This window comes from Microtus oregoni, unplaced genomic scaffold, assembly GCF_018167655.1.
Source record: "Microtus oregoni isolate MIOR12 unplaced genomic scaffold, Mior012 000050F_003, whole genome shotgun sequence".
In the NCBI taxonomy this organism is placed as follows: domain Eukaryota; kingdom Metazoa; phylum Chordata; class Mammalia; order Rodentia; family Cricetidae; genus Microtus; species Microtus oregoni.
The window spans coordinates 1179676-1308433 of NW_024543227.1; the positions used below are offsets into that span (position 1 = coordinate 1179676).

At 42.3% G+C, this 128758-nt stretch overlaps 6 long non-coding RNA genes, 3 other non-coding genes and 1 pseudogene across 17 annotated transcripts; 5 read left to right on the forward strand and 5 right to left on the reverse strand.

Annotated features, from left to right (window-relative positions):
• The first annotated feature begins 24124 nt into the window (after positions 1 to 24124).
• Trnaa-ugc lies at positions 24125 to 24196 on the forward strand. The gene has a single exon. It is a non-coding gene; the product is annotated as a tRNA-Ala (tRNA).
• Positions 24197 to 24664: 468 nt separating this feature from the next.
• LOC121436790 lies at positions 24665 to 31342 on the forward strand. The gene is made up of 3 exons (XR_005972795.1): positions 24665 to 24714; positions 28491 to 28597; positions 31284 to 31342. It is a non-coding gene; the product is annotated as an uncharacterized LOC121436790 (long non-coding RNA).
• Positions 31343 to 31348: 6 nt separating this feature from the next.
• Positions 31349 to 33059, forward strand: LOC121436807. The gene is made up of 3 exons (XR_005972819.1): positions 31349 to 31408; positions 31992 to 32086; positions 33004 to 33059. It is a non-coding gene; the product is annotated as an uncharacterized LOC121436807 (long non-coding RNA).
• A 328-nt stretch (positions 33060 to 33387) lies between these two features.
• On the forward strand, positions 33388 to 64377 carry LOC121436778. 8 transcript variants are annotated; one of them, XR_005972774.1, is made up of 8 exons: positions 33388 to 33533; positions 34289 to 34425; positions 35459 to 35540; positions 37417 to 37572; positions 38211 to 38293; positions 38563 to 38687; positions 41195 to 41289; positions 64065 to 64377. It is a non-coding gene; the product is annotated as an uncharacterized LOC121436778 (long non-coding RNA). The 8 variants fall into 8 exon arrangements; XR_005972780.1 differs by lacking the exon at positions 33388 to 33533 and having other exon boundaries at positions 34346 to 34393; XR_005972776.1 differs by lacking the exons at positions 33388 to 33533; positions 34289 to 34425 and adding an exon at positions 34983 to 35033 and having other exon boundaries at positions 38211 to 38297.
• LOC121436803 lies at positions 64374 to 76345 on the reverse strand. The gene is made up of 4 exons (XR_005972811.1): positions 76290 to 76345; positions 73487 to 73581; positions 68614 to 68767; positions 64374 to 64594 (listed from the first exon to the last, which is right to left on the reverse strand). It is a non-coding gene; the product is annotated as an uncharacterized LOC121436803 (long non-coding RNA).
• Positions 76346 to 80472: 4127 nt separating this feature from the next.
• Positions 80473 to 81985, reverse strand: LOC121436826. The gene is made up of 3 exons (XR_005972843.1): positions 81962 to 81985; positions 81268 to 81404; positions 80473 to 80678 (listed from the first exon to the last, which is right to left on the reverse strand). It is a non-coding gene; the product is annotated as an uncharacterized LOC121436826 (long non-coding RNA).
• A 145-nt stretch (positions 81986 to 82130) lies between these two features.
• Positions 82131 to 85410, reverse strand: LOC121436795. 2 transcript variants are annotated; one of them, XR_005972803.1, is made up of 5 exons: positions 85351 to 85410; positions 85099 to 85197; positions 83125 to 83162; positions 82445 to 82551; positions 82131 to 82194 (listed from the first exon to the last, which is right to left on the reverse strand). It is a non-coding gene; the product is annotated as an uncharacterized LOC121436795 (long non-coding RNA). The 2 variants fall into 2 exon arrangements; XR_005972802.1 differs by lacking the exon at positions 85099 to 85197 and having other exon boundaries at positions 85351 to 85408.
• Positions 85411 to 85868: 458 nt separating this feature from the next.
• Positions 85869 to 85940, reverse strand: Trnaa-cgc. The gene has a single exon. It is a non-coding gene; the product is annotated as a tRNA-Ala (tRNA).
• Positions 85941 to 110786: 24846 nt separating this feature from the next.
• Trnaa-ugc lies at positions 110787 to 110858 on the forward strand. The gene has a single exon. It is a non-coding gene; the product is annotated as a tRNA-Ala (tRNA).
• A 9833-nt stretch (positions 110859 to 120691) lies between these two features.
• On the reverse strand, positions 120692 to 124974 carry LOC121436771 (annotated as a pseudogene).
• Positions 124975 to 128758: the final 3784 nt, after the last annotated feature.

The window sequence follows — 128758 nt, forward strand, 5'->3', positions numbered from 1 at the left end:
TGAAGCATGGTAAGCTAACAATGAATGATACTTTGAAGTACTCAGTCCCATCAATTTTACTTCAACTTTACCTGCAGGTGGTTCAACCTGCCAGTATCATGGGGAATTAATAATAATATGTTGCTGATATGCGGTCATGTTTGAGAGTATGAGTAGCTTCCTGAAACCCTCTCTAGCATACCTCCTTTCTCTTTTAAAAGACGCCTTAGTGTCCGGGCTTGAAAGGCAGTTTTTATAATCTTGGTCAGGCTGCTCATTTTGTTTCTTAACGTTGCCAATACTGTCCATCACTCCATTTATGGCAATAACTAAATGTGCGGTAGCTATTGTTTCACAAAACCCTAAGGTGCTGTCACTTTCTGCATGTTTATGTATCTCACCGCCTGCTTTGTAAGTTTCAAAAATGAGAGGTTTTCTGAAATATGTCCTCTTTTCATACATCACCTAGTATATGTCTCAATATACAAAATCATTAAATGAATATTTCATGTATGTTCAGATGAGTTAGAAAAGTGAGTATTTTTAAAAAGAAAACAATCATTTTTTTTCATTTACATACCTTCCAAGTTTCTATTCCCTCTCCTCAGCCCATTCCCTCTTCTTACCCGTCCCCCCAACCTTCATCTACTCCTCAGAGAAGGCAAGGCACATTGCCCAGAGGAATTTATACCTGGGGCTTTAATTTAATTCATTGGTCCATGTGTCTGCTTTTATGCCAATACCAAACTGTTTTTATCACTACAGCGCTATGGTGAAGTTTTAATTCAGGGATGGTGATGCCTCTGGAAGTTCCTTTATTGTACAGGATTGTTTTAACTATTGTAATTTTTTTTTCACATGAAGTTGAATATTGTTCTATTAGTCTGTGAGCAATTGTGTTTGGATTTTGATGGGCATTTCTTTGAATCTCTAGAATGTTTTTGGTAAGATTGCCATTTATATTATGTTGGTCCTACCTATGCAAGAGCATCCATGAGCGTGGGAGATCTTTCCATTTTCTGATATCTTCTTCAGTTTCTTTCTTTAGAGACTTAAAGTTCTTGTCATATAGGTGTTTCAGTTGCTTAGTTATAGCTACCCCAAGATAATTTATATTTGTGGCTCTTGCAAAAAGGGATGTTTCTCTGAGTTCTTTCTCTTTATTTTATCATTTCTATATAGGAGGGCTACTGATTGTTTTGTGTTGATCTTGTATCCTGCCACATTACTGAAGGTGTTTATCTGCTGTAGGAGTTCTCTGGTAGAGTTTTTGTGGTCACTTATATGTACTATCATATCATCTGCAAATAATGAAAGTTTGACTTTTCTTCCTTTCCAATTTGTATCCCTTGATCTCCTTTTGTTGTCTTATTGCTCTAGCTAGGTCAACTAATACTATATTGAAAAGATACGGAGAGAGTGGACATCCTTGTATTCTTCCTAATTTTAGTGGAATCACTTTGAGTTTCTCTCCGTGTAATTTGATGCTGGATGTTGGCTTGCTGTAAATTGTTTTTATTGTGTTTAGATAGGTTCCCTGTATCCTGATCTCTTCAATACTTGTACTACAGATGGGACTCAAACTACCTCATATTCCACATATAGCACTTGGGGCATATACCCCAAGGACACTTCAACCTACCAGAAGGTCACTAGCTATTCCATGTTCATTTCCACTCTATTCCCAATAGCCCAAAATTAGAAACAACCTAGATGTCTCACAATATAATAATGGATAAAGAAAATGCTGTACACTTATATAATAGAGTATTATTCTTATTTCAGAAAAAAAAAGACATCATGATATTTGCAGGTTAAATGATGGAACTAGAAAAAAAATTCTGAGTGAGGTAACCCAGACTCAGAAAGACAAACATGGTATGTACTCACTTCTAAGTGTATATTAGATGTAAATCAAAGGGTAACCAGGCTGAGATCCAGAGCTCCAGAGAAGCTAGGTAACAAGGAAGCCCCAAGGAGGGATGCATGGATCGCCCTGGGAAGGGGAATTAGATGAAATCCCCTGGGTAAACTGGGGGTGAGGCCGTGGTGAAGGAGAGGCAATGGGGAAGGAGAACATGAGGGAACAGGATGGTCATAGAGAATGGAGTGGGAAAGCAATGTAAGAGGGAACTTGATAGAGAGAGTCACTATGGTTTTAGGGAGAAACCTGGTGCTAGGGAAATTCCCAAGAATCCACAAGGATGATCCCAGCTAAGATTCCTAGCAGTAGTGGAAAGGGTTCCTGAACCGGCCTTCCCCTATTATCAGATTGGTGACTACCCCAACTATCATTATAGAGGCTTCTCCAGTAATTGATGGACTCAGATGGGCCTTCTGTATGTGGAGAGATAGTTGTGAAGTTTGGACTATCTGAGGGGGCCCCCAGCAGTGGGATCAGGATCTATCCTTGGTGCTCAGCCTTGTTTGTTGGTGCCCTTTCTCTGTGTTGAGATGTGATGCTATCCTTAATGCAGGAAAGAGGGACTTGGTACTGCCCCAAATTAATGTGTCCTTACCCCTCGGGAGGAGTAGAGAAGGTGTGGGCTGCTGTGGGGAGGCATGGGGAGTGTGAGCAGAGGGAGAACTGTGGTTGGAATGTAAAATGAAATTTAAAAAACAAATTGATCAATTTAAAAAACAATAGAACCCACCCCCCAAATCCTCTTAGCCAAGACTGGTGGTTCATGCCTACAATCTCAGCACTTAGCACGTGGAAAAAATAGAATGCAAGATACAATAATAAACATTATTCTTTATTTTTGTTTTATTATATTTTATTTTGTTGTGGTTTGTTGTTATATCTTAGAAGCCTGTTTTTTAAAATGAGAGACAGAAAGGAAGTGGACCTGGATGAAAGAGACTGGGTGGAGCTGGGAGGAGTAGAGAAAGGGAGTCAGGAGAAATTGTATTCAGATTATAGTGAACTTGAAAAGAATCTGTTTTCAATAAAGGGGGTGGAGAAAAGTTTTAAAAAGAGAAGATCATTGTAGGACTTCAAATTAGAGGAAACTTATTTAAGTTTCTGTGCCAAATGATAAAGTGCATATAAATATATATCTATATCTCATGCAACATGTGGAATATATCATACCTGAAAATATGGTTGCTATTTATCTGACAGTGCTGGTGAACATGGTGCATCTCACTGTGCACTTCTAATTTCTAGGTTTCATGCTGAATGTGAAGAGACAAAGAGAAGACAGATATGTATAGCTGAGTCCCAAACTGCCACATCCATACCTTCCTGAGCCCATACAAGCATGCACAGAGGCAGAACCTTTCCCTGCCCCTCTAACAACAGCCAAGGCAATGAACAGAGGCTGCTTTGTAATAAGGCATTTACTTTTGATGCTTTCCTCCCTTTAGCAGGGCAGGGTTCTGGGAAGATAGCAAAGGAGGGGAAAGAGGAGAAGGGAGAAGGGAGGGAGAAAGAGAGAGAAGGGGTGTGGAGAGGGAGACAATGGGAAGAGTCAGGCTTCCAGCTAGAGTCAATTTACCACACCAAACAGCCTGGGAACCCTTTGGGACTAAGAGGTTATCTGGGTTGTTGGTGCATATTTTGAGTGTATTCACTCTTGATTTTAGCTCCATTGTAGCCAGGCCTACATTTTCCTCTAGCTTCATGTGCAGAGATTTCCAGGGCCAGTCCTTTTCCATTAGCTGAACTCAGTTGGCCCATCTGTATACTGGGACTCTGCCTTCTAATCTTGGCTCTCAGTGCCCTTTTCAGCAGGCTATGCTTTTGTTTATGAGTAGGTTATTCTTCTACCCCGATCTGTCTGCTCACGCTAGATATGGGCCATGTTGTATCTGCTCCTGGACTCTGCCCCATGGTTCTTTTGTGAGGCCCTCCATTTGCGCTCCTTAGACTGGGGAGGGGAGTCCCTGCTAAGTCTTTAGTCTTACTAAGTGCCTGTTGTATGCCAGGTGCTGTCTTCCATGTTACCAACTCCTCTTGGCCGCACTTGTTATAGATCTGCTTGGATTAAATGCCCCTTCTCCACCGAGTTTTCTGTGGCAGGAGTGGCACCTTTCTCTTGGTGTTCTTTCTCCTCTACCTAACCTCAACAGAGCAATGTGCTGCTAATCCCCTTCTCAATTGTCTGTAACTAGGTCTCTGATGTCAACATTCAAGTCTGCATCATTTCCAGAACATGGGAGACATACCTCCTCTTGGTACCATGCAGACTTAGGCCTGTAGTGAGGCTTTCCCTTCCAAACCTTTCCTGCCCTTTCTGGAGACTAGGACAATACTCCGTGCTTTCCACTGCCCTCCACTCTGCCTCAGCCAATGGATCCTGAATAAATAGCTGCGGTGGATTTAGGAGGTTGCCGGGGCAGTGGGCCTCTGCCTGTGTTTAACAGTACCTGAACACACTTTTAAAAAAAAAAAAAATGGAGAGCTCACCATCAGATTCAGACTCCTTCCCTTCTATTGGAAAATCCTTCCTTGAAAGGAGCTGAAGTCCATCTCTGAGACCGGGAGTCATACGTAGTCAGCTAAAGAAAGCTCATGGACACCAGGCAAGGCACCCACCCCCTCAGCTATAGGAATTGTATCCAGAGTCAGATGATCAGCTCCAAGCGATATAGAAATTGAATAAAGGGTTGGATCCTCTGATTTGACTCAACAGTCCTGGTCATTACCTATGGACCTCCCCGACCTTAGACTACGGAATATGGTGGCTGAGGCCATGACTCGAGTCTTCCCAATGCTGACCACCTATCTGCAGGCTGTTCGTGGCTAGTTTCTGGAACAGAAGCATCTGACCCTGAAACTTTGGTGTTTCGCTCCTCTACCACTATGCCTTCATTCCACGTCCCCTCATTCCTCCCTGTTCTGATTGGTGTGAAAGGAAAGGCAGATGACATTAATGCCCACTATGTGACAGATACTTTCTTACATGCTAGCTACTATGTCTCATAATGCTGTGCAAGCATGTAGCATTGTTATTCACATATGATGAACATAGTAACTGAGACCTAAAGCAGTGGAGGTATAATTTTAGTTTTGCATTGCTCTGGTTATGGTAGCAAGCTTAAGAGGGCAGGTTTTAAAGCCAGATTTCATGAATTTGAATCTCAGCCCTTCCACTTCACAGCAGTGTGACTGTGAGCAAGTTACTCAACCTCTCTGAATCTCCGTGTTCTTACTTCTAAAATGGTAGTAATTATGCTAACAATTTAAGAAACATTGTGTTGACTGACTATATATAACACCAAAGGCCCAAGTTGTTAACATTGAATATCATATCAAGGATTTCTTATAACTATTATTCTGTTAATTTTTCTTGCTAGAATTTATTGAACCCCCCATTAAAGACTGGGTATGCTAGGCATTCTGCATTTAAGATGGTCCCTGACCTTAAACCAAGTGTGGTGGCTCATGTTTGTAATATCAGACTATGGGAGGATGAGGCAGAAAGATTGCACGAGTTCAAGGCATATCTGGGCTGCAGCGTGAAAGCCTGCGTCAAAATAAAAAAATGAGAGCCCGGCGATGGTGGCGCATGCCTTTAATCCCAGCACTCGGGAGGCAGAGGCAGGCGGATCTCTGTGAGTTCGAGACCAGCCTGGTCTACAGAGCTAGTTCCAGGAACAGGCTCCAAAGCCACAGAGAAACCCTGTCTCAAAAAACCCAAAATAAATAAATAAATAAATAAATAAATAAATAAAAAATGCGTAAGGATCTTAAATCTTGTTAGTTACACAAATGCTTCCTTTTTCTTGAAGAGAAGCTCAGGACTCAGGTCTCAGAATTGCCTAGCCTGAGGTTTCCAGCTCTGAGTAGTACCATCATTTCTGCAACTGGAACCACAGCTTGGTGGGATTGTGGGAAATGCGAATAAGGCAAATTGTCTTTATTAAAGGGTTAAATAAGACAAAGTCTTTTTTTTTTTTAATAATAGAGAATCCACTTGAAAAAAATTGAAATTTCCCCCGGGCCAGCACTTCTTCAAATCAAAATGTGTGTTCCACGATGCATGGTATTCTCAGAATTTGTGCTTCACTTACCAGCTAAGCCATTTAAGTTACCCAAGTGGATAAGCATGTCAGGCCCAGCTCTGACCCCTCAGGCTAAGGCACAGGCTCCCTTTTGTGGTAGAGATAAAAACCAAACCAAAAACCAAATGGGATTCTGCTCAGTGTTCTTGACTTTGATTGGGCACGGCTATGTGCCATTCTGCGCAAGTCAAACTTCTTGCCTTGCTAAAATGGCTTTGTGATTATTTTCTTGAGACTCCAGACCTAGTTCTATTTCTTTTCTTTTCTTTCTTTCTCTTTTTGTTTTTATTTATTTGTTTGTGTGAGGGTTTGTTGTTGTAGTTGTTGTTGTTTGAGACAGGGTATCTCTGTGTAACATCCAGACTTATTTCTAAGAAGAGTAAGGCCTACATCCTTACAGTCCTGCCCAAGAAGAGTTTAAAACAGTTCATTGCTGTCAGTCTCTATTTCTTTCCAGTGAATTTATCAGTCCCTTGAATTAGAAAAGGGTATGGATTTGGAGAGGATAGTGATGGGAGTGTATGAATCCGTGTTCTGAGAGCAAGGAAGATGCAGGATCTGCCTATGAAAAGCCTTGAGATATTCTGTTCTCAAGGAACCCATGTCTGAAAGTGACACCCACTTCTGTTCCTTGCTTCATTGAGTCTGAAGGTGGTCCAAGCTCTTTGTTAAGAGCTCTCATGTGAGGAAGGAGCCTGAGCTTCTTCTGAGTTACTGTGAAAGTAGCCCTGTTGTAGACCTGGACGTCCCATTCCGTGGAGAGACTTGATAGAATCTTCCTTTGTATCTTTCTCTTGAAGCCACAACCCCCACTTTCTGAATTTCAAGGAGACTAATCCCTTGTCTTGGAGCTTGGTCCCATCCCAATATACAGGCAGTAGGATGGAGGACTCCTGGGTTTCTCCCTCTTTGTGCCAGTTCCTGTTGATCTCCACCAGGGATCTCTTCCCCGACTCTCCCAACTTTTCCAAGAATAAACCTTGGAACATGAAAGATTCCAGAAAACTAGGTGAGAAAGGCTCCCATTTAAACCTATAAGAAAGATTTAGGATGGGGAATATGGGATTTCCTTGGTGGAGTCTAGAACCTCTGGGTAAACCCAAGAGTATGAGCTTGCTGGGAGGACAAGGGATACCTTACCTCCAGGAAAAGAGGAGGCTTCGGTTCAACCTCCATTCCTGTACAGGTGACCCTGCAGTGGGAGTTGCTCAGTGCTTGCCATAGGACAAAGGATCCTTGAGAGGTACAAGCTTCTGGGCATAGCTCCTATGTTGGGGGTAGCTGCTGTAAGAATCCTATTCCTGACCTAGGAAAGGAGTTAACCTCTCCTGGTATTGGTCAGGAAAGATTCTAGGGGACCTAACTTCCCAGAACATGTAGTAAGATGATTACAATTTGAGTTAATACTCCTTAGGAGGAGACAGTGGGTCCCTGGCAGGGGGCTCTTGAGATTATAGATCACATCTGATCTGAAGCAATCTACCACAGGATGGAACAGAAGAGATAGGGGCAGTATATCAGCTATCTGAGTCACGAAGAGAGTTATGAATTTGGGCCACAGTTAACCTAAAAGGGGCAAGGAACCACTCACAAACAGACAAGTTATGTGCTGTCCTCACCTTCACATGGCAGGAAGGTATTACTATACTTGTTTGACAAAAAGAAATGGATGCAATGCATAAAAGACTTAGCATGACATCAGCAAAGCACTGTGCTCAGGGATTTGTACTTAGCCTAGTCCCACTGCTGTGCAAGATGGACCTGAAGGTATCACAGGGAGTAGATCCAACTGTATGTGGGCTTAGATGGTGTGGAAACTGGATTGGAACCCATGTTATGGCACCTGGTTGGAGCTCATGCTTGTGAGAATACTCTTTTCTTCTTGGTGGCTGTCAGGTAAGGAAGGACGTGTGGCCCACCTCCCTGTTTCCCCTTGCCCTTGAAGGCTCAAGGGTTATGAGCTCTGAGGGTTATTCTAACACCTCATCACTCACCTCTTTGCCCAGAAACTTGTCACCTCATTTGCCCTGAGGCCAAGACAGATGCAAGTTGTTGAACATTTCTGGGAAATGCTCAAGAACTGTCAGTGGCTCTGCTATGGATAAATAGAGAGGGAAGAGGCTAGTAGCAGAAATAACAGCCACATCAGGAGTTAGACATTTAAAGTCTCAGGAAGCTCTGAACATAAAGAAATCCAGACATGATCTCAAGTCAGCCTGGGGTGTTATAAAGTCGTCTAACCTGGAAGAAGAGATAAGGTGTGTGGGTAAGGCTCGAATGTAGCCAGAAGTCATTACTTTACCAACTATGGACTTCTGAGATTCAACAAAGTACCCAAAGCAATCTATCATGAAGAGGAAAAGTCAAGTGCACTAACTACATCAGCCATGGGGACCTCAAGGTAGTCAGGAAATGGGGGCAGAGGTGGGCCCTGTATGTCTAAGGTATCTAACAACACAGGCCACTCTCTTACTTAGACATTTTCTTTCTTTTTTTGTTATTTTTGACTTATGTTTTTCTTTCTTCCTTTTATTTTTTGTGATTCTTAACAAAAAATAAAACTTGGAACCAAAAACATAATTCTTGATCATAATGTAACCTGTCTTTACCATACTAAAATAGGATTCTAATATAAGTTTTAGAATTTATTTATTAGTGGGCACAGTTTTAGAAGATCATAAATGACAGTAAACTAAAAATTACTGACTTTTCTAGTTGATTTTTCTGAAAGTCATATATCTATGCTTGGGAGCAAGTGAGTCAGATGAAAAACTGGAAAGACAGGAAAGGGTTGTGTCTCAGTGAAAGATTGTGGGCTCATGCTGTCCAAGGTCCTGGGTCCAATTCTCAATATTAAGAAGTAAAAAGTAGAAGTAAGGTAGCAGAATATGGACAAAGACGAAGAAACTAAATTACAGAATTAATAAATTTTAAAGAAATAGGTTACTATAATGTAAAAAGTAAGTAAGGTCTAAGGTTGGAATAAAATTCAGATCATTATTTGACTAAGGACCTATTGTTTCCTCTGGATTTGCTGAAAAGGGTCTATAATATATAATGCTAACAAAAGCTGTGAGGGAACTGAGGCAAGAGGATCATGAGTTCTGGGCCAGCCTATTATATGGTGACAAATGATCCTGTCACAAAACAGAAGAAAGTATCCAAAGTCAAACAACAAGCATATGTTGTTTTTATATTCTGAACCCATCAGGGGCTATCACAATGATGAACCTTGGGATGATCTTCTATACAGAAAAATTACTCAAAAGTTCATTATTCATTGACTCATGAATATTTCAGACCAAGAAGGCTTTAATGTCACCAAATGCAAAGGTATATCCCAGTCTAGAGTATCATATAAATGTCATCATGTGAGTAGAAAAGCTTTTAGATTTTAGTCTTAACAATCCCCAATTTCTGAGTCACAGATGGTCATTTTACAATCTCTTCTTATCTTTCACATTATTGCTTACATCCTGTGAAAACAATAACTACTTTTAAAAAACTTGGCAATATCTCAAACCATTTTAGAATAAGGACAATGTATTGTTGCCATATGTGATCTTGTAAACAATCTTAATTGGGTTAAGAATGTAGCCTCAAACAAATTTTTTTCCTTTTTTACCGATTTTATTGAGCTATACATTTTTTCCACTCCCCTCCCTTTCTCTTTCCTCATGTTCAACCCTATTCTGCTCCCAATTTACTCAGGAAATCTTGTCTTTTACTACTACCCATGTAGATTAGATCTATGTAAGTCTCTCTTTGGGTCCTCATTGTTGTCTAGGTTCTCTGGGATTGTGATTTGTAGGTTGGTTTTCTTTGCTTTATGTTTAAAAACCACTTATGAGTGAGTACATATGATAATTGTCTTTCTGGATCTGTGTTGCCCCACTCAATATGATGTCTCTAGATCCGTCCATTTGCCCACAAATTTCAAGGTGTCATTATTTTTCTCTGCTGTGTAGTACTCCATTGTTTAAATGTACCACATTTTCCTTATCCATTCTTTGTTTGAGGGGCATTCAGGTTGTTCCCAGGTTCTGGCTATGACAAAAAAATACTGCTATGAACATAGTTGAGCACATGTCCTCATGGCACGATTGAGCATCCTTTGGATATATACCCAAAAATGGTATTGCTGGGTCTTGAGGAAAGTTGTTTCCTAATTTTCTGAGAAATTTCCATACTGATATTCAAAGGAGCTGTACCAGCTTGCACTTCCACCAGCAATGCAGGAATGTTCCCTTTATCCTACAATCTCTCCAGCATAAGTTGTCGTCAAATATGGTGTGGGATTCCCCTCTGTAGGCTATGAATATCATTGGTTAATAAAGAAGTTGTTTTGGGCCTGTGATAGATTAGAGAACAGGTAGGCAGGGAAAACTAAACTGAATGCTGGGGAAAAGGAGGCTGAGTAAGAGAGAAGCCATGGAGCCGCCACCAGGGAAAGGCATGCTGAAACTTTTTCAGTAAGCCAGAGCCACATGGCAACACAGAATACTAGAAATGGTTTAAATTAAGATATAGGAGTTAACCGATAAGAAGCCAGAGCTACTGGGCCAAGCAGTGATTTAATTAATACAGTTTCTATGTGCTTATTTTGGTTCTGGTTGGCCGGGACAAAGAAGCAGCCTCATACATCTTTACATGGCTTGTTTTTCTTATTCTATTACTTTTTCTACACGTTTAATATTTATTTCTGTCCATTTGCATGCAAAATTCAAGAAGCCCTTGTTTTTTACTGCTGAGTAGTACTCTAATATGTATATATTCTATACTTTCTTCATCCATTCTTCCATTGAAGGACATCTAGGTTGTTTCCAGGTTCTGGCTATTACAAACAATGCTGCTATGAACATAGTTGAGCATATACTTTTGTTGTTTGATAGGGTATGTCTTGGGTATATTCCCAAGAGTGGTATTGCTGGGTCCAGGAATTTGATCCTGAATTTTCTGAGAAACCGCCACACTGCTTTCCAAAGTGATTGCACAAGTTTGCATTCCCACCAGCAATGGATGAGTGTACCCCTTTCTCCACAACCTCTCCAGCAAAGGCTATCATTGGTGTTTTTGATTTTAGCCATTCTGACAGGTGTAAGATGATATCTTAAAGTTGTCTTGATTTGCATTTAGCTGATCGTTAAGGAAGTTGAACATGACCTTAAGGGTCTTTTGGCCATTTGAAATTCCGCTCTCGAGAATTCTCTCTTCAGCTCAGTGTTCCATTTTATAATTGGGTTTATTAGCATTTTACAGTCTAGTTTCTTGAGTTCTTTATATATTTTGGAGATTAGATCTTTTGAGTTTTGGGGCTAAGAGACAGAATATTAATTTATTTTAAATGGGAAACTGCGTATGCAAGAGGCAATGACCAGACCCTGGATGAAAATAGCGCTGTGATCGGTCATTCTTTCACCGCACAGATTGAGTGAACAAAACACTTCTTCGCATCATCTTCAAGATTGAAGGACAAACCAATTTGCCTTTGAATACATCTAATATGCCCGCTAGTCCATGGCACTCCATGCCAGGCTTCCAGCTGCCTGGGATCCTACTTCATCTTCTCAAGAAATTCCCAAAGTCTTGGGTGCTTTAAAAGATATCTCCAACACAAAGCTTTCTCACTTTAATCTCTGGAGAACACAAATGTCTGACTCTGTTGATTTAACAAGTTGCAAACAAGCAGCCTCTATTTGTTCTTCCATGGGTAGCCCCTCTGTCCCTTCACCTAAGCCTTGGATGGTTCTGTTATCAGTAGCCTTGAAGCCTCAATAATGGGATGTTGTTGCCTCTCTTCCAAAAGAACGAAATGTCCCTCTGAATGGAGACATTCCACTCTCTCCCTGGTGAAGAGTTGGTTCAGTTGGGTCAGCCAACCAGAAGACCAAAGGATCCCTTCTCCAAAATGGGGCTCCTTCCACTTAAGCCACACTAGAAAGAGAAAGGGGCCATACTGATTCATCTTCCAGGAGGTAATCTGCTTTCCCTTACCATACCCCTGCCCCTCCAGCAGTCTCCCACAGAGCTGCAGTCTCTCACCCTCTTGACTCTGGCCACTTTACTTCTCTTTTCTAGGTGTTTTTTTTTTATGCACTGAAATATTTTGCCTGCATTGATGTCTGTGTACCATGCAGGTGCCTGCTATCCAAGCAGACTAGAAAAGACATCTGATACCCTGGAATTGGAATGGTTGTGAGCACCCTGCTGGATGCTGGGAAACTCACCCAAGTTCTCTGCAAAAACAAGGGCTGTAAAGGCATCAGGGTTTCTCTCTTAAACTCTAAGGACATCGTCATCCAACAACTAGAGAGAACGCTCAGTGATTAAGAGCACTTTATCTTTTTTCTCTTTTTTATTGTTTTTATTGACCTCTACATTTTCTCTGTTCCCGTGTATTCTTCCTCCTCTCTCCCCTTCTATCCTGTGCTTTGACCCGCATGCTCCCAGTTTTTTTTTTAAAGATCTTATCTTTTTCACCTTCCTATGAAGGTTTATGTATGTCTCTCTTAGGGTCCTCTTTTTTTCTCTAGGTTCTCTGGGATTGTGAGTTGTAGACTGGTTTTTCTTTCCTTTATGTCTAAAACCCATTTATGAATGTGTACATACTATATTTCTCTTTCTGGATCTGGGTTACCTCACTCACTATGGTTTCTTTCTAGATCCATCCATTTGTCTGCAAATTTCAAGATGTCATTCTTTTTAACACCTAAATAGTACTCCATTTTTAAAATGTACCACATTCTCGTTTTCCATTCTTTGGTAGAGGAGCATCTAGGTTGTTTCCAGGTTCTGGCTATGACAAATAATGCTGCTGTGAACATAATAGAGCACATGTCCTTGTGGTATGATTGAGCATCCTTTGGGTATATACCCAAAAGTGATATTGTTGTGTCTTGAGGTAAATTGCTTACTAATTTTCTGAGAAATCCCCATATTGATTTTCAAAGCTGCTGTAGAAGGTGTGCACTCCCACCAGCAATGGAGGACCATTCCCCTTACCCCACATCCTCTCCAGCATAAAATGTCATCACTGTTTTTGATCTTGGCCCTTCAGACATGTATAAGAAGGAATCTCAGAGTTGGTTTTATTAGCCTTTTTCTGATGAGCCCTTGATCTTCCAGAAGACCCTTGGTCAGTTCTCAGCATCCAAATATAGGATCATAAACATCTGTTAAATGCAGTTTCTGGGAATCAAACACTCCCTTCTCTCCTCTTCCAGCACCATCCACCCAAGGGCTGTACATGTGTGCATGCAGGCAAAATACCCATACACATAGAAGAGCATAAATAAATCTAAACTGTTATTGTCATCAAATATTCATTTAGTATTTTAAAATCACATTATTAATGAGACCCAGAACCTCAAGAGGATGTGCTCATTTTTCTGGAATCAATATAGATTATTAAAATAATTGTTTATGGTTTTGTTTCTTGAGGCAGGCTTTCTCTGAGGAATAGCCTTGTCTGTCCTGGAACTCACTTCGTAGACCAGGCTGGCTTAAAACTCATACAGATCTTCCTACCTCTGCCTCCTCAGTGCTGGGATTAGAGGCGATCGCCAGGGCAGATGTCAATATGTCTTAAAATATATAATAAAGATGAGATGAACTATTTGTTTCTTTGGGGTGTTTCTCCTCATAGTATAAAAACGTTTGGTTATTTTTTAAAAAATCTATAATTGTCTGACACAGAAAAGTTAAGGAAGTCTGGTAATTTAGTAATGGGATCTGAGTATCAGTAATGAGGTCAATCTCTCTTCTCTTCTTAGTTCTTAAGTCTCTTTATGAATGTGTGTGGGTTTAATTTCTCTCATTTATATTCCCCACAAATACACACACATGTCACTCTTTTCTTTTGGGTTACTATCCCCGTTAAAGAACACAGTTGTAAACCTTTTATTCTTATGCATTTTCACATGTAAGTAAATCCCTTGTAGTGTTTGTGTTCAGAGATTGCGCACTGATCAAACAGTGGTGATGCTACCAATCAGCTGGCTGGATGCCATTTGCTTCACCTGCATAGAAATCCCTGTGGGTAGATGGGAAGGCCTTCAAGTTCTGATAGATGTCAGATTTTCCTTCCCACTGCACTTGACAGCTGCCAGCCATGACTGTATGCACATTAGTATGGAAACAGGGTCCCTCGGCCCTTTAAGTAGTACGGAACTTTTGGTCCTAGAACGTTCACATTGCCCAGTTCTTTGTTCCAACTTGCACCACAGCTTCAGGGCAGTCCAAGTACCATGGCTCCTCCATCCCTAATAGTAACCATTGGTACAGCTCTTCTGTAGGTCCAGGGCTCAGTGCTACTTAACCCTTAATACAAGATGGCATTGCAAGTCTGAGCCCCAGCTTCTAAGACTCTTGACCCTCTCCACAACCAAGAACTGGACCGAGCCCCAGGAGTCCTGTTGAAGAGAGAGAGAGGAGGGATTGCTCAAGCCACTTTGGTCAAGGTCACTCACAGAGACAGCACAGCTGAGCTGGTGGGAGCTCAAGGACTCTGGACCTGTAGCTAGGGAGCCCACATGTGACTGACCTAGGCCCCCTCTTGTGTGTGAGAGTGTAGCCTGGTCTATTTGCGGGACCCCTAGCAATGGGATCAGGACCTATACCTGATGCAGACTCTGATACTCAGAACCTATCCCCATGCTGGTTGCCCTAACCAGCCTTGAGGCAGGGGGAGGAGCTTGGTCCCCCTTCAAGTTGATGTGTCAGGCTTTGTTGACTCCCTTTGGAGGCCTGCCCCTTTCTTAACAGACAAGGAGGAAAAATGGGTGAGGGGAGTAGATAGGGTGGGAAGAAAAAAGAGGAGAGGAGGGAGGGGAAACTGTGGTTGGGATGTAAAATAAATGAATGAATAAATAATAGAAATATCCTTGACCCTGAAATATATAGATAGCCCAGTGGAACCCTCCACCCACTAGGACTTTCATGTTATCTTTCCTGTCACCTTACAGCTCTTCTCTTTCAGTATCGACCCTCCTTGCTCTCTTGACTCCTTTCTACTTCCCCTGCCCTTATTTCTTTCCTGGCCCCTTCAGATTTTTCAGCTGTTGCTCTTCAGCTGTGAGACAGCTGGTTGATTTGATGCTTCTTCTACTTGGCCTTCCTTCCCCACTGTCACTGCCAATCCAGTGTCCTCTGTCTGCCTGTCCCTGTCTCCCTGTCCCTTGCCCACATCTGTCTCATGCTCCTTCTTTGAGACACAACCTCACATAGCCCAGGTGAGCATTTAAACACGACCATGCTGCTTCCCTTGCTGAGAGCTGTGATTCCAAGTGAGACTCACCTTACTTGGTTCTGCTGGTGTTTTCTCCATCCCATCAGCAACACTACTGAAACTGGTAAGGAAAGACAAAGCAAGAGAAGCCTTGTCTGGTGTCTAAGGCTGCAACACCAGATCACACAGCACAGGAGAGCTTCTTCCAGCCAAGCCTGAACAACCTGATTATACAGTATAAAATGGATGTGGGGACCAATTCCAACCATCTGGCAGAAACAATCACAATCTTGCCTCTTAGCATCAACCAGTATCACTCAGGTTTGTGCTGTGTCCCAGGGCAGCCTTGCCTCTTAAAACCAATCGCAGTCACTGAGACTTTGCTTTGAAAGCAGTCACAGCCTTGTATCTTAGCAACAGACACTACAGCAACTACCTTAGGCCATCACGAAATGGGCTCCCCTCTGGCTTATGGTAAACTATTCCAGACCCTTCTCAGTTGTACTGAGGCCTGTGATAACAGTATATCTGATGCAAACAGTTTCAAATCATCCAGGCTAGGGTCATACCCTCTGACTAGCACAAATCAATTGTGGACTTGGGGGAGTTTTCTCAAGGTATCTGTGGAGAGTTCAAGACTGTTAGTGATGACTTGAGTAGTCTGCCTAGCTGTTTGATTGACAGTCCTCAAGGCAGGCAGGGCACCAAGGAGAGTTCAACAGTTACCAATTAAGTTAGCACATGCTTTATCATCTTTGCTTATAGGAAATAAACAGTAGTAAGTATTTTTACAATCATAACTCAATGAACACCAACAGTGATTTAATAAAAAACAAAACTGACCTCAATGAGGATAGGCCTCTCTCATCTCAATCAAGGGAAGCTTTGTCAGACAGGCCTTTTGCATCTCCTAGTTCCTTCTCCTAGTCAGGAAGTTCCTGACAAGGCAGAGTGACTTAAGACTAGAGAGTATTGGTGAACGAGCATCATTTTTCTGTCAGGAAGGACCTGGGTGTCTTAGTTACTCTTTTTCTGCTGAGATAAAACACCACAAACAAAGCAAATTAAAAAAGACAGTTTTTACAATGTGTTGGACTCACACATTCAGAGGGTTACAGTCCATGATATCTGGGAAAAGGCTTGGCACTAGGAACAGCTAAAAGCAGTTAACATCTTGGCCCACAAACAGAAGGAAGATAGAGACCCTGGGAATGGCAGGATCAAGGATACAAGGGCCATATCTAAACATAAGAAAAGCAATATACAGCAAGGAAACAGCCAACATCAAATTAAGAGAACCACAAAGCGATTCCAATGACATCAGAAATAAGAAAAGGTTTCCACAATCTCTGTATCTGTTGAATATAGTACTTGAAGACCTAGTGAAGTCATGATTTTGTGAAATTTGTGAAATCTCTGCCACATGCTGCAAGACTATTTTGCATCTATAGAAAATTATCCATTGTCTGACTATGTGATGTGGGAGTCCCCTCTGTGTGCTGTGATAACCATTAATGAAAAAAGAAAGTACTTTGGAGCTATACCAAGACAGAACCTAGGAAGGCAGGGAAAGCTAGACTGAATGCTGAAAATAGAAAGTCAGGGAGAAGCCATGGAGCCGGTGCTAGAGACAGATGTGCTGAAACTTTGCTGGTAGGCCACGACCTCGTGGTAATGCACAGATTAATGAAGATGGGTTAAATTAAGATGTAAGAGTTAGCCAATAAGAAGCTAGAGCTAATGGGCCAAGCAGCGATTTAAATAATACAGTTTCTGAGTGATTATTTCGGGGCTAAGCAGCCGTTAAACAACAAGCAGCTCACTCCCCCCAACAATTATGTGGCTGATTCTTCTGATATTTCATCAGACAGAGGGCTGATATCCAAAATATACAAAGAACTCAAGAAATTGGTCATCAAAAGAACAAATAATCCACTAAACAGAGAACTGTCAACAGGGGAATCTAAAATGACTGAAAGACATTTAAGGAAATGTTCAATATCTTTAGTCATCAGAGAAATGCAAATCAAAACAACTCTGAGATTCCATCTTATGCCTGTAAGAATGGCCAAGATAAAAAACACTGATGACAACTTATGCTGGAGAAGATGTGGGGTAAAATGAACACTCCTCCATTGCTGGTGGGAGTGCAAACTGATATAGCTGCTTTGGAAATCCGTATGGTGATTTTTCAGAAAATTAGGAAACAACCTACCACAAGACCCAGCAATACCACTTTGGGGAATATACCAAAAGAATGCTCAATCATTCCTCAAGGACATGTGCTCAACTATGTTCATAGAAGCATTATTTGTCATAGTCAGAACGTGGAAACAACCTAGATGCAACCTAGATTGAAGAATGGATAAAGAAAATCTGGTACAAAATGATGGAATCTTGAAATTTGTAGGAAAATGGATGGATCTAGAAAAAACATATTGAGGTCACCCAGACTCAGTGAGTAAAATATAATATGTATTCACTTATATGTGGCTTTTAGACATAAATCAAAGGACCCTAAAGAAACATACATGAATCTACACAGGAAGGTGAAAGAGATAAGATCTCCTGAGTAAATTGGGAGTGTGGGGTTCATAGGAGAAGGTAGAAGGGGAGAGATGAGGAAGAGATGGAGCAGAGAAAATGTATAGCTCAATAAAAACAATAAAATGGAGTGTTGCAACAGTGGTGAATTATTATCATATTTATGTAAGGAATATTCTTGTATATTTGAATTTCATTTATCATATAAAAAGAATAATGTTTATTATTTTGTCTTGCATTCTATTTTCTCCACGTGCTAAGTGCTGAGATTGTAGGCATGGCCCACCAGCCTTGACTAAGAGGATTTGGGGGGTGGGTTCTATTGCTTTTTAAATTGATCAATTTGTTTTTTAAAATTTCATTTTACATTCCAACCACAGTTCTCCCTCCCACCTCTGCTCACACTCCCCATGCCTCCCCACAGCAGCGCACATCTCTTCTACTCCTCCTAAGGGTAAGGGCACATTAATTTGGGACGGGACCAAGTCCCTCTTCCCTGCATTAAGGATAGCATCACATCTCAACACAGAGAATGGGCACCAACAAACAAGGCTGAGTACCAAGGATAGATCCTGATCCCACTGCCAGTATTACCTCAGATAGTCCAAACTTCACAACTATCTCTCCACATACAGAAGGCCCATCTGAGTCCATCAATTACTGGAGAAGCCTCTATAATGATAGTTGGGGTAGTCACCAATCTGATAATAGGGGAAGGCCGGTTCAGGAACCCTCTTCACTACTGCTAGGAATCTTAGCTGGGCTCATCCTTGTGGATTCATGGGAATTTCCCTAGCACCAGGTTTCTCCCTAAAACCATAGTGACTCTCTCTATCAAGTTCCCTCTTTCATTGCTTTCCCACTCCATTCTCTATGACCATCCTGTTCCCTCATGTTCTCCTTCCCCATTGCCTCTCCTTCACCACCTCCTCACCCCCAGTTTACCCAGGGGATTTCATCTAATTCCCCTTCCCAAGGCGATCCATGCATCCCTCCTTGGGGCTTCCTTGTTACATAGCTTCTCTGGAGCTCTGGATCTCAGCCTGGTTACCCTTTGCTTTACATCTAATATCCACTTAGAAGTGAGTACATACCATGTTTGTCTTTCTGAATCGAGGTTACCTCACTCAGAATTTTTTTTCCAGTACCATCCAATAACCTGCTAATTTCATGATGTCGTTTTTCTAAAATAAGAATAATACTTTATTATATAAGTGTACAGCATTTTCTTTATCCCTTATTCTATTGTGAGACATCTAGGTTGTTTCTAATTTTGGGCTATTGGGAATAGAGTGGCAATGAACATGGAATAGCTATTATCCTTCTGGTAGGTTGAAGTGTCCTTGGGGTATATTCCCCAAGTGCTATATGTGGAATATGAGGTAGTTTGAGTCCCATCTGTAGTACAAGTATTGAAGAGATCAGGATACAAGGAACCTATCTAAACACAATAAAAACAATTTACAGCAAGCCAACAGCCAGCATCAAATTACACGGAGAGAAACTCAAAGTGATTCCACTAAAATTAGGAAGAAGACAAGGATGTCCACTCTCTCCATATCTTTTCAATATAGGATTTGAAGACCTAGCTAGAGCAATAAGACAACAAAAGGAGTTCAAGGGATACAAATTGGAAAGGGAGAAAAGTTAAACTTATTATTTGGAGATGAAATATAAGTGATCACAAAAACTCTACCAGAGAACTCCTACAGGTGATACACATCTTCAGTAATGTGGCAGGATGCAAGATCAACTCAAAACAATCAGTAGCCATCCTATATACAAGTGACTTGATTGGTTGAGGGGGAGAGAAATGGGAAGCTGTGGCGGGGAGGAGGCAGAAATCTTTAATAAATAAATTAATTAATTAAAAAAAAGAAATCAGAGACATCACTTTTTGCAAAAGCCACAAATATAAATTCTCTTGGGGTAACTATAACTAAACAATTGAAACACCTGTATGAGAAGAACTTTAAGTCTCTAAAGTGATGTGGGAGAGTCTTCTGTTTTGTCTTGATTTCATTGGTTAAAGAAAGAAACTGCCCTGGCCCTTTAATAGGACAGGAAATTAGGTAGGCGGAGTAACAGAACAGAATGCTGGGAGAAAGAAGCCAAGTCAGGCAGTTGCCATAGCTGTGCTCTCCAACATGGATGCAGGTTAAGATCTTACCGGTAAGGTACCACCTTGTGGTGGTACACAGATTATTAGAAATGGATTAATCTAGATGTGAGAGTTAGCCAATAAGAGCCTAGAGCTAATGGGCCAAGCAGTATTTAAAAGAATACAATTTCCGTGTAATTATTTGGGGTGTAAATCTAGCCATGTGGGCAGCCGGGTGCTGGGGAGGCAGCCCACCGCTCACTCCATATTACAGAGTGGTGCCCTACAACATTAAAGAAAGAAACTGAAGAAGATATCAGAAAATGGAAAGATCTCCCACGCTCATGGATGCTCTTGCATAGGTAGGACCAACATAATATAAATGGCAATCTTACCAAAAACATTCTAGAGATTCAAAGAAATACCCATCAAAATCCAAACACAATTGCTCACAGACTTATAGAAAAATATTCAACTTCATATGGAAAAACAAAAAATCCTCAGAATAATTAAAACAATCCTGTACAATAAAAGAACTTCCAGAGGCATCACCATCCCTGACATAAAACTTCACCATAGAGCTAAAGTAATAAAAGACAATTTGGTAGGCATAAAATCAGACACATGGACCAATGGAATCAAATAAAGATGCTGTCATTAATTCACACACCTGTGAACACCTGATTTTTGACAAGGAAGTCAAAATATACAATGGAAAATGGAAGTATCTTTAACAAATGGTGCTGGATAAATGGTGTCAACATGTAAAAGATTACAAATAGATCTAAATCTTCAGCCATACACAAAACTCAAGTCCCAATGTATCAATGACCTCAACATAAATCCAGTTGCTCTGAACCTGATAGAGGAGAAGGTGGGAAGTATCCTTGAACACATTGGCACAGGAGACCGCTTCATAAATATAACAGGAGTAGCACAGACACTGAGAACAACAACCAATAAAAGAGACCTCCTGAAACTGAAAAGCTTCTGTAAGGCAAAGGACATAGTCAATAAGACTAAATGACATCCTTCAGAATGGAAAAAGGTCTTTACCAATCCCACATCTGACAGAGGACTGATCCCCAAAATATATAAAGAACTGAAGAAACGAGGCTCAAAATACCCCAATTTAAAAATGGGGTATAGAGCTAAACAGATAATTCTCAACAGGACAATCTCAAATTGCCAAAAGAAATTTAAGGAATTGCTGAACATCCTTAATCAACAAGGAAACATAAATTAAAATGACTCTAGGATACCATCTTACACCTGTCAGAATGACTAAGATAAAATTATGAGGACAGCTTATGTTGAAGAGGATATGGAGTTAGGGGAACACTCCTCCACTGCTGGTGGGAGTGAAAACCTATACAGCCACTTTGGAAATCAGTATGGTGGTTTCTCAGATTGGGACTCAGTCTACCTCAAGACCCAGCTATACAACTTTTGGGCATTTTTTGTTTGTTTGTTTTTGTTGTTGTTCGGTTTTCAAATGTTGCTTGACTGCTTAGTCAATGTTTTGGAGAAAAATCTTGCAGTTTTCTGTCATAGGTGGATGGCCTATCTTAGACATTCCTCTGAAAAGACTTACCTTATATTCCACAGTCCTACTGTTTATCCCTAGCTATGTCTTCATGGTAGATCCTACACTCACTGCTATAATGCAAAAATTCCTGAGAGGAGATAGTTTATTTCCAAAAGTGAGTTCTGCCAATTGTCTGAGTCCCCACCTAGGTCATCTTAGTTCTGCTTCTCAGTTGGTAGCCTTCGAAGGAAGGACTTTTGCTTTGAGTGAAAGCGAGGAGAGAAGGGAGGCCTTTCCTGTGTGCAGGGACAGTTGTACAGCAAGGTTATGTTAGAAGCATGAAATCATGATAGTTATCCTGATACTTTTCTTATTTTCGCCCTGTGTTTAAAAGACACATTTTTCTTTAAATATATTCTGATTAGAGTTTCCTCTCCCTTTAACCTCCCCAGTTTCTCCCCTCCTCCCATAACATCCAGATCCACCACCTTTCTGATTCTTATTAGAAAACAATAAGTTCCTAAGAGATAAAAAATAACAAAATTAATTAGAATAAGATAAAATGCAACTATCACATAGAAGTGTCCTTGTGGTAGGGTAAAGTGTCCTTGGAGTATATAACGAGTGTGCTTTATTTGGAATTTAAGGTAGATTGATTACCATATGGAGTACAAATCCATCTAAATCAACTCACAGAAACTCAAAGAGACCAAAGCAGCAAGCATGAGGCAGGCATGGGTCTGCACCAGGTCTTCAATGTGTATATTATCTCTTTCAGTATTTTAGGAGAACTTTTATTTGTATTTTTGTGGGGCTGTTGAGTGTGTGAAGAAGTGCGTCTCTGATTCTTGGGTCTTCTTGTGGGCTCTTTTACTCCTGTTCATTTGTCTCATCCAATTTCAATTTGATAATTGTGATTTAAAGTCTTATTCTAATTTATTTTGTTGCACTTTGCTGTTATCTCTTAGAAGCATATTATTATCTACTGAGAGATAGAAACAGAATGGATCCTGAAAGAAGGGAAGGTAGAGCAGAACTGGGAGGAGTAGAGGGAAGGAAAATTATAATCAGGATAGATTACGGGGAAAATCTATTATGAATGAAATTGAAAGGATGATTCCCAGAAAGAAAGATAACACAAAAGGGTCATGGCTCACAGAGATACACTGACTCATATTTTATTACTTCTAGGTCATTTGGGTATCAGTACTTATCCACCAACATCTCAAACCTAGACCACAGTCAGTACTGAGATGTTATTGCTTCTTCCGTTGCCCTCATTTACCTTTTGTTTCCATCCCTCCATCCCTCTCTTTTTGCTTTTGTCTTCACTTAATTTAGGTAGCTCTCGGTCTACCACACTCGCTCACCTGTTTGCCATTACTCCTTGTCTTTATCTAGAAGTTATATATTAAAGGCCTGTTTTAATATCATTCTTTGTAGTATTCCAATAATTGTTGAGGTTAAGCAATGTCTTATGTGGACTCAGTCTTCTATAGTCTGGCATCTTCTCAGGTACTCTTTATTAATTTTTTCCAGTTGAACCTTGGGAGGAGTGAGAATATGAGCAGAGGTCAAGACCATGATGAAGACACACACTGAAATAGTTGTGAGCTCACCAACTCTGGCCAGACAAGGAAGGAACCAGCATAGGACCAAGCTGGACCTTCTGAATGTGGGTGACAGTTTATGGCTGGGGCAGACTGCAGGGCCACTGGTTGTGACACCAGGATTTATCCCTGCTGCTGGTGCTGACTTTTTGGAAACCATTGTCTTTGGATGGATACCTTGCTCAGCCTGGATATAGTGGGGGAGGCCTTGCTTCTTCCTCTGGGCAATGTGCCTTACCCTCTCTGAGGAGTGGATGAAGGTGGGCTGGGAGGGGGGGTAAGTGGAGGGAATGGGCTGAGGAGAGGGAATAGAAACTTGGATAAGCATGTAAATGAGAAAAAAGATAGATTGCTTTCTTTCTAAAAAATACTCACTTTTCTCACTCATCTGAACATACATACAATATTTATTTAATGATTTTGTATATTGAGACATATACTAGATGATGTGTGAAAAGGAGGACATATTTCAGAAAACCTCTCATTTTTGAAACTTACAAAGCGTGCGGTGAGATACATAAACGTGCAGAAAGTGACAGTACCTTAGGGTTTTATGAACCAATAGCTACCGCACATTTAGTTATTGCCATAAATGGAGTGATGGACAGTATTGGCAACGTTAAGAAACAAAATGAGCAGCCTGACCAAGATTATAAAAACTGCCTTTCAAGCCCTGAACCTAATTAGTGCTTTAAAAGAGGAAGAAGGTATGCTAGAGAGGGTTTCAGGAAGCTACTCATACTCTCAGATATGACCGCATATCAGCAACATATAATTATTAATTCCGCATGATACTGGCATGTTGAACCACCTGCAAGGTAAAGTTGAAGTAAAATTGATGGGACTGAGTACTTCAAAGTATCATTCATTGTTAGGTTACTTTGCTTTAAAGAGCATAAGGTTTGTTGTTATTTTTGTTGTTGTTATTATTTTTATTGTTATTATTTTTCCTTTGACTGAAAATAGATTGTTTTCTCATGCAACAAAAGTCCCATGAATCCTATCAAAACACTAAACCTGGAATCCAATATGCTCAAAGGACCTGATGCAGACCCTTGCAGAGACTCTGAACGTTGGCTCGGTCGCTCTGAATTCACATAGGCTTTGATGAAGCTGTTACCAGGTTTGGGGATGTAGCTCAGAGGTAGAGCACATGTTTTGCATATGTGAGGCCCCGGGTTCGATCCCCGGCATCTCCAAAGCAGTTCTTTTAACCTTTGACTGTTCTTTTTCAGGATGTTTCTGTACAAGATGTCCCAGACTTTAAATTCCCGTGATGAGGTCATATATGCATAGTTAATTATTGGAATGAAATTGCTCGTTTGTCACCGTGACAGCAATGTTCATCTTTGTGACGACATTTCCATAGATACCACCATGGTCTGGTGAGTACAATGTGGTCGGGCTTTTAGGGATATGCTTTGTTCACAGAGCGGAAAAAAAAAAAAGAAAAGCTCTGCATTCGTAGTGGGGACAGTTTCTCTAATGGGTATGCTTTCTTGAGTGAAAACAAGGGTGAAGAGTTCTTCCTTTGAGAGGAAGTAAGGGAGGGCTGGGCGGAGCCATTCCTGGTTACTAAGGGGGAGGCAGCATTGCGGTTGTCATAGAAACCGGGGTCATTATGGCGACTCTTTTCAAATGGCGACCGGACGATGTCCTGGAAAGGAGCATTCAGTTCCTGGTGTTTGGACTGAGTTGAGCTTATGGATTCCCGGAGGTGAGCACCAGAATCTTTCTGAGGGTTGGGAGGCAGATGCAGGGATTCCAGACCCAAGTAGGACCACTCCTACCTCGGGGTTTGCAGCCTGTGTTTCTCCGGAAGGAGAGAGACTTGGGACCATTCTGCCTCCTCCTGTGCTGTTCTGTACAGGGCTGTGCTGGAGCCATTGTCCAGGAGGGGAATTGTGGGAGAGTGAACAGGAGGGAGATGAGGCCAAATGAGCACTCTGTGATCCCGACTTCCTACTCTGTGCTTGAGATTGTTCGCCCATGGATCGGTGAGATGTAAGAGATAAGTGAGATAGCAGGGCTGTCTTTCCAAGTTGCAGTCAGTCAGATCTCTGGGCAAACAGAAAAGAAAGCAATTGTTTTCTCTTTGAACAGTTTTAATATTATTTGAATGAGTTAATATTCAGCTATTTATTCCCAGCTTTATTTACCACTGGATGACCAGCGAGCACCTTCCTCTCCACTACCCCCTTCTTCCCCAGACCTGTCTGTACATGTCCCTCTCTGTGAAAAGGCCATGAGATTGCTAGCCCATAGGACCGGTGAGATTTAAGAGGGAAAGCCTAAATGCTAGTCAATAATTACCCTACATGTCTCAGATGAGTGGTAAAAGACTCACTTGGTTAGAGGATTTTCTTTTTAGTAATCTGCGGTTTTGTTTGGATTTGAGACAGCATTTCACTGTGCCCTACCCTGGCTCAGAACTCTCAGTGTTTCTCCTGCCTTGGCTGCCTCGTGAAGGGGTTGCAGGTGTGGGACACTTTGTGCTTGGCACCGGTCTGGCATTTTAATTTCCATTTCCTTGGGCCCGCCCTGCCAGGTGGCCCTGATCTCTCCTCAGAATCCCTAAGACACTGCTTATGGCCTTAATATCTCTAATGAATCTCAATAAAGGGGGCAATCCTATCAACACCCCCTTGAAAAGCACACCTGAAATATTTCACGGGTCTCGATGACTACTTTCTGACTGACATATGAGGTTTTCCGTATGTTTCATAGAAATGCTTTATCAGATATATGTATTTCTAACTTTTCTCCTAGCCTCAGACTTATCATCTCAATTCTCATCCATGTCTTTGGAAGAGCAGGAGATTTTCAATTGTAAGATCCCACCTTCTCTAGTTCTTCAATTACGGTTTTTATTCGGTGTCTTGTCTGCGAAATCTTTTCCTGGAACCCAGTGACAGGGATTTTCTTCTTGTTTTCTGTTGGACATTTATAGGCTGATTTTTATATTTTTACATCTGTAATTTATTTTGAATGGTCTTCACATATGATACGATGTAGGTCCTAGTTTATATTTGTGGGTTTGGATATACACTTACCTCAGCATTGCTTCCTGAAAGGCCATCTTTATGCATCAAATTGCCTTGTTTATTTGTGAAACATCAGTTCTCCAATAATCCAATCATGGTACATATGCCAGTAATCCCAGTGCCTGGGAGGCTGCAGCAGGAGTATGGTCAGTTCTTCTCAGCACACACTACACGCACTACACACAAGCTTGATGCCAGCATCAGACACAGGAAAAATGTTGACTCGATATAGGCAGTGGTCTGTAAATGTGTGGATGTGAGCGTGGAATGTTGGTTTTGGACTTTTTCTTGCCAACTTTGATTCAATAGCATGCTGGTCCAATTACTGTAGGTTCACACAGAGGTCTCCTATCAGGCAATGCTGTTCTCTAACATTTGTCTGTTTCTAAGGTTTACACAAGCTATATATTTAGTCTACAATGTTTAGAGTTATCCACTCAATTTTTAAAAAGAATAAGTGCTATTTTATTGTTAGTGCATCGAATCTGTAGCTCAGTTTTGAATCAACAGACATCTTACTAATAATGAATTGTTTGAGCCGTGAACATAGTTGTCCTTTATTAAGACAGGTTGTCTCCAATTCAGCAATGTTTGGAAATCTCTCGGCCTATCAGCACTATGGATCTATCTGTCGGGATAATGCACAAATATTTGTACTTTTTGATTCATCTATAACTGCTATTATTTTTTAAACAAATTGATACGTATTGTTTTTTCTGTGAACAAATTATTAAATCTTCTGTAAACTGTCAGGAAACAAGTGTCAATGAAACTTACAAAGGATATTTTTTGTTGCAAGCATGGATTATTTCATGATGCAAACTATATTTGATGTGTAATGCAGCATGTCCCTATTTTCGTATCGGCATTTACAGGTTATTATTGACAGTCTGAAACAAATGAGAGAAATGTCCCAGAGAGAAGTCCATGGCCATCGTCACAGGAATCTCATTCAGACCACATAATTTAGTAGCTCTCACCATCCTGTGTGTGGTCAGAGATGAATCTGTTGTAATGTGGTTGTACCCCTTGAGCTCTCAGTAAACACCAGGGAGCTAGGAGAGTGAGAATGAGGTGTCGTGTGTGTGTGTGTGTGTGTGTGTGTGTGTGTGTGTGTGTGTACAGGAATTCCTTGGCAGAGGCTGGTCTGCAAAGCCTGGTTGATTGACTCTTAGACCTGCAGTGATATGGAGATGGTGGAAGTCGCAGTCCCAGGGCCTAATTACAATTTCCTTTGTGTTCTCTTGAGCCCATGAGTAGCCACTCCTTGGGCCCCCTGTGTTGGACTTACCTAACACCTTGTTACTAAGTGATGACGTTGGACCTGACATTTAAAATATCAGAATATGTCTCCTTATCAAAGCTTTAAGTTTCTACCAGTCAAACGACTGCGTGTCATCACATAGCAGCTAGTGCCTGTAGCTGTGGTTTCTCTGCTTTACCATAATAGTCTACTTAATATTATCACCCATGTACTTAAAGAGAGTCTATAGTTTCTTCATTCTATTATTATAAAAACTTCATGAAACTGTTTCCACATTGTAACTTGCAATTTGTACTAACATAAACCTGTCTCACTCATGTTTACTCACATATATTTGACTCCAGAATGAACTCTCTTCTTCCTTCGAGGTGAGAGCTGTGTGTTTACATTGACATTTGTTAGTGTGTGTTGTGTATATGCTCATGCTTGTGCAGATATGTCCCTGGATATATATTGTGAAAGTTAGTTAATCACTTACTGCTGTGATAGGTTATGTGTTATGATTCTCCTGGTCCTCTTCAATGATGACCTGGTGTGTAGTATACTGCTTACTTATCTCCATATTTCTTTACTCATGTGCTGACCTATATCAGTATGGCTCAACACCCATTTTCCCAAACTGTTCTCCTCTCTATTGCCGTTCTCTATTTCCATGCTCCATTTGTCCCAATATTGGCCAGAGGAATCCATTTAAGATGGCATCAGTGTTCATCTGGTGCCTCTGGAGAATTTCCTGGGTCTAAGCATTGCGCTCTCTGAGCCCCTGTGTGGAAAGGAAGTAATGATGCCCACCTCAAAGAATAATTTTCAGGGCCTGACTGGAGAGAAAACAAAACCTGTGTATTTATGTGGTTGGCGGATTTCCCTTGCCCCCTTTGTGCTGCCCATGGAAGGCTGTGGCATGAAAGTAGGGGCCTGAGTGCACACAGAGAGGGGGAGTTCTTGCCACGGGAATGGGAAATGCACAAGCTCACATTCCCAGTATGTGTCTGCAGTCACAGTTATCACTGTATATGCCCAGGGTGGTGAGATGACCTGGGAGGAGGAAAAACATCATTGTGTACCTTCCATTGATGTCGTCTGCACAGACAAGGCACCATCATTCCATCCCCTGGGATTTATGTGCTTCCTCATCCTGGTTTCCTCTACTTCATGAGTTTTCTTTTCCCTTCTGCTACCTTCTAGTGTAAAGTAAAGGGTTTAATCTTTGCAACCCAGAAGCAGGAGTTTTAAGGAAGAACCCAGTGTGCTGTGATGTCTGCCAGACTGAGCAGAACGTTGGGACATTAAGGGTGAGTTAGTTCCCTTACCCATCCTTAACCATTCAATATGATAACAATACCTCATGTTCTGTTCATTAGCAGCTCTTTGAGGTTAAATGTGATCCCATGTGCCTAAATGCCTTGTCATCTCAGTTGGATGGAAGGATCAAGGCACTGTGAAGTGAGTATGTTACATCAGCTATCCCAGATCTCTCTGGTCGGTGTTAGTGCTACTCAGATATCGTGATTGCCTTCAAGTCTAACCCTATTTGATGTTACTGCAATTATAGTTCCTTCACAATCACCATTGTAAGAACAGAATCTACAATACATTTACTCTGTGTCTATAGAGGACCACATCACATCACTTATACTTTTTGCTTCAAACATCACACAGAACTGAGAGATATTAAAAGGAAAAGGAAACGTATATATTTTAATCATATTCTGCATTGATATTCTTCTTCTTTCTTCCAGATATTTCTGATTCCTCTAATATTTGTTTGTTTTAGAAATTTCCTTTAGCCCTTTTTAGCAGCATGTCTCATATTGATAAACAATTACGTTTACTTTTGATGATGGTTTTTTATCCCCAAGATAATCCAGCAGAATAATTTATGTAGACATAGAGATTCAGGTTTGATAATTGCTTTTATTCAGCACTATAATAAATAGTGTGCTTTATCCCTTGGACTGCATGCCTCATTATAATTACGTGGCTCTCTTTTTGTCTACCAGAAACAGAATTCCTTCAACATGATCTCAAGGTTTTTTCTTTTTTCTTTTCTGAAGTTTGACTATATCAATCATTTCATGTATCTTGGGTTCATATGCTTCCTGGTTTACTCAACATTGTTTTAGAAATAGATTTTTTTCCTTTGTGCTTTCATCTACAAGTTGTTGCATCTTCTGTTTTCATGGCCCACATATTTCACTGCCCTCTCTTTTCCTTCCTCTTTTAAGCTCCTGTTCGTCTCCTCATGGTCTGTTTTCTAGTTTTATGACCTGCAAGCATGACCACACACAGCCACACTCACAAACGAATTCAACTCTAGATTCGATATCTGAGAGAAAACTTGGGTCTTTTATCCTTACTTAGTCTGCATTGTTTTACAGACCTTCTGGAAAACTTGGGTCTTCTCCTACATTAATGGATGCATAGAGGTCACCATTCTTGGAATATTTTTGTCTTTTCTGCTAAGCCGTGGTTTCTATTGCTGTGAAAGAGGCCTTTCAGTGCATCAGTGCCTAGATACATATGTGCCTCCCAAAACCAGTTTGTGATGATTGGTTCTCTCCTTCCACCTCATGGGTCTTGGGAATTGAACTCAGCAGGCAGGCATAAGTATATGTGCCTTTCTTTTACCAATTGAACTACCTGCAAATTGCAACATTTTAATCCATACATGCATTTGTGTACAAATTTAACAGTCTCATGTGGAGTTAGTGTTGGCGAATGTTCCATATTCATCTGGAGAGTGGGTAGGTTGTCTTCTATCAAGTTTCAGAAGTCCATAGAGCTACAGGAAAATTAGCTTTCATAAATCTTTTCAATGTATTATTTCCCATATGATTATTGTTGCATCGAAAACAGTGTGTTCCAATCTACTATTGTTCCTGAGCTTTTCCTTATCCATTGCATTACTCAGATCTCACTAAAGCAGTGGTTCTCAGTCTTCCCAATGTTGTGATCCTTTAATCCGGTTTGTCATATTGTGGTGACCTACGACTACAAAATTATTTAATTGCTACTCATAACTGTAATTTTGCTATTTTTATGGACCACAATGTAAATATCTGTGTTTATTTATAGTCTTATCTGATCCCTGTGAAAGGGGTCAAACTCAAAGGTTGAGAACCACTGATCTAAAGGAATATAATTGGTAGAATGTGCCTCCCAAAACCAACAATGGCTCTGTCTGGCAGAAAAGCCATAAATGGTAGTTGTTCAGTCAACAAGACTGGATGTCTCAGCAGTCCCAGTTTGGCACTGGAGATCTAGAGGATTCTTAGGGACCTGCTACTTTTCTTCAGTCACTATTGGAGTCCCAAAAATGTAGGTTCTAACTCCAACAAAGGGATGCCTCAGAAGCAGGGTAGATGACATTGCTGATAAGAATGAGAGCAAGCAAAAATAAAAGCTTTCCTCTTCCACGTCCTTTGATGTGGACTTCCAACAGAGATGATGATTAGGGTGAATATTCTCACCTCACATGATCCAATCAAGAAAATCTCTCACAGGAGAGTCCAGATACTTGAGTTTTAGTTGATTTCAGATGTAGTCTTAGTGACAACCAAGATTAGCCATCACATTCCTCAAAAAAATGCCACATTATTGGTATATTTCTTGAAAAAGTAACATTTTGCCACTAAAGTTGATCCCATAGAATTATTGTGGGTTTCAAAAATATCTCTTAATTGCATATTCTTTTAAGCATTTCTCAAATATCAGAATTTTTATCTCAGGTTACCTTTTATTTGTAATTGGCTATTATTTTTTGTTCATTTCTAAGTGTTCAGTGTAACATTTAAGGGATATGTGCTTAAAAGTCAGTATTTTAAGATTTTATCTTTTTTTCTGTCAATTATGTTTTATTTTATTTTATTTTTTATTTTTTATTGAAAAAAATTTCCGCCTCCTCCCTGCCTCCCATTTCCCTCTACCTCCTCCCACTCCTCTCCCCCTCCACCCACTCCTCTCCCCCTCCCTCTCCAGTCTGAAGAGCAGTCAGTGTTCCCTGCCCTGTGGAAAGTCCAAAGTCCTCCCCCCTCCATCCTGGTCTAGGATCATTGGGCTACCAGGCGACCCTGTTTATGTGCTGAGGAGTTCCATCTGGACGGGTGAGTGTGTGCTATCCAGGGGCAGATTGTCCAGGAAAAGAGCACAAACCCCCCTCCCCCAGCTCCTTCTGCAGGGCTGTCTTTCTTACACACGGCCTCCCCCCAAAGCCTGCGTTTTCTGAAAGGTTCTTTGCTCAGGAACAGTTTTCTGCTCCTACATTAAGGCTACCCACCCAGAGAGGTGAGTGTCTGCCAACCGGGCAGGCCTCAAGGACCCCCCGAAAGGGAGCACGTGCACCTTCAGCTTGTTGGCATGGTGTCCTGTGTTCTACTTGTCCCCGCCCTGCCCCCCAAGACCCCCCTTTTGTCCGCGGGTCATTGGACTACCAGGCGTCCATGTTTTGGTGTTAAGATTTTATCTTAACAGGTAACCTGAAGAGTATTTTTCTTTGCTTGATGTATTCATATACATTTACATTTATTATGAAATCAATACTCTTGGTCACTTAGAATCATCTCTATTCTATTACATGAAAAGCCATAGGTAGCACTTACCTTAATGATGTCTGTGAGATGTTCTGTATCCTAGATACAAGGATTCCTTAATCTGGTGCATGGTTTTCAAACTTGTATTCCCCATCAGGGCATTGTCTTCATTTATCAACCATTACGTGGAAGAGCATACAGCTGACACTTGATGGACGTCCTAACAACAAGCTTCTCAACTTATAAAAAGAGGTTTGTTATATCTAAGAAGTTTGGTTTTTATTGCTTTTATTGAGCTATACATTTAGCTCTGCTTTCCTACCTTCCTATACCCTCCCCTTCCTCCTCTCCTTTGACCCCCCCCCCCCCCCATGGCCAGTTTTCTCAGGAATTCTTGTCTTTTTCTCCTTCCTATGTAGACCAGCAATGTCTCTCTTTCTTGTCTAGGTTGTCTGGGGTTGTGGAAAGTAGGCTGGTTTTTCTTTGCTTTTTATCCAAAAGTCACTCATGAGAGAGTACATATTACATTTGTTTTTCTGGGTCTGGGTAAGAAGTTTGTTTTGAATCCATGTTCCTGAGCTTGAAGGTATTTAGGTTGTTCCTCAGTCTGTTCCTCACTGCCTTCACATCCTTCATTGCACCGTTTATCATAGCTAGTTCTGTTGCTCTTTCTCTCCCATTTCTCCACCACACATTTTGCTCACCATAATGGCTTCCTGGAAGTAGCGGGTCGACCTGTGAATGTCTTCCCCAGCCCAGGCTTTGACAATGCAGGCTTGCCTGTGGGTGTGTGGCACCTGCCTGAACAGAATGGTGTCAGGCAGCCTGGGGATATCTTCCCGGCACCCAATGACTGCAATGTTTTAAAAATTGTGTGTATATTGTAAGCATTGCTGCTCAGATGGAAAGGGATCCTGGCAGTCAGGAGCCAAGGAATACCACAAATTCACCTTAAACTTAGAAGCTCACAGCCCTGCTTCAGGGAAAGCTTTTCCCAAATTAACAGCTCTGCTCTGGTAGGGGAGGGTTTCCCTAGCCAAGTTGTTACAGCTCTGCTCAGATCCTCAGAAGAGTAACAACTCTACTCTGCTAGGAGAAGCTTTTCCAGTTCTGCTCCCCTCTCCTCCACTCGTCTCCAGTTGAAGTCATTGCTTCTCTGTTCTTCTTAGGCAAAGAAGGTCTCACCCAAGCCTCATTCAAGAGATTCACTGGGAGGGAAGAGTCCAGGAGGTGGCTGACCCTGCAAAAGTGGGAAAGGCAGCTCCCAACTGAACAGGTACAGGGTGGTTTCATGCTCAATGATCTGCTGGTTTTCCTGCTCAGGGATTGGTTGGTTTAATGCTGAGATATTGGTTAGTTTGTTTTGCCGAATTGGTAAGTGGAAGAGTGTGTTTCTGTAGCTTTGGTTTCAGGGGCAAATGTGTTTATTTCACTGGCCTTTTTTAAACGTTGGACTCTGGTTTCAGGGCCAGTGAACTGATTCTAGTCTCAGGGTCAGTGTATGTTTCTTTTGCTCTGGTTTCAGGATTAGGGTGTGCTGCTTTGGACAGAAACGGGTGTTGCTCCCCTAGAAACAGATATGCAGTCCATTGTGGGCCAGCAAGTGAGTGCTGAGAACCCAGTCCGGGTCTTCTGTAAGAGCAGCAAGTCCTCTTAACCATGGGGCCATCTCTGCAGTCCAAGTCATCAAATATTAAACGTAATTACTATTTTTCTACTTTTCCCCATAATGACAATAGACATCTTCTTATACTCAGGTAGGTAAAAGTTTCATTATTATTTACCAATCCATAAAGTTTCATTTCTATGTTAGTTAGGTTTTCACTCCCAATCACTACCCTACCCTGTCTGCAGGAAATTACAACAATCTGATATTATACCAGCACTCGGGAGGCAGAGGCAGGCGGATCTCTGTGAGTTCGAGACCAGCCTAGTCTACAGAGCTGGTTCCAGGACAGGCTCCAAAACCACAGAGAAACCCTGTCTCAAAAAAAAAACCAATCTGATATTATAGACAAATTAATATATATGCTGGAATGTATTAGAATAGAACCAGAGTTTAGAGACATCTGGCCTTCATTCATCTTGAATATATGTTTAAATTTATCTATTTTGTTGCCTATGATAATTGTTCATTCTTAATATTAAATGGTGTAGCAATGTATAGCTACACAGAAAATTTTATAATTTATTTTTATTTTATATGTATATATGTTTGCCTACATATAGGTATGAAGAGCACATGCATGCCTGGTGCCCATGGATGCAAAGAGAGGATATTGGATCCCTTGGCACTGGAGTTACAGTTGGGAGCTGCCATGACAGTCTTGGGAAATGAGTCATTTACCTGTAGCCTGTTGTTTAGGTTGTTTTCAATTTCAGTGTCTTTTATATAAAGCTGGTGTGAACTGAAATAAATAAGTCATTAAAAGAAAATATGTCCTCTTCCTCCAGGTTATATATTTGGGAATGTGATGGTCAGATGACAATTAACATATGAAGACATTGGGAAATACTTTTCCAAGTCTCTGTCCTGTTTTCCATGGCCACCAGCAGTGGGTACGAGAGTTTCATCCTCCACAACCTGCCAGGTCTTTGTATGACAAGTCTTTATTTCTGAGTATTTTATGGGTGTGTCAAGAGTCCCCTCAGAGTCACCTGTCTCTCTTCCCTAAGTGTTAAGCATGTTGCGGCTGTATGTTTCTCTTAGTGGAGCATCTACTCACCCTTCTGGCCAACTTTTATTTTCTGAAATGTCTATTTTCTTACTGGCTCTTTTTGAGGTTTGGGAAATCTGGAAACAGTAAGACTGTCACCTGATACACAAGTTCCCACATTCATTTTCCCAGGCAGGAAAAATATGTTACTAACATATATTTGGAAGAGTGGACATTTTCTCACTTTATGGAGTTCTTAACAATCCAGTTGTTCATTTAATGAAAGGAGGTTTGTTATATCTAAGAAGTTAGTCTGTAATTCATTCGTTTTCTCCTACACGATTCATGTTTAGGTTGTATTCTTTTCAAAAAAATATTTATTTATTTATTATGTATACAATATTCTGTGTGCATGTCTGCAGGCCAGAAGAGGGTACCAGACCTCTTTACAGATGGTTGTGAGCCACCATGTGGTTGCCGGGAATTGAACTCAGGACCTTTGGAAGAGCTCTTGACCACTGAGCCATCTCTCCAGGCTCTAGGTTGTATTCTTGATCAATTATCTTTTAGATTTCTTTTCACTATGTACTGAGTGTCTGCCTGTATGTCTGTGTGTACGATATGCGCATTTGAGTGCCGATGTCCACAGAGACTAGAAAAGACTGTCAGTTCCCCTGGCTCTGGAGTTATAGGCATCTGTCGGCCACCATATGGGTGCTGGAAACTGAAGTCGGGTCATCTGCAATAGCCAAAGGCACTCTTAACCTCGGAGATGTCTCTAGTCCTGTGTAGATCCTTTGTTTGTTTTGGGTTGACTTTTGTATCCTGAGATAAACAACTTGTCTATATTTATATTTGTGCATGGGGATGTCTGCTTGTCCCAAAATAAGACAGAAGACAGGGCATTGAAGGGGATATGAGAGGGAATACATAGCCCCTCATCCTGTGATCATTTTTACATTTTTAGGACATTCAAGAAGCCTCAGCCCAACTGATAGAGCCAAAATTACCTGCAGATATGATGCAACTATTCCTAAAAACATCTCAAAGTAAGTTTAAAAATAAAAACAAACAAACTGGGGTCTGAAGATAGGGTTCATTATTTTATATTTCTGAATGTCTTCCAGAGGATCCAGAGTTGATACCCAGCACCTACCCAATGGTTGACACTGTTTGTAACTCCAGTTCCAAGACATCTCAAACTCTGGTTCCCTCTGTGAGCAGTAGGTACTCACTCATGTGGTGCACAAACTTCCCTATGGAAAAACATTCAACAAATATAAATAAATTAATTAATTGTGCTTACTTAGGACAAGAATACTTGTAAAATCACATATTAACCTTAAATTTAATTTACTAAAAGAAATTTTAAAAGCGATAAGAACATTTCAAAAGATTATTTTTTTATTTTTGACTTTTTAATAACATATTGTATATTTTTCCTAATGGGAAAACAGAACCCATTTAAAGACTCAAAGTATTCTTACATGTAATTTTAAAACAATGTAACTCTGAGAGCCATAAAAATCTTCACATTTCTCACTCTTCTGCCCTCCTCACACACCCTTTGTACTGACACCTAATCTCAAGTGTCTCTCTCTAGTCCTCACTGAGGCCGTCATGCATGAGCCATCCTTATTCTGTGTGAGCTTCTATCCACAGGATTAATAAGCTCACAACCTTTGCTTCATCCTGGCTTTTTCTGAAAGTTTTTTCTGCAGCCTAGACCCAGTTTACCAGGGTCAAGGTCATCAAAGGACAGGGTGATCCTCAGGCTGAAGGTCACGATGCTGGGCTGCTCCTCCCTACCACTACAGGGAGTCCCAAAAAACCTCGGTGACCAGCATATTCCTGCTTCATTGAAGTGTCTTTGTGTCTTTGCTAAAGGTGTCCCCTCACACGTGTGTGACTCTTCTGTCCCCTTCATATTCTTTTCTGTCTTATTGTCATTACCAATCAGGCACGCTGTCTTCATTTCTCTAGGTTTATAAGGAGTCTGGAAGTCATGTGTTCATCCTCCAAGATTTTTCCTTTTGAAGGTGTTTTCATGCTCTGGTTTTTCATATTCACTATGAGTTTCAGGATAAGCCCATTAGTTTATGAAAAGTCTGTTAGATTTCTGTTGGTATTGCACTGGATCTATAGGTCTTTTTGAGGAGAACAGACACCTGTATCTTCCATTGCATGAAGGTGATTGCAGAGTGAATTCTAATTGGTCTTAATAATAAAATCTGGAGTCAGATATTACGAGGTTGAATCTATAAGATCAGAACAGCAAAGCAGCCAGCTTCCAGTTCTTTCCTCTATGAAATCCTCAGACCAAATGGAGCATCCTGTCTCTACAAGACCTCAGACTGAATGCCTGGATCTCCTATCTCCTCCCACCTTATATTCCTCTCTTCAACAAACCCTGGGAAGAAAAGTGTGAGCCACCAGTGCCTGACTCTCTTTCTGTTTTAGACTGGATCAATCTAGTGTATCCCAGGGTGGCCTTGAACTCGCAGAGATCCATTTGCCTGTACCTCCTGAGTGTTGGGAAAGGTGAGTTCCAACACTGCCTGTCCTCTCTGGCTAACTAGTGGCTATCTGCACACACTGATTCTCAGGCAAGCTTTATTGTCATGGAAGAAACAAAATATCGCCACAGTCGACGAATCTATACATCTTTACTCTCAGCAATGATTTGTCCCATTCAGTGTCTAGGCACAACAGAGAAGCGGGCAGAGTTTTTCTAATTATTTCATATTTCCTGATGCTATCTCCAGTGACAGGGATTTTAAATTACAGCTTCCACACATTTCACTGTGGTCAAATGTCTGTGGGTAGATTTTAACAAAAGCTCTCTTTTAGGTTGAAATGTCAGGTTTCTTTCTCTATGATGAAAATGTCTTTGAAAACATATATTTGCTTATGTTTCAATTTCAGTATTTTGAAGTTGCAAGTTAATTATGAGAAAAGAAACAAATGTCCAACACCCAGTTTGGGGGAAATTTTCTAAGGCAGCCACAGGTCTAATGTTTGCCCAAATGGAATCTTTGGAATCATAGAGATACTCCTTCACCTCCCAGCCAGCTCCATCAGGTAGGTGTTGAGATCACAGTGGAGAGAAAGAAGGGGATACATGTGAAGAGTTAGGTATGTATGTGTAACTCCAGAAAGATTTGTATTATGTAGAATAAGTAGGTAACTTTTTTCAAAATATCTAATAATATTTTTGCCAACACAAAAGGGTCAAGGTTAGTACTCGTGTGTTTTCCCTCTTGTTTTCCCATCCAGTCATGCAGATTTTAGCAGTGTCTGCTGTAGACTGTTTACAGAGGGGGTGTTTTATGGATGGGTCTTGCCATATGGATTATTACCATGACGCCTGCTAAGTGTTGCTCTGATACCTACTTCCCTGTGCAGTTACTAGTATACAAGCATTGCTTGTCTTTGAGTAAAGTTTCCCTTTTATCTTTTGTTTATTAATGGATTTACTCATGCGTTTGTGTCCACTCAGAAACACCCATTTTTTAAAGGAGTACCACTTTGTCATCATTATATACTGTGATGCTTAAATTATCCCATAACATGCCCGTGCAAGGACACACATTCAAGTGGACCTGCTCTTCACTTGTTATCTGTCTAGAATTCTGGATTATCTGACCACCCCCAGAAGACAGTAATCACCAAATGCTAGCTGTCAGTGACACTTTGTCTCCTCTTTCTGTCAATATCAGGTCTCTTCTATGATAAGAACAACAGGAAGGCAGAGAGAACACGCAGAAGGTTGACAAGAAGCTGACATGAGCCCTTGTTTCCAGTATGTGAGTCATCAGTGCCACCAGTGTGAGTGTGTGTGTGTGTGTGTGTGTGTGTGTGTGTGTGTGTGTGTGTGATGTGTACATGGGTGTGTATAGGAAGGGTCTGTGAGATGAACAAAGAAGAGGAAGATGTCACTGCACATCTTTGACTTGACTGGATGCAGACAGACTACTCCATCCCTATATTCAGTACAGTAGAGTGCATGAGCGTTCTCATCGCCTTCTTCCCCTCCCCATGAGATTTCTCTCCCCTTACTCTGCCTTCTAGTAGAACAGGGGAGAAAACAGTGAACTCTCCATGCAAATCCAGCTCCTGGAGAAGAACCAAGTGTGGTGTGGTCTTGTCAGCCTGTTACCTGAGCAAGAGTGACAAGATCATGTGGGACTCACCAGGTGAGTCATTTCCTTTTCTCTTCCCATCCATGTGACCTGCAGCGGATCTGCGATGCCTTGTAGGAACACATCCTGTTGCAGCAGGGTAGCAGCAAGAGCAGCACACTGTGGAACAATGGCATTCATAGACTCCCCAGATGACAGAAGTCTGCATGGGTTCCTTTAAATGACCAGGACTGAAATGGAAGCCATCCCTTCAGACCATTTCCTGAATGGGTCATGCATTTCTGCATCACATTTGCAGGGAGTGCTTATTAAAATGGTAGAAATCTGGGTCCACACTAGACACCGAATCAAACCCTGTGAAGTGTGGTGTGGCATAGCCACTTCTTTCTGATGGCTGTCCACGTTAAAAAGTATTGCTACTGTGTTTGTTATTCTGTCTTCTAGGATATGGAGTCACAGACTGCTTAATTCCATACCGTGTTCTCTTGCTACTCCCGTAAATACCAGTGTGTTACATGGCATGTCAAATACGCATCAATTCCTTCATATATATTTATCCAGATATTCACATACTGGCCTCTTTTGTGAGCACCTTGTTCCTGCACTGTGAAGACTAGCACGGGTTCCTGTATTTTGTGTTAGATAGGCAAACTGTCAGTAAGCAGAAGAAATCAGTAATCAGAGCAATTCCATTTATTATTGGCGCTTTAAAGATCATAAAGGGGACAGGAAATAGTTGTGATGGAGATTGTGGTACGTGATGTTACCCCCTAAAGTTTTCAGAAGTTAGCATGTGATCTGAGTCCTGAATGGCAAAAAGAAGCAAGGCCATGCATAAGCCATGTTATGGGCGTGCTTGCCCCCATGGAGAACAGTGGATCTAAGAGCAGGGGACAAGGCCAGTGGCCAGAGCCTTGAAGACAATGTGGACACTGCTTGGGGATAGGGTAGAAAGGAAGATGTGTGTCGTTTTCAGCTGACTATGACATTTGGATTATATGATCAGTGTGGAAGGTGAGTTATGGAATTGACATGATTTGATTCCTTTTGGTGGAAGGTGACTTGGCACTGCACAGAGAAAGGCCTGGGGAGGGCGGGATGAGGGAGTGTGTGGAGACAGTGGAGATGGTTCAGAAGACAGGGGAGGGATGGAAGTGGATTGAAAGAGGGATGAAGCCATGCTGCAGTGATCAGCGTGAGAGCTGCCCTGTGCAGCCTTGTCTGGGAGAAGGCAGATAGCACCTGTATGCGCTGTGCATTTTCCTTGTGGAGACGTTGCTCTAACATCTCTGGATTTGTCTGACCACTTGGAGACACAGTGCTTCCGTTTACTGACATCAGTTGTTCCACGTGTATTTGACACAGGGTAGTTTGAATACCCAAACTAGTTGTTGTAAAACTTAGTAATTTAACAACGTGTCAGCTGATGAATAATTTTCAGATGTAAACTTTTCTAAGTAAAACTAACTGTAGAAGAATTTCCAAAAGAATAAGAATCTAACATTTGTCTAACGAAAAGCAAACCTAACGTTTAAAGTATTTTTGAAAGTGGTTGTTCTACAGCATGTACTGCTCTTGGCAGTTTTACGGATGAAGCGAGTAGGCTTTAGGCAGAGTCAAAGTGAAATCAGTCTCTAGGTGCTGCAGCTCCTGCTTGTCCCTATTCTTTCTCCAGGAGACTACTGCCTTTAGAAATGCGTATTTTTGACAGGTGGGCGTGGCACACACATTTAATCCCAGGACTCACGAGACAGAGCAGTATGATGTCTGAGTGCAAGGCCAGCCTGTAATTCCAATTGCATACATCAACATTAGTCTGTCACATATGCAGGAACTTCTGACTGGCATTTAGAGCAGATGTTGTAACTAAAGGCCCATAAAATCAATGAGTGAGCATTCTAATGCTCTCAATTCAGAGTGGTAAGCACAGCTCAGAGATCACAGCTCACTCTGTTTCGTGCCTCACAGATATGCCCAGCCTGTGTTTGGAAAATGGGTCCAGCACATCCAGGCTCAGGGAAGCAAAGTTGCTGGGCCTAGGAAGGTTCCACATCTCTCTGACTCTAGAACAGTGGTTCTCAGCCTGTGACTTGTGACCTCTATCCCCCAAACTATCTATCCCCCCCCAAACGTCTATCCCCCAAACTATTTCCATTATGATTCTTACCTGTAACAACTTTACAGCGATGAAGTAGCAACAGCAATAATTTTCTGGTTGGGATCACCACACATGAGGGACTGTATTAAGAGTCATGTCACAGCATTAGGAAGGCTGAGAACCACTGCTGTACAGATATCCAAACACAGAATCCGGCTTCTCAGATATGTCTGGGATCCCTTCATCATTGTCCCCATACTCCTAGGGAGGCACAGCCCCACATCAGGACACCCACACTCACATCTCCGTGCAAGGGAAATCCTGTTCTTCTTTCTCCGTCATTTCTATATCCACACACTATGCTATATTTCCAAATTTTCTTTTTTTATGTCTTCAGCACTGAGCTTAAGGATGTGTCTGATTCTTTGACCAACCTTTTTCCTGTTTTGTGATTCTTCTGCAGGGTCTGGGTCATTGTTCTGCACACACAACCACAGAGAGTACAACAGCAGCCTCCAGTCCCTTGTTGCTGACCTTTGAGGAAGCTGGGCATGTAAGGTAGGTTTGCTCTCAGGAGACTTGCTCTCGGGAACAGGATGTCCTTGCCAGAGGCTGGACTCGAGGATGCTGCAGCACATAGATCTGCCCAGCATCTGTGGCCCTGTCCGAAGCTCTTCAAAACTGTGGTGGGAGCACATGTGGGGATTTTTAAAAGTGGTCCCTAGACACTGGTATGGCTCCCCTGGCAGTGCAGGACATTCCCAGCTATATTCTTGATTTTTCTGGTAGCTGTTCAATGAGAATGCTATACCATGAAAAGAAATCACTGGTGAATTTAAAAAGCCACAGTATGGGGACTGGCGACATAGCTCTCGAGGCAGAATGATTGCCTAGAATGGAAATTGCTCTGTGTTCTTTGACCCTCTGGGCATGTTCACCCTCACCTGTAATACCAGCACTCAAGACGTAGAGGCAGGAGGAAAGAGATGTGAGAGTCATTACTGTTTATGAGCGTATGGGTCCCAGCACCCATGGCAGATAGCTCACAACTGCCTTTAACTCCAGCTCCATCAGGAGTCAATGCCTCTGCCCATCATGTGCATACGACAGACAGACAGACAGACAGACAGACAGACATAATTAAAAGTAAAAATAAATCTAAACAAGAAAAAAGAAGAATCAGCTCCAGGTCATTGAACCAAGGGGAAAACACAGTGGAATTTAAAATATGAACATTATAATGGCTAATGGACTTTAACAGTCTACAGTCTTGCTGGAGAGATGTTCAGTGGTTAAGAGTGCATTCTATTCTTGCTGAGGACGCAAGGTCTGTTTCCAGCATCCATTTCCAAAATCCGTGATGGACCGTACCTCAGCTCCAGGAAGGTATGACCTCTCCTGACCTTTGTAGGCATGTGCATTAATGTGTAAATACACACACAAATATACACAACATAATTATTATTAAGTTATGCACATTCTTTGCCTTAAAATCATTTACAAATTAAAATAATTGCTGTGAAACATTAAAGAAAAATGCTCAAATGCCAGGCAATAATGAGAACAGTTTTCATTCGCATTATGTGGCAAATGCGTGCACTTCCAGCTATTTGAACACTGGGGTTACAGGATCATGACTGCAAAGAAGTTTCAGAACAGCCTGAATAGCATAGAGAGGCCCTGCCTCAAAATGAAAACCAAACAAAAACCAATAATATCTCAGAAAATGTGAAATTTCTTAGGAAAACAATCTTAGAGTACATGGTTTTTCAAGAGATGTGGATCATTATAAAATAATTTTTTGCAGGGAAATCAATGATAAAATTACTTATTTCGTGGGAATTCAACCATATACATGTAGAAATGGAATGAAAATGTTACTGGGCCGAGAAGAAAACAGTAGCATTAAGAATGTGTTTACATTAAAATGAATACTTGAGCTGGAGCAGTGTGCTAAGCTGGGAAGACCAGCAGCACTCTGAAGGCTGAGGGAGGAAGGGGAAGAGTCCCAGGCTGGGCTGGGCTGCTCTGAGACTCTGCACTAAACACACAAAGTAGATATCAGGACTATTATCATTCCATTCACTGTGGGAAAGTTTCAACTTAGTTCTGTCATGGGAAAACATCCTCTTTTCACTGGATGTTAGGCAGAGCCCTGTGTGTCCCTGGCAGACACATTAAAGATTACCATCCCCTAAATGGGGAAGTGACTTCCTCACCACCACATACAGCAAGGCGCACAGAAAATGGCGGCTGGGACTCTACTCAGATAGCTCACTCTCAGGAGATTTCCCTGCAGACAGCCCTGTGCCTTAGGGGTAGGAATAAGCCCAGCAACAAACACAGATTTCCTTATGGTAGTACATGTGCTTTCCTGTGGTGTTTGAAATTTCATATCCAGGAAGGAAAGTACTTTAAAGTGTAATCTGAGAAAATACTTGTGCTTGGGTGGTAAAAGTAGGGCTGGGGAGACAGCTAAATCAGTAAAGTGCTGGCCTTGTGGGCATGAGGCCTTGAGTGTCATTCCCAGAGAGCATCATCCAGAAAATGAAGATAAACTACAGGAGGAAAAGTAGCAGGTGTGGCGGGACATGCTTATGTGTGAAGGTGGAGGCGAGCCCATCCCTGGAGTGTGCTGACGAGCTAACCCATCCTGCCTTGCGTGTTCCAGGCCAGTTGGAAACCTTGTCTAAGAAAAACATCAGGGGGATGGCGCCTGAGTTACAGCACCGGAGGCTGTCTTCTGTCCCCTGACCTCACGCGCGCGCACACACACAAACACACACACACACAATTGCTCACGCACTCACAGGCATGCTCGAACCCACAATCGCGCTTTGGATAAATGATTATACACCTTCCATACTTCAGGAGAAGTAGTCATTTTGTTGAGTTTCTGGAGTAGTAAAGACGAATGTAATCTATTCTGATGCTGTGTGCATGCCTCTGTGTGTGTGTGTGGTGTGTGTGTGTGTGTGTGTGTGTGTGTGTGTGTGTGGTGTGTGTGTGTGTGTGTGTGTGTGTGTGTGTGTGTGTTTACACACAGAGCTCCACCATCTCTATCTAATGAGGCTGCTTTATGTTAGCCTTAGACTGGGATTGGTCTCCAATCTCGGGTTTACATTTGATATACCTAAGATGTCCAGTTTTATGTGCCAGGAAAGTATAATGAAGTGAAAAAACACTGCCTTATCTTATCTAAGGTCCCTTCAAGTCCAGGTTACAGCCAATGTTCCCTCCCACCCAAATATAGACGCCACTGGGCCCAAGACTCTCACTGATGTAGTCCCCATTATGGCCAGGAGGTGGCATTCAAACTACATGCCTACATTTATTTTCTTTAAAAGGGCTGAAGTTTTATGGAATAGCAATGCGTTTTTAGTGTGTTTGGAAAGCTGGCACACATATAGAGCAGTTCCATTTATGGATTGCAGCAACTGTAGTGCTCCACAACTCACTTCATCCTCCCTGAGTGTAAAGTGGGCAGTGCACACGGGATACAGAGTGGTGCTCTGTAGAGAATATGAATGTGGTGGGCACCTTGAATCCCCTGACTCTGGGATAAATGGATTTCCTAGATTTTATATCCCCTCTCCAGGAGGCTGTGGTACAGTCCCCAGATCGCTGCCTCCCAGGCAAGTTGTATCCTGGTCAGTCACTGCAATTGTGTTGCACCATGCCTGCTGGGGACTTCCAAGAGCAACCTGGTGTTTGTGGTGTGGTTGCCAAGTACGCTTCCATGGTGTTTGTGGTGTGTTTGCCATGTACTTTTCGATGAATATGCTCTGCATATGGCTCAGATGTAATATGTATTCACCCTTACGATGTAGAACAAGATTGGGGCCCCTTCTCTATTGCAGGAAGATCTCCAAAGTATTTCCTTTACCTCACCATCATTTTGGAGCCACTAATTTGATATTGAAAGAGAAATTATCCCCTGTGCCCTACAAGAAGAGATAACACAGAAGAAAAGAGGCAGGAACCCCAAGTCCATTGACAGCCACAGGACATTGTCTGAGCTACTGTTCTGTTGCTGGGAAGAGGCGCTGTGCTGAAGAGAATTTACAGAACAAAGCATTAAATGGGGAGCTTACTTTCAGTGTCAGAGGGTTAGTCCAGTACCATCACTGTGGGCAGCATGGCAGCAGGCAGCCTGGCAGGGCACTGTAGCAGAAACTGAGAGTTTACATCCTGATCACAGGCAGGAGGCAGAGGGCTTTTGAGACATCAGAACTCACCCAGTGACACGCCTCGTCCAATAGGGCCACACATCCTAATCTTTCTTAAATTATTCACCATTGAAACATTAACCATAGGAGCTTACGGGGACCATCCTCATTCAAACTACCACTGTCATGTAAGGGATTTCCTCTGCCCCATTAGCAGCTACAGAGGGAGAATTGGGGCTGGTTGAATACTCATAAGTGCATTGACTAGAATCTGTTCCAAGATGTCAGTCATTAATACAAGAGACTACTGTGTGACATTTGGGGCAAGCAGGAGGCCATTCCAGTTACTTGTCTAAAATAATGTGCTCTTCAGAAGACAGTAATCCCCTTTTGGCCCTCTTCATGGACAAACCTGCGTATACTAAAACTGTAAAGACCTTGAGCACACAGGAATTTATGAAACACCATCTGTCTTGGTCACTGTTCTATCGCCGTGAAGAGAAACCATGAGCAAGGCCACTCTTATCAAAGAAAGCATTCACGTGCCTTGCTTATAGTTTCTGAGGTTGGTCTGTTACCATCACGGCAGGGAGCATGGTGGCACACAGGCAGACATGGTGTTGGAGAAGTAGCTGAGAGTTCTATTACCTGATCCACAGGGAGAGAGAGGCTGACACTGGGCCTGACATGGGATTTTGAAATTCAAAGCCCACCCCCAGTGGCACACTTCCTCCAATGATGCCACTTCTACTCCAACAAGGACACCACATCATCTAAGCCTTCTCAAAGAGTGCCCCTCCCTGGAGACTAAGCATTCAGATGCATGAGCCTATGGGGACCATTCTTATTCAAACCTCCACACCACCTCCAGACTCCAAGAGATTTGAGCTCTGTGTTTGCCAGGCGCATATCCCTGGGAGGGTCTACGCTGTAACTATGAGAACATTAGCAGACAAAAGCTTCCCTTTTGTCCCACATATTAATGCTCCCCCATTTTTCTGCAAAGAGGATTGTGAAATTTCTCTCTTTTGTAGCATAAGGTGACTTTCTCCCCACTTTATGCTCTTATAGGGGTAGCATAAACACAATTTGGCCAGTAAGGTTTCCCTTCCAATTCTGCAGTTGCTTCTAAGATACAGTCTGAGCCATTATAGCAGGATATCAGATGTGCACATAGCCAGAGTTTTGTGGAACTCATCAATTTCTCAGACATGCACAGACAGGTGTTCTCTTCAGGTTCTTAGCTGACTTTGGGCAAATGAAAACATTGTGCAACTTACTAAAACGGGAAACTCAGAGATTTGAATTGTCCCGCTGCTTGAAGAAGCAGGCCCACTGGTGAAAGAAAGTGTCCTTGAGTCATTCCTTGTGAATGGGCACAAATATCCACAGGGGAATTTCCTTTTGTAAGAAGCAGCTATAGAATGAGATGGTGGAACATGCAGGCAGGGTACTACCATATTAAATTCCTAACACACTGAAGTAAGTTAACTATGTATGCCACCCTTGGGGAGCTGGAAAGATAGATGGTTCATGAAAAGAAAAATAATCTGTTAAAATTGGAGGCAGGTGGCTAGGTGCGCACGCCTTTAATCCTAGCACTCGGGAGACAGAGGCAGGTGCATCTCTGTGAGTTTGAGGCCAGCCTGGTCTACAAGAGCTTGTTCCAGGATAGGCTCCAAAGCTACAGAGAACCCTGTCTCAACCCCACCTCCCAGTGGAGGCAGGTAACATCTGATGATTTATGTCAGAATGGCAGGACCGCAAGGCATCTAGCCAGGGTCTATAACCATGAGAACTGGGGCGGCTGATGGGGATTCAAGGATCCATGCATTCAGGGCAATAGAGAAATCAGTACACTCTGTTTTGTGGCATCTTCTGGCCACAATAAGAAAGCTTTTGAGAAATTACATTTCCAGTGATTATCTCTGAAATGAGCCAATGGATTTTTACAGAATTGAAATACTTCACATACTATATGGTACATAGAAGGACCTCAATAGATTCCACCCTGGCCCAACTTTCTCCTTCCTACCATGGAAGCAAGGAGAGTGGCTAGAATCAAACAGTATGACTCACATGGAGGCCACCTGGAATGGTAGCCATAAAAAGCAGCCCACACTCATGCTTGCATTGAGCTTCAGGCTTTGGAGCCATTACTGTGATGTAAGGTGATGATGGTGATGGATTTTAGACTGTTTCTTATTAACTTCTGTCTGCTTGATGTATAGTTCAGCATCAGAACATTGATATTGGTACTGGTAATACTGATATTCAGTATCAGATTTCCGCTGACTTATAGTTGACAGGATCATGCACACACGAGAGAGAGAAAGAGAGAGAGAGAGAGGCAGAGAGATCATAAGCCCCTGACTCTTCAGCCGATTCGTTGTAGCATCGAGATTCCTGCACTGTGAAGTCCTCTGCTCCATTAGCTTCACCATAGACATAGGGTTGCAGACTGAGCTGTCACAAGCACACAGTTAAAAGGAAAAGGAATGGGTTTGTGTGATTCCTCATTAGCCTTGTTCCGACTGTGTAAGTTGGGAATAATGATGCCTTCCTCCTAGAATGGTTAGGAGTGAGTAATGTTAAACATATGATGGCTGAGATGTGTGCAGTTGTCAATGAAACTGTAGACAAAGATCCCGATTCCACCTTTTCTTTCCTCTGGAGAATGTTCCTGAAATTCCTGTAGTTGTTTCATCTGGGACTACTTTCATATGAGTAGCTATTATGCTCTCTCTCTCTCTCTCTCTCTCTCTCTCTCTCTCTCTCTCTCTCTGTGTGTGTGTGTGTGTGTGTGTGTTTCTCTCTCTCTCTTTCCCTCCCTCCCTCCCTCCCTCCCTCCCTCTTGCCCTCCCTCCCCCTCGTGTGTGTGTGTGTATGTGTGTGTGTGTCCCTATAAAAAGGATTTTTCTCTTTTATTGAACATACTAGACAGTGTCACCACAATTCCCAGATGCTCATAGTAGCTTTACGAACAGAAACACAATGTTTCCATCAAGGGGTGAAGAGATAAAGCAAGTGTGCTGTCCAAAGCCTGTCATCCCAGCATTTGGTAAACTGAAGCAGGGGTTCCACTCGGGAGCTCCTATTTGAAGGGGAAGGAGAAAAAGTAAAGAGAGCTCTCCGTGGTAGAATGTCTGCCAACAAGCTGAAGGGCTTTGGTTCAATCCTCAACACTGCTGCCAAACAAGTCAATACGATTCATCCATATGTGCAACGATATGGGAAAATTAAACATAAAATTTGTGGATGATACAATACGAATCAAAAAGCCCAAATCAGGGACTGGAGAGATGGCTCAGTGGTTAAGAGCACTGACTGCTCTTCCAGAGGCCCTGGGTTCAATTCCCAGCGCCCACATGGCACCTCACAGCTGGCCATTCCAGAGGATCTGTTGCTCTCATACAGACATACCTGCAGACAACACTCCAACATAAATAAAATAAAAATGAACTTTTAAAAAGCCAAAATTGAACTTAACAAAAACTCTCCTGTAACAATTTTGTAGGGGAACCCCTCCCCTGCAGGAACAGATCTGTTAAGTCGGGGAAGCCTTTCCCTGGAACAAGGCTAGCTATAGGCTGTTTGTTATGCTTATGGTGACTTTGTGGTCGGGATTGCTTTCCAACCGAGCTGCACTGAGTACAACTGCTGTTTAAGCTGGAGTTAACCAGAAGATACCAGTGATCCAGTGGGGTGACCTCTTGCGTTCTGCCCCAATTTTTTCAAGGAGAAGATGGGCTACTTGGAAAGAGTCAAGGGTAGCACACTCCCTTAAGGAGAGGATCCCATATCTCTGCTGCCCTTGAGCCTCCTTGCCCCCAAGTTTCAAAGCAGTAACCAGTCCTTTTAGATCAGTGATCCCTGCCTCTCTCAACCGTGCAAGGATGCCCACCTCAGGGTAACCACAAGAGAAGGAAAGAGGGACACCGTTCTCTTAATCACAACCCCTTGTTCTTGATCAAAACCTGCCCATGTTGTCAAAAAGAGGTGTCGGGTTTCTATAGCAACTGGGACGCACTCAGTCTTCCCCCAAACCGGAAATGACTGTGTACCCACCCCTTCTTCAAGTTCCCCCGCCCCCACTCCCATTTCTGAGAACAAAGCACCTTTCACCCTTGAGGCCACCTGAGAAAAAACGTTCATTAGATTAGGATGAAGACCATTGACAGATTTTAAAAGTACGATTTTAGCTGCAGAATGTGCTTTAAAAGACATTTTGGTCACCATAATGACGTCATGTTTCTAAAGCAATCGCGATGCTAGGATTGTTAGAAAATCTTAAAATGTCTCCACATGGACTTCTTTTCCATGCCCTTGCCTGTCCCTGAAAGAAAACTCTTTTAAGATAACCAAACTAATCACAGTCTTTTGAAAAAGTGTGCCAGGTTGCTTTCTGTTAGCAGAACCCTGTGCAAGTTTTGGAAGCAAATCACATTAGCGGCAGTGAAACCCTGTTTTCGGTAGATGAAGTACATCTAACTAAAAACTTATGGATCGCCTTGATGACGTCAGGTTACTGTGGCAACAGCGACCTGCAGTCTTATCCTCCACTCCAGCACTGTTTACACACAACCTTCCTTTCCCTTATCTTTCTCTGAAGGCAAAACGCTTGCTCTTTTGCAGGCTACCATCTTAAAGGGGGATGTAGACAATTGGCAAAATTCTTCTCAGTTTCTGGACAACAAACGCGTGTCTGTTTGCAGGAGTTTTGTTTGCTATAATTGTGAATATAGGGGACTTTTATCATCAGAGAGACCCACATGTACTTATTATGAAACTGCATAGCCTGTGTTCAAATCTAGCCTTTACACTCCATTTGCCTGCATCAATTCCCATATATTTAAAGTCAGGCAATAGCTCCGTCTCATAGGTTGTGAGAATTTTTTTAAAGTATAACTTACCATTTAGCGTCAGATAAGAAGGAAGTTATTATTGCATATTATTACGATTCCTTTCACAAAGCAATGTGCCTTACCCTCTCTGAGGACTGGGTGGGGGTGGGGGGAGGGAATGGGAGGAGGGGATGGAGTCGGAACTTGGATTGGTATTTTTAGAAATCTAATAAATTAAAAATAAAAAAGATTTCTTTCACCAGTGCTATTATTATGTTGATTCATAAAGATAGGTATGGATTAATATACAGATATGGCTTTCATCAAAGATGGTAACGCCATGCCATTTGCGTTCCTCAGAAAGTATGAGTTACTGGGCTGACATCATGGTTTAACGGGTAAAGCACTTACTGCCATGGTGAAAGTAGAGAAACAACTCCCAAGAATTGCCCTCTGACCTCCACGCCTGGGCTGTATTGCTGATTTTCTTGGTGTCCTGTGCTATTGTAAATGATAGCTTATGCTTCCTTTTTTAAAGACTTAAAATTACATTTATTGATGTATGCGTATGGCGACAAAATATCATAGTTTCCCATTATGTTTCCTCTGAAATTTCCCAAAAACAGCCACTTGAATTGGCAGAAGACACCTCTGGGTACCTACTGAGCAGAGTACTAGGTTTGAAAAGGAACCTTCCCCCACCTCCCACCCCTGCCATGCTCTTGTTTTGAACGCTTGGTCCAGGCTAATGGCTCCATTTAGGAAAGTTGTAGCTTCTGAAGGAGATGGAGCCTAGTTGGAGAAACTAGTTCACTTCGGATGCTTCTTTGGGAATATGTTACCCTACTGAGCTCTCGAATTCCTGTCAGGCAAGTGATGAGTACCTTTATTCTGCCACACACTCCTGTTCTCATGTTATCACGTGGCTGATCATTTGTCTTCTCTGTAGTGGACTGAACCAGGATTAAACCTTTCTTTCTGGAAGCTTTACCTGATGTGTTGGTCACCCCTTTGTGAAAAAAACATCTTCATCCATAGCATGCTAGCAAGGAAATATTTGTGACTGACTCCCGTGTGTGTGCCTTTGTGTCTGCTGAGCTAGTTGTCTCGTGAGTGTCTGGGAACTGTTTTGTTATCATCTCTTGTCTCACTCCAAGAGTGCTAAAATGACACGCAAGTAATCTCTCACCTTTATCTGAGTTCTGGGTATCTGAACTCTGGTCTTCATGCTCTTGTGGCAAGCATCTTACCCTTGGAGCCGTCTTCTCTCACTCACATTTACTCTCCCTGCTATATTCTGAAGTCTGTGACTCAATCTCTCTCTCTCTCTCTCTCTCTCTCTCTCTCTCTCTCTCTCTCTCTCTCTCTCTCCCTCCCTCCCTCCCTCCTTCCCTCCCTCCCTCTTTCTTGGAGGTAGTTTTGTTGCTGTTGTTGTTTTCTTGAGACAGGGTTTCTTTGTGTAGCCCTGGCTGTCCTGGAACTCACTCTTTAGACCAGGCTGGGATTGAACTCACAGAGATACAGAGATCCTCCAGTCTCTGCCTTTGCTTCCAAAGTGCTGGGATTAAAGGCATATGCCACCGCCACCACCTAGGCAAAATCTTCTCATTAAGAGTTATAGTATGTTTTCTTTCTGAACCCACCACACTTCTTCTAAGGTTCTATCTCAAAGTTATAATAAATCACACTGCACAAATATCAAAAGACATGAATATAAGCATAAGGTCTTTCCTTGTAAAAAAAAAAAGAAGATGAAAAATAATATAGATGTTCACTAATGGGGGAGTCACTGAATAATACAAGGTACAGCCACATACTATACTATATATAATGCAGGAATAATATAGCAAGATTCCCTTTCTCTACTGTGTAAGGGATATTCAATGTATATTACTAAGTGAAGAAATTAAGATATGGAAAAACATCTAGAGTACTTACTATATAACACTGTGGCACTGGCTAGCTATAAAAGCCATTCAAATTTAAGATTAAATTCATAATTAAAATTTCATGTTCCTGTAATACTCATATTTCATGTGTTCATATATTCAGTGTCCCAAATGTAAAGAAATTTAATGGAAAGCAAAACAAATAAGATTTATGTTACTTGAGTAACAAAACATTAGGAAAACCACTGCAAAAGAATTAAATATTTATGTGAACCTTCTTTGCATACCAGAGTTTAGCAAAGTTGATAAGAAGTTCCTGTAATAGAAAATCATAAATAATACATACATAGTTATAAAATTATGATATCATCCTTTTAACAGTGAAGATCTACCCAACATTCTTCCTTGTTTGCAAAAACTTTGGTGTGCAATACATATTAGAAATTGTATGATTACTTCACCAATCACCAGATGATCAGCTTTGATGTTACCAGAAGAAAGACAACTAGAACAGTGAGTTCTTAATGAGACTGTAGGAATAAGCATCACCAGAGCTGACCTATTTTTACCAAACTCTGAGTTTAGTTTAGTCTCTAATTTCAATATGAATTTAAAAGGTAGAGAAGTGACCCAAATAATGTATGGCATACTAAGGGTTAAATCAGCAATCTTCATAGGGCAGAAGACAAACTCTTAATGGAGTCTGAAAAATTAAAGACTTTGAGCTAATGTTGTTTGGGGTGCATCTTTGGGGATGAGATTAAACTTGAATTTGTGAGCTGAGCAAAACAGCTTGCCTTTTTAGATTCACATTACCCAAACATCCGATGGCCAGACTAAACTCGACAGACTGAATTGACTGCTTGAACTGAGCTATCTTCTTTCACTGGCTTCAGAACTGAATGCAAAAGTGACATTTCAACTGGAAATTCTAGCATTGGTTCTCCCAGTTCTTTGACCTTGATATTAAGCTGTAACTATTTCATAGGTTATCCATTATTTATAACATGACTACCTAATGATTGTGTAAGCCACTACATCTACATGGTATTAATCTACATGGTATCATATCCATTTGGTCCTCTTTGGATATATTTCTCTTGAGAACATGGACTAATGCAAAGAGAGAGGACACACATTCTTATACTTAAAAGAGACATAGCACTAGAGATTTACCTACTAAAACTAATGTCAGCTGAGTCCAATGACACGTGTTTAATCCCAGCACTTGGGAGGCTGATCCAGGATGACCAGAAATCCAAGGTCATCCTCAAACCCCCTCTCAAAATAAGGACTGGAGTTGTAGCTCAGGTGGTAGAGTACTTGGCTAGAATCTGTGGCACCCTGGATTCAATCTTCACCACTATATAAAACCAGACTGTCTGGTGCATGCCTGTAATCCTAGCACTTAGGCTGTGGCAGGAGAAGCTGGAATTGAAGATCTGCCTGAGATACATGAGGCACACCATCTCTAAGACTATGAGATACCAAAATATCCACACAAATAGAAGAACCAGTTGGATGTCACCAAGTGTTGGCAAGCATGTGGAATACATTGAGTTCTTGCCTGGAAATTTAGACTGGAACAATTGTTTTTAAATCGTGCTTGGCAGTATCTACTGATGCAAGTAGATATAAGTTATATGAATCAGAAATGCCACTTAAGAAGCAAATCTAGGGCTGGAGAGATGGCTCAGTGGTTAAGAGCATTGCCTGCTCTTCCAAAGGTCCTGAGTTCAATTCCCAGCAACCACATGGTGGCTCACAACCATCTGTAATGAGGTCTGGTGCCCTCTTCTGGCCTGCAGGCATACACACAGATAGAATACTGTATACATAATAAATAAATAAATATTAAAAAAAAAAGAAGCAAATCTAGCAGGGCGGTGGTAGTGCATGCCTTTAAACCGCATTCGGGAGGCAGAGGTAGGTGGATGCCTGTGAATTCAAGGCCAGCCTGGTCTACAAGAGCTAGTTCCAGGACAGCAAGGGCTATGACACAGAGAAACCCTGTCTCAAAAAATAAAATAAAATAAAAAGTAAAGAAACAAATCTAAACCATAGATGGGTTTTGGAAGTCTCTTTAGTTGGACACCAGGGGAGAATGCCAGCAACAAACTCTTTATATCAGTCTTGACCATGGTATGCTACTGTACTTCATAAGAGAGCTACAACACAACAGCCTTGTCCTTTATCACCCCTGTTGTCATCCATGATATCATGGAACCTGTCTATAAAGTTAATAGCTCTGCTTGTAGAAATTTCCAGGGTGGCAAATGGGAGCAATGTTGGCTTGTGAGGGTCGAAATCAGGAAGGAAGTAGATGGCTCTGGGTTGACCAGATGCGTGACTGGGAATTTTATCATACATCACTGGAAACTGTGGTTTAAGAATGAATGGTAGAAGCTCAATGTTGTGGTTCAGGTCTGTAATTACATCACTCAGGAGGCAGAGACGGGCACATCTCTGTGAGTTCAAAGCCAGCTTGGTCTACAGAGTGAGTTCCAAGTTACCCAGGGCTGAATAGTGAAACCTTGTCTCCAAAAAACAACAATGGTGAAAAACAGCTAGAGCGGCGGCTCGGCAGCTACAAGCACTTGCTGTTCTTTCAGTTGGCTTCCCAGTACCCAAACTGGGTAGCTGACAATTGCCTGTCACTCTAAATCCAAGGACACTGATACCCTCTTCTCCCCTCCATGAGCATCTATAGGGGCATACACAAAATTAAAAATAAAATTAAATCTTAGAAAGGAAGACTGAAAAATAGGTGTGGAGGTGCTGTGATTGTTAAAATGCCTGGATAAGCACGGTGAACTCTAAAGACTCAGTTTACACATAAGAATCTTCTCAGAACAGTCGAGAATGTTATCCGTGGATCCAAAGATTTGGGATTACACCCGAGGCCTGGAATCACGGGAACCTCCTCAGCAGCACGCCGGTATCTAATTCATAAGACATGGAACAATAATTTAAATTTACTAAGAAAGACCTTCCAACCTTCTGGGATAGTTGGGTCTCCCCACCATGAAAGGTGTTCAGTTTTTAGTGTGGTAACCCACACCTCTACCGGAGTCCAAGTCCTGGAGGTGGGACTCTGCCTTGCTCTTCACACCAGCCTCCAATAAAAAGGCATTAAAATGTAAAAATGGCATCAGGTTTCAGTGGTACCTATGATGCACATGATGTTCTACACACTGAAGGTGTCTTCACCCAGCTCACCCTTCTGTGACCTCTCATTCCCTGAAAGCAAAACTTCTTCACCCTTCAGGTCACCCAAAGAAAACCATACTCACTAGGAAAGAGGAGGCCAGGAGGCAGGCAATTGGCAAAGTTGTCCCACGTTAAGGACCACAGAAATTTCCCATTGTCAGGGGGGGAGTGCTGCCTTAAAGTGTGACTTTTGAGGAATACTATCAGAGAGACCTGAGGAGATCTCCTAGTGGATTTCTAGGTGAGCTAGCCCTGTAAAGGAAAGAAGACACACTTTGCCATCTCTTGCAAAAGAACTAATAGACTGGCCATAGTAACACACTTTGCTGATTCAGGAGCAGCAGAGCTTCACTGTTGTGTTGGAGTGACAGGCCTTGGATAATAGAGAAAGCACAGTCATTTCAACAATGCATTGATTGATCCCAAGAAATCCTTATTTTCCATTCCAAATATTCTCTTACATGGGAAGGTGCGTTTCCCTAGTCTCACTATGCACTCATCTCGTCACCACGACAATAACAACTTAGGTTACCTCAGAGTATAAAAGGAGAAACTGCCCAGGTTGTCTCCTTCACCCATAGAGGTACTAAGGTGAGATTTTCACTTTAGTAAGCAATCAAGTAAATGAAAGTCTACACCCCACCGAATACACTAACACACAAGCTACAGTCAAAATATCACAATGCCCCAAACACCAATCCTGGAGAAAAGAGCTACATATTATCCTATAGTAAGAGATCATGGTGAAAAGGTAGATAGGAAGTTCATAGAGGCCACAGTTCCAATATTCACTTGTGCTAGGCAAAACAATGGCTATTGAATATTTCCCAGGCTTCTTCTGTACATTAAGCAGGCACAGCTGGGTGTTGTGCGCTCCATTGGGATCTGTCAGTAGAGGTTTTCAGCAATCTGAAGAGATGCCCCTTAGGAGAACACTTGTATGTCACTATTGCTAGGAAGACAGGGACAAGGGTCTACTAACCCCAGAGAGGAAACCAACGACCGACCAAAGTAAAAGACACGACATCACCCAAGTCTAACTTGGTGAAACAAGGAGTTTATAAGAGTTCCATATGGGAGCATGGGTAGGGGTTACTTACAGGTGGAAGAACCACTCAGGGACAGCCTTATGCCTGAAAGCCCCAGCGTGGGCAGTGACAACAAAATCTGGAAACGTGGCCCTCAGTGAACAAGTTGCTTATATAAACTTGTTAAGGAAAGTGCCCTGCGCATCTGGCCAGTTTAAAGACTTCCAGAGACTCCTGAATTGTTAACTTCTGAGTCTCAAGGAGTCTGTCTTCAGAATTTCCTGAGTCTTAGCAAACCCCATTTAGAAATTCCTAGGTCCTTATGAGCCTTAGAACATTCTGCTTCTACTCCACATTGTCTATTGTGTTCATAGTTGTCAGATTGAACCAACTCCATACAATTTCAGTTCTACAAAACAATTACTTTCATTGGTTGGAGCATGTCATGTTATTTTACTTATCTGAAATTTGGATTCTATGGGATATAAAGTATTTAATGTTACATTTAGTCAATTTAGGGACTCTCAAGAAAAGAGACAAAGAGAAATGTTCCAATGGCAGGTCGATGGAAAACTGATAGCTCAGATTAACAACATAGACAAAATATTGACGTCCATCATGGTAACATTCAATGTTGTATGTTAACTGATAGAATAAAGTAATGCACTGCTTCTAAGGATGCCTGGAAAGATTTTTCTGGAAAAGATTAGGATTTGACTCAGTAGACAATTGAATAAAGGATATCTGCCTTCCACAGTGTGCGCAGAAGCATCTAGACAATTGATAGACCCAGACACAAGAACTGTGCCTTGGCTGCAATGAGCTTATGGAATGATGCTAACTGTACATGGAAAATGAAGGGTAGCTGAGTACCTAGGGAGAGGACAAACAATTTCTTAAAGAGAGGCTTGTCCTAGACTCAACTAATTCCAAGATAAGAAAACTGGCTCAGGATCCCCTTTCACAGCATACCCCAATCCAGAGCCCCTGCACATACAAACTCAGTGTCTCTATTACGCTCCCAAACTACTGGCGGGGTTTTTCCACTGTAAACATAGTGAGGCCTGCTACCACATAGCTCAGGGAAGTCCATGAATTCCAGAGCTTTCTGACATTTTTTAGAGGGCTGGACTCCAAGCCCGCCTGTCACCTGGTGTGGAAGGAATACTGAAGGCTCCTGCCTCGTTTTCCCCCTGCTTTTTCTTAATCTGGTCTGATCCTTTCTCTTGTGGAGGTTGTGAGGCAAGAGAGGCTGCTCATCTCAGCCACTGGGAGGACCAGACTCTTCCCATTTCTGCAGCCACCTGGACACTTACCTCACCCTGCAAGAGCAGGGATGGAAGGAACATTGTGAAACACCGCCTCAGGGTCAGAGTTCCCGAAGGAAAGGCTCTAGGGAAACTGTGGACATGGTCACCTCTGCCCTGAGCAGTGTGGACAGTGGGAGAAGAGGGACTGCTTCCTTAAGCAGTAGAAAAATTCATAGCTTTAACAAGAATTTATTGTATATATTTATTGTGGTGGGATGTAGTGTGTTCAAGATCAGAGGACAATTTACAGGAGTTGGCTCTTTTCTTCCACCAAGTAGGTTCCAGGCCTCAAACTCGTTGGGCTGGGCTGTAAGCACCTTTGCCTGGTGAGCCAACAGATGGGCCAAGAATTCCACAGTCTTGGTTCTTCCGTGTGCATGTACCAACCCTGCCATAAAAGAATGCATGTATGTTTCCAATTGGCCAAAATATGCAAGTCACACAATTTTAGTAGATGTTGTCTATATTCTTCTAGTGTTAGAAAGTAGAATTGCTTTTTATTTTCTCTAATTTCCATGTGTGTTCCATAGTTTACATTGATGCCCCAACATATGTCTTGGGCTAATTCTGGACTTCATACTCTAGAAGGGAAAGCTTAATGACTGAGATGTCTCTATGCTACACCCATTTAAATGGAAAATGTGACAGAAGAAAAGCCCATACTTTGCTGGAGGAGAAATTCCATGTACTCCCTATGTAGAAAAACTAGGCAGTGTTGACCAACAGTCAGATGTGAATTTTCCACAGCTACCGCAGTCCCAGGTACTAAGGGGAGAGACTCAGACATGATGTACACACGAGAACACGCACAAGAATGGTCCCACAGCAAAGCTACACATGTCCAAGTGGTCCCAGATGACCTGACCCCAGAAACCTCAGAAATCCTCTCTGGAATGGAAAGTTGCAGTCTGTATATTAATCTACGGGTTCTTTGGCAGCTACGTACACGTTAACACTCGGATGTATTGCATAATTGTCTAACCATCCCCAGATGTCGGGATCCTAAGGGCACTGAACTCCCTGAGTTCTCTGAGTGAGTGGTCCCCCACACTGCCCTCTGATGCCCCAACCTTGTCTATAGGGAAACTCCATAGTTGCCTTGAAGTCCTGCAACTCACATTTTGATCACCAGATGGCGCGCCTGGCTCTATTTACTAAAGGCTAGTTTTCCCTGAATAAATTAATATTTTAATGAAAGAAAAAAATACTTCTCAAAATAGGTAACAAAATAATAAGTACCAATATGCCATGATTGTCTTTGTGTATTGTGAATTCTACAATATTGAGTGAAGGTACACACACAAACACACACACACACATATACACACACACATACATTTCCTTCAGCCATGTCATCAATTTATTTCTGTGAATTAGTAGTTTATTGTGTGCCAGGCATCATCATTCTAACCCCACACCTACATGTCTCACACAATTCCTTTTTCCCTCTTTTGATCTGCTCAAGTGGATTCCCATGGAAACCATTCAAAGAGACTGCCTTAAACTGTCTGGTCCACAAAGAAAAACAAATGCTGCCTTGGAAACCAAGGAAAATTTGGCCCATCCTTCCCACAGTGTTCGCTATCAGGCCCCACTCTTCTCCTGGCTATATCTCCCTTACAGAGGGGAGGGAGGATAAACCTTGTGTGGTGTCGGTCTTGGAAGTTATCCTGGGTGCGGAGTAGATTTTTTTCTGATTCTGCTTCCATTTGATAGTGCAGTTAACATGTATGGATGATCTATAAGAAAGCAATTTGTTTAAGGAGGTCATTGAGGTTACACCAAGCACGTGACTTCCCATTCCCACACTGTGGGCCTAGAACCAGAGCCACAGGACTCAGAGAGGAAGAGGAACCACATCTTCAAAGACAAAGACAGGCAGAGGGTCCAGTCTGAGCATGTCACTCTCCTGATTTCAGGAAATGCTCACCACAGGTTTCTCACATAGCAGTCACCTCCTCTCAGCTCTCCACGTGGGTAGTCTGTGAGCAAAAAGACACTCTTCTCCATTGCTGGAGAGAATGCAACTGTTCTCCAAGCCTATGGATGGATCTTATGCTAGTGAAAACCACAAGCGTGCATTCTGGGACCAGGGGTCTTTCTTCTAAGGATCCATCCCAAAGAACACGGAAGGGGACACAAAGAATCTGACAGAGCAACAATGTAGAACTCCAAGAGCAGAACTATGAAAAACATCTGTGGGAAGGAAAGAGGGACAGCATGATCTCAGGTGTATCTACCACTCAAATGACTAGGTACGCATGTGCTTAGCCAGGTATGATGGTATGCATCTGTGATGCCAACAGGCTGATGGTAAAGACAAGAGAATAGTCGTTTTGAGGCTATCCTGAGCTACATAGTGAGCTCAAGTTTTACCTGACTTATATACTGAGATTCTATCTCAAAACAAACAAAATAATTTTTAAGAAGGCAACATGAAGTCCATGATTATAATTATAGAGTGATCTCCAGGATATATTGTGAATACACAACACAAGGTGAAGAAATGAGGCCAGGGTTATCTGCCTAATGTTTTCCTCAGTTACATGCGGCACATGGAGGTTAATAAATTATATAACCCTATTTAAAATAAATAAAGTCAGCTTTAACAAACAAAATTTAACCATAATTATAAGTGTCACCTTCAGCACTGCTCAGATTTCCAGTGGCCAACAGCCACAGACAGCTAGAGCTTCCTGGGCTGGGCAGTGCAGATGCAGAGCATTTTCATCAATTCAGAAAGGTGCATTGGGAACAGAGAGTGCACACCTTTATTGTGAGTGGGAGAATTGATAAAATATGTATGCTTGTGCTTTGAAACACTGGATAGTTGAGCGCCCCCCAAGAAAAGAAAATGATCTCCTATAGAGTGCCCTGGAAGAAACCAGGACAGAGGCTGACATTTATGCTCTCGAAGATGCAGAAGTACTCATTCCATGCACTGATTCCAATCAACTACTTATCACCAACTCCATTGCTCAGATTGAGTACACTAAAAACACTGCCCCCTCAAAGATGCCTGGGGAAAATGGCTGATTCCAGATTTGGGGCCAGGAATGCAACAGAAAAGTGCACAGTGACCTATCTCATCAGGAAGAATTTGGAAAAGACTAAAAAGTCCGTGTTAAAATGGAGATCTTCACGTGAGTGCAGCAAGTCAGACTTATCAGGGAGATGTGAAATATTTTCTCTTACAGATTGAATTAAAGACCAGACGTGATAGTAGTAGCCAACCTACTATTTTATAATATATATGAATTTAATTGGAGTTACCTGACGAAAGGGATGATGCTTCTCCCAGAAGCCATGGATTATTAAATAGCCCAGTGCCAAGTGTGGAACACCCCCTCCAGCTGTTGGTCAGGGCTGTTCCAGTGATCCCCCAAAACAATGCAGGTATTGTTTTGATCTTGATTCCTATTGTCATTGCTCTTGATTCCTATTGCTTAAGACACCACACACGTTGGCCACAGGGTATGGAGAAATCAAGTTGACACTGACCAGAAACCTTCCTTCCTATTACCTAGTTTTCCTATTACCAGAAGATACTACCAGGCTATTGAGTGGAGGAAAGTTGTCAATGTTCTTATTCCTCTGTGAACTACAATAATGGCCAACATGGCAAGATATACCCATGGGTCAACAGTGGCATGAATATCACAGAGGTAACCAAGTAACTTTATGTTTCAATTTAAGGCCCACTCCACAGGAGGAAACACTTGCCTAATACTATAAATGTCATCATGATCCCATGGTTGGCGAGTTCAGAGGTCCCAGAGGTGAAACTACAACCACCACCACCACCACCACCACTACCACCACCACCACCACAACTAACACCATCACCACCACTAACACCACCACCACCACCACCACCATCACCACCACCACCATTACCACTAACACCACCACCATTACCAACACCACCATTAACACCACCACCATCAACACCACCACCATTACCACCACCATCACTACCACCACAACCACCACCACCATCATCACCACCACCACCACTAACACCACCACCAAAATCACCACCACCACCACCACTAACACCACCACCAAAATTACCACCACCACCACCACTAACACTACCACCATTACCACCACCACCACCATTACCACCACCATCACCACCACCACCACCACCACCACCATCATCACCACCATCACCACCATCTCCACCACCACCACAATCATCACCACCATCACCACCACCACCACCACCACCACCACCATCATCACCACCACCACCACCATCACCACCAGCACCACCACCACCATCACCACCACCATCACCACCATCACCACCACCACCGTCATCACCACCATCACCACCACCACCACCACCACCACCACCACCACCACCATCACCACCACCACCACCACCATCACCACCATCACCACCACCATCACCACCACCACCAATACCACCACCACTATCACTACTACTACCTTTACCACTAGTGCCATTACTACTACTCCTCTGGGAGGTGAACATTGTATGACACTTCCAGGTGTCACTAAGGTGAGCAAGTATTGCTGCAGAGATGAGAGAAGCTTCTTCATCAACTGATGTGTGTCATTAAATCACCAAGTTTCACGATAAGGGTCATTGGGTTTCCAAACCATCCAGGGAATGTCTCAAAAACACAAGAAACAACTGATATCAGAAAACAGCACCACTATGTGGACATGGAGCCAGAAAAGCCCAGGAATTTTTGCCCCGCCTCTTCCCCATAAGCCCCATGCACAGTCACTGCCCTGCCAACAGCAGCCATGGCCAAATGTTCCACTCTCTACACACTGCAGCTACATGGCTCCCGTTGACCATAATGGCTGTTCCAACCCACTCTCGCAACAGTTTCTACTCAGTTCATTCTACACACAATAACATAACAACAACAAGAGTGAAATTGTGACTCTCTCCAAATCTTCCTTTCATAGTCATAATACAACTGAAAGACTATGAGAGTCATCTACCTTTTCCACCTCACACCGACATGACTACACTGTCCGCCAGCCTCTAGGCTTGTCCTCTGCTCGTAGACCAAATGAGGTCCATGTGGACAAGCCCACCAACAAGGCTTGTATATCCCTTCTTCTTCTTGTCAATCAGGACTCGAGTCAAATGCTACCTGATGAAACCGACCTTTGGGGGAAACCCCACCTACAACAATCCCCATCACAGCCATTTTATGTCCACCTTGAGTTCTTTAAAGCACAAATAACATATGGAGTTGCTGCAATTACTGCTATCCTCTACTTACTGACAATTTAGCCATCTAACTCTGCTAGTCTTCTCAGTGCAGGAACCCGGTGCTCACAAAAGAGGCCACTATGTGAATATCTGGATAAACATACATGAAGGAATTGATTTATCTATTTGCTATGCCATGTAACACACTGGTATTTATGGGATTAACAAGAGGACATTGTATGGAATTAAGCAGTCTGTGATCCATATCCTGAAAGACAGAATGTAAAACCCACTAGCAATACTTTTTTTTAATTTTTTAATTTATTTATTTATTAAAGATTTCTGTCTCTTCCCCGCCACCGCCTCCCATATCCCTCCCCCTCCCCCAATTTAGTCCCCCCCTCAGCCCGAAAAGCAATCAGGGTTCCCTGTCCTGTGGGAAGTCCAAGGAACCCCACCTCCATCCAGGTCTAGTAAGTTGAGCATCCAAACTGCCTAGGCTCCCACAAAGTCAGCGTGTGCAGTAGGATCAGAAACCCATTGCCATTGTTCTTGAGTTCTCAGTAGTCCTCATTGTCTGCTATGTTCAGAGAGTCCGGTTTTATCCCAGGCTTTTCCAGACCCAGGCCAGCTGGCCTTGGTGAGTTCTCAGTAGAACATCCCCTTTGTCTCAGTGTATGGGTGCACCCCTTGCGGTCCTGAGTTCCTTGCTCGTGCTCTCTCTCCTTCTGCTCCTGATTTGGACCTTGAGATTTATGTCCGGTGCTCCAATGTGGGTCTCTGTCTCTGTCTCCTTTCATCGCCTGCTGAAGGTTAATATTCAGGAGGATGCCTATATGTTTTTCTTTGGGTTCTCCTTATTTAGCTTCTCTAGTATCACTCATTATAGGCTCAATGTCCTTGGTTTAAGGCTAGAAACCAAATATGAGTGAGTACATCCCATGTTCCTCTTTTTGGGTCTGGCTTACCCCACTCAGGATAGTGTTTTCTATTTCCATCCATTTGTATGCAAAATTCAAGAAGTCCTTGGTTCTTACTGCTGAGTAGTACTCTAATATGTATATATTCCATACTTTCTTCATCCATTCTTCCATTGAAGGGCATCTAGGTTGTTTCCAGGTTCTGGCTATCACAAACAATGCTGCTATGAACATCGTAGAGCATATGCTTTTGTTGTATGATAAGGCCTCTCTTGGGTATATTCCCAAGAGTGGTATTGCTGGGTCCAGGGGTAAGTTGATCCCGAATTTCCTGAGAAACCGAAACACTGACTTCCATAGTGGTTGCACAAGTTTGCATTCCCACCAGCAATGGATGAGTGTACCCCTTTCTCCACAACCTCTCCAACAAAGGCTATCATTGGTGTTTTTTATTTTAGCCATTCTGACAGGTATAAGATGGTATCTTAAAGTTGTCTTGATTTGCATTTCCCTGATCACTAAGGAAGTTGAGCATGACCTTAAGTGTCTTTTGGCCATTTGAAGTTCTTCTGTTGAGAATTCTCTGTTCAGCTCAATGCCCCATTTTATAATTGGGTTGGTTAGCCTTTTACGGTCTAGTTTCTTGAGATCTTTATATATTTTGGAGATCAGACCTTTGTCAGTTGCGGGGTTGGTGAAGATCTTCTCCCAGTTAGTGGGTTGCCTTTGTGTCTTAGCGACAGTGTCCTTTGCTTTACAGAAGCTTCTCAGTCTGGACAGCCATCAGAAAGAAGTGGCTATGCCACACCCCACTTCTCAGGTATTGATTCAGTGTCTGTTGTGGACCCAGATATCTAACATTTTAATAAGCATGATTTAGTGTCTGTCGTGGACACAGATATCTACCATTTTAATAAGCACTCCCTGCAAATGTGATGCAGTAATGCATGGCCCTTTCGGGGAAATGGTCTGATGGGGATGGCGTCCATTTCAGTCCTGGTCATTTAAAGGAACCCATGCAGACTTCTGTCATCTGGGGAGTCTATGAATGTCATTGTTCCACAGTGTGCTGCTCTTGCTGCTACCTGCTCAACAGGATGTGTTCCTACAAGGCATCACAGACCAGCTGCTGGTCACACGGATGGGAAGAGAAAAGGAAATGACTGACCTGGTGAGTCCCACATGATCTTGTCACTGTTGCTCAGGTAACAGGCTGAACAGACCACACCACTTTTGGTTCTTCTCCAGGAGTTGGTTCTGCATGGAAAGTTCACTGTTTTCTCCCCTGTTCTACTAGAAGGCAGAGAAGGAGTAGAGAAATCTCATGGAAAGGGGAGGAAGGCAGATGAGAACGCTCATGCACTCTACTGTACTGAATATAGGGATGGAGTAGTCTGTCTGCATCCAGTCAAGTCAAAGATGTGCAGTGACATCTTCCTCTTCTTTGTTCATCTCACAGACCCTTCCTATACAGACACACACACACACACAAACACACACACACACACACACAAACACACACACACACACACACTCACACACTGGTGGCACTGATGACTCACATACTGGAAACAAGGGCTCATGTCAGCTTCTTGTCAACCTTCTGTGTGTACTCTCTAAAGTCTTGTTGTTCTTCTCATAGAAGAGACCTGACATTGACAACCTTGAAAAGGAACAAACTTGGAGGATGAACACCTGACTCCCAAACTCCTTATAAACATAGAGAAATGAAGACAGTGTGCCTCATTGGTAATTACAATAAGACAGAAAAGAATATGAAGGGGACAGAAGAGTCACACACGTGTGAGGGGACACCTTTAGCAAAGACACAAAGACACTTCAGTGAAGCAGGCATATGCTGGTCACCGAGTTTTTCTGGGACTGTTGGTGGTTATAGGAGGTACAGCCCAGCATCGTGATCAGCTGCCTAAGGATAACCCTGTTCCTTTGATGACCATGACCTTGGTAAAGCTGGATCTATGATTAGGATGCAGAAAAGAATTTCAGGAAAAGCCAGAATGAAGCAAAGCTTGTGAGCTTATTCATGCTATGGAAGAAGCTCACATAGTATAGGGATGGCTCAGGAATGAAGGCCTGAGTGAGGACTAGAGAGACTTGAGATTAGGGTGTGTGAGGAGGGCAGGAGAGTGAGAAATGTGAAGATTTTTATGGTTCTCAGAGTTACATTGTTACATTATTACATTGTTTGAAAATTACATGCTTTGAGTCTTTGAAATGGTTCTGTTTTTCCACTTGAAGAAAATATACAATAGGTTATTAAAAGTAAAAAATAAAAATGCTTTTAAATGTTCTTATCCCTTTTAAAAAACTTTTAGTAAATTAAATTGTAAGGTGAATATGTGATTCTGCCAACATTCTGGTCCTAAGTAAGCATAATTAATTAATTTTTTAATGTTTTTCACAAGGAAGTCTGTGCACCATCTGAGTGAATACCTATTGCTCACAGAGGGCACCAGAGTTTGAAATCTCTCAAACTGGAGTACAGACAGTTGTGAATCATCAGGTAGGTGCTGGGTATCAACCCTGGATCCTCTGGAAGACATCCAGTGATATTAAAGAATGACCCCTATCTTCGGACCCTAGTTTATTTGTTGTTATTTTTAAACTTTCTTTGAGATGTCTTTAGTACTACTTGCATTATATCTGTGGGTAATTTTGACTCTATCATTTGGGTGGAGGCTTCTTGAATGTCAGTTAGAAAAATGTAAAAATGATCACAGGGCCGGGCAGTGTTGGCTCACGCCTTTAATCCCAACACTTGGCAGGCAGAGGCTGGCGGATCTCTGTGAGTTCGAGGCCAGCCTGGTCTACAAGAGCTAGTTCCAAAACAGGAACTAAAAAGCTATGAAGAAACCCTGTCTCGAAAATCAAAAAAAAAAAATGATCACAGGGTGAGGGGCTGTGTATTCCCCTCTCATATCCCCTTCAATGCCCTGTTTTTCTGTCTTATTATGGGACAAGTGGACATCCTCATGGACAAATATAAATATAGACAAGTTGTTTATCACCGGATACAAAAGTCAACCAAAATTAACAAATGATCTACATAGGACTAGAGAGACATCTCTGAGGTTAAGAGTGCCTTTGGCTATTGCAGAGGACCTGACTTCAGCTTACAGTCCCCATATGGTGGCCCAGAGATACCTATAACTCCAGATCCAGGGGAGCTGACAGTCTTTTCTGGTCTCAGCAAGCATCTGCATTCAAATGTGCATACGGCACACACAAACATATAGGCAGATACCCAGTAAATAGTGAAAGCAAATCTAAAAGGTAATTAATCCAAAATACAACCTAAGCATGAATCTTGTAACAGAAAGCAATTGATAGAATTATAGATAAAATTCATAGATATAACAAACCCCTTTTATGAAAAGAAGAACTGGACTGTTAGGACTTCCATAAAGTGAAAAATGTAAACTGTGATATAAAAGTTATTTTCCCTGCCTGGGAAAAAAATGAATGTAGGAAATTGTGTATTAGATGACAGCCTTATTGTTTCCAGAATACAGAAAGCCTAAAAAAGAGTCACTAAGAAAATACACAATTCATGAAATAAAAGTTGTCCAGAAGGGTGAGTAGATGCTCCACTAAGAGAAACATACAGCATCAACATCCTTAACACTTAGGGAAGAGAGACAGGTGACTCTAGGGGACTCTTGACACCCCCACAAAATATACAGAAATAATAATATGAAGACCTGGCAAGGTTGTGGGGGATGAAACTATCATACTGACTGCTGGTAGCCATGGGAAATAGGACAATAACTTGGAAAAATATTTCTCAGTTTCTTGATATGTTAATTGTCATTTGACCAAAGCTGTAACAACTTTCCTGATGGAGCAGAGCTGTTACTTTGAGGAAAGCTTTCCCTGAAGCAGATCTGTAAGCTGCTAAGCTTATACTGACTTTGTGGTATTCCTTGCATCTGGACGGCCAGGATCCCTTTACATTTGAGCTGAAATGTTTACACTACACATATATGTTTTTAATTGTACTCATTGTCTGGCAGAAAGACATCTCCACTCTGCCTTATGGCATCCAGGTCCAGAAGGTGCTAGCCAATCACAGACCAGCCAGAGTCCTCAAAGCCTGGTCTGGCTGGTAGACAACCAGAGGCCTGCCCAGAGCTACAAGGCTTCCATTACAATGAGCAAAATGTGTGGTGGAGAAACAGGAGAGAAAGAGTAGCGGGATAGTTCATGTGCTGTGAAAAGAGGGGGAATAGAAGGTGGTAAGGAAAAGGCTGAGGGGGTGGTCTTCTTGTCATTCATGGTCATGGTGTCAACAGGACCGAGGTTGCTACCAAAGGTCATTTCTGGGTCTCTGGTCTTATTGCAGCTCGGGTCTATGTTAACATCCATGGTCCATGCTGCCACCAAAGGGCACACAGGAGCCTGGAGTCTGGGCTGTGTCCTCTGGCCTTGTTGGGATCTGAGCGCTGTGTTGCCATTGGAGTGACAATGATCTGAGAGACCCGAGCTGCCAACCTGGTGTTGTGCATGCCTGAGCTGCTGACCAGGGCCATATCTGTGACCCAGCAGTAGCCAGGGTCTTTGTCTTCCTGACTCCTGTTACCAATGAAGGCCATGCGGATGCCTGAAGTGTGGGTCACCACCTGAGGCCACGTTGGTGTCCAAAGGCTTTGCTGCAGCTGGTGCCATCCTGATCTGTGTGGTCTGTGAAACCACCCGGGAAATGGTGACATCAAGGACGAGTTGCTGCCAGGATCATGTTGGGTCTATGGTCCTACCAGAGCTAGGGTATGTGCTGATGTTTGTGGCCCATGTTACTACAGGGGGCCTTAAGAGCCATGAATGATGATATCCAAGGGCCAGAGTGAGCTGGTTCTGCCCTTTGGTGGACATTGTGTCAAGAGCTGGCCCTGACTTTCACAGGAGAGTTAGTCCCACACCTCACCATGGGCATTGGAAAACTGGGCCTGGTGCCATGGGCATAGGTGAGCTGGCTTCGGCCCTATCCTTAGGCAGGCAGCTGATCAGCTCAGCTACCACCCAGGTCCATATTGGGGTTCTTGGCTTGGCCCATCCTAACATCTACACCATCTAAGGCCAACTGGAATGCTGGAATTGACTGGTCCTGGGGAACAATACCTGCAGAATCTCTGTTACTTGGGGTGACTGCAGGATATCCTAGAGGAGTTTTGTTGAGGGTCCCATGATGATAGTGTACCAGAAACTAGAGGCCATGAACAAGTTCAATGACTCATTGCAATGAAAGTTTACAAGTAAATATGTTGGACAAAAAGGTATACTGTGTGACTCACCTTATATGTAGATCGTATTAAAGTGTAATAGAAGCCCGAGTACTGCTTCTGATGACTTCAGTTGGATCCCCAGGACCCACATTGTGGAAGCAGAGAAATGACTCCTGCAAGTTGTCCTCTGACCTCTACAAGTACACTGTAGATCATGTATGGCCTTGCCAGACACACAAAATAGGCAGACAAATAAATGTAAAAAATGTAAATGGACATAACTTACCAAACACAAAACAAAAGCCAAAAATAACCGATGTTCTTATTGCTGACTGAAATAGACTCTAAAATGATTGCTTTTTTCAAGACATATATCTGAAACAAAGGCATTAAAATGTTATCTTGAACACGTAAAAAGAAGTAAACACATACCATCCAAGAACGAATTATTAGAAATCTAGAGTTATAATCTTAACGTTTAAGAAAGAACTAAAACTAAAGTGGAATAAAACAATTTTAAAACATGCAGTAATGTTATGTGTAAAATTCATTAGGAGAATGCTAATCTTTCATACTTATATTTCAGTCACAAAGCAAAATATGGATTGAAGGAAAATTACAAGAAAGTATAAAAGCCGATTAATAATTGCAGATGAATGCAAAGTAGTTTTCTCAATGTGACCACAATCATAGGAAAATAATTTATTAAATGAGAGGCCCTGCATAACCTAACCTCAAAGGCATATGCCCTGGGAAGACATATGGAACTCTTAAGTCTGATATAATCTTTTTTTGTTGAAAGCATGGATTATTCCGTGATGGGAACTTCATTTGATGTGTAATGCAGTTTCTCCCCCTTTCCTTATCAGCGTTTGCAGGTTATTATTGACAGTCAGAAACAAATGAGAGAAATATCCCAGAGACAAGTCCATGGCCATCGTCACAGATATCACACGCAAAAGACATACATAATTTAGTAGCTCTCACTATCCTGTGTGTGGTCAGAGATGAAACTGTTTTAACGTGATTGTACCCCTTGAGCTCTCAGTAAACACCAGGGAGCTAGGAGAGTGAGAATGAGAGGTGTCGTGTGTGTGTGTGTGTGTGTGTGTGTGTGTGTGTGTGTGTGTGTGTACAGGAATTCCTTGGCAGAGGCTGGTCTGCAAAGCCTGGTTGATTGACTCTTAGACCTGCAGTGATATGGAGATGGTGGAAGTCGCAGTCCCAGGGCCTAATTACAATTTCCTTTGTGTTCTTTTGAGCCCATGAGTAGCCACTCCTTGGGCCCCCTGTGCTGGACTTACCTAACACCTTGTCACTAACAGATGACGTTGGACCTGACATTTAAAATATCAGAATATGTCTCCTTATCAAAGCTTTAAGTTTCTACCAGTCAAAGGACTGCTTTTCATCACATAGCAGCTAGTGCCTGTAGCTGAGGTTTCTCTGCTTTAACATAACAGTCTACTTAATATTATCACCCATGTACTTAAGGAGAGTCTATAGTTTCTTCATTCTGTGATTATAAATACTTCATGAAACTGTTTCCACATTGTAACTTGCAATTTGTACTAACATAAACCTGTCTCACTCATGTTTACTCACATATATTTGACTCCAGAATGAACTCTCTTCTTCCTTCGAGGTGAGAGCTGTGTGTTTACATTGACAATTGTTAGTGTGTGTTGTGTATATACTCATGCTTGTGCAGATATGTCCCTGGATATATATGTGTGAAAGTTAGTTAATCACTTACTGCTGTGATAGGCTATGTGTTATAATTCTCCTGGTCCTCTTCAATGATGACCTGGTGTGTAGTATACTGCTTACTTATCTCCATAGTTCTTTACTCATGTGCTGACCGATATCAGTATGGCTCAACACCCATTTTCCCAAACTGTTTTCCTCTATTGCTGTTCTCTATTTCAATGCTCCATTTGTCCCAGTATGGCTAGAGGAATCCTTTAAAGATGGCATCTGTGTTCATCTGGTGCCTCTGGAGAGGAGATGGAAAGTCTAGGAAATCCATCCATTCCAGTGTCAGGGGATTCAAGGTGACCATCACATTCATATTCTCTACAGAGCACCACTCTGTATCCCATGTGCACTGCCCACTTTACACTCAGGGAGGATGAAGTGAGTTGTGGAGCACTACAGTTGCTGCAATCCATAAATGGAACTGCTCTAGTATTGTATCAAGTTTCCAAACACACTGAAAACGCATTGCTATTCCATAAAACATCAGCCCCTTTAAAGAAAATAAATGTAGGCATGTAGTTTGAATGCCACCTCCTGGCCATAATGGGGACTACATCAGTGAGAGTCTTGGGCCCAGTGGCGTCTATGTTTGGGTGGGAGGGAACATTGGCTGTGACCTGGACTTAAAGGGACCTTACCTCTGGAGATAAAGCAGTGTTTTTTCACTTCAGTATATTTTCCTGGTACATAAACCTTGACATCTTAGGTATATCAAATGTAAACCAGAGATTGGAGACCAATCCCAGTCTAAGGCTAACATAAAGCAGCCTCATTAGATAGAGATGGTGGAGCTCTGTGTGCAAACACACACACACATATGCACACAGGCATGCACAGAGCATGAGAGTAGATTCCATTTGTCCTTCTACTTCATTGCCCAGAAACGGAACACAATGACTACTTCTAAAGTACAGAAGGTATAAACATCGTTTATCCAGTGTGTGGTTGTGTGCCCGTGTGCATATGTGTGTGCTTCTGCAATTGTATGCATACATGCATGTGGTCAGGGGACAGAAGGCAGCCTCCGGTGTTGTACCTCAGGCGCCATCCCCCTGAAGTTTTTCTTAGACAAGGTTTCTCACTGGCCTGGAACACGCAAGGCAGGCTGGGTTGGCTGGGCAGCACACTCCAGGGATAGGCTTGCCTCCACCTTCACACACAAGCATGTCCCACCACACCTACTACTTTTCCTGCTGTAGTTTAACTTCATTTTCTTGATGATGCTCTCTGTGAATGACACTCAGGGCCTCATGCCCACAAGGCCAGCAATTTATTGATTTAGCTGTCTCCCCAGCCCCACTTTTACCACCCGAGCACAAGCATTTTTCTCAGTTTACACTTTAAAGTACTTTCCTTCCTGGATACGAAATTTGAAACACCACCGGAAAGCACATGTACTACCATAAGGAAATCTGTGTCTGTCGCCGGGCTTATTCCTACCCCTAAGGCACAGGGCTGTCTGCAGGGAAATCTCCAGAGAGTGAGCTATCTGAGTAGAGTGCCAGCCGCCATTTTCTGTGCGCCTTGCTGTATGTGGTGGTGAGGAAGTCACTTCCCCATTTAGGGGATGGTAATCTTTAATGTGTCTGCCACGGACACACAGGGCTCTGCCTAACATCCAGTGAAAAGAGGATGGTTTCCCATGACAGAACTAAGCTGAAACTCTCCCACAGTGAATGGAACGATAATAGTCCTGCTAATTATTTTGTGTGTTTAGTGCAGAGTCTCAGAGCAGCCCAGCCCAGCCTGGGACTCTTCCCCTTCCTCCCTCAGCCTTCAGAGTGCTGCTGGTCCTCCCAGCTTACCACACTGCCCCAGCTCAAGTATTCATTTTAATGTAAACACATTCTTAATGCTACTGTTTTCTTCTCGGCCCAGTAACATTTTCATTCCATTTCTACATGTATATTGTTGAATTCCCACGAAATAAGTAATTTTATCATTGATTTCCCTGCAAAAATTTATTTTATAATGATCCACATCTCTTGTAAAACCATGTACTCTAAGATTGTTTTCCTAAGAAATTTCACATTTTCTGAGATATTTCTGGTTTTTGTTTGGTTTTCATTTTGAGGCAGGGCCTCTCTGTGCTATTAAGGCTGTTCTGAAACTTCTTAGCAGTAATGATCGTGTAACCCCAGTGTTCAAATAGCTGAAAGTGCACGCATTTGCCACCTAACGCTGATGAAAACTGTTCTCATTACTGCCTGGCATTTGACCATTTTTCTTCATTGTTTCACAACAATTATTTTAATTTGTACATAATTTTAAAATATACATAACTTAATAATAATTACGTTGTGTATATTCCTATGTGTATGTACACATGAATTCCGGCGCCTCCAAAGGTCAGGAGAGGTCATACCTTCCTGGAGCTGAGGTATGGTCCTTCAAGGATGTTGGAAATGGATGCTGGAAACTACCTTGGATCCTCAGCAACAATAGAATGCACTCTGAACCACTGAGTCATCTCCCCTGCCAGACTGTAGACTGTTAGATTCCGTTAGCCTTTATAATGTTCATATTTTAAATTCCACTGTGTTTTCCCCTTGGTCAATGACCTGGAGTTGATGCTTCTTTTTTTTTCTTGTTTAGATTTTAGTTATACTTTTAATTATGTCTGTCTGTCTGTCTGTGGTATGCACATGATTGGCAGAGGCATTGACTCCTGATGGGGCTAGAGTTAAAGGCAGTTGTGAGCTATCTGCCATGGGGGCTGGGAGCCATACTCTCATAAACAGTAATGACTCTCTTGTCTCTTTCCTCCTCCCTCTACGCCTTGAGTGCTGGTATTACAGGTGAGGGTGAACATGCCCAGAGGGTCAAAGAACACAGAGCAATTTCCATTCTAGGCAATCATTCTGCCACGAGAGCTATGTCGCCAGTCCCCATACTGTGGCTTTTTAAATTCACCAGTGATTTCTTTTCATGGTATAGCATTCTCATTGAACAGCTACCAGAGAAATCAAGAATATAGCTGGGAATGTGTGCACAGCCAGGGGAGCAATAGCAGTGTCTAGGGACCACTTTTAAAAATCCCCAAATGTGCTCCCACCACATTTGTGAAGAGCTTGGGACAGGGCCGTCAGATGCTGGGCAGATCTAAGTGCTGTAGCATCCTCGAGTCCAGCCTCTGGCAAGGACATCCTGTTCCTGAGAGCATGTCTCCTGCCAGCAAACCTACCTTACATGCCCAGCTTCCCAAAGGTCAGCAACAAGGGACTAGAGGCTGTTGTTGTACTGTCTGTGGATGTGTGTGCACAGCCAATGACCCAGACCCTGCAGAAGAATCACAAAACAGGAAGAAGGTTGGTCAAAGAATCAGACACATCCTTAAGCTCAGTACTGAAGACATAAAAAAAGAAAATTTGGAAATATAGCATAGTGTGTGGAAATAGAAATGACGGAGAAAGAAGAACAGGATTTCCCTTGCACGGAGATGTGAGTGTATGTGTCCTGATGTGGGGCTGTGCCTCCCTAGGAGTATGGGGACAATGATGAAGGGATCCCAGAGATATCTGAGAAGCCGGATTCTGCGTTTGGATGTCTGTACAGCAATGGTTCTCAGCCTTCCTATGCTGTGACGTGACTCTTAATACAGTCCCTCATGCGTGGTGATCCCAACCAGAAAATTATTTCTGTTGCTTCATCATCGCTGTAAAGTTGTTACAGGTAAGAATCACAATGGAAATAGTTTTGGAGATAGACGTTTGCTGAAGGGGTCAAGTCACAGGTTGAACCACTTTTCTAGAGTCAGAGAGATGTGGGACCTTCCTAGCCCCAGCAACTTTGGTTCCCTGAGCCAGGATGTCCTGGACCCATTCTCCAAACACAGGCTGGGAATTTCTGTGAGGAGAAAACAGAGTGAGACCCTCTGCTCTGAGCTGTGCTTCCCACTCTGTGAATTGAGAGCATCACACTGCTCATGTGCTAATTTGGGGGTCTTTAGTGATAATACCTGCTTTAAATACCAGTCACAAGTTCCTGCATATGTGACAGACTAATGTTGATATATGCAATTGGAATTACAGGCTGGCCTTGAACTCAGACATCCAACTGCCTCTGTCTTGTGAATGTTTGCTCCATTCCCTGCTGTCAAAAATAAGCATTTCTAAAGGCAGTCTTCTTCTGGAGAAATAGGGACAAACAGTTGCTGCAGAATTTAGAGACTGATTTCACTTCAACTCTGCCTAAAACCTACTCACTTCCTTCATCTGTAAACCTGCCAAGAGCAGTACATGCTGTAGAACAGCCATTTTCAAAAATACACTGAATTTTGGGTTCACTTTTTAAGAGACAAATGTTAGATTCTTATTCTGTTGGAAATTATGCTACGGTTAGCTGTACTTAGAAAACTTTACATCTGAAAATTATTCATCAGCAACTCGTTATCAAATTGTTAAGTTTTACAATGACTAGTTTGGGTATTCAAACTATCCTGTGTCAATACACGTGGAATAACTGATGTCAGTAAATGGAAGCACCGTGTCTCCATGTGGTCAGACAAATCCAGAGATGTTAGAGCAATTTCTCCACAGGGAAAATGCACAGCGCATCCATTGCTATCGGCCCTCTCCCAGACAAGGCTGCACAGGGCAGCTCTCCTGCTGATCACTGCAGCATGGCTTCATCCCTCTTTCATACCTCCATCCCTCCCCTGTCTTCGGAACCATCTCCACTGTCTCCACACACTACCTCATCCCGCCCTCCCCAGGCCTTTCTCTGTGCAGTGCCAAGTCACCTTCTACCAAAAGGAAACATATCATGACAATTTCATAACTCACCTTCCACACAGATCATATAATCCAAATGTCATACACAGCTGACAATGACAACATTTTCCTTTCTGTCCTATCCCCAAGCAGTGTCCACGTTGTCTTCAAGGTTCTGGCAACTAGCCTTGTTCTCTGCTCTTAGATCCACTGTTCTCCATGGAAGCAAGCAGGCCCACAACTTGGTTTGTGCATGGTCTTGCTTCTATTTGCCATTCAGGACTCAGATCACATGCTAACTTCTGAAACCTTTGGGGGTAACATCACATACGACAATCCCCATCACAACTATTTCCTGTCCCCTTTATGATCTTTAAAGCGCCAATAATACACGGAATTGCTGTGATTACTGATTTCTTCTGCTTACTGACAGTTTACCTATCTAACACGATATACAAGGACCCGTGCTAGTCTTCACAGTGCAGGAACAAGGTGTTCACTAAAGAGGCCACTATGTGAATATCTGGATAAACGTACACGAAGGAATTGATTTGTCTATTTGATATGCCATGCAACACAGTGGTATTTAAGGCAGTAACAAGAGAACATGGTATGGACTTAAGCAGTCTGTGACTTCATATCCTGGAAGACAGAATATCAAACACACTAGCAATACGTTTTAACATGGACAGCCATCAGAAAGAAGTGGCTATGCCACACTCACTTCCTAGGGTTTGAATCAGTGTCTGCTGTGGACCCAGATATCTACCATTTTAATAAGCATGATTCAGTGTCTGTTGTGGATCCAGATTTCTACCATCTTAATAAGCAATCCCTCCAAATGTGATGCAGTCATGCATGGCCCATTCGGGGAAATGGTCTGATGGGGATTGCTTCCATTTCAGTCCTGGTCATTTAAAGGGACCCCTACAGGGTTCAGTCATCTGGGGAGTCTATGAATGCCATTGTTTTACAGTGTGCTGCTCTTTGCTGCGAACTGCTCAACAGGATGTGTTCCTACAAGGCATCACAGACCAGCTGCTGGTCACACAGATGGGAAGAGAAAAGGAAATGACTGACCTGGTGAGTCCCACATGATCTTGTCACTCTACTGTACTGAATATAAGGATGGAGTAGTCTGTCTGCATCCAGTCAAGTCAAAGATGTGCAGTGACATCTTCCTCTTCTTTGTTCATTTCACAGACCCTTTATACACACCCATGTACACATCACACACACACACACACACACACACACACACACACACACACTCACATTGGTGGCAATGATGACTCACATACTGGAAACAAGGGCTCATGTCAGCTTCTTGTCAACATTCTGCGTGTTCTCTCTGCAGTCCTGCTGTTCTTCTCATAGAAGAGACCTGACATTGATAGGCAGAGGACACAAAGTATCACTGACAAGAAGCATTTGCTTTTGGCTTTCTTCCCAGGGGTGGTCAGATAATCCAGAATTCTAGACAGATAACAAATGAAGAGCAGGTCCACTTGAATGTACTCCCACGGGCATGTTATGGGATAATTTAAGCATCACAGTATATAATGATGACAAAGGAGTACTCCTTTAAGAAATGGGTGTTTCTGAGTAGACACAAACGCATGAGTAAATCCATTAATAAACAAAAGATAAAAGGGAAACATTACTCAAAGACAAGCAATGCTTGTATACTAGTAACTGCACAGGGAAGTAGGCATCAGAGCAACACTTAGCAGGCGTCATGGTTATAATAAACATGGAAAGAACCATACATAAAACACCCCTCTGTACAAGTCCACAGCAACACTGCTAAAATCTGCATGACTGGATGGGAAAACAAGAGGGAAAACACACGAGTACTAACCTTTTCCTTTTTGTGTTGGGGAAAATAATATTAGATATTTTGAAAATAATTACCTAAGTATTCTTCATAATACAAACCTTTCTGGAGTTACACATACATACCTAACTCTTCACATGTATCCCCTTCTTTCTCTCCACCGTGATCTCAGCACCTCCCTGATGGAGCTAGCTGGGAGGTAAAGGACTATCTCTATGATTCCAAAGATGCCATTGGGGCAAACCTTTGACCTGTGGCTGCCTTAGAAATTTTCCCCCAAACTGGGTGTTGGACATTTGTTTCTGTTCTCATAATTCACTTGCAACTTCAAAGTACTGAATTTTGAACACAGCAAATATATGTTAGCATCAAAGACATTTTCATCATAGAGAATGTAATTAAATATTTTAACCTAAAAGATTCATCAATAACTCTGTCTAAATTTAACACAGACAGCTGACCACAGTGAAATGAATGTGTGGAAGCTGTAATTTAAAATCCCTGTCACTGGAGATAGCATCAGGAAATATGAAATAATTAGGAAAACTCTGCCCACTTCTCTGTAGTGCCTAGACACTGAATGGGACAACTCATTGCTGAGAGTAAAGATGTATAGATTCATCGACTGTGGTGATATTTTGTTTCTTCCATGACAATAAAGCTTGCCTGAGAATCAGTGTGTGCAGATAGCCACTAGTTAGCCACAGAAGACAGGCAGTGTTGGAACTCACCTTTCCCAACACTTAAGAAACAGAACTCTGTTTCTTAACATATTTGGTTTCTCACTCATATTTGGTTTCTAGCCATAAATAAAGGACATTGAGCCTATAATTCATGTTCCTAGAGAAGCTAAATAAGGTGAATCCAAAGACAAACACATAGGCATCCTCAGGAATATTAACCTTCATCAGGCGATGAAAGGAGACAGAGACAGAGACCCACACGGGAGCACCGGACAGAAATCTCAAGGTCCAAATCAGGAGCAGAAGGAGACGGAGCACGAGCAAGGAACTCAGGACCACGAGGGGTGCACCCACACACTAAGACAATGGGGATGTTCTATTGGGATCTCACCAAGGCCAGCTGGCCTAGGTCTGAAAAAGCATGGGATAAATCTGGACTAGCTGAACATAGCGGACAATGAGGAATACTGAGAATTCAAGAACAATTGCAGTGGGTTTTTGATCCTACTGCACGTACTGGCTTTGTGGGAGCCTAGGCAGTTTGAATGCTCACCTTATGAGACCTGGATAGAGGTGGGCAGTCCATGGGCTTCCCACAGGTCAGGGAACCCTGATTGCTCTTCGAGCAGATGAGGGGGGGGGACTTGTTCGGGGGAGGGGGAGGGAAATGGGAAGCGGTTGTGGGGACGAGGCAGAAATCCTTAATAAATAAATAAATTAAAAAAAAAAAAAAAGAAACAGAACTCTGTGGGTTAAGGCCATCCTGGGCTACATTAGATTGATCCAGTCTAAAAGAGAAACAGAGTCAGGCAGTGGTGACTCACATCTTTCATCAAAGTGCTTTGGTGTCACACACCTTTAATCCCAGCACGAGGGAGATGGAGAATGAAAGGAATGTGGCTGGAAAAAGAGAGGAATATAAGGTGGGAGGAGATAGGAGATCCAGGCAGTCAGTCTGAGGTCTTGTAGAGACAGGATGCTCCATTTGGTCTGAGGATTTTTTCGGGGAAAGAACTAGTGTCTGGCTGCTCTGCTGTTCTGATCTTATAGCTCCAACTACTTAATATCTGACTCCAGATTTTATTTTTAAGACCAATTAGAACTCACGCTACAATCATCTTCATGCAATGGAAGATACAGGTGTCTGTTCTCCTCATATAGTCCTATAGATCCAGTGCAATACCAACAGAACTCTAACAGACTTTTCATAAACTAATGGGCTTATCCTGAAATTCACAGTGAATATGGAGAACCCCAGCTTGAAACAACCTTATAAAGGAACAAACTCGGAGGATGAACACCTGACTTCCAAACTCCTTATAAACCTAGGGAAATGTAGACAGTGTGCCTGATTGGAAATGACAATAAGACAGAAAAGAATATGAAGGGGACAGAAGAGTCACACATGTGTGAGGGGACACCTTTAGCAAAGACTCAAAGACACTTCAGTGAAGCAGACATTTGTGCTTCACCGAGTTTTTCTGGGACTCCCCATAAGTGGTAGGGAGGTACAGCCCAGCACAGTGACCAGCAGCCTGAGGATAACCCTGTCGCTTTGATGACCTTGACCCTGGTAAAGATGAATCTAGGATGCAGTAAAGAATTTCAGAAACAGCCAGGATGAAGCAAAGGTTGTGAGCTTATTAATCCTGTGGATAGAAGCTCACACAGAATAAGGATGGCTCCTGCATGATGGCCTGAGAGTGGACTGGAGAGAGACTTGAGATTAGGTGTCATTGCAAAGGGTATGTGAGGTGGGCAGGGAGGGAGGTACAGTGGGAGAGGGAGAAATGGGAGGATTTTTATGGCTCTAAAGTTACATTGCTGAAAGAATGTAATTCAGAAAATTTCAAGATTAAATTACATTAAAGCCTATATTCAGGTTTTTAAATTAACTATAAGAATATTTTTACTCTTTAAATGGGTTCTATTTTTCCATTAGGAAAAAAATATTCAATAGGTTATTAAAAAGTAAAAAATGAAACTAAAAAGCAATGCTTTTAAATGTGCTTATTCCTTTTAAAGTTTCTTTCAGTAAATTAAATTGTAAGGTGATTATGTGACTTAGGCGATAGAATAGAGTGCTATCATCATCCATCTCAAGGCTACAAGTATTCTGCCCCTAAGAAAGCATAACTGCGTTTTTTATTTTCTGCTTTTGAATGCTTTTCCACAGGGAAGTCTGTGCACCACGTGAGTACCTAATGCCCACAGAGGGTGCCAGACTTTATGAGATCTCTCGGAACTGGAGTTACAGACAGTTGTGAACCATCGGGTAGGTGTTGGGTATCAACCCTGGATCCTCTGGAAGACATCCAGCGATATTAAAGAATGAACCCTATCTTCAGACTCTAGTTTATTTGTTGTTATTTTTAAACATTATTTGGGATGTCTTTATGAATAGTTGCATCATATCTGCAGGTAATTTTGGCTCTATCAGTTGGCTTGAGGTTTCTTGAATGTCAGAAAAATGTAAAAATGATTACAGGGTGAGGGGCTGTGTGTTCCCTCTCATATCCCCTTCAATGCCCTGTCTTTCTGTCTTATTTTGGGACAAGCAGACCTCCCCATGCACAAATATAAATATAGACAATCGTATATCGCAGGATACAAAAGTCAATCGAGAATGAACAAATGATCTACACAGGACTAGAGAGATATCTCAAAAGTTAAGAGTGCCTTTTGCTATTGCAGAGGACCTGACTTCAGTTTCCAGCACCCATATGGTGGGTGACAGATGTCTGTAACTCCAGATCCAGGGGAACTGACAGTCTCTTCTGGTCTCAGTGGGCATCTGCACTCAAACGTGTATTTGGCACACACAGACATACAGGCAGACCCTCAGTAAATAGGGAAAATAAACCTAAAAGAAGTCCAAATTACAACCTAAACATGAATCTTGTAGCAGAATACAATTGGATGTTCAGGTTCATGAATTACAAACAAACTTCTTAGATATGGCAAACCCCCTTTCATTAAATGAAGAACTGGAGTGTTACGAATTCCATAAAGTGAGAAAATATCTATTCTTCCAAATATATGATAGAAACATATTTTTCTTACCTGGGAAAATGAATGTGGGAAATTGTATATCAGATGACAGTCTTCTTGTATCCAGAATACAGAAAGCTTCTAAAGGAGACACTAAGAAAATAGACAATTCAGGAAATAAAACTTGACCAGAAGGGTGAGTAGATGCTCCACTCAGAGAAACATACAGCAGCAACATCCTTAACACTTAGGGAAGAGAGACAGGTTGTAGTAATAAGGGCGGCGGGGCTGCATCCCTGGCACCCGGCCGCCCCCACGGCTAGCTTTACCCAAAATAATTACACGGAAACTGTATTCATTTAAACACTGCTTGGGCAATTAGTCCTAGCCCTTACTGGCTAATTCTGTTATCCCGATCAACCCATCTCTAATAATCTGTGAGCACCGGTCTTACCGGGAAGATTCTAGGTCGGAGCTTCATCTCGTGTGTCTGCCCAGGAGCGGGGCATGGCGTCTCTCTGAGGCGTCTGCCCCCGAGAGGAGAGCTGTGGAGTCTGAGCTCACTTCCTCTTCCTCCCAGCGTTCTGTTCTGTTTACTCCTCCCACCTATCTTCTAACCAATAAAATGGGCCAAGGCAGTTCCTTTATTAGCCAATGACCTTCCTCCATCAACAGGTGACTCTGAGGGGACTCTAGACAACCCCATAAAATACTCAGAAATAAAGACTTGTCATACAAAGACCTGGCAAGTTTGCGGAGGATGACTCTCCCATACCCACTGCTGGTGGCCATGGAAAACAGGATGATAACCTGGAAAAATCTTTTTCTGTTTCTTCATATGTTAATTGTCATCTGGCCATCACAACCCAAATATATAACCTGGAGAAAGAGGACATATTTTCTTTTAAAGACTTATTTATTTCAGTTCACAACAGCTTTATATACAAGACACTGAAATTGAAAACAACCTCAGCAACAGGCAACAGGCAAAGACTCATTTCCCAAAACCAGCATGGCAGTTTTCAACTGTTAACTCCAGTGCCAAGGGATTCAATGTCCACTCTTGGCTTCCATGAGCAACAGGCATGCATGCGCTCTTCATACCTATATGTAGCCAAGCATATATACACATGAAATAAACTAAATTATAAAACTTGCCGTGTAGCTATACAATGCTACACTATTTAATATTAAGAATGAACAATTATCATGGGAAACAAAAGAGATAAATTTAAACATATATTCAAGATGAATGAAGGCCAGATGTCTCTAAACTCTGGTTCTATCCTAATACATTCCAGCATATATAAATTTGTCTATAATATCAGATTGTTGTATTTTTCTGCAGACAGGGTTGGGCAGTGGTTGGGTATGAGAACCTAAGTAACATAAAGAAACTTTATGGATTGGTAAATAATAATGAAACTTATACCTACCTGAGTATAAGAAGATGTCTATTGTCATTATGGGGAAAAGTGGAAAAATACAAATTACGTTTTATATTTGGTGACTTGGACTTCAGAGATTGCCCCATGGTTAACAGGACTTGCTGTTCTTACAGAAGACCTGGGCTGGGTTCTCAGCACTCACTTGCTGGCCCACAATGGACTGCATATCTGTTTCTAGGGGAAACAACACCCCTTTCTGTCCAAAGCAGCACACCCTGATCCTGAAACCAGAGCAAAAGAAACATACACTGACCCTGAGACTAGAATCAATTCACTGGCCCTGAAACCAGAGCCCAACGTTTTAAAAAGGCCAGTGAAATAAACACACTTTGCCCCTGAAACCAAAGCCACAGAAACACACTCTTCCACTTACCAATTCAGCGAAACAAACTAACCAATCTCTCAGCATAAAAGGAATCAATCCCAGAGCAGGAAAACAAGCTAATCACTGAGCATGAAACCACCCTGTACCTGTTCAGTTGGTAGCTGCCTTTCCCACTCTTGCAGGGTCAGCCACCTCCTGGACTCTTCCCTCCCAGTGAATCTCTTGAATGAGGCTTGGGTAAGACCTTCTTTGCCTAAGAAGAACAGAGAAGCAATGACTTCAACTGGAGTCAAGCGGAGGAGAGGGGAGCAGAACTGGAAAAGTTTCTCTTAGCAGAGCAGAGTTGTTACACTTCTGAGGATCTAAGCAGAGCTGTAACAACCTGGTTGGGGTAACCCTCCCCTACCAGAGCAGAGCTGTTAATTTGGGGCAAACTTTCCCTGAAGCAGGGCTGTGAGCTCCTAAGCTTAAGGTGAATTTGCAGTATTCATTGATGCCATCTTAAATGGATTCCTCTAGCCAATACTGGGACAAATGGAGCATGGAAATAGAGAACGGCAATAGATGAAAACAGTTTAGGAAAATGGGTGTTGAGCCATATTGATATAAGTCAGCACATGAGTAAAGAAATATGGAGATAAGTAAGCAGTGTACTACACACCAGGTCATCATTGAAGAGGACCAGGAGAATTATAACACATAACCTATCACAGCAGTAAGTGATTAACTAACTTTCACACATATATATCCAGGGACATATCTGCACAAGCATGAGTATATACACAACACACACTAACAATTGTCAATGTAAACACACAGCTCTCACCTCGAAGGAAGAAGTGAGTTCATTCTGGAATCAAATATCTGTGAATAAACATGATTGAGACAGGTTTATGTTAGTACAAATTGCATGTTACAATGTGGAAACAGTTTCATGAAGTTTTTATAATAACAGAATGAAGAAACTATAGACTCTCCTTCAGTGCATTGGAGATAATATTAAGTAGACCATTATGGTAAAGCAGAGAAACCTCAGCTACTAGCTGCTATGTGATGACACACAGTACTTTGACTCGCAGAAGCTTAGAGCTTTGTTAAGGAGACATATTCTGATAATTTAAATGTCAGGTCCAACGTCATCTGTTAGTGACAAGGTGTTAGGTAAGTCCAACACAGGGGGCCCAAGGAGTGGCTACTCATGGGCTCAAGAGAACACAAAGGAAACTTTAATTAGGCATTGGGACTGCGACTTCCACCATCTCCATATCACTGCAGGTCTAAGAGTCAATCAACCAGGCTTTGCAGACCAGCCTCTGCCAAGGAATTCCTGTACACACACACAGAGACACCTCTCATTCTCACTCTCCTAGCTTCCTGGTATTTACTGAGAGCTCAAGGGGTACAATCACGTTACAACAGACTCATCTCTGACCACACACAGGATGGTGAGAGCTACTAAATTATGTGGTCTGAATGAGATTCCTGTGACGATGGCCATGGATTTGTCTCTGGGACATTTCTCTCATTTGTTTCAGACTGTCAATAATAACCTGTAAATGCCGATAAGAATTTAACGACAAACTGCATTACACATCAAATAACGTTTTCATCATGGGATAATCCATGCTTTCAACAAAAAATATCCTTTGTAAGTTTCATTGACACTTGTTTCCTGACAGTTTACAGAAGATTTAATAATTTGTTCACAGAAAAAACAATATGTATAAATTTGTTTAAAAAATAATAGCAGTTATAGATGAATCAAAAAGTACAAATATTTGTGCATTATCCCGACAGATAGATCCATAGTGCTGATAGGCCGAGAGATTTCCAAAAATTGCTGAATTGGAGACAACCTGTCTTAATGAAGGACAACTATGTTCGCAGCTCAAACAATTCATTATTAGTAAGATGTCTGTTGATTCAAAACTGAGCTACAGATTGGATGCACTAACAACAAAATAGCACTTATTCTTTTTAAAAATTGAGTGGATAACTGTAAACATTGTAGACTAAATATATAGCTTGTGTAAACCTTAGAAACAGACAAATGTTAGAGAACAGCATTGCCTGATAGGAGACCTCTGTTTGAACCTACAGTAATTGGACCAGCATGCTATTGAATCAAAGTTGGCAAGAAAAAGTCCAAAACCAACATTCCACGCTCACATCCACACATTTACAGACCACTGCCTATATCGAGTCAACATTTTTCCTGTACCTGATGCTGGCATCAAGCTTGTGTGTAGTGCGTGTAGTGTGTGCTGAGAATAACTGACCATACTCCTGCTGCAGCCTCCCAGGCACTGGGATTACTGGCATATGTACCATGATTGGATAATTGGAGAACTGATGTTTCACAAATAAACAAGGCAATTTGATGCATAAAGATGGCCTTTCAGGAAGCAATACTGAGGCAAGTGTATATCCATACCCACAAATATAAACTAGGACCTACATCGTATCATATGTGAAGACCATTCAAAATAAATTACAGATGTAAAAATATAAAAATCAGCCTATAAATGTCAAACAGAACACAAGAAGAAAATCCCTGTCACTGAGTGCCAGGCAAAGATTTCGCAGACAAGACACCAAATAAAAACCGTAATTGAAGAACAAGAGAAGGTGGGATCTTACAATTTAAAATCTCCCGCTCTTCCAAAGACATGGATGAGAATTGAGATGATAAGTCTGAGGCTAAGAGAAAAGTTAGAAATACATATATCTGATAAAACATTTCTAACATTTCTATGAAACATACGGAAAACCTCAAATGTCAGCGAGCAATCTCACGCACAGAGTGGGAAGTCGGGATCACAGAGTGCTCATTTGGCCTCATTTCCCTCCTGCTCACTCTCCGACAACTCCCCTCCTGGACAATGGCTCCAGCACAGCCCTGTACAGAACAGCACAGGAGGAGGCAGAATGGTCCCAAGTCTCTCTCCTTCCGGAGAAACACAGGCTGCAAGCCCCGAGGTAGGAGTGGTCCTACTTGGGTCTGGAATCCCTGCATCTGCCTCCCAACCCTCAGAAAGATTCTGGTGCTCACCTCCGGGAATCCATAAGCTCAACTCAGTCCAAACACCAGGAACTGAATGCTCCTTTCCAGGACATCGTCCGGTCGCCATTTGAAAAGAGTCGCCATAATGACCCCGGTTTCTATGACAACCGTAATGCTGCCTCCCCCTTAGTAACCAGGAATGGCTCCGCCCAGCCCTCCCTTACTTCCTCTCAAAGGAAGAACTCTTCACCCTTGTTTTCACCCAAGAAAGCATACCCATTAGAGAAACTGTCCCCACTACGAATGCAGAGCTTTTCTTTTTTTTTTTTTCCGCTCTGTGAACAAAGCATATCCCTAAAAGCCCGACCACATTGTACTCACCAGACCATGGTGGTATCTATGGAAATGTCGTCACAAAGATGAACATTGCTGTCACGGTGACAAATGAGCAATTTTATCCAATAATTAGCTATGCATATATAACCTCATCACGGGACTTTAAATTCTGGGACACCTTGTACAGAAACATCCTGAAAAAAGAAAATCAAAGGTTAAAAGTATTGTTTTGGAGATGCCGGGGCTCGAACCCGGGGCCTCATATATGCGAAACATGTGCTCTACCTCTGAGCTACATCCCCACACCTGGTAACAGCTTCATCAAAGCCCTTGTGAAGTCAGAGGAACCGCGCCAACGTTCAGAGTCTCTGCAAGGGTCTGCATCAGGTCCTTTGAGCATACTGGATTCCAGGTTGAGTTTAGTGCTTTGATAGGATTCTTGGGACATTTGTTGCATGAGAAAACAATCTATTTTCAATCAAAGGAAAAATAATAACAATAAAAATAATAACAACAACAATTATAAGAACAAACCTTATATTCTTTGAAGCATGGTAAGCTAACAATGAATGATACTTTGAATTACTCAGTCCCATCAATTTTACTTCAACTTTACCTGCAGGTGGTTCAACATGCCAGTATCATGGGGAATTAATAATAATATGTTGCTGATATGCGGTCATATTTGAGAGTATGAGTAGCTTCCTGAAACCCTCTCTAGCATACCTCCTTTCTCTTTTAAAAGACGCCTTAGTTTCCGGGCTTGAAAGGCAGTTTTTATAATCTTGGTCAGGCTGCTCATTTTGTTTCTTAACGTTGCCAATACTGTCCATCACTCCATTTACGGCAATAACTAAATGTGCGGTAGCTATTGGTTCACAAAACCCTAAGGTGCTGTCACTTTCTGCATGTTTATGTATCTCACTGCATGCTTTGTAAGTTTCAAAAATGAGAGGTTTTCTGAAATATGTCCTCTTTTCATACATCACCTAGTATATGTCTCAATATACAAAATCATTAAATAAATATTTCATGTATGTTCAGATGAGTTAGAAAAGTGAGTCTTTTTAAAAATAAAACAATCATTTTTTTTCATTTACATACCATCCAAGTTTCTATTCCCTCTCCTCAGCCCATTCCCTCTTCTTACCCGTCCCCCCAACCTTCATCTACTCCTCAGAGAAGCCAAGGCACATTGCCCAGAGGAATTAATACCTGGGGCTTTAATTTAATTCATTGGTCCATGTGTCTGCTTTTATGCCAATACCAAACTGTTTTTATCACTACAGCGCTATGGTGAAGTTTTAATTCAGGGATGGTGATGCCTCTGGAAGTTCCTTTATTGTACAGGATTGTTTTAACTATTGTAATTTTTTTTTCACATGAAGTTGAATATTGTTCTATTAGTCTGTGAGCAATTGTGTTTGGATTTTGATGGGCATTTCTTTGAATCTCTAGAATGTTTTTGGTAAGATTGCCATTTATATTATGTTGGTCCTACCTATGCAAGAGCATCCATGAGCGTGGGAGATCTTTCCATTTTCTGATATCTTCTTCAGTTTCTTTCTTTAGAGACTTAAAGTTCTTGTCATATAGGTGTTTCAGTTGTTTAGTTATCGCTACCCCAGTATAATTTATATTTGTGGCTCTTGCAAAAAGGGATGTTTCTCTGAGTTCTTTCTCTTTATTTTATCATTTGTATATAGGAGGGCTACCGATTGTTTTGTGTTGATCTTGTATCCGGCGACATTACTGAAGGTGTTTATCTGCTGTAGGAGTTCTCTGGTAGAGTTTTTGTGGTCACTTATATGTACTATCATATCATCTGCAAATAATGAAAGTTTGACTTTTCTTCCTTTCCAATTTGTATCCCTTGATCTCCTTTTGTTGTCTTATTGCTCTAGCTAGGTCAACTAATACTATATTGAAAAGATACGGAGGGAGTGGACATCCTTGTATTCTTCCTAATTTTAGTGGAATCACTTTGAGTTTCTCTCCGTGTAATTTGATGCTGGCTGTTGGCTTGCTGTAAATTGTTTTTATTGTGTTTAGATAGGTTCCTTGTATCCTGATCTCTTCAATACTTGTACTCCAGATGGGACTCAAACTACCTCATATTCCACATATAGCACTTGGGGCATATACCCCAAGGACACTTCAACCTCCCAGATGGTCACTAGCTATTCCATGTTCATTTCCACTCTATTCCCAATAGCCCAAAATTAGAAACAACCTAGATGTCTCACAATATAATAATGGATAAAGAAAATGCTGTCCACTTATATAATAGAGTATTATTCTTATTTCAGAAAAAAGACATCATGATATTTGCAGGTTAAATGATGGAACTAGAAAAAAATTTCTGAGTGAGGTAACCAGGACTCAGAAAGACAAACATAGTATGCACTCACTTCTAAGTGTATATTAGATGTAAAGCAAAGGGTAACCAGGCTGCCATCCAGAGCTCCAGAGAAGCTAGGTAACAAGGAAGCCCCAAGGAGGGATGCATGGATCGCCCTGGGAAGGGGAATTAGATGAAATCCCCTGGGTAAACTGGGGGTGAGGAGGTGGTGAAGGCGAGGCAATGGTGAAGGAGAACATGAGGGAACAGGATGGTCATAGAGAATGGAGTGGGAAAGCAATGAAAGAGGGAACTTGATAGAGAGAGTCACTATGGTTTTAGGGAGAAACCTGGTGCTAGGGAAATTCCCAAGAATCCACAAGGATGATCCCAGCTAAGATTCCTAGCAGTAGTGGAAAGGGTTCCTGAACCGGCCTTCCCCTATTATCAGATTGGTGACTACCCCAACTATCATTATAGAGGCTTCTCCAGTAATTGATGGACTCAGATGGGCCTTCTGTATGTGGAGAGATAGTTGTGAAGTTTGGACTATCTGAGGGGGCCCCCAGCAGTGGGATCAGGATCTATCCTTGGTGCTCAGCCTTGTTTGTTGGTGCCCATTCTCTGTGTTGAGGTGTGATGCTATCCTTAATGCAGGAAAGAGGGACTTGGTACTGCCCCAAATTAATGTGCCCTTACCCCTCGGGAGGAGTAGAGAAGGTGTGGGCTGCTGTGGGGATGCATGGGGAGTGTGAGCAGAGGGAGAACTGTGGTTGGAATGTAAAATGAAATTTAAAAAACAAATTGATCAATTTAAAAAACAATAGAACCCACCCCCCAAATCCTCTTAGCCAAGACTGGTGGTTCATGCCTACAATCTCAGCACTTAGCACGTGGAGAAAATAGAATGCAAGATACAATAATAAACATTATTTTTTATTTTTCTTTATTTTTGTTTTATTATATTTTATTTTGTTGTGGTTTGTTGTTATATCTTAGAAGCCTGTTTTTTTTTTAAAATGAGAGACAGAAAGGAAGTGGACCTGGATGAAAGAGACTGGGTGGAGCTGGGAGGAGTAGAGAAAGGGAGTCAGGAGAAATTGTATTCAGATTATAGTGAAATTGAAAAGAATCTGTTTTCAATACAGGGGGTGGAGAAAAGTTTTAAAAAGAGAAGATCATTGTAGGACTTCAAATTAGAGGAAACTTATTTAAGTTTCTGTGCCAAATGATAAAGTGCATATAAATATATATCTATATCTCATGCAACATGTGGAATATATCATACCTGAAAATACGGTTGCTATTTATCTGACAGTGCTGGTGAACATGGTGCATCTCACTGTGCACTTCTAATTTCTAGGTTTCATGCTGAGTGTGAAGAGACAAAGAGAAGACCGATATGTATAGCTGAGTCCCAAACTTTGCCTCATCCATACCCTCCTGAGCCCATACAAGCATGCACAGAGGCAGAACCTTTCCCTGCCCCTCTAACAACAGCTAAGGCAATTAACAGAGGCTGCTTTGTAATAAGGCATTTACTTTTGATGCTTTCCTCCCTTTAGCAGGGCAGGGTTCTGGGAAGATAGCAAAGGAGGGAAAGAGGAGAAGGGGGAAGGGAGGGAGAAAGAGAGAGAAGGGGGTGTGGAGAGGGAGACAGTGGGAAGAGTCAGGCTTCCAGCTAGAGTCAATTTACCACACCAAACAGCCTGGGAACCCTTTGGGACTAAGAGGTTATCTGGGTTGTTGGTGCATATTTTGAGTGTATTCACTCTTGATTTTAGCTCCATTGTAGCCAGGCCTACATTTTCCTCTAGCTTCATGCGCAGAGATTTCCAGGGCCAGTCCTTTTCCATTAGCTGAACTCAGTTTGCCCATCTGTATACTGGGACTCTGCCTTCTAATCTTAGCTCTCAGTGCCCTTTTCAGCAGGCTATGCTTTTGTTTATGAGTAGGTTATTCTTCTACCCCGATATGTCTGCTCATGCTAGATATGGGCCATGTTGTATCTGCTCCTGTACTCAGCCTCATGGTTCTTTTGTGAGGCCCTCCATTTACGCTCCTTAGACTGGGGAGGGGAGTCCCTGCTAAGTCTTTATTCTTACTAAGTGCCTGTTGTATGCCAGGTGCTGTCTTCCATGTTACCAACTCCTCTTGGCCGCACTTGTTATAGATCTGCTTGGATTAAATGCCCCTTCTCCACCGAGTTTTCTGTGGCAGGAGTGGCACCTTTCTCTTGGTGTTCTTTCTCCTCTACCTAACCTCAACAGAGCAATGTGCTGCTAATCCACTTCTCAATTGTCTGTAACTAGGTCTCTGACGTCAACATTCAAGTCTGCATCATTTCCAGAGCATGGGAGACATACCTCCTCTTGGTACCATGCAGACTTAGGCCTGTAGTGAGGCTTTCCCTTCCAAACCTTTCCTGCCCTTTCTGGAGACTAGGACAATACTCCGTGCTTTCCACTGCCCTCCACTCTGCCTCAGCCAATGGATCCTGAATAAATAGCTGCGGTGGATTTAGGAGGTTGCCGGGGCAGTGGGCCTCTGCCTGTGTTTAACAGTACCTGAACACACTTTAAAAAAAAAAAAAATGGAGAGCTCACCATCAGATTCAGACTCCTTCCCTTCTATTGGGAAATCCTTCTTTGAAAGGAGCTGAAGTCTATCTCTGAGACCGGGAGCCATATGTAGTCAGCTAAAGAAAGCTCCTGGACACCAGGCAAGGCACCCACCCCCTCAGCTATAGAAATTGTATCCAGAGTCAGAAGATCAGCTCCAAGCGATATAGAAATTAAATAGAGGGTTGGAGCCTCTGATTTGACTCAACAGTCCTGGTCATTGCCTATGGACCTTCCCGACCTTAGACTCAGGAATGTGGTGGCTGAGGCCATGACCCAAGTCTTCCCTATGCTGACCACCTATCTGCAGACTGTTCATGGCTAGTTTCTGGAACAGAAATATCTGACCCTGAAACTTTGGTGTTTAGCTCCACTACCACTATGCCTTCATTCCACGTCCCCTCATTCCTCCCTGTTCTGATTGGTGTGAAAGGAAAGGCAGATGACATTAATGCCCACTATGTGACAGATACTTTCTTACATGCTAGCTACTATGTCTCATAATGCTGTGCAAGCATGTAGCATTGTTATTCACATATGATGAACACAGTAACTGAGACCTGAAGCAGTGGAGGTATAATTTTAGTTTTGCATTGCTCTGGTTATAGTAGCAAGTTTAAAAGGGCAGGTTTTAAAGCCAGATTTCATGAATTTGAATCTCAGCCCTTCCACTTCACAGCAGTGTGACTGTGAGCAAGTTACTCAACCTCTCTGAATCTCCGTGTTCTTACTTCTAAAATGGTAGTAATTATGCTAACAATTTAAGAAACATTGTGATGACTGACTATATATAACACCAAAGGCCCAAGTTGTTAACATTGAATATCATATCAAGGATTTCTTATAACTATTATTGTGTTAATTTTTCTTGCTAGAATTTATTGAACCCCCATTAAAGACTGGGTATGCTAGGCATTCTGCATTTAAGATGGTCCCTGACCTTAAACCAAGTGTGGTGGCTCATGTTTGTAATATCAGCCTATGGGAGGATGAGGCAGAAAGATTGCCACTGTCTCAGCGGAATCAGGTGTAGAGTGATAGATCAGAGCACCCAGCCTCCTTTTCCGGTCTCTGTGCAAGAAGGGTACACCACATGTATGCACACATGTATGCATAGAACACACACACGTGTATGCACAGAACACACACACTCATGTATGCACAGAACATACAAATACACGTGTATGCACAGAACACACATATACATGTGTATTCACAGAACACAAAATACACACACATGTATGCACAGAACACACAATACACACGTGTATTCACAGAACACACACATACACGTGTATGCTCAGAACACACACATACACACACATGTATGCACAGAACACACAATACACACGTGTATTCACAGAACACACACATACACGTGTATGCTCAGAACACACACATACACACACATGTATGCACAGAACACACACATATCCACGGTTTAATTTATTCAGTTGTATTATTTCTTAATATATAAGGAACAGTATTGGGTAGATTTTATTGATTTTTTTGGAGCATAGATTAGTGTTACAGTTTTACTCTAACCCGAATATTTCAGGCTTTGCAAACCTTGTTATAATAGCGACTTAAGAAACACAGGGTTTGGGGTGAAGAATTTGCTTAGTGGTTAAAAGCTCATCTTCTCTTGTAGAGGACACAAATTTGATTCTCACCAACCAAAACCCATAGCTTCCAACCACTTGTAACTCTAGCTGCAAGGATCTGATACCAATTTCTGGACTTTTGTAGGAGTTACACTCATACACACACACACACACACACACACACACACACACACACACACAGAGAGAGAGAGAGAGAGAGAGAGAGAGAGAGAGAGAGAGAGAGAGAGAGAGAGATTACAAATAGAACAAAACCTTAAAAAATAAAATAACATGTTTTAATATTGAGTTGAGGAGAGGGTTCCTTGGCTAAAGGGCTTGTTGCCTAAGAATGAGGACCTAGATTTTATTACCCAGCACCCAGTTAAAAGTCAGATCTGGTATATGTCAATAACCACAGTGTTGCAGGGGACAGAGGCAGGTGAATCCCAATGTATCACTTGTCAGAGAATATAATCAACAGTTCTCATCAACAATAGAAATTAGTATCAGCAGACCAAAGCAGTATAAATAAAATGAGGCAATTTTGTGGTAACATTCTTGAGTTATGGCATGAGGACACACAGAGTGAGGGCAGAGGATTGTAATTTTGAGACTAGTCTGAACTTCATGATACTGTCTTAAAAACGAAAACAATCAAACAAAACCCAGCCAGGTATGGTGGTTTATATTAATCCCAGGACTTAGGAAATAGGTAAGTGGATTTGTGGAAATTAGAGGCCAGCTTCTATGTGATGAGTTTCAGTACTGACAAAGTGACATAGTGAAATACTGGCTCAATTTTTTTTTTTTTAACTGGAGTGGTGGTGGCGGCACACGCATTTAATCCCAGCACTTGGGAGGCAGAGGTAGTCGGATCTCTGTGAGTTCGAGGCCAGCCTGGACCACAGAGCAGGTTTCAGGACAGGCTCCAAAGCTACACAGAGAAACCCTAAGGAAAAAAAAAAACTTTAAAAAGGCAAAATATTAGTGTCCAGGTAAAATCTCAGTTTCCCTCTCCCTCTTTATGTCTGTACACGAGGGTGTATATGTGTGTGTGTTCTGGGCATACACGTGTCTGTATGTGTGTGTTCTGTGCATACACGTGTGTATGTGTGTTCTGTGAAGACACGTGTGTGTATTGTGTGTTCTGTGCATACACGTGTGTATGTGTGCTCTGTGAATACACGTGTTTGTATGTGTGTTCTGGGCATACACGTGTCTGTATGTGTGTGTTCTGTGCATACACGTGTTTGTATGTGTGTTCTGGGCATACACGTGTCTGTATGTGTGTGTTCTGTGCATACACGTGTGTGTATGTGTATTCTGTGAATACACGTGTTTGTATGTGTGTTCTGTGAATACACGTGTGTGTTGTGTGTTCTGTGAATACACGTGTTTGTATGTGTGTTCTGTGAATACATGTGTGTGTGTTGTGTGCATACATGTGGTGTACCCTTCATGCACAGAGACCGGAAGAGGAGGCGGGGTGCTCTGATCTATCACTCTACACCTGATTCCGCTGAGACAGCATCTTTCACTGAACCTGGAGCTAGGCTGGCCATCTGCAGGCCCCAGAGATTTTGGGGTCTCCACTCTCTTCAGATTCAACAGTCCAGGGGTTACAGGAACCTGCATGGCCACAATCAACTTCTTACAAGGATTCCAGTGTCTTTTGTGTCTGAATGGCAAGGACACTTAACCAACGAGTACTCTCTCCAGCTCCCAATTAAGAAATTTCTTTTGTTATTTTTTTGTGTTTTTTTAATTTAAATTTCCATTCTAAAATTACACTTCTTCCGCACCTCCCATTCCCCTCCCGCCTCCCCCACACCTTCCTCCCGCCTCCCCCACACCTTCCTCCCTCTCCTCCCTCCTTAAGAGAGGGCAGGGTACCCTGACCTGTGGAAAGTCCAAGGCCCTCCCCTTTCCATCCTGGCCTAGGAAGGTGTGCATCCAAGTAGCCGAGAGTACCAAAAAGCTAGCACATGCAGTAGAAATAGGTCCCAGTGCTATTTCTCAGTCAGCCCCCATTGTCAGCCACATTCAGAGAGTCTAATTTGATCACAGGCTCATTCAGGTCTGGTCCATCTGGCTTTGGCGAGCTCCCAATAGATCAGGCACACTGTCTCAGTGGCTGGACCAACCCCTCACAGTCCTGACTTCCTTGCTCATCTTTTCCCTCCTTCTGTTCTTCAACTAGACCTTGGGAGCTCAGTCCGTTGCTCTGATGAGGGTCTCTGTCTCCATCTCCATCCTTCGTCTAATGAAGATTCTATGGTGATACTCGAGATAATCGTTAGTGTGATAGTGGGGCAAGGCCAGTTCAGGCACTCTCTCCTCTGCTGCCCAAGGACCTAGCTGGGGACATCTCGTGGACACCTTGGATCATCTCTAGAGGCAAGCCTCTTGCCAACCCTAAAATGGGCCCCTTAATGTAGATATCTTCTTCCCTGCTCCTATATCAGCCCTTCCTCCATCTTCACCTCCCCACTCTTCCAAACTCTCCCCAGTTTTACCTTCTCCCTTCTCTCTCTCCTTCTCCCCTTCCCCCATCCATCCCCCACCCCTACATTTACCCCCATGTTCCCAACATGGCAATCTTGTTTGCATTCAATTTCCAGGAGAATCTCTCTATATATATTTCTTTGGGTTCACCTTGTTATTTGGCTTCTCTAGGCTTGTGAACTCTAGACTCAATGTCTTTGGTTTATGGCTAAAGTCCACTACTGAGTGACTACATAGCATATTCATCTTTTTGAATCTGGGTTATCTCACTTAGATAATGTTTTCTATTTCCCTCCATTTGCATGCAAAATTCAAGATGTCTTTGTTTTTTACCGCTGAGTAGCACTCTAATGTGTATATATTCCATACTTTCTTCATCCATTCTTCCATTGAAGGGCATCAGGGTTGTTTCCAGGTTCTGGCTATTACAAATAATGCTGCTAAGAACATAGTTGAACAAATGCTTTTGTAGTATGATTGGGCATCTCTTGGGTATATTCCTAAGAGTGGTATTGCTGGATCCTGAGGTAGGGTGATTCCCAATATCCCGAGAAACTGCCACACTGATTTCCAAAGTGGTTACATAAGTTTGCATTCCCTCCAGAAATGGATCAGTGTTTGCCTTACTCCACATCCTCACCAGCATAGGCTATCATTGGTGTTTTTGATATTAGCCATTCTGACAGGTGTAACATGGTATCTCAAAGTTGTTTTGATTTGAATTTCCCTGATTGCTAAGGAAGTTGAACATGACCTTAAGTGTCTTTTGGCCATTTGAACTTCTTCTGTTGAGAATTCTCTGTTCAGTTCAGTACCCCATTTTTAATTGGATTAATTAGAATTTTAATGTCTAGTTTATTGAGTCCTTTATATATTTTGGAGATTAGACCGGCCAGTCGAGCGGGCACACACATACCCCTATGAATGGATCTCCTCCATACAGGAGCAGGGCATCATTATATTCAAAATATTATACAACTGTCAGAGTTATCAAAGTCCAGAACATTTCCCACATCTTAAAGAGAAAATGAAGAACAAACATAACTCCTTATCTTTCAGCAGTCACTCCTGTATTTCGATTTCTAGATGCTATAGTAACCACTAATCTGCTTCAGTGGGTCTGTCTTCTTATTCGAGACAGTCTCATGTATCCCAGGCTGTTCTTGAACTCACTATGTAGACTACAATGACCGTGTTAAGCTCCTGTCCCTCCTGTCTCTGCTTACCAAGCACTGCAATTCTATACATACATTTCAAAGGTGAGGTCTATCTGACTATTTATTCATTTTTTTTTTGAGACACAGTCTCACTTTGTAGTCCTGTTGGGCCTAGAACTCCCTATATAGACACGACTGACTTTGAACTCAGATCCACTTGTTTTTGCCTCCCAAGTGCTAGGCTTAAAAGCATGCAGCACTACACCCAACCTACATTTTCTTGATTGATGATTGATGTATGTGAAGGTCTGTCCTCACTGTGGATGGGACAATTACCCCAGCTTTGAGATCTGCAATGTTCACCTGGCAAAGGAGGCCTTAGGATACCCATGACTGAAAGGATTTGAGACATGGAAGCTGGGGCTGGGGTGGGGTAGAGGGCTCTGTAGTCTACCCTGGTCAGTAGATTGTGTCCTAGCCCTGTTAAGATAAAGCCAGGCCCTGGCTGAAGAGCTCTGCCTTCTTATTTTGGAACTAGGACTCAGCTGTATTTGGTATTCCTCATTCTACTAAAGCTTTTGAGTCTTGATCATAAATAGTGACTTTTCTTTTTTCTTTTATACACTCTCCAAGGTTACAAGAAGGTACTTTGAGACATGTAATTGGCAATGACTAGGTTAAACCCTTCCCTGTCTTATTGCAGTGTTCTAATACACTGACTTTGGACATTCAATAGAAATTAGTACAGTGTTGTGTGCCTCTCTTTTAGCGTGTGATGCTCACCATCATTCCCAAATCCCCTAAAAGTAGCTGACTGGAAAGTGAATATGCTCATAGTCTCATTTTACCTTTGCTGGGATTTTAAAAGTCAGGCTTTTATTTTCCCCTGGGTTTCTAGAGTATCTTAGTTTCTGGAGCATCTTCATCTGCTGTCATTTGCTGCCACCAGAAAAGGACTAAATCTTTGCAATCAGAGTACCCTACGAAAGCATGACTTTCTAAGACCGGCTGTTTCCTTGTTGAAAACCAACATACAATGTATTCATTGATATTTTGAATTTGTATGAAGTTTTGTTATTCCTAATCTGATCATAGTTCTAGCAGGTAACATTTTTTGTTGTTCTTCTTTCACTCAAATGGCTGACAAAACTTGACATATCGGAAATTGAAAAGTTTGAGAGATCAAAACTGGAAAAAATTACTACCGCAGAACAAAATATGTTTCCATCGAAGGAAAGTAAGTCACGGAGGTTTCTAGTTGAGAGGAACAGTGGTGAAAGTTAGCATAGTCAGTTAATAAACCTAAGTATTAGTAAGAGAATTATGATAATTAATGCAGCAGTTAAAATATCAAATAGTTGTCTTTTATTTAGATAATGTACATGGTTTGTATGCTAGGTTGTAGTAATAATAGTATCTAGATTATTTTCTTCTTACAAAATTACTAAAATTACATTAAAGCTAATTCTAGAATATTGGATGTGGCACTATATCAATCTCGATTTTACCCAGGTTTTATGTTAATGTGAGTATTACACATTTTTCAGGATGCAACAGTTTGAGTCTATGCTTTCACACATAAAAACTGTGCAGCCTGTAGTTTAAGTCTTCTAGAAATAGCTATAAAATAAGGTGGAAGACTAAGTTTAGAGTTTGTGTGTATCCCGGCTTCCCAGCTTCAAAGGATCAGTTTGCTCTTCAGAATAACAACCTCCTGGAAAAACATAAACTGAACTTTTAAAAGCTGAGTGGTATTTTCATCTTGTCAGCTTTAATTGAAAACTCAAGAATTCAAAAAATCATCTGAAAACATGAAACTTCCTTGTTCTATAAGGATAAAACCGAATGCCATTCTTACTTACTCCTCATTCGTAGAACACTCTGTGGACACTAACAATATTTTAACAATATTTTAAATCTATTTCTTAAATATAAACTTTATATGTAAGAATATATGGATTATTGTAAAGTCTTCAGGTGTTCTAACACATACATATCTCCACTATGAGGATAAGTGATTAAGGCTTTTGCATGTTTAGCACCTTCTGTGACTTAGTAAATCTATCTTGTAGAAGAAACCTAACTTAATTTTAAGAAAATCAAAAAAAGAAAGAAAAAATAAAAGAAAGAGGAAAATCCCTTTTAAGGATTTTTTTTCTATTTTTCTTTCCCTAGCCACCCAACAAGAAAAGGAGTTGGAGAAAAAAAAAACATAAAATTAGGAAAACCTTTGAAGAATAAACGTCGACATTGCCCAACGATCTTGGTTTTAGTGGGGGTTTTTTTTGTTTTTTGTTTTTTTTTTTGTACGCCTATGTGTTTCTAGAGATGTATGACAATTGCTGATGGGCTCTTGTCTGTACCTGATAGTTAAGTGTTAATAGGTACGGAGTTAATCAGTAATCAGGAACAGGCATTCCCTTTGTTTTTAAACTTCCTCATTGATGAACAAATTACAGATGGCTGTTGTGGGATATTTGGTCAAAAGTGAGACCCCAGGCCTCTAACACCCCTATATCCAATTATTCTGGGAAGATTGGAAGCATCATCCCAGTCCCTGGCATCCATCCTAAGCCCCTTTCCCCTGGAGTTGCCTTGGTTCAGACTCCACCTCAGGGAAGCCTGCCAAGTCCTGACCCCTCTCCAGGAAGGGTCAGAACCACTCTCACAAGCTAGTTAACATATGGTCACAGGTTTTGCATGGTCTCTCTCTGTCTCCCCACCCTCCTCCCAGGCAGAGACAGCTGCTGGTCTCAGAGCGGTGGTGGCGGGCCATGTGTCAGCAGGCAGTGGACCCCAGGCAGAGCAGGATGCTGGTACCTGAGCAATGGCTGGTCCCATTCAGGGAGACACATGGCGGGCAGGCAGAAGACAGAAACATGGATAGACACGACATGCAGAGTGAGGTTGAATGTTTATTTAGGGGGTTGTGTAGGGGAAAGGGTGAAGGGGGGAGAGAGAGAGAGAGAGAGAGAGAGAGAGAGAGAGAGAGAGAGAGAGAGAGAGAGAGAGAAGGGGGAGCCGAGAAGTGGGGAGTGAGGCAGAAGCAAAGCTGTCTCTCTGAGAGAAAGATGGAAAAGAGAATGCACTCAAGCAGGAAGCTGAAGATCAGATTGCCTCCATGGATGGGGGAGGGAGTGGGCATGGCTTGACTCTTAAAGAGACAAAAAACCATTCCCAAGGTCTTTCTTATATTAAAAAGCAGCAGATTAGACACCACAGTTAGAAGGAATTGGGGTGGCGAATTCTCAAAACTGCTTCCTGCTGATTTGTGGGCATTATCCTTGGGGGGCAGGGAACCTGAGAAGGCTGTGTGCAGGAATCTGAGAAAGCTATGTGCTGGCCACATCCTGGCATAGTTGGTCTGTTTGCTTCTGGCCGGTGTCTATGGCATGGAAATATCTGGTATCTCTTATCCTGTTTAAGGTATTGTCAGAACAAAGAACAAAGTTAAATTAAGGAAAAAAAAATTAGGACGAGGGAATTGAGGGGGATGTACCTGACCTGTTTAAGTTGGATTCTTTAATTCGGCTCCCTGGAACTCTCAAGAACATTGCAGTCATTAAACGTGAGCATCTTGGGTTTGGTGTGATCTGGTCTAATTGGAGTTATTTTGCGTGGGTGGAGAGGATCGTTTTAAGATTTTTCTTAACAGATGGAAGTTTCCTATCAAAAGGTTCTGTTTTTCCAGCAGGCACAGGGCCCAGGCCCACGTGCTGGAAAACACCCTTCCTGTGCACCTTCTCTGCCAGACTGGATCAATGACTTCCTCTCGGTGAGTTCCCCTTTTTGCTTATGCTGGTAGGGTACCCAGGGTGACCCATTCACTTTTGGGGCTTTCCACTGAACTTGCACATCCATGTTCACCGTGACTATACTCACAAAAGTTAAATGGAATCAAACTAGATTAGATGTTCATCAATAGTTAGATGAATAATCAAACTGAGATATATATGTATGTGTGTGTATGTATGTATGTATACACATATACGGGGGGGGGGCGGGTTGAGAGAGAGATTTTATTCAGTTGTAAAGTAAGTATAAGATTTGCAGGACATGTTCAGTCACCCCAGTCAGGATATAGCTGAGGAACCCATCTTTTATATTTTCAAGTATGCACTTTTACAAAGAGCTTTGTAATTATCATCTTACATGTCACTTATTCTTCCTATATGCCAAGAACTGTGCTGAACACTTTACACAGATTATCTCATTAAAATTCTTAAATCAGCCCTGTGAGACATACAACAAATTGAGGCTAAGGGGAGGTTTCTCAAGGTCACACTGTTGGTAAGTGGAAAAGCTGAGATTAGAGACTAGGTAAAGCTCAGAATGTGAATGGTTCATTCATTCCTCTGACCACCCATTTATTATTTAATCCATTCAAGGATTCATTGAATCGATTTTATGGGACAGATACAGTCTAGGAATTAGTTTCAGCATGGCTGTTTCTGGTGGTGGCTCTATGACTTCTTTCTTAATCAGCCTTCTTTTCCCCAGCATTCAGTTTAGTTTTCCCTTCCTAACTCTGCTCAAGACTCAGCAATACCATTTTTGGGTATATATCCAAAGGATGCTCAATCGTGCCACGAGGACATGTGCTCAACTATGTTCATAGCAGTATTTTTTTGTCATAGCCAGATCCTGGGAACAGCCTAAATGCCCCTCAACCAAAGAATGGATAAGGAAAATGTGGTACATTTAAACAATGGAGTACTACACAGCAGAGAAAAATAATGACACCTTGAAATTTGTGGGCAAATGGATGGATCTAGAGACATCATATTGAGTGGGGCAACACAGATCCAGAAAGACAATTATCATATGTACTCACTTATAAGTGGTTTTTAAACATAAAGCAAAGAAAACCAACCTACAAACCACAATCCCAGAGAATTTAGACAACAATGAGGACCCAAAGAGAGACTTACATAGATCTAATCTACATGGGTAGTAGTAAAAGACAAGATTTCCTGAGTAAATTGGGAGCAGAATAGGGTTGAACGTGAGGAAAGAGAAAGGGAGGGGAGTGGAAAAAATGTATAGCTCAATAAAATGGGTAAAAAAGGAAAAAAATTTGTTTGGGGCTACATTCTTAACCCAATTAAGATTGTTTACAAGATCACATATGGCAACAATACATTGTCCTTATTCTAAAATGGTTTGAGATATTGCCAAGTTTTCTAAAAGTAGTTATTGTTTTCACAGGATGTAAGCAATAATGTGAAAGATAAGAAGAGATTGTAAAATGACCATCTGTGACTCAGAAATTGGGGGTTGTTAAGACTAAAATCTAAAAGGTTTTCTACTCAGATGATGACATTTATATGATACTCTAGACTGGGATATACCTTTTTATTTGGTGACATTAAAGCCTTCTTGGTCTGAAATATTCATGAGTCAATGAATAATGAACTTTTGAGTAATTTTTCTGTATAGAAGATCATCCCAAGGTTCATCATTGTGATAGCCCCTGATGGGTTCAGAATATAAAACAACATATGCTTGTTGTTTGACTTTGGATACTTTCTTCTGTTTTGTGACAGGATCATTTGTCACCATATAATAGGCTGGCCCAGAACTCATGATCCTCTTGCCTCAGTTCCCTCACAGCTTTTGCTAGCATTATATATTATAGACACTTTTCAACACACCCAGAGGAAAATATAGGTCCTTAGTCAAATAATGATCTGAATTTTATTCCATCCTTAGATCTTACTTACTTCATACAGTATAGTAACCTATTTCTTTAAAATTTATTAATTCTGTAATTTAGTTTCTTCGTCTTTGTCCATATTCTGCTACCTTACTTCTACTTTTTACTTCTTAATATTGAGAATTGGACCCAGGACCTTGGACAGCATGAGCCCACAATCTTTCACTGAGACACAACCCTTTCCTTTCTTTCCAGTTTTTCATCTGACTCACTTGCTCCCAAGCATAGATATATGACTTTCAGAAAAATCAACTAGAAAAGTCAGTAATTTTTAGTTTACTGTCATTTATGATCTTCTAAAACTGTGCCCACTAATAAATAAATTCTAAAACTTATATTAGAATCCTATTTTAGTATGGTAAAGACAGTTTACATTATGATCAAGAATTATGTTTTTGGTTCCAAGTTTTATTTTTTGTTAAGAATCACAAAAAATAAAAGGAAGAAAGAAAAACATAAGTCAAAAATAACAAAAAAAGAAAGAAAATGTCTAAGAAAGAGAGTGGCCTGTGTTGTTAGATACCTTAGACATACAGGGCCCACCTCTACCCCCATTTCCTGACTACCTTGAGGTCCCGATGGCTGATGTAGTTAGTGCACTTGACTTTTCCTCTTCATGATAGATTGCTTTGGGTACTTTGTTGAATCTCAGAAGTCCATAGTTGGTAAAGTAATGACTTCTGGCTACATTCGAGCCTTACCCACACACCTTATCTCTTCTTCCAGGTTAGACGACTTTATAACACCCCAGGCTGACTTGAGATCATGTCTGGATTTCTTTATGTTCAGAGCTTCCTGAGACTTTAAATGTCTAACTCCTGATGTGGCTGTTATTTCTGCTACTAGCCTCTTCCCTCTCTTTTTATCCATAGCAGAGCCACTGACAGTTCTTCAGCATTTCCCAGAAATGTTCAACAACTTGCATCTGTCTTGGCCTCAGGGCAAATGAGGTGACAATTTTCTGGGCAAAGAGGTGAGTGATGAGGTGTTAGAATAACCCTCAGAGCTCATAACCCTTGAGGCTTCAAGGGCAAGGGGAACGGGGAGGTGGGCCACACGTCCTTCCTTACCTGACAACCACCAAGAAGAAAAGAGTATTCTCACAAGCATGAGCTCCAACCAGGTGCCATAACATGGGTTCCAATCCAGTTTCCACACCATCTAAGCCCACATACAGTTGGATCTACTCCCTGTGATACTTTCAGGTCCATCTTGCACAGCAGTGGGACTAGGCTAAGTACAAATCCCTGAGCACAGTGCTTTGCTGATGTCATGCTAAGTCTTTTATGCATTGCATCCATTTCTTTTTGTCACACAAGTATAGTAATACCTTCCTGCCATGTGAAGGTGAGGACAGCACATAGCTTGTCTGGTTGTGAGTGGTTCCTTGCCCCTTTTAGGTTAACTGTGGCCCAAATTCATAACTCTCTTCGTGACTCAGATAGCTGATATACTGCCCCTATCTCTTCTATTCCATCCTGTGGTACATTGCTTCAGATCAGATGTGATCTATAATCTCAAGAGCCCCCTGCCAGGGACCCACTGTCTCCTCCTAAGGAGTATTAACTCAAATTGTAATCATCTTACTACATGTTCTGGGAAGTTAGGTCCCCTAGAAGCTTTCCTGACCAATACCAGGAGAGGTTAACTCCTTTCCTAGGCCAGGAATAGGATTCTTACAGCAGCTACCCCCAACATAGGAGCTATGCCCAGAAGCTTGTACCTCTCAAGGATCCTTTGTCCTATGGCAAGCACTGAGCAACTCCCACTGCAGGGTCACCTGTACAGGAATGGAGGTTGAACCTAAGCCTCCTCTTTTCCTGGAGGTAAGGTATCCCTTGTCCTCCCACCAAGCTCATACTCTTGGGTTTACCCAGAGGTTCTAGACTCTACCAAGGAAATCCCATATTCCCCATCCTAAATCTTTCTTATAGGTTTAAATGGGAGCCTTTCTCACCTAGTTTTCTGGAATCTTTCATGTTCCAAGGTTTATTCTTGGAAAAGTTGGGAGAGTCGGGGAAGAGATCCCTGGTGGAGATCAACAGGAACTGGCACAAAGAGGGAGAAACCCAGGAGTCCTCCATCCTACTGCCTGTATATTGGGATGGGACCAAGCTCCAAGACAAGGGATTAGTCTCCTTGAAATTCAGAAAGTGGGGGTTGTGGCTTCAAGAGAAAGATACAAAGGAAGATTCTGTCAAGTCTCTCCACGGAATGGGACGTCCAGGTCTACAACAGGGCTACTTTCACAGTAACTCAGAAGAAGCTCAGGCTCCTTCCTCACATGAGAGCTCTTAACAAAGAGCTTGGACCACCTTCAGACTTAATGAAGCGAGGAACAGAAGTGGGTGTCACTTTCAGACATGGGTTCCCTGAGAACAGAATATCTCATGGCTTTTCATAGGCAGATCCTGCATCTTCCTTGCTCTCAGAACACGGATTCATACACTCCCATCACTATCCTCTCCAAATCCATACCCTTTTCTAATTCAAGGGACTGATAAATTCACTGGAAAGGAATAGAGACTGAAAGCTATGAACTGTTTTAAACTCTTCTTGGGCAGGACTGTAAGGATGTAGGCCTTACTCTTCTTAGAAATAAGTCTGGATGTTACACAGAGATACCCTGTCTCAAACAACAACAACTACAACAACAAACCTTCACACAAACAAATAAATAAAAACAAAAAGAGAAAGAAAGAAAAGAAAAGAAATAGAACTAGGTCTGGAGTCTCAAGAAAATAATCACAAAGCCATTTTAGCAAGGCAAGAAGTTTGACTTGCGCAGAATGGCACATAGCCGTGCCCAATCAAAGTCAAGAACACTGAGCAGAATCCCATTTGGTTTTTGGTTTGGTTTTTATCTCTACCACAAAAGGGAGCCTGTGCCTTAGCCTGAGGGGTCAGAGCTGGGCCTGACATGCTTATCCACTTGGGTAACTTAAATGGCTTAGCTGGTAAGTGAAGCACAAATTCTGAGAATACCATGCATCGTGGAACACACATTTTGATTTGAAGAAGTGCTGGCCCGGGGGAAATTTCAATTTTTTTCAAGTGGATTCTCTATTATTAAAAAAAAAAAAAGACTTTGTCTTATTTAACCCTTTAATAAAGACAATTTGCCTTATTCACATTTCCCACAATCCCACCAAGCTGTGGTTCCAGTTGCAGAAATGATTGTACTACTCACAGCTGGAAACCTCAGGCTAGGCAATTCTGAGACCTGAGTCCTGAGCTTCTCTTCAAGAAAAAGGAAGCATTTGTGTAACTAACAAGATTTAAGATCCTTACGCATTATTTATTTATTTATTTATTTATTTATTTATTTATTTATTTTGGTTTTTTTGAGACAGGGTTTCTCTGTGGCTTTGGAGCCTGTTCCTGGAACTAGCTCTGTAGACCAGGCTGGTCTCGAACTCACAGAGATCCGCCTGCCTCTGCCTCCCGAGTGCTGGGATTAAAGGAATGCGCCACCATCGCCCGGCTCGCATTTTTTTATTTTGACGCAGGCTTTCACGCTGCAGCCCAGATATGCCTTGAACTCGTGCAATCTTTCTGCCTCATCCTCCCATAGTCTGATATTACAAACATGAGCCACCACACTTGGTTTAAGGTCAGGGACCATCTTAAATGCAGAATGCCTAGTATACCCAGTCTTTAATGGGGGGTTCAATAAATTCTAGCAAGAAAAATTAACAGAATAATAGTTATAAGAAATCCTTGATATGATATTCAATGTTAACAACTTGGGCCTTTGGTGTTATATATAGTCAGTCATCACAATGTTTCTTAAATTGTTAGCATAATTACTACCATTTTAGAAGTAAGAACACGGAGATTCAGAGAGGTTGAGTAACTTGCTCACAGTCACACTGCTGTGAAGTGGAAGGGCTGAGATTCAAATTCATGAAATCTGGCTTTAAAACCTGCCCTCTTAAGCTTGCTACCATAACCAGAGCAATGCAAAACTAAAATTATACCTCCACTGCTTTAGGTCTCAGTTACTATGTTCATCATATGTGAATAACAATGCTACATGCTTGCACAGCATTATGAGACATAGTAGCTAGCATGTAAGAAAGTATCTGTCACATAGTGGGCATTAATGTCATCTGCCTTTCCTTTCACACCAATCAGAACAGGGAGGAATGAGGGGACGTGGAATGAAGGCATAGTGGTAGAGGAGCTAAACACCAAAGTTTCAGGGTCAGATGCTTCTGTTCCAGAAACTAGCCACGAACAGCCTGCAGATAGATGGTCAGCATTGGGAAGACTCGAGTCATGGCCTCAGCCACCATATTCCGTAGTCTAAGGTCGGGGAGGTCCATAGGTAATGACCAGGACTGTTGAGTCAAATCAGAGGATCCTACCCTTTATTCAATTTCTATATCGCTTGGAGCTGATCATCTGACTCTGGATACAATTCCTATAGCTGAGGGGGTGGGTGCCTTGCCTGGTGTCCATGAGCTTTCTTTAGCTGACTACGTATGACTCCCGGTCTCAGAGATGGACTTCAGCTCCTTTCAAGGAAGGATTTCCCAATAGAAGGGAAGGAGTCTGAATCTGATTGTGAGCTCTCCATTTTTTTTTTTTTTAAAAGTGTGTTCAGGTACTGTTAAACACAGGCAGAGGCCCACTGCCCCGGCAACCTCCTAAATCCACCGCAGCTATTTATTCAGGATCCATTGGCTGAGGCAGAGTGGAGGGCAGTGGAAAGCACGGAGTATTGTCCTAGTCTCCAGAAAGGGCAGGAAAGGTTTGGAAGGGAAAGCCTCACTACAGGCCTAAGTCTGCATGGTACCAAGAGGAGGTATGTCTCCCATGTTCTGGAAATGATGCAGACTTGAATGTTGACGTCAGAGACCTAGTTACAGACAATTGAGAAGGGGATTAGCAGCACATTGCTCTGTTGAGGTTAGGTAGAGGAGAAAGAACACCAAGAGAAAGGTGCCACTCCTGCCACAGAAAACTCGGTGGAGAAGGGGCATTTAATCCAAGCAGATCTATAACAAGTGCGGCCAAGAGGAGTTGGTAGCATGGAAGACAGCACCTGGCATACAACAGGCACTTAGTAAGACTAAAGACTTAGCAGGGACTCCCCTCCCCAGTCTAAGGAGCGCAAATGGAGGGCCTCACAAAAGAACCATGGGGCAGAGTCCAGGAGCAGATACAACATGGCCCATATCTAGCGTGAGCAGACAGATCGGGGTAGAAGAATAACCTACTCATAAACAAAAGCATAGCCTGCTGAAAAGGGCACTGAGAGCCAAGATTAGAAGGCAGAGTCCCAGTATACAGATGGGCCAACTGAGTTCAGCTAATGGAAAAGTACTGGCCCTGGAAATCTCTGCGCATGAAGCTAGAGGAAAATGTAGGCCTGGCTACAATGGAGCTAAAATCAAGAGTGAATACACTCAAAATATGCACCAACAACCCAGATAACCTCTTAGTCCCAAAGGGTTCCCAGGCTGTTTGGTGTGGTAAATTGACTCTACCTGGAAGCCTGACTCTTCCCATTGTCTCCCTCTCCACACCCCTTCTCTCTCTTTCTCCCTCCCTTCCCCCTTCTCCTCTTTCCCCTCCTTTGCTATCTTCCCAGAACCCTGCCCTGCTAAAGGGAGGAAAGCATCAAAAGTAAATGCCTTATTACAAAGCAGCCTCTGTTCATTGCCTTGGCTGTTGTTAGAGGGGCAGGGAAAGGTTCTGCCTCTGTGCATGCTTGTATGGGCTCAGGAGGGTATGGATGAGGCAAAGTTTGGGACTCAGCTATACATATCTGTCTTCTCTTTGTCTCTTCACATTCAGCATGAAACCTAGAAATTAGAAGTGCACAGTGAGATGCACCATGTTCACCAGCACTGTCAGATAAATAGCAACCGTATTTTCAGGTAGGATATATTCCACATGTTGCATGAGATATAGATATATATTTATATGCACTTTATCATTTGGCACAGAAACTTAAATAAGTTTCCTCTAATTTGAAGTCCTACAATGATCTTCTCTTTTTAAAACTTTTCTCCACCCCACTTATTGAAAACAGATTCTTTTCAAGTTCACTATAATCTGAATACAATTTCTCCTGACTCCCTTTCTCTACTCCTCCCAGCTCCACCCAGTCTCTTTCATCCAGGTCCACTTCCTTTCTGTCTCTCATTTAAAAAAAAAAAAGCCTTCTAAGATATAACAACAAACCACAACAAAATAAAATATAATAAAACAAAAATAAAGAATAATGTTTATTATTGTATCTTGCATTCTATTTTCTCCACGTGCTAAGTGCTGAGATTGTAGGCATGAACCACCAGTCTTGGCTAAGAGGATTTGGGGGGTGGGTTCTATTGTTTTTTAAATTCATCAATTTGTTTTTTAAATTTCATTTTACATTCCAACCACAGTTCTCCCTCTGCTCACACTCCCCATGCATCCCCACAGCAGCCCACACCTTCTCTACTCCTCCCGAGGGGTAAGGGCACATTAATTTGGGGCAGGACCAAGTCCCTCTTTCCTGCATTAAGGATAGCATCACATCTCAACACAGAGAATGGGCACCAACAAACAAGGCTGAGCACCAAGGATAGATCCTGATCCCACTGCTGGGGGCCCCCTCAGATAGTCCAAACTTCACAACTATCTCTCCACATACAGAAGGCCCATCTGAGTCCATCAATTACTGGAGAAGCCTCTATAATGATAGTTGGGGTAGTCACCAATCTGATAATAGGGGAAGGCTGGTTCAGGAACCCTTTCCACTACTGCTAGGAATCTTAGCCGGGATCATCCTTGTGGATTCTTGGGAATTTCCCTAGCACCAGGTTTCTCCCTAAAACCATAGTGACTCTCTCTATCAAGTTCCCTCTTACATTGCTTTCCCACTCCATTCTCTATGACCATCCTGTTCCCTCATGTTCTCCTTCACCATTGCCTCTCCTTCACCACGGCCTCACCCCCAGTTTACCCAGGGGATTTCATCTAATTCCCCTTCCCAGGGCGATCCATGCATCCCTCCTTGGGGCTTCCTTGTTACCTAGCTTCTCTGGAGCTCAGGATGGCAGCCTGGTTACCCTTTGCTTTACATCTAATATACACTTAGAAGTGAGTGCATACTATGTTTGTCTTTCTGAGTCTGGGTTACCTCACTCAGAAATTTTTTTCTAGTTCCATCATTTAACCTGCAAATATCATGATGTCTTTTTTCTGAAATAAGAATAATACTCTATTATAGAAGTGTACAGCATTTTCTTTATCCATTATTATATTGTGAGACATCTAGGTTGTTTCTAATTTTGGGCTATTGGGAATAGAGTGGAAATGAACATGGAATAGCTAGTGACCTTCTGGTAGGTTGAAGTGTCCTTGGGGTATATGCCCCAAGTGCTATATGTGGAATATGAGGTAGTTTGAGTCCCATCTGGAGTACAAGTATTGAAGAGATCAGGATACAAGGAACCTATCTAAACACAATAAAAACAATTTACAGCAAGCCAACAACCAGCATCAAATTACACGGAGAGAAACTCAAAGTGATTCCACTAAAATTAGGAAGAATACAAGGATGTCCACTCCCTCCGTATCTTTTCAATATAGTATTAGTTGACCTAGCTAGAGCAATAAGACAACAAAAGGAGATCAAGGGATACAAATTGGAAAGGAAGAAAAGTCAAACTTTCATTATTTGCAGATGATATGATAGTACATATAAGTGACCACAAAAACTCTACCAGAGAACTCCTACAGCAGATAAACACCTTCAGTAATGTGGCAGGATACAAGATCAACACAAAACAATCAGTAGCCCTCCTATATAGAAATGATAAAATAAAGAGAAAGAACTCAGAGAAACATCCCTGTTTGCAAGAGCCACAAATATAAATTATCTTGGGGTAGCTATAACTAAACAACTGAAACACCTATATGACAAGAACTTTAAGTCTCTAAAGAAAGAAACTGAAGAAGATATCAGAAAATGGAAAGATCTCCCACGCTCATGGATGCTCTTGCATAGGTAGGACCAACATAATATAAATGGCAATCTTACCAAAAACATTCTAGAGATTCAAAGAAATGCCCATCAAAATCCAAACACAATTGCTCACAGACTAATAGAACAATATTCAACTTCATGTGAAAAAAAAATTACAATAGTTAAAACAATCCTGTACAATAAAGGAACTTCCAGAGGCATCACCATCCCTGAATTAAAACTTCACCATAGCGCTGTAGTGATAAAAACAGTTTGGTATTGGCATAAAAGCAGACACATGGACCAATGAATTAAATTAAAGCCCCAGGTATTAATTCCTCTGGGCAATGTGCCTTGGCTTCTCTGAGGAGTAGATGAAGGTTGGGGGGACGGGTAAGAAGAGGGAATGGGCTGAGGAGAGGGAATAGAAACTTGGATGGTATGTAAATGAAAAAAAATGATTGTTTTCTTTTTAAAAATACTCACTTTTCTAACTCATCTGAACATACATGAAATATTTATTTAATGATTTTGTATATTGAGACATATACTAGGTGATGTATGAAAAGAGGACATATTTCAGAAAACCTCTCATTTTTGAAACTTACAAAGCATGCGGTGAGATACATAAACATGCAGAAAGTGACAGCACCTTAGGGTTTTGTGAACCAATAGCTACCGCACATTTAGTTATTGCCGTAAATGGAGTGATGGACAGTATTGGCAACGTTAAGAAACAAAATGAGCAGCCTGACCAAGATTATAAAAACTGCCTTTCAAGCCCGGAAACTAAGGCGTGTTTTAAAAGAGAAAGGAGGTATGCTAGAGAGGGTTTCAGGAAGCTACTCATACTCTCAAACATGACCGCATATCAGCAACATATTATTATTAATTCCCCATGATACTGGCATGTTGAACCACCTGCAGGTAAAGTTGAAGTAAAATTGATGGGACTGAGTAATTCAAAGTATCATTCATTGTTAGCTTACCATGCTTCAAAGAATATAAGGTTTGTTCTTATAATTGTTGTTGTTATTATTTTTATTGTTATTATTTTTCCTTTGATTGAAAATAGATTGTTTTCTCATGCAACAAATGTCCCAAGAATCCTATCAAAGCACTAAACTCAACCTGGAATCCAGTATGCTCAAAGGACCTGATGCAGACCCTTGCAGAGACTCTGAACGTTGGCGCGGTTCCTCTGACTTCACAAGGGCTTTGATGAAGCTGTTACCAGGTGTGGGGATGTAGCTCAGAGGTAGAGCACATGTTTTGCCTATATTAGGCCCCGGGTTCGAGCCCCGGCATCTCCAAAACAATACTTTTAACCTTTGATTTTCTTTTTTCAGGATGTTTCTGTACAAGGTGTCCCAGAATTTAAAGTCCCATGATGAGGTTATATATGCATAGCTAATTATTGGATAAAATTGCTCATTTGTCACCGTGACAGCAATGTTCATCTTTGTGACGACATTTCCATAGATACCACCATGGTCTGGTGAGTACAATGTGGTCGGGCTTTTAGGGATATGCTTTGTTCACAGAGCGGAAAAAAAAGAAAAGCTCTGCATTCGTAGTGGGGACAGTTTCTCTAATGGGTATGCTTTCTTGGGTGAAAACAAGGGTGAAGAGTTCTTCCTTTGAGAGGAAGTAAGGGAGGGCTGGGCGGAGCCATTCCTGGTTACTAAGGGGGAGGCAGCATTACGGTTTTCATAGAAACCGGGGTCATTATGGCGACTCTTTTCAAATGGCGACCGGACGATGTCCTGGAAAGGAGCATTCAGTTCCTGGTGTTTGGACTGAGTTGAGCTTATGGATTCCCGGAGGTGAGCACCAGAATCTTTCTGAGGGTTGGGAGGCAGATGCAGGGATTCCAGACCCAAGTTGAACCACTCCTACCTCGTGCTTGCAGCCTGTGTTTCTCCGGAAGGAGAGAGACTTGGGACCATTCTGCCTCCTCCTGTGCTGTTCTGTACAGGGCTGTGCTGGAGCCATTGTCCAGGAGGGGAGTTGTCGTAGAGTGAGCAGGAGGGAAATGAGGCCAAATGAGCACTCTGTGATCCCGACTTCCCACTCTGTGCGTGAGATTGCTCGCTGACATTTGAGGTTTTCCGTATGTTTCATAGAAATGTTAGAAATGTTTTATCAGATATATGTATTTCTAACTTTTCTCCTAGCCTCAGACTTATCATCTCAATTCTCATCCATGTCTTTGGAAGAGCAGGAGATTTTAAATTGTAAGATCCCACCTTCTCTAGTTCTTCAATTACGGTTTTTATTCGGTGTCTTGTCTGCGAAATCTTTGCCTGGCACTCAGTGACAGGGATTTTCTTCTTGTGTTCTGTTTGACATTTATAGGCTGATTTTTATATTTTTACATCTGTAATTTATTTTGAATGGTCTTCACATATGATACGATGTAGGTCCTAGTTTATATTTGTGGGTTTGGATATACACTTGCCTCAGTATTGCTTCCTGAAAGGCCATCTTTATGCATCAAATTGCCTTGTTTATTTGTGAAACATCAGTTCTCCAATTATCCAATCATGGTACATATGCCAGTAATCCCAGTGCCTGGGAGGCTGCAGCAGGAGTATGGTCAGTTCTTCTCAGCACACACTACACGCACTACACACAAGCTTGATGCCAGCATCAGACACAGGAAAAATGTTGACTCGATATAGGCAGTGGTCTGTAAATGTGTGGATGTGAGCGTGGAATGTTGGTTTTGGACTTTTTCTTGCCAACTTTGATTCAAAAGCATGCTGGTCCAATTACTGTAGGTTCAAACAGAGGTCTCCTATCAGGCAATGCTGTTCTCTAACATTTGTCTGTTTCTAAGGTTTACACAAGCTATATATTTAGTCTACAATGTTTAGAATTATCCACTCAATTTTTATATTTATTTATTTATTTATTTATATTTTTTTGATTTTTCGAGACAGGGTTTCTCTGTGGTTTTGGAGCCTGTCCTGGAACTAGCTCTTGTAGACCAGGCTGGTCTCGAACTCACAGAGATCCGCCTGCCTCTGCCTCCCGAGTGCTGGGATTAAAGGCGTGCACCACCACCGCCCGGCTTCCACTCAATTTTTTTTTTTTTGGTTTTTCGAGAATTTTTAAAAAGAGTAAGTGCTATTTTATTGTTAGTGCATCGAATCTGTAGCTCAGTTTTGAATCAACAGACATCTTACTAATAATGAATTGTTTGAGCCGTGAACATAGTTGTCCTTCATTAAGACAGGTTGTCTCCAATTCAGCAATGTTTGGAAATCTCTCGGCCTATCAGCACTATGGATCTATCTGTCGGGATAATGCACAAATATTTGTACTTTTTGATTCATCTATAACTGCTATTATTTTTTAAACAAATAGATACGTATTGTTTTTTCTGTGAACAAATTATTAAATCTTCTGTAAACTGTCAGGAAACAAGTGTCAATGAAACTTACAAAGGATATATTTTGTTGAAAGCATGGATTATCCCATGATGAAAACGTTATTTGATGTGTAATGCAGTTTGTCGCTATTTTCTTATCGGCATTTACAGGTTATTATTGACAGTCTGAAACAAATGAGAGAAATGTCCCAGAGACAAGTCCATGGCCATCGTCACAGGAATCTCATTCAGACCACATAATTTAGGAGCTCTCACCATCCTGTGTGTGGTCAGAGACGAATCTGTTGTAACGTGATTGTACCCCTTGAGCTCTCAGTAAACACCAGGGAGCTAGGAGAGTGAGAATGAGAGGTGTCGTGTGTGTGTGTCGTGTGTGTGTGTGTGTGTGTGTGTGTGTGTGTGTGTGTGTGTGTGTGTGTGTGTTTGTACAGGAATTCCTTGGCAGAGGCTGGTCTGCAAAGCCTGATTGATTGACTCTTAGACCTGCAGTGATATGGAGATGGTGGAAGTCGCAGTCCCAGGGCCTAATTACAATTTCCTTTGTGTTCTCTTGAGCCCATGAGTAGCCAATCCTTGGGCCCCCTGTGTTGGACTTACCTAATACCTTGTCACTAACAGATGACGTTGGACCTGACATTTAAAATATCAGAATATGTCTCCTTAACAAAGCTCTAAGTTTCTGCGAGTCAAAGTACTGTGTGTCATCACATAGCAGCTAGTAGCTGAGGTTTCTCTGCTTTACCACAACAGTCTACTTAATATTATCACCCATGTACTTAAGGAGAGTCTATAGTTTCTTCATTCTGTGATAATTAAAACTTCATGAAACTGTTTCCACATTGTGACATGCAATTTGTACTAACATAAACCTGTCTCACTCATGTTTACTCACATATATTTGACTCCAGAATGAACTCTCTTCTTCCTTCGAGGTGAGAGCTGTGTGTTTACATTGACAATTGTTAGTGTGTGTTGTGTATATACTCATGCTTGTGCAGATATGTCCCTGGATATATATGTGTGAAAGTTAGTTAATCACTTACTGCTGTGATAGGTTATGTGTTATAATTCTCCTGGTCCTCTTCAATGATGACCTGGTGTGTAGTACACTGCTTACTTATCTCCATAGTTCTTTACTCATGTGCTGACTTTTATCAGTATGGCTCAACACCCATTTTCCTAAACTGTTTTCCTCTCTATTGCCGTTCTCTATTTCCATGCTCCATTTGTCCCAGTATTGGCTAGAGGAATCCTTTTAAGATGGCATCAATGAATATCACAAATTCACCTTAAGCTTAGGAGCTCACAGCCCTGCTTCAGGGAAAGTTTGCCCCAAATTAACAGCTCTGCTCTGGTAGGGGAGGGTTACCCCAGCCAGGTTGTTACAGCTCTCCTTAGATCCTCAGAAGAGTAACAACTCTGCTCTGCTAGGAGAAGCTTTTCCAGTTCTGCTCCCCTCACCTCTGCCTTGCTCCAGTTGAAGTCATTGCTTCTCTGTTCTTCTTAGGCAAAGAAGGTCTCACCCAAGCCTCATTTAAGAGATTCACTGGGAGGGAAGAGTCCAGGAGGTGGCTGACCCTGCAAGAGTGGGAAAGGCAGCTCCCAACTGAACAGGTACAGGGTGGTTTCATGCTCAGTGATTAGCTTGTTTTCCTGCTCTGGGATTGGTTCCTTTTATGCTGAGAGTTTGGTTAGTTTGTTTCGCTGAATTGGTAAGTGGAAGAGTGTGTTTCTGTGGCTTTGGTTTCAGGGGCAAAGTGTGTTTATTTCACTGGCCTTTTTAAAACGTTGGGCTCTGGTTTCAGGGCCAGTGAATTGATTCTAGTCTCAGGGTCAGTGTATGTTTCTTTTGCTCTGGTTTCAGGATCAGGGTGTGCTGCTTTGGACAGAAAGGGGTGTTGTTTCCCCTAGAAACAGATATGCAGTCCATTGTGGGCCAGCAAGTGAGTGCTGAGAACCCAGCCCAGGTCTTCTGTAAGAGCAGCAAGTCCTGTTAACCATGGGGCAATCTCTGAAGTCCAAGTCACCAAATATAAAACGTAATTTGTATTTTTCCACTTTTCCCCATAATGACAATAGACATCTTCTTATACTCAGGTAGGTATAAGTTTCATTATTATTTACCAATCCATAAAGTTTCTTTATGTTACTTAGGTTCTCATACCCAACCACTGCCCAACTCTGTCTGCAGAAAAATACAACAATCTGATATTATAGACAAATTTATATATGCTGGAATGTATTAGGATAAAACCAGAGTTTAGAGACATCTGGCCTTCATTCATCTTGAATATATGTTTAAATTTATCTCTTTTGTTGCCCATGATAATTGTTCATTCTTAATATGAAATAGTGTAGCAATGTATAGCTACACGGCAAGTTTTATAATTTAGTTTATTTCATGTGTATATATGCTTGCCTACATATAGGTATGAAGAGCTCATGCATGCCTGTTGCTCATGGAAGCCAAGAGTGGACATTGAATCCCTTGGCACTGGAGTTAACAGTTGAAAACTGCCGTGCTGGTTTTGGGAAATGAGTCTTTGCCTGTTGCCTGTTGCTGAGGTTGTTTTCAATTTCAGTGTCTTGTATATAAAGCTGTTGTGAACTGAAATAAATAAGTCTTTAAAAGAAAATATGTCCTCTTTCTCCAGGTTATATATTTGGGTTGTGATGGCCAGATGACAATTAACATATGAAGAAACAGAAAAAGATTTTTCCAAGTTATCATCCTGTTTTCCATGGCCACCAGCAGTGGGTATTTGAGAGTCATCCTCCACAAACTTGCCAGGTCTTTGTATGACAAGTCTTTATTTCTGAGTATTTTATATGGGTGTCGAGAGTCCCATCAGAATCACCTGTCTCTCTTCCCTAAGTGTTAAGCATGTTGCTGCTGTATGTTTCTCTTAGTGGAGCATCTACTCACCCTTCTGGTCAAGTTTTATTTCCTGAATTGTTTATTTTCTTAGTGTCTCCTTTAGAAGCTTTCTGTATTCTGGATACAGGAAGACTGTCATCTGATATACAATTTCCCACATTCATTTTCCCAGGTAAGAAAAATATGTTTCTATCATATATTTGGAAGAATAGACATTTTCTCACTTTATGGAATTCTTAACACTCCTGTTCTTCATTTAATGAATGGGGGTTTGCCGTATCTAAGAAGTTTGTTTGTAATTCATGAACCTGAACATCCAATTGTATTCTGCTACAAGATTCATGTTTAGGTTGTAATTTGGACTTCTTTTAGGTTTATTTTCCCTATTTACTGAGGGTCTGCCTGTATGTCTGTGTGTGCCATATACACGTTTGAGTGCAGATGCCCACTGAGACCAGAAGAGACTGTCAGTTCCCCTGGATCTGGAGTTACAGACATCTGTCACCCACCATATGGGTGCTGGAAACTGAAGTCAGGTCCTCTGCAATAGCAAAAGGCACTCTTAACTTCTGAGATGTCTCTCTAGTCCTGTGTAGATCATTTGTTCATTCTCGATTGACTTTTGTATCCTGCGATATACGTTTGTCTATATTTATATTTGTGCATAGGGAGGTCTGCTTGTCCCAAAATAAGACAGAAAGACAGGGCATTGAAGGGGATATGAGAGGGAACACACAGCCCCTCACCCTGTAATCATTTTTACATTTTTCTGACATTCAAGAAACCTCAAGCCAACTGATAGAGCCAAAATTACCTGCAGATATGATGCAACTATTCCTAAAGACATCCCAAATAATGTTTAAAAATAACAACAAATAAACTAGAGTCTGAAGATAGGGTGTCAGGAGCTGTTTCCTCCTGAAGTCATTACAGGAACCACCACCCTGGGGAGTCTGCAGAGAACCCCACACCCCTAATTGTGTTAGGAATCGTTCTATTGACAGAGCCTACCCCATACCCAAATTGGCTGTTAATGGAGAGCTATCTGTTAGTGGAACCCGCCCCACATTCCAAACTATCTAGAGAACTAGGTGTGTCAACTCCTAGTTGTGAGTTCCCCGCCTATGTGATCTGACCGAATGTAACCTCCTGGCCTAGTGACCAACGTGAACTACGTGAACCATGCGACAAGAGTCCAGGCCCCTGTGCCCCCCCCCTCCAATTCCTTACCCTATATAAACTGTAAACCTGTCTCTAATAAGCGCAGGCTTCGACAAATCTACCTAGCCTTCTTCCTCTTTCCCCCCATATCTTCCAGATAGTGCCTCTCCAGGACCCTGGAATAGCTGAACTGCCAGGTGGGTTACAGACCCTAGACTGAGTAACCCACCCAAAGCGGTTTACAGTGGCGCCCGAACCAGTGACTCGGAGCATGGCCAACTATTGGATGAAGATGGGCGGTCCCGGGACAACAACAAGAAGAAAAAAGAAGATTCTGTGGCTGTAGAACTCAGACACATCTGCAGAATGAGGTAGGCGCAGGATCACTGTCGTCCAAAAAGATATGGGACTTTCAAAGGAAGAGAAATTCATACAGGAATTTGCGCACGCCTTTAATCCCAGCACTCGGGAGGCAGAGGCAGGCGGATCTCTGTGAGTTCGAGACCAGCCTGGTCTACAGAGCGAGTTCCAGGACAGGCTCCAAAGCCACAGAGAAACCCTGTCTCAAAAAAAAAAAAAAACAATCAATCAGGGAGAGAGGAGTAAGAGTCAAAAAGAGAGATTTATGTGTTTGCTTTATGTGTTTGCTTGCAGACTCAAAAGGGAGTCCCTCGAGGTGCGAGAAGTTAGGGTACAATCCACACAGCTATGCCTGCCAAGCAGGCTGGCTGCTAGGGCTAGAGAGCCTATGTCTTTAACCCCCTGCCATATGGAGCAAAAGCTGACAGGCAGGTTTGCTATAAAGGAATCTAGACTCAAAAAGCTGCAGCTTCATTTAGGACAGTAAATATGCTTCTTTTCCATTTTTAAAAATCTTGTTTCTTGGTCAAAAATCTTTAGTTTGTAGGTGTCTAAGTTTATATCTAAGGTAGATTAATTTCAGTACTGTGTTTCTGTAAAAAAGTTTTAAAATCAAAGATTGTAATACATTAAGAAAATTTTTAAAATTGTTTAGGCTATCCTGAGTTTTCATTTCTTTCTCATAAAGTTGAGGTTTGTTCTTTCGAGTTCCGTGAAAAGTTTTGCTATAATTTTAATGAACATTTACATTAAAATCTGTATGTGAGTTCTGTGAAAAATGTTGCTATAATTTTTTTTAATTTATTTATTTATTGTGTATACAACATTCTGCCTCCATGTATGCCCACACACTAGAAGAGGGCACCAGATCTCATTACAGATGGTTGTGAGCCACCATGTGGTTGCTGGGAATTGAACTCATGACCTCTGGGAGAGCAGCCGGTGCTCTTAACCACTGAGCCATCTCTCCAGCCCGTTGCTATAATTTTTAATGGACATTTACACTGAATCTGTAGATTGCTTTCAGTAAAATTGTCATTTTTGCTGTGTTTCTTCTGCTTTCCCAAGAAAGTAGGGGATCTCTCAAGATTTAAAATTCTCATACAAGTTTTTCCATTTGTACGGCCCGCTCTTGGGTGGGAGTCGTATTGTTTCAGCTTGAGGTTCTTTCCTGCTGACAGGTGTTGCTCCAGGCTAAACTGCTGAGACTCCAGCCTCTCACTAAATTTATCAAGGGCAGGAGTTATACTCTACCAAGTGATAATGGTTAAAAATAAAAAACATTTCTGCCTTCACACGCAGAGATTACGGGACTCAAACTTCTGTCTTGCTTGCTTAAAGTTATTCCAAGATATTTTGTGGTATTCATGGATACTTAAAAGGATGATGTCTCATTTATCCTAGGTGTAAAAGAGGTACATTTGGGTTATTTTCAGATTCTGGCTATGATAAGTAACTCTGCTGTAAGCAAGTCTGAGCCCATGGTCTTATGGTTAAACAACTTTGTATTTAGGCCCAAAAGGGTTATTGCTAAGTTTTGAGGTAAATATTTGCCTAATTTTAAAAAAATAGACATAATGGGGGTCCCCCAGTGCTGGGGAGACTCTCACTCAGGTCTCCCCATGGCTCGCTGGAGGCCATCCTTGCTGAGGTAGTGCACGTGGCTTTAGTTGGGGGGGGGTGGGGGGAGGAGTTCAGCCTCTAGTGACCTAAAGAGAAAATTTTTGAAAAGGGGCCACAGCCCAGTGGTCCAGGAGGGTCATAAATTCCAAAAATACAGTGGTGGTCGCAGGAGGACAGCTGCCTGCCTTGGGACCACTCCCAGGGTCATAATCCGCTAGTTCCTAAAACAGTACTGTGATAATTGCAGCTGGAAAACCCGTTTTTCGAGGTAAAGGTCTGGCTTTGTCTTCAGACAGTTCCTGGTACAGGGTCGCTGAACAGGCTAGTCCTGGATTTTTGATCCTTCTCTTCCTGATGAGGGAGTCTGGTTTATCCAGGTTTTTCAATACTATGTGTGATCCAAAGGTGACTGTCAGTTTGCACTTCCAGCAATGGAGTTTTTTCCCTACCCACATTTTCTTAAGCATAAATTGTTAGCAGTAATTTTTAATCTTGGTCATTTTTGCAAGGATAAAATAAAATCTCAGAGTTTTGGTTTGCATTTCTCTGAGGGCTAAAGGATGTTCTGCTTAAACATTTTTTAGGTGTCTCTCATTTTTAAGTTCGTCTGAGAGTTTTCAGATTAGGTCTGTAACAAATATTCTTATTGGATTAATTTTTAATAACTAATTTCCTGAGTTCTTCATATATTTTTGAAAGGGATTTATGGTAAGTAAAGATCTTTTCCCACTCTATAGCCTTGTTATACAAAAGTTTCTCAATTCAAGAGATCTAGTTTATGGTTTCTCACAATGTTTGTGCCACTGAGGCTGTGTTTGAGATGTGGCAAAGTGTACTTCAAAAAATTTTTTCTCTGTGAGGTTCAACATAATTTTTATATGCTGAGGCCTTTGGCTCATTTAAACTTAAGTTTTGTACATGGAGATGAATATGGATCTATTTTCATTCTTCTACATGTTGGTGTCTAATGAGGCCAGCATTATTAGTTAAAATGCTTCCTTTTTCCATTTTCCTATCTGTAAGGCAGACTTAAAACTTAAGAGGAGGATAGCTTGCAAACTTTTGGTTGGATGTCCAATGGTTAAAGCTCTAGTTATAATAGTCTTATGAGGGACCTTGAGCCAATAGATAAAATTCTTACAAAAAAAAACAGTTTTCAATAGAAAGCTTAAGCAAGCTGCCTAACAGATACTCAAGCAGGTAAAATATAAATCAAAAGGTAAAGTATGCAATAATCAACAAATACAGTATATTAATTATAATTCAGCTATGGCAAGTGTGTATATTAAGTACAAACTTATTCTACAACAGTTTTATAAAAAAATGCTGTTTGTGGCTAAACCTTCCCAGTTTTGCCAGTTAAGATATTAAACTCTTAATTTAAAACAGTAGCCTGTCTGATACAAAAGGACAGGATAAAAGCTGAAAAATTGTTTGACAGAATATTGACTATGATCAGTGTTTCTTATACTAAACAATAGATTCATTGATAATTTTAAGACTGATTCCTGGACAATTGTCTTTGCTCAATTCAAAGGCAAAAACAATAATCTTTTCCCAGATCATTGCTACAATTCACACAACTGTATTTTGCTAATGTTATAGCAAAAAATCCCTTAAAGGATTTTATGCTAATTTTTAGCACATTTCCCCAAATTTATTTTTGTTTTTATGCTTATATCAAATACAAAAACATTCATAATATTATAGAATATTATACACTCACTAGGAATGTTGATAAAGATATTTGTTTATTCATTCACTTGGAGTTCTTAAGTAAAACAGTATAATAGAAAATAAGTTAGAAAAGACTGTATATTCCAAAATCCTAAAAGTGATCACTTAGGGGCAGTATAAAAATACACAGAGCATTGCTATCATGAAAGTTAACTAAACCGAGGCACTTGTGTGAGCCCCCATGCTCACATTCTCACTCAGGCTTCCCCCAACGCCTCAGCCACACCCCCTCCCACTACTCCCGCCCCACTCCAGGCCATGTGGGCTAGAAGTTACTTTCTCATACAATCCATTGGGTGTCCACAGTATTGGGGTGGTAGTCCGAGGCCAGCCTGAGACCCTTCCTGTGTACACACAGGACTCACAGACTCCCACTGTCCCACACAGGTCATCTGACTGTGACCTTGTCCAGCTCTTCCCTCTCAATAAGAGAACCAACTACAGAAGCCTGAAAGGTCTGTCAGCTATGAGGAATAGGTTCACAGCAGAGGTCTAAGTGTCACGGTTAGGCCACAGGAGATATCCATTTCAGGACCCTAAGAATATTTTATTAACAATTAACAAGTTTTCCTCTTTTTATGTGTGGTATTAGGGCAAGAACAGGTCTACGGGACTTCCTTCTAAGGGGCAAAAAACCCCAGTCAAGAACAGCGAAGCTCACGGTCTCTGCCACCAGGTGGCGTCATAGAGCAGTCCACAAGAACCTGGATGGGTGGTGGCAGCCACTCTACCTATCTCCTCCCTCCTCCTGGCTCCACAGCTGTCAACAGCTGACCCAGAAGAGATGAGGTAGGGCAGGAGGGAGTTTTCTTAGCCCTGGCAAGACAGAATGAAGACCCAAACGCCTTTCTTCTCCTTCTCTTTTAATCTCTTTTAATACCTAGATATAAAGATCCCAGAACCGACCACAGTAACAACAGCTGCATGTTGGCAGGTCCCTTCCAGGGCTGTCCTGAGCACCTGCCACGTGCCCAGCTCGCAGGCCCCGTTCTAGGAGGAGCTGGGGCTAGGGACTGCCTTCAGCCCACAGCCTCTCAGACCTCTGTTGGAAATGTGTGGTCCCAGTGGAGGAGGTCTTCCCTTGAACCAAGATGAGGGTTATTACTTGTGGAGAAACTTCATTTTATTGCCCAGACCCTTTAGGAACTTATTGACTCCGCTGTGTTCTCCGCTGGGCAAGGTTTCGAGGTATTCCTGGGCTCGGACCTCAAACAGACCTTTGGCATCCTGCCTGCGTAGTTCCCGCTCCTGGATGAAGCCACGGAAAGTCTGGGTCTCCATGAAGACCTGCAGGAAGCGGCGCAGGCTCTTGGAGGAGACAGCTTTTCTGAAGGCCTCTCGCTGCAGGCTCCTCTCCTCGTCCGAGGTCAGGAACGAGGAATAGTGGCCCACAATCTCCACGAAGAATCGGACAAAGGCTTCAGACGCCACCGCATTCAAGGGGCTGAACTCAGGGCCATGCACGCAGTCCAGTGGGCCTCCATCCTAGTCACAGGCCAGGTCATTCCTCTGCTCCAGAATGTGTTCCAGGGCTACCTGAAGCTTCCGGGGCAGAATGGAATCCTCGTCCTCCATCTGTCTGAGGAACCGATCATTGATGAGATCGACCACAAGGACCTCTTCCAGTGGCAGCTCCCTGAGCAGCGGCAGTGAGCTGGAGAGCAGCCCGATGAGGAAGGGCGTGGGTGAGCACACTATGTCAATCGTGGCGGGTGGCAGCACTGGGATGTAGGTGTGCTGCCAGCTGAAGGGGTAGATGAGCGCCACCACGGCATGGCAGCACTTGGACAGCGTGCTGAGTTTGTCCGCAATGAAGATGACCCTCCTTTCCAGGAGCAGGGAGGCAAAATCACTGATGAGGTGCCAGACGCTGAGGGAGGAGAACAGAGACTCAAAATCCACGTGCTCCAGCCGGGAGTCCAGGGGCCAACACAGCTCAATCACAACAGTCCCCGAGCTTGGCAGGAAGTTCTTGACAACGATGATTTTGCCCAGGACTGGGAAAGGGGCTTCCATGATGCTCCTCATGAGGGGCTGCACCAGAGCAGGGGAAATGCCTCTTCTCTTTTCCACCTCATCCAAGAACTTTGAAAAGAGGCTGAAACATCCCAGATGGCTCACAATGCAATAAACTTCAGGAAGCCTCTTCCCTTTGCCTCCAGGCAGCAATCTTTGGCAATAACCGAACCTTCTGCTCCCGTCTTCTCCAGTTAAGACAAATGAGAATGTTTCACTGGTAAACTCCTGGATGGAAGCCCAGTCCTTGGCGTCAGGAAAGCAGAACTGGGGCATTGCCTTCAGCTGGTCCTCAGCCTCCCTTATGAACTTGAATGACTTTTCTAACTTCAGAGGAAACTGCTGGGTGAGTTCTGGCACATAGGCAGCCCCTGCCTGCTTCTTGTGCAAAGACACGACCACAAAGTACTCGAAGAGTTGCCTCTACTGGTACTCGCTGAGATCCCGGTCAAGCGTGGAGTAGCGAGGGGCCTGCTTCAGGCGGGACTTCACATTGACCAGGCGCTGGCTGTGGGCTTTCAGCTTCTCCTCGGTGTCGCTGTCAGACTCGCTGTTCTTGTCTGTCACTTTTCCTGAGTTGCTCTCCGTGGACTGGGATAGCCTCTTCACCCGTTTCTTTCCTCTCCGGGCCTCATAAAAGGCATTGATCCGCAATACCAGCCTGGGGATCTTTTTCTTCTTCCTGCCATTCTGTAGGTCTCCGAGGTTAAAGAAAGTGTCATCCGGGTTGCTAGCTGTTTAGGGGGGGGCTGGCTCTCACTGGGGACCCAGCTCCCTCCCGACTCAGCTTCTGGGTGTCCAGCAGTTTGAAGTTTCTTCTCTCTGAATTTTGCCTGAAAAATGCAGACTTGGACAAGGATTGCTTGGTGAAAGTGTCCGGGATGGAAGAGGTGGGAGATCCAGGGAAAGTCAAGACACACTTCTTGCCCAGGCAGCGGCCATGTAGCTCGATGTCCTCATACGGATTTTCCTTCATAGGTGGATCTAGAATGTCTTCGTAGACGTTCTCCGATAAAGTGCATGTGAGTCCCAGCTTGGTCTGTGCGTACCAGTCCACCCTGCTGCTCTCAGAGGAGGACTGCAGTAGGTCTTCAAACTCATAGGACTTCCTGTGGTCAGCACTGGGTCTCTGCTTCCCAGTCCACAGTCTTCTATTCACGGAAGTAGGAGGCGGGGAGGAGGGTAGCGGTGGGGGAGGGGGAGGTAAAGTGGGCAGGGGAGGCAGGTTTCTCTTCTCTTTCCTGAAGCCAATGCCTGAGCTCCCAGGACTGCTGTCCTTGTCCCCTTCTCCTGCATGTTTGAACGTTCTGCGGGGCTTGGGAAGGGGGTTGATGAAAGGCTTCGGGGACACTGCCTGGAGCCCGGGTATACACTCTCCTGGCCTTTACACTTCTCTGAAGCCTCAGCCCCTGGCTCCTTGTCCTCCAAGGGGTGGGCCCTGCGGCCAGCTGCAAAAGCACCCCCACTTCCAGGACTCTCGGGAATGTGCTGGTCCTCTTCTGCTTTGTCAGGCAGACAGTGTGGGGAATAACAAGTCCCCAGCAACTGGGGGTTCAAACCAGCAGAGCCATCTTTCAAGGCCTTCTCCAGTCTCCTGACCTGTTTGAGCGCGGAGAGGTGGTCACTCTGAAAACGCAAGTCACTGGGCTTCAGCTCGACACCTCGGCGCTGGCTGGGCTCCGGCTGCCCATCACTCTGCCTCAGGCCTGGCCACCGGTCTGTGTCCTGACACGTGGTCTTTGCTGTCCTTCTGCTGTCATTTTCCAAGCTCTCTGTTTCAAGCCTCAACCCATTCTTTGTTCTGGTGACCTCGCTGCCTCTCCGCTCTACCCCGCAGGGTGGCAAGTAGTTCTCTTGGCCCTCCGTTGGCCTGGCAGGCTCAGGAGTAGGTGGCTCCTTCTTGCCTTCCCACTTGGATATCTTGTCCTTTATGCTGAGGGGCTCGGTCTCGGGTGGATGGCCCAGGCTTCTGGACGCTGCCAGGCTGCTTCTTCGAGGGCCTGCTGGCCTCTTTAGCACCGAGGTCTGCAGCCGGGCCATTGATGATCATACTGGAGCCGAGCATGTCCACTCTTGCCTCCAGCATGAGGTTGTGGGGGTTCCTTGGGGAGCTCCTTCCCAAGGGCAGTGCTGGATTAGACTCTCGAGAAGGAACAGATCTCCCAAGTGGCCGCCTTCCAAGAACTTCCCCAGCCTTTGAACCCTCTGCCTTGATCCTCCCCGCAGGCGGGTTCCTGGGCGCATATTGCTGATGCCCATGGCGGCGGCAGGGGGGGGGGGCCTGGGGGGCCAAAGCCTGCTGCCCTCAGCGCCTTGGTCCACATGGCCTCCCCCGCTGCCACTAGCTCCTTGGGTCCCTTGCGGGCGTGCCTTTTATGCTAAATTTTACAAATGGCTCTTCCAATGGAAGAACTGCATATAGGGCTAATAAAAAAAATTGTGGAGCATAACAAGGGTCCTTCAAAGCAAATCATAAAAGTTGTAAGCAGATCCTGATGCAAACGGATCTGACATGATAACACCAAGCTGACCTTTGCTAGGGCAAGGTGGAAAAAGCCCTTACAATGCATTATGAAAAAACCCGACCTATATATATTTGGGGTCGATGATATGTTTATGCTTTTTTCACAGAAAGAAAATAAAATCTGGACCTGGATGATGTTGAGGCTGCAGACGCCCCACAGAGGTCTTCCAGAGGCAACTGAGGAGAGGTCCTTGGTCCGGCCTTTCCTGCCCCCAAGGAGAGGAGTGCCTGATAACAGAACCTGCTGCTCCACTCTGCAGGGTGTCATACTGCCTCTAGAGAGTCAGGGAGACCCGGCTGAGATAAGTGCCAGGATATGCTCCAGATAGCTGAATCCAGCTCACCTCACTCAGAAATCCCACCTGCCCTGGAGCACAAATGCTAAACTGCTTCTGCAGCTTGAATTCTGGTTTGCTTTGGAGCTAAGGTGCAGACTAAACAATTGTTTTAATCTTTGGGACACAAAACTCATTTTAATTTAAAATATTAACCCTTCTTCACTAAAGAAGGGTGAAGATTGGGGTTCCTGTCACTGTTGCTCAGAGACTGGAACTGGGTGCTGGAAACTGAAGTCAGGTCCTCTGCAATAGCAAAAGGCACTCTTAACTTCTGAGATGTCTCCCTAGTCCTGTGTAGATCATTTGTTCACTCTAGATTGACTTTTGTATCCTGCGATATACGTTTGTCTATATTCATATTTGTGCATGGGGAGGTCTGTTTGTCCCAAAATAAGACAGAAAGACAGGGCATTGAAGGGGATATGAGAGGGAACACACAGCCCCTCACCCTGTAATCATTTTTACATTTTTTTTTGACATTCAAGAAACCTCAACTCAACTGATAGAGCCAAAATTACCTGCAGATATGATGCAGTTATTCATAAAGACATCCCAAATAATGTTTAAAAATAACAACAAATAAACTAGAGTCTGAAGATAGGGTTCATTCTTTTATATCACTGGATGTCTTCCAGAGGATTCAGGGTTGATACCCAACACCTACCCGATGGTTCGCAACTGTCTGTAACTCCAGTTCCGAGAGATCTCATAAAGTCTGGTACCCTCTGTGGGCTTTAGGTACTCACGTGGTGCACAGACTTCCCTGTGGAAAAGCATTCAAAAGCAGAAAATAAAAAACACAGTTATGCTTACTTAGGGGCAGAGTACTTATAGCCTTGAGATGGATGATGATAGCACTACATTCTCTCGCCTAAGTCACATAATCACCTTACAATTTAATTTACTGAAAGAAATTTTAAAAGGAATAAGCACATTTAAAAGCATTGCTTTTTATTTTCATTTTTTACTTTTTAATAAGCTATTGAATATTTTTTCCTAATGGAAAAATAGAACCCATTTAAAGAGTAAAAATATTCTTATAGTTAATTTAAAAACCTGTATATAGGCTTTAATGTAATTTAATCTTGAAATTTTTTGAATTACATTCTTTCAGCAATGTAACTTTAGAGCCATAAAAATCCTCCCATTTCTCCCTCTCCCACTGTACCTCCCTCCCTGCCCACCTCACATACCCTTTGCAATGACACCTAATCTCAAGTCTCTCTCCAGTCCACTCTCAGGCCATCATGCAGGAGCCATCCTTATTCTGTGTGAGCTTCTATCCACAGGATTAATAAGCTCACAACCTTTGCTTCATCCTGGCTGTTTCTGAAATTCTTTACTGCATCCTAGATTCATCTTTACCAGGGTCAAGGTCATCAAAGGGACAGGGTTATCCTCAGGCTGCTGGTCACTGTGCTGGGCTGTACCTCCCTACCACCACCAAGAGTCCCAGAAAACCTCGTGAAGAGCATATGTTTTGTTCACTGAAGTGTCTTTGTGTCTTTGCTAAAGGTGTCCCCTACACATGTGTGACTCTTCTGTCCCCTTCATATTCTTTTCTGTCTTATTGTCATTTCCAATCAGGCACACTGTCTACATTTCTCTATGTTTATAAGGAGTCTGGAAATCATGTGTTCATCCTCCAAGTTTGTTCCTTTATAAGGTTGTTTCAAGCTGGGGTTTTTCATATTCACTGTGAGTTTCAGATTAAGCCCATTAGTTTATGAAAAGTCTGTTAGAGTTCTGTTGGTATTGCACTGGATCTATAGGACTGTATGAGGAGAACAGACACCTGTATCTTCCATTGCATGAAGGTGATTGTAGCGTGAGTTCTAATTGGTCTTAATAATAAAATCTGGAGTCAGATATTAAGTGGTTGGAGCTATAAGATCAGAACAGCAGAGCAGCCAGACACTAGTTCTTTCCTCGACAAAATCCTCAGACCAAATGGAGCATCCTGTCTCTACAAGACCTCAGACTGACTGCCTGGATCTCCTATCTCCTCCCACCTTATATTCCTCTCTTTTCCCAGCCACATTCCTTTCATTCTCCATCTCCCTCGTGCTGGGATTAAAGGTGTGTGACACCAAAGCACTTTGATGAAAGATGTGAGTCACCACTGCCTGACTCTGTTTCTCTTTTAGACTGGATCAATCTAATGTAGCCCAGGATGGCCTTGAACTCACAGAGTTCTGTTTCTTAAGTGTTGGGAAAGGTGAGTGACAACACTGCCTGTCTTCTGTGGCTAACTAGTGGCTATCTGCACACACTGATTCTCAGGCAAGCTTTATTGTCATGGAAGAAACAAAATATCGCCACAGTCGATGAATCTATACATCTTTACTCTCAGCAATGAGTTGTCCCATTCAGTGTCTAGGCACTACAGAGAAGTGGGCAGAGTTTTCCTAATTATTTCATATTTCCTGATGCTATCTCCAGTGACAGGGATTTTAAATTACAGCTTCCACACATTCATTTCACTGTGGTCAGCTGTCTGTGTTAAATTTAGACAGAGTTATTGATGAATCTTTTAGGTTAAAATATTTAATTACATTCTCTATGATGAAAATGTCTTTGATGCTAACATATATTTGCTGTGTTTAAAATTCAGTACTTTGAAGTTGCAAGTGAATTATGAGAACAGAAACAAATGTCCAACACCCAGTTTGGGGGAAAATTTCTAAGGCAGCCACAGGTCAAAGGTTTGCCCCAATGGCATCTTTGGAATCATAGAGATAGTCCTTTACCTCCCAGCTAGCTCCATCAGGGAGGTGCTGAGATCACGGTGGAGAGAAAGAAGGGGATACATGTGAAGAGTTAGGTATGTATGTGTAACTCCAGAAAGGTTTGTATTATGAAGAATACTTAGGTAATTATTTTCAAAATATCTAATATTATTTTCCCCAACACAAAAAGGAAAAGGTTAGTACTCGTGTGTTTTCCCTCTTGTTTTCCCATCCAGTCATGCAGATTTTAGCAGTGTTGCTGTGGACTTGTACAGAGGGGGTGTTTTATGTATGGTTCTTTCCATGTTTATTATAACCATGACGCCTGCTAAGTGTTGCTCTGATACCTACTTCCCTGTGCAGTTACTAGTATACAAGCATTGCTTGTCTTTGAGTGAAGTTTCCCTTTTATCTTTTGTTTATTAATGGATTTACTCATGCGTTTGTGTC